Here is a 139486-nt window from a genome sequence, read left to right as displayed (position 1 = left end):
ACTCAGATTTTTATCTCAGAAATGATCAGAGACATTATTTTTGGTTACAGTAATTTAAAACAATAATTATTTCTCAAAATAAATTTATTGTTTTAATTTTCGCAAACAGAACACCACATAGTACACAAAATTCACACAATATGATTGTAGTATTGGGTACAAAAATATGTTCTAAAAGGTCTCGCTTTACATGTCATATCTTTAAACATGGCCAATTAGAAACAACAAAAAAAACTAAACCCTTGATATTTCAACGTAACAAATAAAACATCATTAACATCAACATCATCAAAATCTTAACTAAACGGATTGGGACTCCTTTAAAACTAAAATAGGTCTTTTATTTTTACTGATGTTTTTAAATAATACTTTAAAGTTGTTATGATGATTTTGCAAGTTGTTTATTGTTTTGCTAAAACATTCTGTATGTACTTTAAAATCAAGTTTCGCCTTGAGCATTAAGTCAGATAATAAAATAATTTTAATAAAGGCTAAAGATGACAATCATTAGCCCTACGGCTAGATTAAGGCTAGTCTATATTTAACGTTGTTTTTCATAAAGGCCAATTAGTGCACGCTAAGACAGTTCTGTATCGACCGAATTTTGAACACACTGTAAGATGTAGGCCTACACACAGGCACAAGTCATAAAATTAAAAAAATATAGTTTGGGGCAAACGAAACAATTAATAATGCATGTTTTCAATACAAATTTAATGTTGTTTGAATATTCGACTATTTTACTAATAGATATAGAAGTGTATTCACATTTAAAACAACATCAAATACAACAAGATATATAGGGAAATGTTTGAATTATTTTTGCATTGTTTTTTGTTTTGTTTGTGTTTTGAGTGAAAGGAATAGAGAATTCGATAAATTGTAATGTAAAAACGTAATGAAGTTAAAAAATTTCAATAGACGGTTGTTTAAAAAAATCGGATCAGAGACTCACGGTTGGCAGACGTGTGAACGCTTGCTGGGGCATTCTCCGCAGACGTCAGCGGGCAGACGTGGCCTAGCACTAGCAGAAGTGCCGGCCATATCAGCATGGTGCAGGGGTTACGGCGCCCGGGGCGGGTGATTCCAGACACACGCGGACTTTTTTTCCTCCGTTTTCTGGCCGTGGATGTCCGGTTAGAGAATGTCCGGTCCGAGAAAGTCCGGTCCGTTTTTGGGGCGAGCGGCGTCGTTGTACTGTCGGATCTACTGACGTGCTCGTGTGTTGTGCTGAGGTGGTTGGTGCACGTGCATGGAGGTTCACGATCTCAGCAAGTGACGCGCGATCTGAGCTGGGGTCCTTCTTGTAGTGAGCCCCCGGGTTGGTCTGTCTGGGTCGGTCAGTGAGGGACGGGGTTAGGGTTAGTGTTGTGATTTACGTTGACACAAGCTCCTCACCTCCTACCCGAAATTCCAACGACGCCATGAGCTGGTGACGTGTTGAAATCTGGGAGAGCTGGCCGATACTTGGGCCGTCTCGGCGACTCACGCGTTCGTGCATGCATGTGCTGTCTCGTGCTCAACTCACTCACGTTTACAGATGTCTACATGTTCTATGCATGCTGCTCACTTAAGTTTACAGATGTCTACATGTTCTTTGCATGCTACTCACTCACTCAAGTTTACAGATGTTTACATGTTCTTTGCATGCTACTCACTCACTCACGTTTACAGATGTCTACATGTTCTTTGCATGCTACTCACTCACTCACGTTTACAGATGTCTACATGTTATTTGCATGCTACTCACTCACGTTTACATATGCCTGCATGATTAGGGCATGCCCCCACTCACTCAAGTTTACATATGCCTGCATGATTAGGGCATGTCCCCACTCACTCAAGTTTACATATGTCTGCATGATTAGGGCATGCCCCCACTCACTCAAGTTTACATATGCCTGCATGATTAGGGCATGCCCCCACTCACTCAAGTTTACATATGCCTGCATGATTAGGGCATGCCCCCACTCACTCAAGTTTACATATGTCTGCATGATTAGGGCATGTCCCCACTCACTCAAGTTTACAGATGTCTACATGATCAGGGCATGCCCCCACTCACTCAAGTTTACAGATGTCTACATGATCAGGGCATACCACTCTTTACTTGAGCATTTTGTCCAAAAAGATGGTGAGTGACTAACAAACTTGTCATCTAATTACAAAGCCAAATAAGTCTTTGATGAGAGAAAAGGCCACGTTTCCTTCAAGCTGTTTATTAAATTTGTCACGTACAACTAGGGATCTTGGAATTTGTCTTCAAAGGCGTGGCCGGGTGGTAGAGCCAACGACTGCTAGCCGAAAGTCAAGAGTTCGGATCCCGTGTACGAGTCTGCAGCACGTCCCTGAGTCCAACCAGCTCTGATGGGTACCTGGCTCACGTTAGTGCTGATCAAACTGTCCCTTGTTTGTCCTAGGCACAAACGGGATAAGATGATGATGAAGATGAGGGTTAGGACGACGAAAACGACGACGATGATGATGATGATAATAACCATGATTATGACGATGACGACGGCGACGATGATGATGATATTAGTCATCTAGCTAAACAAATGGTTAAATTAAGGACTGAGCTTTTTGTAGATATGAAATCTAAAATAGAAATAATTGTTAAGTGATGTTCATCAACAGGACCATAATCATAATATATTTTAATTAGTGAAATAACCTTAATTTGAGCAATGTAGCTAGCTATTGTCTTTCGTTCAATTAAAATCTAAAATATTTGGTTGTAATAAGATTCTCTAGTAGAAATGCTAAAACAAAAGCCTCAAGTCTTTATTTAACCATTAATGTTGTCCAGCCATTATATTTTATCATCAGCCCAACAATCATTGTCTGCGGTGGTTTTAGTTTAACCATCAATGTTGTCCAGTCATTATATTTTATCATCAGCCCAACAATCATTGTCTGCGGTGGTTTTTATTTAACCATCAATGTTGTCCAGCCATTATATTTTATCATCAGCGCAACAATCATTGTCTGCGGTGGTTTTTATTTAACCATCAATGTTGTCCAGCCATTATATTTTATCATCAGACCAACAATCATTGTCTGCGGTGGTTTTAGTTCAACCATCAATGTTGTCCAGCCATTATATTTTATCATCAGCCCAACAATCATTGTCTGCGGTGGTTTTAGCCTCGGCCAAAGTTACACACAATCAAAGTTAATTAGCCACGCCCATTTTTATTGATTGCCATAAAAGTACTCATAACTTCGACTTTCACAACTTCTGTTCTTCACCTCCCCCTCCCCCGCCCCTCCCCCGTCGTTCAAAGAACTGCACATTTCACTGTGCATAATGTTTTTTTTTATGTTCAGGTCTCAGAGCTAGATGGGGGTGGGGAGGGGGGGGGGGGTGAAAGAGAGGGGAGACCGTGCTAAATTTAGATAATGATGACGCTATTTAGGTCAAATAGCAACATAACTGAACGAAACCCCAAACATAATCGCGTCACGCGAAGACATTTCGTAATTAACTAATTAGATCTAGCAAATTATGTGGTTTATTTCTAAATTTCCAGTCATTTTTGCGATGTACAATAAATTAAGTCTAAGTTTTGGTACCGCTGTATTCCTATATATATGTATATATATATATATATATATATATATATATATATATATATATATATATATATATATATGTATCAGTGGATATCTAAGTGTTAGTTGGTCGAGTGAAATACAACACGTTGGTCAGTGTTGAGGGTCATTGGTTAAAGTTAATGTTCGTTGGTTCAGAAGGATGATCTTTTAAAGAACGTCACTGGTCATATAAGGTGGTCACATGCGACCATTTACCTCAACATATGATTTGTTCTGGATAAATAAAGGGGTCATGTTTGAGACTGAAATCCACACCCACCACTATAGTCCAGTACAGGCCGCATTTATCACTTCTGCTGTAGTTATGTTCAAAATCCTCTCTCCTTTTTTATTGAGTATTTCTTCTAGATAAAAGTGAAATAATTTTCTAGGCGAAGAAACGTTTATCTTAAATCAGAGGTGTAGCGACCCTTCCCGGCGCCCGGGGGCAAACTTTCAATTTGTTTTTCCAACCCATTTTGGCGCCCCCCCCTAAGGTCGGCGCCCAGGGACATATGTCCCCCCGCCTCCCCCCCCCCCCTCGCTACGCCTCTGTCTTAAATAGTCTACATTTAAATTTAATGAAGAGGTGGTATTTTATCTCAATACTGTACAATGTTAATAGTGTACAATAAAATCAAAAGGCGGTATTCTGTTCCAATCTATTACAATTAACTTAAAAGGTAGCAGTTAATCTTAATACTGTATAATTCACTTAGAAGGTGGTATTTTGTCCCAATGTTCTATAATTCAATAAGAAGGTGGTATTTTGTCCCAATGTTCTACAATTAAATTAGAAGGTGGTATTTTATCACCATCTTGTACAATTCATTTTTAATGTGGTATTTTGTTCCAATACTCTCCAAATAAATCAGGTGGAATTTAGTCCGATGCTGTACTAATAAATTAGGTGGTATTTTGTCCCAATGCTGTAAAATGAAAATAAAAAGTGGTATTTCGCAAACTTGACCAAAAGCTACCAATCTTGTACCGGCTAGCTGCAATTACTGGCCAACCCGCCATTGCCCAGGCAAACTGGTCACGTGACGAATCCCCTCCCTTGGCCAGTCATCTGTGTCGTGTGAATTTCATCAGGTAATTAAGGAGCTCGCGACCATCAAGCATTAATTTATTACTCTAATTAATGAGGTTATTAATAATCCCGAATGGCGAACTTAAATCAATAAACTTGGAGATTTGTGTTACTGTTCGATATAACGACTTCACCGTTTGCCATAAATTAAGGGGATTAACCTTCGCGACCATAACAAGATATAGATTTTATTTGTTGTCTCCCTTAACCTATTTCGGTGTCGTGTAAAATTAATTATAAAATTGTTATGTGCCTTTAACTGTTCCTATAGCTATTTGCTTTATAATGTAACAAAAGCTCTTTTATGACTGTATGTATATTTTAATTCCGTCGTAAAAGAGCTTCACATAAATTATTTCGGAAAAGGGTACATTCTAAACTGCCAAATCAGTTTAAGACTTCTGTATTCATTTTGTTAAGATAATTTATGACGCTTTAACGACATATTTCACAGTTTCGGTTACGAGGTTTCGCGAGTTAAATTATTTAATAAATGGTTACTGCAGATTTGGCGAAGTATCGTCAAGTCGTATAAACGCCATGAATGATATACAAGACGATAATAAGCACCCTGTACCCCCTCCCCCCCCCCCCCCCCCACACACTTACTCAGCTAACGTCATAGTATATAAAAGCTCTCACTTTGTTTTTAGAAATGATGTCCATTCCTTAGCTCTACAGATTTTAGAGGGCTTTAGCCCACATCGGCACCCTCTTCCAGTCAGTCGTGTCTGTTGTCTTCTTAGTCCGTGTCTGGGTTCCACCTGTCGTAGGTTTGTCTCCACACCATCAGACAACACCAACTTACCGTAGCTGTCTCCACACCATCAGACAACACCAACCTACCGTAGCTGTCTCCACACCATCAGACAACACCAACCTACCTTAGGTCTCCACACCATCACCATGACAACACCAACCTACCGTAGATGTCTCAACATCATCATACAACACCAACCTACCGTAGATGTCTCAACATCATCATACAACACCAACCTACCGTAGCTGTCCCCACATCATCATCACCATAACAGCAACCTATCGTAGCTATCCCCACATCATTTGACAACACCATTAGTGACATCTACCTGTCACATAAGTGACATCTATCTGTTACATTAGTGACATCTATCTATCCCCTCTATCTTGTTCTCACCACTAGCTCTGCTCCAGATATCTGAAGCCTGTATTACAGCCAGCCCCTTCATGTTTAAATCTATTTTCTGAACCCTTTTTTATAGTCACCCCTTTCATGTTTAAACCTATTGTACAATGGGACCCATACGTTAAACATTAAGCAGAGCTTCTAAACAGCCAGTACACGGTGCAGATGTACAATATAGAAACCAAAGTTACATCCCCTGGTTCAATTAATTTAAAAAAAAAAGAAAAGCTAATAAATTTTAAAATCGATCAAACTGTCATTATCTTCCTTTAATTAAAAGAAAAAAAAAGTGGGTCAATATTTTTTTATCGCTACCTGGTCCTATAAAAGCAACATAACATCAGTTGGAGCAGAGAGTCGCACGGCCACGATTTTAAACAGATATTATTTACTTTGTTGTAAATGACAAGCCCTTATATTAATATATTGTTCTAAACTCTAAAACAATGGTTTGCTTTGATATAGAGGGGGGGGGGGCGATGGGAAGGGTTACGGGATGGTCTATGTATGGTGTGGGGGGAGGGGGGGGGTCATTTTGTTAAAAGTTACCCCTATACAAGAGAAAAGCGTATATTTTAGAGGAGTGGGTTTTAACATGGGTTCGATTGAAGCCCAGGGTTTTGTCAGTCAGTCTCAGGGGTTCGGCGGAGGTCAAGACAAACACCTGACACATGGTTCACGATAAGATTTCGTCAGTGGACGATAGAACAATTAAGAAGGGTTCGGCGAATATACATATGAAACTAGTGGGGTTCGGTACTTCTAAAAAGGTTGAGAACAACTGATTTAGAGGAAATATATATTCATGTATTCGTGTATTTAGAGCAATGACTTTCTATGTAGGCGAACGCCATAATTTCTCTGTACAAAGGACATGAGTTCGGTCGGACCTACCAACATAAACATAGATTAATCCCTTAGGAGCGACCAACGTGAGATATTTTACTCGACCCGGTCAAACACTTGCATGTCAACTCAGGACACAAATGACTTGATTTCAGTCAGAGCATTGGCTTCTACAAGCAAAATGACGAATGGGGTGTTAAAATCTCAATCAAACACTCCCAGTAGCAATCAAAGTCACAACAATCAAGCAAAGAGCGGACGTTTGTGTGGATGTGACTCAGTCATTGGATTCATCCGTTCTGTGTGGGGCCCATGGGAGCAAACAACTAGAGCCATGTTGTATAGATGTTGTAGACACGAGCGATGTTGTATAGATGTTGTAGACACAAGTAATGTTGAATAGATGTTGTAGACACAAACAATGTTGTACAGATGTTGTAGACACAAACAATGTTGTACAGATGTTGTAGACACAAACAATGTTGTATAGATGTTGTAGACACAAACAATGTTGTATAGATGTTGTAGACACAATGTTGTATAGATGTTGTAGACAAGAGTAATGTTGTATAGATGTTGTAGACACAAACAATGTTGTATAGATGTTGTAGACACAAACAATGTTGTATAGATGTTGTAGACACAATGTTGTATAGATGTTGTAGACAAGAGTAATGTTGTATAGATGTTGTAGACAATGTTGTATAGATGTTGTATACAAGAGTAATGTTGTATAGATTTTGTAGACAATGTTGTATAGATGTTGTAGACACAAACAATGTTGTATAGATGTTGTAGACACAAACAATGTTGTATAGATGTTGTAGACACAAACAATGTTGTATAGATGTTGTAGACACAAACAATTTTGTATAGATGTTGTAGACACAATGTTGTATAAATGTTGTAGACACGAGTAATGTTGTATAGATGTTGTAGACACGAGTAATGTTGTATAGATGTTGTAGACACGAGTAATGTTGTATAGATGTTGTAGACACGAGTAATGTTGTATAAATGTTGTAGACACAAACAATGTTGTATAGATGTTGTAGACACGAGTAATGTTGTATAGATGTTGTAGACACGAGTAATGTTGTATAGATGTTGTAGACACGAGCGAAGTTGTATAGATTTTATTAGACAATAATCAGATCATGCAAAACTTTATTTTTGCCCAAAAGTATTCAACTTGACACACACATACACATACTTAAATAAATAATTGCGTATACCTAATTATCCAAGTTACAGTTACGCATAATTAATAATTAAATTATAAATCTATTCTGTATTAATTTCGAAATAGCTTTATTTTTCGTATACACACAGATACACTCATAGAAACACACACACATATATATATATATATATATATATATATATATATATATATATATATATATATATATATATATATATATATATATATATACAGATATGATATCTAGATATAGATACAGATATGATATCTAGATATAGATGTGGATGTGGGTGTTAGTGTAGGTGTAGGGGTGGATGCAGATGTAGATGTAGATGTAGATGTAGATGTAGATGTAGATGTAGATGTAGATGTAGATGTAGATGTAGATGTAGATGTAGATGTAGATGTAGATGTAGATGTAGATGTAGATGTAGATGTAGATGTAGATGTAGATGTAGATGTAGATGTAGATGTAGATGTAGATGTAGATGTAGATGTAGATGTAGATGTAGATGTAGATGTAGATGTAGATGAAGATGTAGATGTAGATGTAGATGTAGATGTAGATGTAGATGTAGATGTAGATGTAGATGTAGATGTAGATGTAGATGCAGATGCAGATGCAGATGCAGATGCAGATGTAGATGTAGATGTAGATGTAGATGTAGATGTAGATGTAGATGTAGATGTAGATGTTGATGTAGATGTAGATGTAGATGTAGATGATGTAGATGTAGATGTAGATGTAGATGTAGATGATGTAGATGTAGATGTAGATGTAGATGTAGATGTAGATGTAGATGTAGATGTAGATGTAGATGTAGATGTAGATGTAGATGTAGATGTAGATGTAGATGTAGATGTAGATGTAGATGTAGATGTAGATGTAGATGTAGATGTAGATGTAGATGTAGATGTAGATGTAGATTAGATATAGATATAGATATAGATATAGATATAGATATAGATATAGATATAGATATAGATATAGATATAGATATAGACGATATAAATAATATAGAAATTATAGATGATATAGATATCAATCAAGGCGAAGAAATTCCCATAACTGTACTAAATATAGGGAGCTAATCGCACAACCCTGATTCCAGGGTAAATTGTGTGAATTAACTACCATTTCCAGATACATGGATTTTTCGGGTCGGTGGAAAGAAGGTGGGGGAGAGAGGGGGAAAGATAATAGTTTTTAAACGCTCTATCCAATCGTATTACCTAAATTTAATAAAGGCAGATAAATATCCTGTGGGAAAATGTTTTTTTTTTTCGTTTCCTTTCGTTTTTAAATTAAAATTTAATGCACTTTATTTAACGATAAAAAATATTTAATTAATTTGTTTTCGACGAAGTGGAGGAATATTTTTATTCCTATCGCTAGTTTTACTTAACTGTGTTTAAAAATTAGTACTTGTCATTAACAATTTTTTTTTTAATGGAAAATGGTCCAGGGGAAGTAACCGTATATTTACACATGTATACAATAATAACTGGCGTTATGGAACTTAGGCCGCTATTCATCAAATATCAATAACTACCAATGTACTGAATTAATTTCACCTGACCGTGGAGGCCACTTAGGCAATTATAGTTAGTAACAAGATACCAAGTATATCATTATTAGTCAGTTAATCAACTTGCGATGCGCGTGTCATCAAATTAAGTCGGGAAAAAATCATTAAATTCTGGCCATTTTAAAATTTTACTTCGCCAAAAAAATAAAAAATAAAAAAAATAAAACAACTAAGATAACATTTTTATTCAAGTTATTAAATCCAGTTTTTATAAATAATAAAATATAGATTAACTTGCAGCTATTTATTTAGACGTGCTGCCCTATGTTCGATCTAAGCTATGCGAGACAGAAAAGTCTTAATTAAATGTTTAACCTAAATCAAACTATAACAAACCCATTAAAGTAATTAACCTAATTCAAAATGAAACCATACCGAACCCACTAACATAAGGTAAAATCAAAGTATACCAAACCTGTAGACCAAGCCCTTCTAGTGGACACATAAAACCAAACAAACAAACAAATAAACAGATTAACAGACGAACTGGATTAACAGTAGCCAAGCTATTGTGTAAGTTTTTCTAGTTCTGTTGATATTGTGAAAGAGCGAAAAAAGATGTTTTAATTTATGAATAAGCACGACTGTTTAAAAAGATATACTATATAAAAAATAATACATTTAAAAAAAATCATCATAGTTGACATGAAAAAACTCCTAAATAGCTGGTCATCGGTAGGACAACAATGATAGGACAACAATGACGGGACAACAATGATAGGACAACAATGACGGGACAACAATGATAGGACAACATTTTAGGACAACAATGATAGGACAACAATGATAGGACAACAATGACGGGACAACAATGATAGGACAACAATGTTAGGACAACAATGTTAGGACAACAATGACAGGACAACAATGACGGGACAACAATGATAGGACAACAATGACGGGACAACAATGATAGGACAACATTTTAGGACAACAATGATAGGACAACAATGATAGGACAACAATGACGGGACAACAATGATAGGACAACAATGTTAGGACAACAATGTTAGGACAACAATGACAGGACAACAATGACAGGACAACAATGACAGGACAACAATGACGGGACAACAATGACGGGACAACAATGATAGGACAACATTTTAGGACAACAATGACAGGACAACAATGACAGGACAACAATGATAGGACAACATTTTAGGACAACAATGTTAGGACAAGAATGAAAAGAATGACAGGGCGGGCAGTTACCGTTCACGAGTTACATATACTGCTCACGTTTGTGTCGGTTGAGTGTAGCTAGGTGTAACATGTGCGTTACCCCCCCCCCCCCCCCCGCGCACAACCCTCCCCCCTCCCCCACCTCTCCAGGGTGACTCCCAGTTCTATTTTAATTGCTCCTTTAAAAAAAAAAACTTCCATTGTACGCCTACCACCATCTGGTGCAAACTGTTGAAAAAATAGGTGGCTTAAATTTATAGCGTCTTGAAAAGTTATAGCCGGGTTATCGGCCTTGGTAGGCTGTGGGATTAGAGTTACTTTCCCCTGCTCGTTAGATTGATAGGAAGAAATCGATTGGATGGGATCAGGAGACGCATGTGTGGGGTTAATTAAAAACTAATTTTCCTTTCCCGTCGTTGTGCAGTTTTTTTTTCTAGTAGTGGTGGACATTTCACACAGGTTGTGTGAGGTGGACATTTCACACAAGTTGTGTGGGGTGGACATTTCACACAAGTTGTGTTAGGTGGACATTTCACACAAGTTGTGTGTGATGGACATTTCACACAAGTTGTGTGAGGTGGACATTTCACACAAGTTGTGTGTGATGGACATTTCACACAAGTTGTGTGAGGTGGACATTTCACACAAGTTGTGTGTGATGGACATTTCACACAAGTTGTGTGAGGTGGACATTTCACACAAGTTGTGTGTGATGGACATTTCACACAAGTTGTGTGGGGTGGACATTTCACACAAGTTGTGTGAGGTGGACATTTCACACAAGTTGTGTGTGGTGGACATTTCACACAAGTTGTGTGTGGTGGACATTTCACACAAGTTGTGTGTGGTGGACATTTCACACAAGTTGTGTGTGGTGGACATTTCACACAAGTTGTGTGGGGTGGACATTTCACACAAGTTGTGTGGGGTGGACATTTCACACAAGTTGTGTGAGGTGGACATTTCACACAAGTTGTGTGGGGTGGACATTTCACACAAATTTTGTGTGGTGGACATTTCACACAAGTTGTGTGAGGTGGACATTTCACACAAGTTGTGTGAGGTGGACATTTCACACAAGTTGTGTGGGGTGGACATTTCACACAAGTTGTGTGAGGTGGACATTTCACACAAGTTGTGTGAGGTGGACATTTCACACAAGTTGTGTGGGGTGGACATTTCACACAGGTTGTGTGGGGTGGACATTTTACACAAGTTGTGTGGGGTGGACATTTCACACAGGTTGTGTGGGGTGGACATTTTACACAAGTTGTGTGGGGTGGACATTTCACACAGGTTGTGTGGGGTGGACATTTTACACAAGTTGTGTGGGGTGGACATTTCACACAGGTTGTGTGGGGTGGACATTTCACACAAATTTTGTGTGGTGGACATTTCACACAAGTTGTGTGAGGTGGACATTTCACACAAGTTGTGTGAGGTGGACATTTCACACAAGTTGTGTGGGGTGGACATTTCACACAAGTTGTGTGAGGTGGACATTTCACACAAGTTGTGTGAGGTGGACATTTCACACAAGTTGTGTGGGGTGGACATTTCACACAGGTTGTGTGGGGTGGACATTTTACACAAGTTGTGTGGGGTGGACATTTCACACAGGTTGTGTGGGGTGGACATTTTACACAAGTTGTGTGGGGTGGACATTTCACACAGGTTGTGTGGGGTGGACATTTTACACAAGTTGTGTGGGGTGGACATTTCACACAACTTGTGTGTGGTGGACATTTCACACAAGTTGTGTGTGGCGGCCTTTTACAAACAAGTTGTGTGTGGCGGACTTTCACACGTCAGTTGTGTGTGGTAACTCTTCACACATGACTTGTGTGTGATGGCCCTTCACACACACGATGTATGTTGTAGCCACTTCACACATGATGTGTGGTAGTCAGTTCATACATCATTTGTGTGTTGGACAAATTTAAAGTAAAGCTTAAAAAAAAAAAACATGAATTGCTGCATAAAAAATATATCTTAAAAATTCAGTTATCTGTATATAGTTGTGAACTACTAGAGTTCTAAGAAATGTTTATCGTTTCTAGATTCTTACAATAATTACTCCATTTGAGAATTTAACGTATGTCCGGTGCGGTAGGATTTGAGTATACAGGAAGCCAGATATGGTCAGTTATGGTCAGGTATTTGACCATTTTACAACTTGAAGGCCATAGTAGATGAGGATAATGTAAAACCTAGGCGCAGTGGAGTGTGTAGGTTATAGTGGGGAGGGGAGCGGTAGGTACACACAAAGACGTCAGCACATCAGTGACACAATCAAAGACAAGCTTAGGTCATGCAGGACTTGGATTCAATCCCAGAGGCACCAGACTAGTCATCAGACTTGTGGCATAACCACATTCATCGTTCTACAATAGACTTGTGGCATAACCACATTCATCTTTCTACAATAGACTTGTGTGACATAACCACATTCATCGTTCTACAATAGACTTGTGGCATAACCACATTTCATCGTTCTACAGTAGACTTGTGGCATAACCACATTTCATCGTTCTACAATAGACTTGTGGCATAACCACATTCATCGTTCTACAATAGACTTGTAACATGACCACATTCATCCTTCTTCAAATTATATTTGACTAATGTTTTCTTAAACAATTTAATTAATTAATTGGAATGTTTAAATAACAGCTCTCTTTTAAGGAAAAAAAATAAATTTAGTCTAATTGAATAGTTTGAAAACAATTAAGACACATATTAACCAATTAACGGAAATCTAATTAGTTTTTCTTTTTATTAGAACAAAAAACCTAGGGTATCGAAAAACTGACGTAGTTAGCTGTCGTCTGCCCAATGCCCAAATAGCCAGAAATTTTTGACGGAGGATTTGAAGGCGCGGTAACTCTACCCAAATAAGCCAGCGCGAGCTAGATCCCGAGATTTTCTCCCTTGTTGTGATTAGCCTCTTCAGCGAAGGAAACAAGGGAAGATACTCCAAGCCCCTGATTACCGATGAGTTGAAAGCTTTGGCGCGAATGAAGCTCCGCGCGAACGACCTCACGTCTGCGGCTACTTGTGACGTCTGGGCCTGTCACCCTATCCGCCAAGGCTGGGATAAGCTCCGGCAGACGACTCGTGTCTCGTGGAGCTAAGACCAGGGGATGTAGGGAGGTGGTGGTAAAAAGAAAATTGCTAGTGAGCATTGGGGGGGGGGGGGAGCATTGGTGGGAGGGCATGGGGGATGCGGAAGTGGGAGGGGGTAGGATCATTAAAAAAAAAGCTATTTTGTAGGATATTTGTGTGTAAGCAAGAGAAGTACGAATATTGTAGCAAAATTTCAACTTTGTAATCTAGCGACTTAAATACTGGTAGTAATACAAGTGTTAAAAATAGTACTCAGGGAAGTGGTGATTCAAAGGGTTAATTTGAAAAATGTGTATTCGGACTAGTGGTAATACAGGGGTTAATGGCATGAACTCGGATGACCTGGTTGGGAGTGTGTGCAAGTCACGTGACAGTTTAAGTTCGTGTGGACGCCCCGCCTCTAAAGTATGGCGTCACGTCTTCACGTCTTCAACCAACAGGGGGAAGGGGTTTTCAGTGTCTCTTGCAGACTTTTTTCTCCGGGGGGGGGGGGGGGGGGCGAACACTGTTAAAAGTGTATATTTTCTATATAAATTATATAAATTTAATTTCGTTCGGGGGGGGGGGGGGGGGGCGGTAAATTTTTTCGGGGAGGGGAGGGGTCTGGAAGAAACTCTGGGGGGGGGGGGGGGGTTATCAGGGCTCAAAAGTTACATCACCTCAAAATGGTGTCCAGAGTACAATCTCTCGTTACAGACCCCGGTACTGTAGAGTACCATACCTTAGAAGTAGACCTACGTTATCACAGGAACACAGAGTACCATACCCCAGTACCGTAAAGTACTATATCCCAGTACTTTTGAGTACCATATCCATCAACACCAGAACAAAATATACTTTTTGTATTGAAATTAAAGTTCTAATTAATTTTACTTAACAAAACAATAATTTCAACTGAATACGCAGCTTGCCATTTTTATTCGACCAAATTACTTCCGGTTTTATTAATCCCCCATAATTCCTCATGTAATCAAACAGCCCATCATTTTCGCACCAACCACACAGCACTCGTCTTTTAATTTTTCCCCTAACGACGTGCGCCGCGCGCGCAGTCGGAAGTGACCATCTCGATTTGCATTTCTCGCTCTCTTGACTCGAACTTCCGGTATCCGGTTTCGGTCTTGGCGTAGACAAGAAAAAAAAAGTCTGGTTGGAGGTTTGCGAACTTCCTAGAGAACCATTGATCACCTCGCGAATTTTATGTCTGTGGGACAAATACAGAGAGAAGTGTCATACGCGTCCAGAGTACTCGCTAGCAGTAGACACGCGAAGGGAGGTAACAATGCAGATCGTTCTTTATTGTTGGAGAGTATTGAACCACGCGCCGGTTCCCGCCACAATGTAAGCGTTCAAGTGTTAGCAGACGCGAGAAAATTTTCTTTACTGCTCGCCATTGTCCGTGTTGTTACAATGACACTCCCCACCAAACGTGGAATAAAAAAATCGAAGGGAAAGTGGAAATTAATACCATCATAAAAATATTGGGTTTTTTTTTTTTTCGGAAGATATAATGACTCTTACGAATGAGATCTGACGCGAAGTTGCCGGCAGCCGTACTTACCGGCATTCGAATTGACCGGCGGTCGTCCATTAACCACAACAAGAGGTAGCAGGTATTGTTAGATGTGAAGCTCCCTTAAATAAACCCGGCACCAATAGCGAGGTCTTGTAATACATACACCGCCAGAAACAAACGAGAACTTGTATTGTTGTGGTTCGGTACTTAAGTATTACGTACTTTTGGAGTTGCTTTACAGTGGCTTCCCCTTTCTAACAAGTTTTTTAAATTTTTAAATAAAGAGCTGGGTAAAAGGTGCGATGCAGTTATAAGGGGTTAAATATTTCTCTTTGTTTGATTAGTTTAAAATTGTCAATACATTAAGTGCAATTAACACGAGTCCACTTAAACTCTGTCCATCCAGTTAAGTGTTTAGTCAATAGAATGGACGGTGTTTCATCTTGGAGCCGATGGTTTGTCGTGAAATGGTAGACCGGTCAAGTGTGTGTACACTGGATGAAGTGGTCAGGTTCGGACACGGAGCAATGTGTTCGTCTGTTATGTAACTATATGTTTTGTAAGTCTGTGTGTTCTGGCGTTTGTAGCTCAGCAATTTATTCAAATCTTTGTAGTTTTTTTTTGTGTACATTATTTGAAATGCTAGTTTTAGAAAATAAAAATAAAAAAAAAATAGCACCGCCCCCCCCCCCCCCCCCCCATCCCCCGATATCAACGTTTTGTTTGCATTAAAAAGAATTTAAGTTTCGACCCAGACGCTCTTTAGGAATAAAACACCATAAAAACATTCTCGGGGGGGGGGGGTTAATGCATTTTTTTCCCATTCCGGGTCTCCATGTGAGGGTCAACCCTCCCCTCTCCCCAACGCCATCTTACCACGCCACTGACAGCTACCTCTCATCTCACAACAACGTCAGCGCTTGTGCACATGTCCTACGTCATCTCTCGCTACGTTGACGTCACTCATCACATGCACTAGTAGCGCTTGTAACCACACCAAGCAACTCACCCTCGTCAACACACGGAGGCAACTCGACATTAAACGGTCAAGCTGTCAACAGTAATTTGTTTTCTTTTTTCTTTTTAATTAGCCGACAATTTTCCTAATGAACAAACAGCTTGATTGTTTGTTGTAAAAACTAGACAGGATTACCGCTGGTTTCGGCGCTCGCGTCGACGGTTGTAGAACGTTCGAGAAAACTCGCTAGCTCTTGGGGCAGGGACGGGGGGTGGAGGATGAGATGGTGGGGTAGAGGGGGGGGGGGGAAGGGACGAGATGACGGGGAGCGGGTAGAGGGGGGGGGCGGATGATGAGATGACGCCGGCTAATTGACAGTACATGGTCACAGACTGGGGCTGATTTCATCGGAGTTTCCCGATAACTGGACAGGTCAGCACTATTATGTACCGCGCTGGGTGCGTCTGCTGCCACAGTTTGTAACGTGACATCGAGTTTGTAAAAAAAAAAAAAAAATAACAAGCTCAAGTCCAGTAATCAAGAACAGTAATCGATGCGAGAAAACTTGATTGGATTACCCCCCCCCCTCCCCCCATATCCCTGGTACTTTTCGGTTTAGTCCCTGCACCGTTATGCACCCCCCCCCCCCTCCCCGCCCGTGATTAGGGCCCCGCGCACCTGACATACCCCCGCCCCACCCTGACATACCCCCCGCCCCACCCCGCTGATTGGCGAGTTTCCCCAGAACGAGGGACGGGGTAATTACACGCGCCCGTCTCGCGCTCAACACAGACCACTCGCGCGGGATAATCGCCGGCCCCGTTAATTTGATTAAACCCTTCGCCCTAATGCGCCCCTTTTACTCTACCCCCGTCCCGCCCCCTCCCTAATTCATCCCAGCCATGTCCACCCCTCGATCTGCCTTCAGTTACTACCGACGGTGTTTCTTTCGCGTTTTGGTCAGTTCAAGTACGGCCATGTCCAATCACGTGACAAGGTATGTCTATTTTTAACACAGACGACACAAACTGGATTATTACATATCACATCTTCTGTCCTTATCAATATGACCCCTAGGACCACGGATCCCTTTAAGTCCAACAGGAACTCTAGTCCTACTCTAATCCATCTCTAACACCAAAAGTTTACCACCAATCCAGGGAAGGGCGGCACGGATTTTTATAAGTTTCTTCCTTTTAAAAAAAAAAAAAAAAATTTTTGTCCTTATTTTCTGGATTTAGATAAGTCTGGCCCCGTTTCTTTTGTACAGCTCATCTACAACTTATTTCTAAGCTAGCGGAGTAGAAGGGGAAGGCGTTACAATTCCCTTCCCCCCATTATCTTTTATACACAATCACACACAAATATATGCACACACACACACACATATATATACATATATATATATATATATATATATATATATATATATATATATATACATACATACATACATACATATATATATATATATATATATATATATATATATATATATATATATATATATGTATGTATATATATATATATATATATACATATATATACATATATATATATATATATATATATATATATATATATATATATATATATATATATATATATATATATATATATATATATATATATATATATATATATATACACACATACTACAACTACGGACGTATTTCTTGTCGGTAAAACTCGAGATAAACTCCCAATGACCAGAATAAACTACGGGATTTCCCGATAGAAACGCCAACACCTCTGAACATGGTAGAGATAAGATTAAGGACGTAAAAAAAATCTAAATTTGGAGCTAAATAAAAAATGTCGGGTATAAAAAAAGGCAGACAAAATGTCATCTATTAAACCCCAGTACACAAGCATGTCCATTCATTACAACCAAACATACATCTTGTCCATTTCTTTTTACGCTTAAAAAAACGCAACATTTTTCTATTGCTTATAATGATACTACTTTCTGAATTCCGCACTTAAACTTAAAAAAAAAAAAAAACCATCCCCCATTTTTCATAAATTTCCGGGCAGATTCTATTTTATGTAGTTGTCTGCCGGTGTATGATGTGTTATTACCTCCCCTAATGCCCGCCCTGGTTTGATGGGGTTAAATTTCAGGCTTTATTAGCTGATAAGGCGAGGGATTTACGGGATAATGGCGTACAGGCACCCTCGTTACTGGACCTGACGCTAGGGGTTAACTTGGACAGGGCGGGGGGGCGGGTCAGGAAATAATGAAGACGTTATTTCACTGAGGGAGACGAAGGCCATAAAAACATTTCCACAATTGGGAGTGGAGGAAAATGTATCAAAGAAATTATGTAGGAGACTTCTTGTGATAAAACCGTGTGTAAAGAGATAGCAAGGCTTGTTTTGAGCCACTATAAAGTACTATCTCGAACCTTACGGTCTATGGGGCTATTGAAGCTGAGTACAGTGAACTCAGCATAGGAATTGATTGTGTGGTCAGCACCAAGCCATCTTCACTCCCCCCTAACATGAGCTAGGTGGACTCAGCCGTACAGCATAATTTAGCTCCAATACAAATGTTCAAGTTAGCAGTCAAACGCTGTACCATTCAACACTATTATCTTTTTTTCACGACCGTGCCCAAGACATACGGGGCAGGTGAAGTAGAGTTCTTCTGTTTAAATGACCTTATCGTACAAGGGGATATATAGTGTGGTCAGCACTATGCCCAGCCACCTTTACTTTCCTTAACGTGAGTCATATTCTACCCAATTGAGCTGGGTGGACTCAGGAACATTCTAGACTTAATTCCAAGATCCAAATTCAAGACTTTTAGTTTAGTATTTACGAGCTCTGCCCTCTGACCACACCATCACGCTATAGTTTTATTAAAAACATGAAATAAGAAAAACAAAGGAAATAATCCATGTTTAGTAGAGTATAGACATACAATGCAAACTATATAGAGAAAAACAAAGACTCATGTGGTGTGAAAAGTATCACTTACAATAATATTTATTTAAAACATGTAAACACATCCCCCTCCCCCGCCCAGAGATTTCTAACTGCTGGTGTCTACTTTAGACTTCTTCAACTCCAAGTCCTGGCCAGATTTTGCTGTTGGTCGTTTGATGTTTCTTTTAGCTGTGGCGTCCTCTTGGAATGCTGACTTCCACAAAAATGGGAACAGGTCCATAGAAGATGGGGGACCTGGTTTGTTAATTAATTAGGTCACAGTTAATTAAGGAAAGCTGTTATAGTTCAAGGTAAACAAATAACTTTAAAATAAAAATAACAAATGATATAGGCCATTTACCAGTGGATGTTTGTGTGTGTTAATATGTAATATGTTAATATGTAAATGCATAAATTGGTCAACAAACCTTAGGTTGAGAAAGAAAAGTTTACCAAACTATGGTTATGTAAAGTAAAAAAATGTAATAACTTTAAATGTTTACTAAGGAAACAGTTATTCAAATGTTAATTCAAGATATGTTTATTTGAGGTAAAAATGAAGGTAACATATAGTTAGGTATATGTAGATAAGAAACCTATGGTTAATTCAAGATATGTTTATTTGAGGTAAATATGAACGTAACATAAAGTTAAGTATATGAAGATAAGAAACCTTTGGTTAAAGCCTCCTGGCTAGAGAAGACCTGTATCATCTTGGATTCCCTGCTGTCTGTCTCTACATCAGTCAGCTAGAGGAGCAGAAGATTCTAGAGGTAACACACTTTTTAAGTCAAGTGTTAGGACAAAAATAGTTCAATAATGGAAACCTATATTCAGTCACAAAAAACTTCAACCTGCTCTGCCATTAACTCATCACACCCCCCCCCCCCGCCACTTCTCTGTATCAGTCTACCTCTACCTTTTTATTTGGATACCCACCCCTCCCAAGAATGTAGAACGTCCCATAAACCACCCAGTTGTTAGATCAGGGGTCTCCAAACTACGGCCCGCGGGCCGGATGCGGCCCGCGAAGTCGTCTCATCCGGCCCGCGGAGATCTTTTTGTCCAAGGAAAAATCGTTTGTTAGTGATGTCTGAGGAACTTTGCCCAGAAAAATCAAAGACATGCCTAGAAGAAACTGGTCCCCGAATTGAAATTTGATAGTTAATGCGGCCCTCGGATTGAAAAGTTTGGAGACCCCTGTGTTAGATCATCATCCACCCAGCAGTTAGACCATAATCCACCCAGCAGTTAGACCATAATCCACCCAGCTGTTAGACCATAATCCACCCAGCAGTTAGATCACGTTACCTTAACTGTGTCCCCATCTCCCTGTATCCTATACGCTGACAACATCAAGTCCCCACCCCCCTCAGCCAGCACCCACAGGACACAGCGTGACACAGAGATACTGGAGACTTTGTGGGAGCAGCTCAGGACTGTGAGGAACTCTAGACTGGTCAGCCCCTGGTCAAGCTTCAGCCTGTACACAGGGATGTGTTCTGACCTGGTGGGGCAACACAAACAACAAAAAACTGATTAGATCAAATGGTGCCACAGCAAGCCTGAGCTGATCTGGTGGGCAACACAAACAACAGAAACTGATTAGATCAAATGGTGCCACAGCAAGCCTGAGCTGATCTGGTGGGCAACACAAACAACAGAAACTGATTAGATCAAATGGTGCCACAGCAAGCCTGAGCTGATCTGGTGGGCAACACAAACAACAGAAACTGATTAGATCAAATGGTACCACAGCAAGCCTGAGTTGATCTGGTGGGGCAACACAAACAACAAAAAACTGATTAGATCAAATGGTGCCACAGCAAGCCTGAGCTGATCTGGTGGGCAACACAAACAACAAAAAACTGATTAGATCAAATGGTACCACAGCAAGCCTGAGCTGATCTGGTGGGCAACACAAACAACAAAAAACTGATTAGATCAAATGGTACCACAGCAAGCCTGAGCTGATCTGGTGGGCAACACAAACAACAGAAACTGATTAGATCAAATGGTGCCACAGCAAGCCTGAGCTGACCTGGTGGGGCAACACAAACAACAAAAAACTGATTAGATCAAATGGTGCCACAGCAAGCCTGAGCTGATCTGGTGGGCAACACAAACAACAGAAACTGATTAGATCAAATGGTGCCACAGCAAGCCTGAGCTGATCTGGTGGGCAACACAAACAACAGAAACTGATTAGATCAAATGGTGCCACAGCAAGCCTGAGCTGATCTGGTGGGCAACACAAACAACAGAAACTGATTAGATCAAATGGTGCCACAGCAAGCCTGAGCTGATCTGGTGGGCAACACAAACAACAGAAACTGATTAGATCAAATGGTGCCACAGCAAGCCTGAGCTGATCTGGTGGGCAACACAAACAACAGAAACTGATTAGATCAAATGGTGCCACAGCAAGCCTGAGCTGATCTGGTGGGCAACACAAACAACAGAAACTGATTAGATCAAATGGTGCCACAGCAAGCCTGAGCTGATCTGGTGGGCAACACAAACAACAGAAACTGATTAGATCAAATGGTACCACAGCAAGCCTGAGTTGATCTGGTGGGGCAACACAAACAACAAAAAACTGATTAGATCAAATGGTACCACAGCAAGCCTGAGTTGATCTGGTGGGGCAACACAAACAACAAAAAACTGATTAGATCAAATGGTACCACAGCAAGCCTGAGTTGATCTGGTGGGGCAACACAAACAACAAAAACTGATTAGATCAAATGGTACCACAGCAAGCCTGAGTTGATAGCATTAAACCATTTGATTTAGGCGGGAGGCTCCAATAAAAAAAACTTTATTAATACTTGTTCAAAACACTTAATTTTGGGGAATTTTGGGGCATTAAAACTAGTGTTTTTAATGGACCCACAATTTGAAAATTCATAAAAAATTAGTTTGACGATATGCTCTTAAAATATTTAGCTTATTGGGTTTAAAATATAATATTTTATGAATGGTGGAAAACCTACGAAGGGGTTAATTTTTCAAGATGGCCACCGTTGTCATAGTTACAAAGATTTTTCCATCAATTTTATTTTAGTGGAAATGCATATGCGGATGTATCTTAATAAACCTTTAAAGAAATAACTGTTTTCTAACGAGTGTTAAAAAAGTTTTTTTTTACCGGAGCCTACCCCCTTAAACCAGTCCAATTCAAGGATAAAAAATACCTAGGTTTATTACTCTAATTTAATATTGGACGGTAGAGTGCACAACAACTTATAAGAAAGTTTTAAACCCAAAGGCCATAATTGTAAAGTAAAGGTGGCTGACCCTGAGCCTACCCAGCTCTGGTGGGTACCTCACTAACAAAACAAAAGGTAAAGGTGGCTGTCCCTGAGCCTACTCAGCTCTGGTGGGTACCTCACTAACAAAAAGTAAAGGTGGCTGTCCCTGAGCCTACCCAGCTCTGGTGGGTACCTCACTAACAAAACAAAAAGTACAGGTGGCTGTCCCTGAGCCTACCCAGCTCTGGTGGGTACCTCACTAACAAAACAAAAAGTACAGGTGGCTGTCCCTGAGCCTACCCAGCTCTGGTGGGTACCTCAATAACAAAAAGTACAGGTGGCTGTCCCTGAGCCTATCCAGCTCTGGTGGGTACCTCAATAACAAAAAGTACAGGTGGCTGTCCCTGAGCCCACCCAGCTCTGGTGGGTACCTCACTAACAAAAAGTACAGGTGGCTGTCCCTGAGCCTACCCAGCTCTGGTGGGTACCTCACTAACAAAACAAAAAGTACAGGTGGCTGTCCCTGAGCCTACCCAGCTCTGGTGGGTACCTCAATAACAAAAAGTACAGGTGGCTGTCCCTGAGCCTATCCAGCTCTGGTGGGTACCTCACTAACAAAAAGTACAGGTGGCTGTCCCTGAGCCTACCCAGCTCTGGTGGGTACCTCACTAACAAAACAAAAAGTACAGGTGGCTGTCCCTGAGCCTACCCAGCTCTGGTGGGTACCTCAATAACAAAAAGTACAGGTGGCTGTCCCTGAGCCTATCCAGCTCTGGTGGGTACCTCACTAACAAAACAAAAAGTAAAGGTGGCTGTCCCTGAGCCTACCCAGCTCTGGTGGGTACCTCACTAACAAAACAAAAAGTAAAGGTGGCTGTCCCTGAGCCTACTCAGCTCTAGTGGGTACCTCACTAACAAAACAAAAAGTAAAGGTGGCTGTCCCTGAGCCTACCCAGCTCTGGTGGGTACCTCACTAACAAAACAAAAAGTAAAGGTGGCTGTCCCTGAGCCTACCCAGCTCTGGTGGGTACCTCACTAACAAAACAAAAAGTAAAGGTGGCTGTCCCTGAGCCTACTCAGCTATGGTGGGTACCTGACTAACAAAACAAAAAGTACAGGTGGCTGTCCCTGAGCCTACCCAGCTCTGGTGGGTACCTCACTAACAAAACAAAAAGTAAAGGTGGCTGTCCCTGAGCCTACCCAGCTCTGGTGGGTACCTCACTAACAAAACAAAAAGTAAAGGTGGCTGTCCCTGAGCCTACCCAGCTCTGGTGGGTACCTCACTAACAAAACAAAAAGTACAGGTGGCTGTCCCTGAGCCTACCCAGCTCTGGTGGGTACCTCACTAACAAAACAAAAAGTACAGGTGGCTGATCACCAAACTGAGCCTATCACTTCATATGCCAAGGTAACAAACAAGTGAATTCTACTTCATCTACCCAATTAACAAACAGGTACAAAAGGGTAACTTTTACTTTACATTTTTATTAAATAATCTTAAAAACGTACAAAGTTTTTAACAATAATAATTAGACCAAAAAGAACAGGTTTTTTTACTATATGTTGTAGATCTGGGAATATAAACCTGTTATGCCTTATCAATACCAGAGTTAAATTAAGACCTTTAAACTGAATTATATTTAAAACAGTTTTAAAACAATGAAGCCATGTTCCTGCGTAGCTGGCCAATACTTTTAACAACCTGCCACGCAGTCATCTGGTCAAATACATAGTGCCTTGTATATATCATAGAGAGCACAACCAAAACTAAATATATTTTGCACACAACACCTTGCTGATCTCAGATTTAGACACCCCACCCCCTGCCAGTGTTAACTAAACCCTTCCACCCACCAGTGGTACCCCCCTCCCCAAGAAATGCAAATCTAGTTCAACTGACCTGTATATGGCCACAAACAGGAGTTTACACTTGGAGCAGTAGGTCAGGCGCTGGACAGCGTTCTCGCAGGCCAGCCTGTTGGCCAGGGTTCCAGTCACGTCCTCCTCACCTGTCTGGCCAGACGCAGGTGTGGCACCACCTGCAAGATGATGTCATCATGTCACTCGTGGCTGTCTCCACCACACACAATAAGATCACAACACCACAACTTCCCCCCCCCCCCCCACCACACACAATAAGATTACATTTGAACAACTCAACAACATAACTTTTCCCTGTCTATATGTAATAGTGACCAGTAACACACATAGATGGAGATAACTTCTTCCCTACTGAACTGTTAAGGATTGAATCTGTTACTTGTCAAGGGGTGCTAGATATTCCACTGTGTCAAACACATGTTCCCTTATATATGTGTACACATATGTTATCATCCAACGGGGGATGAGTCACTTAGGAACTATGGTTAATTTTCAGTCAGACTTAAAGCTGGTTTCAATGTTGAATTAAATAACATGGGTGTATGACTTCGAAAAAACACTCTCAATGCTAACCACACCTAAAATCAATTTAAATTGATTAATAAACACACTTAAAACAGCCGCTTTTATTGCCTTAATGATTGTTTTTAAAACGACCAAAAACCTAATTCAATGTAATATTCCCACAATTGTTCACTTGATATACATGTTCTATCAACATCTGCTATACATGTTCTATCAACAGTTGATATACATGTTCTATCAACCAACAGTCAAATCATTTCTATGACAGTAAGCCACAAACCATCTTTACTCTACAGCCTAGCACAAGATTCTATCAACAAGAGTCCAGTAACCAGAACTCTCTTGCTTAAACTAACTGCTGTTTGATTTATTTCCCTTTGACCAATGTTTTTTTCTTCTCATGACAAATTTTTTTTTAAACAAATTAGAATCATTAGAAAAAAATATTTTTAATCAAGATTTGTGCTTGGTCCTTGTTGGATTTAATACTTTGATACAAAAAAAATGGAAACAAGTTTTATTAATGTAGCAGTTTTAGCAAGATGTTTGTACATTGTTTGTTGTGATGGAGATTGTACTCAGTGATTAGTTGAAGGCCTACTCCACACTGAGTTGCTCTTGTAGCTGAGTGTAGCACACACAACTTTAGTTTTTTATTTTATTTTACAATATCTAGCAGCAGGGGGTGTAAATGATTACATTAATTTATAATTAGAATTTTAAAAATATTTTTTTAGAATTAAAATAATTTTTAATTAAAAAGATTAATTTTAAAAATGTTTAGGAAATGACAAAAACTGATTCTTCAAGTCAAAAAATGTTATGTAATTATAAAAATCAAAGTCTGCTAATTATCTATTAGCCATTGAGTCTATTTTTTTGAGAGAGTCTAAAATCTATTTGTCTTTAGCACTACAAAGACACAGACATGAAAAAAAACTGACAATTACCATCAGGCAACTTGTCCAAGACGTTGACACTGAACAGCTCCTGGCCACTGAGGCTCCATAGCTTGACTGTTGAGTCCTGTAGGAGAAAATACATTGTGTGTCCAATAAAGTCAAATGTCTGTATAAATCAATGGAATCAAATTGAAACTATCACCATCCAAGCCACCCCCCTCTGCCCAACACACTGTCTACTTAACCCTGGTCCTTATATGTCTGTAATCACCACCTACCCCTCCCTTCCCCCAAACATACTTCACCCCTCCCTACTAGTACTAACCCTGCCCATCTGATTACCCCTCCCCTCCCTCCAACAAACATTGCCCCTCCCTACTAGTACTAAATCTGCCCATTTGATTACCCCTCCCCTCCTGCCCTACATTTGATTACCCCTCCCCCCAACAAACATTGCCCCTCCCTACTAGTACTAACCTTGCCCTACATTTGATTACCCCTCCCCCCAACAAACATTGCCCCTCCCTACTAGTACTAACCATGCCCAACATTTGATTACCCCTCCCCCCAACAAACATTGCCCCTCCCTACTAGTACTAACCCTGCCCTACCATCCAGCCAACATTTCCTGCCTCAACATGATCACCCTGTCTTATCAACCCCCATCAATCCCACATAATTAACATGTGATATCACCCCACCCCCTTTGCCTCTCCCATCTCCGTTCCCACCTCACACATTTACAAAATGTTATCACCTCCCCCACTAAAATACATATGCTAACCCCCCCCCCCCCCAAACTTATTTAGTGTTATCAACCCCCATCCTAACAGCACACCCTCACCCAAGATGATGCTCTAACTTCCCCCCAAAACCCACATAGTTACCCCAGATCCTGAGATGATGCTCTGGCTGTCCCCCACCCCCCAGATAGTTACCCCAGATACTGAGATGATGCGCTGACTGTCCCCCTCCCCCCACCTCCCTACCCCCAGATAGTTACCCCAGATCCTGAGATGATACCCTGACTATCCCCCACCCCCACCTCCCCACCCCTAGATAGTTACCCCAGATCCTGAGATGATGCCCTGACTGTCCCCCCACCCCCCCCCCTAGTTACCCCAGATCCTGAGATGATGCTCTGACTGTCCCCCACCCCCCCCCCCCCCAGATCCTGAGATGATGCTCTGACTGTCCCCCACCCCCCCACCCCAGATAGTTACCCCAGATCCTGAGATGATGCCCTGACTGTCCCCCACCCCCCCACCCCAGATAGTTACCCCAGATCCTGAGATGATGCTCTGACTGTCCCCCACCCCCCCACTGCAGATAGTTACCCCAGATCCTGAGATGATGCTCTGACTGTCCCCCACCCCCCCCCACCCCAGATAGTTACCCCAGATCCTGAGATGATGCCCTGACTGTCCCCCCCACCCCACCCCCAGATACTTACCCCATATCCTGAGATGATGCACTGTCCCCCACCCCCCATATAGTTACCCCAGATCCTGAGATGATGCTCTGACTGTCCCCCCCACCTAACCCCCCCCCCCCCCCAGATACTTACCCCATATCCTGAGATGATGCACTGTCCCCCACCCCCCATATAGTTACCCCAGATCCTGAGATGATGCCCTGACTGTCCCCCACCCCCCCGATAGTTACCCCAGATCCTGAGATGATGCTCTGAATTGCCTCCACCCCCACATCCCCCTCCCCCAGATAGTTACCCCAGATCCTGAGATGATGCTCTGACTGTCCCCCCCCCCCCACCCTCACCCCCCCCAGATAGTTACCCCAGATCCTGAGATGATGCTCTGACTGTCCCCCACCCCCACGATAGTTACCCCAGATCCTGAGATGATGCCCTGACTGTCCCCCCCCCCCCCCCGATAGTTACCCCAGATCCTGAGATGATGCTCTGAATTGCCTCCACCCCCACATCCCCCTCCCCCAGATAGTTACCCCAGATCCTGAGATGATGCTCTGAATTGCCTCCACCCCCACATCCCCCTCCCCCAGATAGTTACCCCAGATCCTGAGATGATGCTCTGAATTGCCTCCACCCCCACATCCCCCTCCCCCAGATAGTTACCCCAGATCCTGAGATGATGCTCTGAATTGCCTCCACCCCCACATCCCCCTCCCCCAGATAGTTACCCCAGATCCTGAGATGATGCTCTGAATTGCCTCCACCCCCACATCCCCCACCCCCAGATAGTTACCCCAGATCCTGAGATGATGCTCTGACTGTCCTCATCAAAGGCCAGCGATATCACAAACCTGTCCAAGGGAGATAACAACATGTTCAATCCACGATCAATCAAAATTAAATTTACATTAACCGATAACCAATAATCAATCGACAACGAACAGTCAACCGGATCAGAGTACTTGTACTTTGGGGCATGAAAGTGTTTACACTACTGTAATTAAAGTACCACTGTGGTGTAAATATTTACAGTACTTTTGTTTGTGGAGGCGTGTGGGAGTTCTACCTATTAGCAGAGAAAAGAATCCAACGATCGTGCACACGTTAAAGTATTTCTTAATCCAACACAAGCAACAGAACAGGGCAAGCTTGTCCTTACGTCCTGGTGTTATGATTCAATCAGGCAAAGACCAACGGTCCAAAAGACATTAAGTGTGTGTTAAAACTAAGAAGACCGTGGTATCGTTCCGACCATTCTCGGTTTTGTAGACAACATGTGGTGATGGTGTACCAGCCATAACTGCAGCATGTCTAGACATGTGGTGATGGTGTACCAGCCACCAAACGCTCACTGCACATTATTGTATGGTTCCATATTTGTCTGGTACCATGTATGGTCCTATTGTGGTCTAGTCATTTCTAACTATGAAATCCCAGCCGCCCATAAAGAGGTCGGTGACCTCTGACCTATGACTCCCGACCATTACGTGCTGACCCTTGTCCACGGCCGCCATTTATTTCAATCAAACCAGCTGCTGTCTCAGACTCCAATAACCGCCAGTGGTCAGCGCTGGTCATCTCACACCATCGATGTTGTTCATAGCACAAGCTGCTCCAGGTAAACTCACTCCGTACAGGCTAAGTTGTTCAGTCTTAGGCCATGTGACGTCACACCGTACAGGCCAAGTTGGCCACTCTCAGACCACTTCCTCGTCTCAGGCCATGTGACGTCACTACGTACAGGCCAAGCTGTCCACTCTCAGGCCATGTGACGTCACTCCGGACAGGAAAAGTTGACCACTCTTGGGCCATGTGCCATTACGGTAACTAGGACACTGTGACGTCATATAAGAGTGACGCCATTGTGAATTGTGATGCCGTATCGAGAGTGGGTTGTCAGGTCAAAAGGATAGAGTTGTGATTTCTCGAGCCTTAGAATTTCAGGGTAGCAATTGTGTGCTCTACCCCTCAACCACAACGTACCGGACTAAAGTACGACGACCTCTGACCCCCCACCAACCAACTCGCTACACTCAACCCATGCAAAATATCATTTTTCATGTGATAAACTCCCGTACTTGAAATCTCAATTTCTCAAATCATATTTTCTAAAAAGGGGATTTAACAGCCCGGTGGGATTCAGCTAAAAAGGTTGCTACAATAACCTTGTATTTCTGCTGTCTGCACCTCTAAAGTGCCGGGTCGGCTTTCAAAATCTTACATGTTTTTTTTTCTGCTCACATCTCTTCTGTTCGCCACGACCCGCTACACACACTTGGCCTGAGATCTACTGTTTAGGAATATCTAAGGCATTTTTCTTTTTACATGGATATACCCCCCCCCCCCCCCAACATTTTCTAGACCCTTCCTAACTTTTCCCGTAGTCCGTATGTATGGGGTAGTGCTAAAGACAGCCCTAGTGCTATTCAGCACGATTAAACAATACATTAAAAAAATGTGCATGTATTTCCCGACTTTGTATAGTCTTCGCTACTGGTACACACAAAAATTAGACGCTACACAGACATTAGTGAACTGCCTGCAGCCATACAGCTATACAGAGACCGGCAGTTTAAAAAGGAAACCTAAGACAAAACGACGTAGAGATTCTTCACTAAATAACGGTGTAGGTTTTTTTCTTGTCTTACTTGTTTGCATATTTAGTTAAACGGTTTCAGACAAGGGCGATCATTCGGTGCAAGGGGAAGTAAGCGGGGCAAGGGAGACAATGGGGCCTAGATTTGTAATGACTAGGTTAACAAAGTGAAAGAAGGTAGATGGGTGGGGTTGATGTGTGGGTAGAATGGGATCTGTGGTTGTGTGGGTAGGGATGGTATAGTGACAAAGTCAGAGGGTGATGAAGGTAAAGGTTGTGTGGGTAGGGATGGGGTAGGGATGGTATAGTGACAAAGTCAGAGGGTGATGAAGGTAAAGGTTGTGTGGGTAGGGATGGTATAGTGACAAAGTCAGAGTGTGATGAAGGTAAAGGTTGTGTGGGTAGGGATGGTATAGTGACAAAGTCAGAGGGTGATGAAGGTAAAGGTTGTGTGGGTAGGGATGGGGTAGGGATGGTATAGTGACAAAGTCAGAGTGTGATGAAGGTAAAGGTTGTGTGGGTAGGGATGGGGTAGGGATGGTATAGTGACAAAGTCAGAGTGTGATGAAGGTAAAGGTTGTGTGGGTAGGGATGGTATAGTGACAAAGTCAGAGTGTGATGAAGGTAAAGGTTGTGTGGGTAGGGATGGTATAGTGACAAAGTCAGAGTGTGATGAAGGTAAAGGTTGTGTGGGTAGGGATGGTATAGTGACAAAGTCAGAGGGTGATGAAGGTAAAGGTTGTGTGGGTAGGGATGGGGTAGGGATGGTATAGTGACAAAGTCAGAGGGTGATGAAGGTAAAGGTTGTGTGGGTAGGGATGGTATAGTGACAAAGTCAGAGTGTGATAAAGGTAAAGGTTGTGTGGGTAGGGATGGTATAGTGACAAAGTCAGAGTGTGATAAAGGTAAAGGTTGTGTGGGTAGGAATGGGGTAGGGATGGTATAGTGACAAAGTCAGAGTGTGATAAAGGTAAAGGTTGTGTGGGTAGGGATGGTATACTGACAAAGTCAGAGGGTGATGAAGGTAAAGGTTGTGTGGGTAGGGATGGTATAGTGACAAAGTCAGAGTGTGATAAAGGTAAAGGTTGTGTGGGTAGGGATGGGGTAGGGATGGTATAGTGACAAAGTCAGAGGGTGATGAAGGCAAAGGTTTTGTGGCAGAGAGAGTCAGAGATTGTGTGGGTAGGAGGAGTGGAGTCAGAGGTTGTGTGGGTAGGGAGAGTAGAGTCTGAGAGTGTGATGAAGGTGACTACTCACTTGCTGTGTCCCAGACAAAATGACTCAATGACGTAAGCGTCAGGGTACTGGCTGACCCGGATTTTTTCATCTCTGTCGCTGGTTATGATACGTGAGTCCTTGGTCACCAGAATCTGTGTGTGTGGGGGGGGGAGTATTAGAGGTATATACAGGTAGGTGCATAAAATACAATTACATTTACAAATGAACTTATAAAACTGTTATATATATATATATATATATATATATATATATATATATATATATATATACATATATATATATTCACAAATATACAATATATACTTAAATATACATTTATTTATTTTTAAACAACTCAAAATAATTGTTATAAAGGTAGTAGCAACAAAATGCAGCAAAGCCAGCCTACCATGTCGAGCAGCATGGAGAGATGACCGAGCACCAAGCTCCCACCCTCACACACTTCCTCGTCCGGCGAATTGTTCTTCTTCCCCTCCCGCCCGGGGTCGGCGTCCCCCTTCTGTGTGACGCCCTCCTCCAGCAGGACGGGGAAGGAGTAGACGTCCCCTGCCTTGTCTGCTATTACCACGACGCTGTTGTCGCTGGTGAACCTCACTGTGGTGCACCTCCTGGGGACGCCCCTGGTTACAGAGAGATAAAAAAAAATAGCCGAGTTAACCCAGGACGGGGAACCCCCACTGTGATGCAACTCTTTGTGACGCCACTGGTCAGATAAAAAAAAAAAAGGCCGAAAAGACCCATGCTGTTAAACGCCACTGTGGCGTCCCTCCTAGGAACGCCTCTGATCTTTAGAAAATTCACAAGTTAACCCATGTGGCGCCGAGTTGTGTTTATGGAAGCAGGTACGGGTGTACTCGGCTGTCAGAGGGTTAATTGTGGGCTAACAAAGAAACATCAAAAACATGGCTGACTTGCGACAAGGGAAGACAACCAATAAATTCCCAGGAGCTCTCGACAGGGGAGAAAAAAATTATCCGCCCTTTTATTTTATTTGAGGATTAACGAAATCGTAAAGCAAAGTTTTATTTTCTTCCACTTGTGCTGTTTTTGTTCAATTGTTTTAGTGCCTACGATAAACGGTATGTAACAAAGAGATGCATTAGACATGGCAGGATACGCATTGTTGTAGTCGAACTGTTAAGTGACCTATATGGTCCAAGTCAGCTCAGTTACAGGTATGGTCCAAGTTACGTCAGTTACAGGTAGTCCAAGTCAGGTTTAATCAAAGGCAGGTATAGTTGGTTAAAGGTATGGTCGTAGTGAGGTATAGTCATTACAGGTATGGTCTTTACAGGTATAGTCGAAATGAGGTAAGGTCAGTGATGAGTACGAGACACGGGTGAAGACAGTTACATCTAAGACATGTAAGGTCAGTGATGAGGACGAGACACAGATGAAGACAGTTACATCTAAGACAGGTATGGTCAGTGGGGGGACGGGACCCAGGTGAAGACAATCCGCCACAGCTCGGGGTACACAGGTATGGTCACATCTGCGCTTCCAGAGCACCAGAACAATACCTTCCTTGTGCCACCATACGCTGAAAGACAGTACCCCCATCCCTCCTCATCATAACACAATCAACTCGCCCGCGGAAAACAATGGCAGACCCCCGCCCCCCTGTTCCACCCCCTCCCACCTACGTCTCCGCGTTTTGTTCAAACCTTTTAAATGTCTTCCCCACAATACCCTCTCTTCTACGCTGTTTTTCCCCTTCTTGTGTGTATGAACAACCAGCAATTATGCCGATCTCTCCACGCGCAGTGAGGCTGCCAATCATAACACACAGGTATGTCTAGAGATGGGAGACACACGAATTATAAGAGATGGGAGACACACGAATTATAATTTAAACAACACAGGTATGTCTAGAGATGGGAGACACACCAATTATAATTTAAACAACACGGCTATAGCGCTACTTCTGGTAATGTTGTGTAAAATTGTTGTCTGACACTATACTGACGCCTTATATATATGTATATATATATATACGAGAAAAATGGCCCGTTGAGGAAGGATACACCGGGCGCTAGGTTGATAGTGCTGTCTCTTTTCTCTAAACTAAAACCAACCCCCCCCCCCCCCACCCCCCAAAAAAACATGTCTACCGTCCCATTCAACGAAATATAATTATATACTTTTTCCAGTGTCCGCCCCCTCCCCGAAAATTCTACACCCGCCCCCGAAAATTTCAAGTACCCCCACCCCTCTCCGGGGAGGAAAAAGTCTGAAAGAAACTCTGGTGTCGCGCTTAGCCACTACCCGAAGAATTGCATTAAAGAAATTGCAAGAAAACCACTTTTTAGATTAGACACATTAATTAGGCGGTAATTTTATTATAGAGTATCGATGAAGAAATTTCTTTTGAGTTAGGGAGGGGGGGGGGGGGGCTCAGACGTTCTTACGCGGGGGTGGGGCTTCGCCCCTACCCGAAGAATTGTATGAAAGAAACTCTTCACTCAAACCACTTAGATTAGTCAAAATTTCCTTGTTATTCAATGTTTACTCGAGAATCAATGACGTCATATTACTGTGTGCACTCTCCGGCTTGAGATTATTTTCTACTCTGTGCTAAATGTGTCGACGTCATACTTCGTTTTTCGAATTACTGTGCATGTTTTTAATTTCCTTGTGTTTTCTCTAGAGCGTTCTTGTCAGATAGATAGATACATAGACAGACAGCGAAACTATTAGTATTAATATATATATGCATATATATATATATATATATATATATATATATATATATATATATATATATATATATATATATATATATATATATATATATATATATATATATATATATGTATATATATATATATATATATATATATATATATATATATATATATATATATATAATATGTGTGTGTGTGTGTGTGTGTATTCAAAGTAAGTAAAAGCCAGCACAACCCAGCTGAGAAGAAAATCAGCTCAACCCCATCAGCCACTGGACGGTCTAATCTGATATGGGTAGTCAACGTTCTAAACGTTCTATGGTCTACTTTTTACAAATGGTCAACTTGCATAAGACGGACACCACCCGGTCATACGAGCTAGGCCCATTGGTCAGCTGACCAGATGAGGAAGTAAGAACTCGCTGACAAGGAGGGGATTCTTCTCATCGCCAGAAGGGTAAACTAAAAAATGGTGCGGCGAATCATCGAATAATTAACTAATTAATTTGATTATTTTCAAACGGTGCTAGAATAATGCCAGCGCAGCCCTGCTATGTGATTAACTCACCGACTCAGCCCTATATAATTTCCAGCGGCCGCAAATAGCTCGCGAGTAGGACGGTAGTTTGACGGTCTTTTAATTAGTCGCTCGATACCCCTGTCGTCTAATTATACCTGTCATTCGTCCCCCACCCTACCACCACCCCCGGGGAGGCAGGTATACCTTCAGTGCAAACAGACATGGAAAAGTCAGAGGGTCTTTCGGTAAGCTGGGGATAGATATAGCGACAGGTGTTATGGCAGAGAGCTTCACACCTCATTACCTACATCAACCCCCTTAACCCCCCCCCCACAGACCCACCCTCATCGAATCATTTTACACCCAGCAAACAAATAATCTTAAGCAAATTATCTTTTTTTAATCGGCAAGCAATTATCGCAATTAATAATAATTAGCCGTGTCACGTGACGACATCGTAATGAGAGTAAACAAGAAAAAACAGTCACTAATCACGTGCTACTGTAAGCTATCCGTTACAAGTGTGTGTGTGTGGGGGGGGGAGTTAACTAGGTAGTTAGGGGGTAGACACGGTTGGGATGAGGGAAGTAGACCAGTGGCCTGCTGCCCGTACAAAGCAATGGATAAATTTCTTGGATATTTCTGATGACATAAGCCACACTGTGGGCTGTATTCAAGTTCAGATAGTTTTATCTATGTAAACTGTCTTTAAATGTTGGATGAACGCCTTGTACATCATTTCTTTAAGAAAAGTCTTACACCTTAGAAAAAGATCGAGCAGTATTTATTTATTCCTTCATACTTAGCCACTATCTAGCCAACACTTGTCTGGAAAGACTATCACTAGGTCGGTGTAGATACATGGGTTATTGAAATGATAGATAGACACAGTCCAGCTGTTTTCAGATCACGTGTGTTCTCAGCTGGCTGGTGTTTTAACACTGTCACATCACACAACTAATGTTGTGAGGCTGGGGTTGTCACGTCACAGAGGATGGTGTGAGGCTGGGGTTGTCACGTCACAGAGGATGGTGTGAGGCTGGGGTTGTCACGTCACAGAGGATGGTGTGAGGCTGGGGTTGTCACGTCACAGAGGATGGTGTGAGGCTGGGGTTGTCACGTCACAGAGGATGGTGTGAGGCTGGGGTTGTCACGTCACAGAGGATGGTGTGAGGCTGGGGTTGTCACGTCACAGAGGATGGTGTGAGGCTGGGGTTGTCACGTCACAGAGGATGGTGTGAGGCTGGGGTTGTCACGTCACAGAGGATGGTGTGAGGCTGGGGTTGTCACGTCACAGAGGATGGTGTGAGGCTGGGGTTGTCACGTCACAGAGGATGGTGTGAGGCTGGGGTTGTCACGTCACAGAGGATGGTGTGAGGCTGGGGTTGTCACGTCACAGAGGATGGTGTGAGGCTGGGGTTGTCACGTCACAGAGGATGGTGTGAGGCTGGGTTTGTCACGTCACAGAGGATGGTGTGGGGCTGGGGTTGTGTGTATGTATGAATGGGCGGTGATATCCTCAAATAACAGGAAGAAAATTCCTAAATCTAATTTACAGACAATAAAATGCTTAATGAACATTAACTACAATCATAATCAGTTCAATCATACAAAACATCACGTGTAATTAAGTTAAGGATGACGTATTGACCCTTGTGCAACACAATAATGACCCGTGCACCACACGCCAGTGACTCCTGCACCACACGCCAGTGACCTCATGACCCCTGCACCACACGCCAGTGACCCCATGACCCCTGCACCACACGCCAGTGACCCCTGCACCACACGCCAGTGACCCCATGACCCGTGCACCACACGCCAGTGACCCCTGCACCACACGCCAGTGACCTCATGACCCCTGCACCACACGCCAGTGACCCCATGACCCCTGCACCACACGCCAGTGACCCCTGCACCACACGCCAGTGACCTCATGACCCCTGCACCACACGTCAGTGACCCCTACACCACACGCCAGTGACATCATGACCCCTGCACCACACGCCAGTGACCCCATGACCCCTACACCACACGCCAGTGACATCATGACCCCTGCACCACACGCCAGTGACCCCATGACCCCTGCACCACACGCAAGTGACCTCAAGACCCCTGCACCACACGCCAGTGACCCCATGACCCGTGCACCACACAAAACATCACGTGTAATTAAGTTAAGGATGACGTATTGACCCTCGTGCAACACAATAATGACCCGTGCACCACACGCCAGTGACCCCTGCACCACACGCCAGTGACCCCATGACCCGTGCACCACACGCCAGTGACCCCTGCACCACACGCCAGTGACCTCATGACCCCTGCACCACACGCCAGTGACCCCATGACCCCTGCACCACACGCCAGTGACCCCTGCACCACACGCCAGTGACCTCATGACCCCTGCACCACACGTCAGTGACCCCTACACCACACGCCAGTGACATCATGACCCCTGCACCACACGTCAGTGACCCCTACACCACACGCCAGTGACCCCATGGCCCCTGCACCACACGCCAGTGACCCCATGACCCCTGCACCACACGCCAGTGAGCTCATGACCCCTGCACCACACGCAAGTGACCTCAAGACCCCTGCACCATACGCCAGTGACCCCATGACCCCTGCACCACACGCCTGTGACCCCACGACCCCTGCACCACACGCCAGTGACCCCACAACCCCTGCACCACACGCCAGTGACCCCACAACCCCTGCACCACACGCCAATGACCCCACGACCCGTGCACCACACGCCAGTGACCCCATGACCCCTGCACCACACGCCAGTGACCTCATGACCCCTGCACCACACGCCAGTGACCCCATGACCCCTGCACCACACGCCAGTGACCTCATGACCCCTGCACCACGCCAGTGACCCCACAACCCCTGCACCACACGCCAGTGACCCCACGACCCCTAGCCTGCGACCAGGCGTCAGACCCGCGAGATAGATGGCCCAGGAATGAGCTCCAGCGTCAGATTTTTATCTCCGGCGGATGGATGGGGCTGGTCACGTGACCAGCATGTTTGTTCCTGTGATCAGGGGCAGGTGTCGGGTTACCGGCGATAAGAGGGGGATTAACTCCCCTCTACTGGACCGTCCGTCGGTCCACTTGTCTGCCGGACCACCGCGGTCCTGCTCCAATGATTACACACACTAAACTTTTATGACTCACTGATTTTATGCAAGGTATTAAATCCTTGGGGTATAGCACTCAGATGAAACTTTTTTTTTTTAAGTTATGAATAAGGAACAAATTTAGTCGCACGGGAGAGTTAGAGGAAGTCATATTTCACGAACCGTCTGTCGAGGGCAGGGGAGAGCGAGGTCGCTGTGGGGCCGGCCTACAAATCACAAGCAGACCAGAGCAGATGAAGACACCATTTCGGTAATCCGCGTCCATTTGCCACCCAGTACACGGGGTAATCCCGATAAGTTGTTTTCACAGCGATCGTATTCTGGGCACAGACTTCGTTTCAGCTGTGGGATGCGCCCGGGTGGTGGGAGGGTCGCCCGGGTGGTGGGAGGGTCGCCCAGGGGGTGGGAGGGTCGCCCAGGGGGTCGGGGCACAAACTTGTGATCAAAATTAAACTCTTGCGATAAAGAGGTTCCTGGCCTTTCTTCACTTTGTAGGGAGGAAAACAGAACTTTAATGGATGGTAGCCCCCCCCCCTCCAAATATTGTGCAATTGTATTTAGCTGCCCTTATCTGATAGTTTAACATTGTAATATTAAAGGGAAAAAACCCCAAGTATTTCTATGACTATGTCTAGATAGTCCAACTTTTTAATGCAAAAATTGAGTTAGTCTTAATCCTACAACCCACCAACGCATGAAGTGTGAGTGTATCACGTTTTTAGCTGCAGCACCAGCGTGAGTAGACATGCGGCGGTCCCGTGGGGAGACGATCGATGAAGCGCTCACCCCCAGCATCAAGTAGTGGTAAATGAGAGGGTAACCGGTCTAATCCCCGGCCGACGCGCGCCCGTCTTCACGCTATTTAACTCAAGCACTTCTGTGGTATAACACCCGGCTCTCCCTCCCTGAGCTGACCGTTAAATCTTCTACACTTTTACATGGAGGGGGGGGGGGGGGTATAATGGCCGCCTCAGGAACAACGGTTTGGTTGATTTTGTTTATGTCTCACCTTCTCACCCCACCACCGCGCCACTCACGCGCATATGGCGCCGACCCGCATGTTACGTCAGCCCGCGCATGCGAACAGCTAGGTCAACGTGAGCAGTGTGGTCACATGGTGTCATATGGAGCAGGTCACGCTCTATTTACATTCTACACCAGGGACGCAGGGTGTATATACTTCCTTATAACAAAGGTCGGTAGGTTGTGTTAAATGTGGTATTCAACATGGTTCTTGCACAGCAGCCCACATTCTCCCACAGAAGCCAAAAACTCCCTAGCAGCCCACCATCTCCCAGCAGCCCACTATCTATCCCACCAGCCCACCAACTCCCCCCCACCCCACCATCCCATCAACTCCCCCCCCCCCCCACCAGTCCACCAACCCCCCCCCCCCACTAGCCCACCACCTCCCCCTACCAGCCCACCAACTCCCCCACCACCTCCCCCCCCCCCACCAGCCCAGCAACCTATGACTCACCCCAGCATCCCCACCCCGCCCCTGTCACCGTCTTCCTGTCTCATTCATTCCCCGATGCCAGAAATTCTCCAGTCAGGTAAAGAATTCACTCACCCATAGCGAGGGCCGAGAGTTTAAAAACCCTTCAGCATTCACGGTCACGCCTGACTGGTTCTGCGCTGAGAAATGCACGGCCGAACATGGCACGCGCCATACAGGGACCACCTCCCTTCCTGTGAGGGAACAATGGTGAGTAGGGTACCATCAAGGGTAGGGTACCATCAAGGTTAGGGTACCATCAAGGTTAGGGTACCATCAACGGTAGGGTACCATCAAGGGTAGGGTACCATCAACGGTAGGGTACCATCAAGGTTAGCAGTAGGGTACCATCAAGGTTAGCAGTAGGGTACCATCAAGGTTAGCAGTAGGGTACCATCAAGGTTAGCAGTAGGGTACCATCAAGGTTAGCAGTAGGGTACCATCAAGGTTAGCAGTAGGGTACCATCAAGGTTAGCAGTAGGGTACCATCAAGGTTAGCAGTAGGGTACCATCAAGGTTAGTAGTAGGGTACCATCAAGGTTAGTAGTAGTGTACCATCATGTACCATGAACGTTGGAAGTAGTGTACCATTTAACCTAGACCAAGTCATTGAACATCATAAGCATACAATTAGACTACCATAAACCAACCACTAGACCACCATAACCTACCAACATACCCTCATAAACCTACTAGTAGACTTCCATAAACCTACCAGTAGACCCTAGTAGAAAAAAAACAAGACCAAGCCTATCAGTAGACCAAGCCAACATTGTGCAATAACTCACATTGTATTTTAAAAGAACAATTAAACGACACTAACAGAATTCTTTAAACGATGAAGCCGTCGACCCACGAGCGGACTTCTGACATGACATAACTGTATGGATCACAGCTCCTACCATCACCTGTATTATACGCTTGTTTCTCTGACACCCTAACACAAGGGTCTCCAAACTTTTCAGTCCGAGGGCCGCATTAGCTATCAAATTTCAGTTCGGGGGCCAGTTTCTTCATGGCATGTCTTTGATTTTTTCTGGGCAAAGTTCGTCAGCCATCACCAACAAACTTTTTGGCGTGGACAAAAAGATCTCCGCGGGCCGGATGAGAGGACCTCGGGCCGTAGTTTGGAGACCCCTGCCTAACACAACCATTGCATTGCCGTGTTGGTTTCCAATACTGGCTCTGTTTACACTTACATTTTTTAACGCAGGTACGCAATACATTAAATGGATTGTTTATTTTTTTTTAAAGCTAGTAAAAGTAACGTAGTGTCAGGTTGTATGTGACACAGTGTCGTTGTGTGTGTGTGTGCGGGGGGAGGGGGGGCAGACTAATGGACGTAACATGGACGACACCAGCCGATAGTGGGCATGCAATAAAACACGGCAAGATTAAAGGAGCTTTTGTAAGCCGAGGTTTGGCCTTAGGCGCTGTTTTCGGGATAACGTTTAAACAGAGTATGGGAGGGGGGGGGGGGGGAGAGTTTCTATGGCGGTTGGAGGGGAGGGGTCCAACAATGACCTGACAGACCGTGGGTCCGAGAGGGCGCTCGACGAGGGCTAAATGGAAAACACATGTACGTGCTTCACGGGCGGGTGAGCGCTATGTGGCGCATTGTGGACGCGAGGGCGAGCACTTTTTGAAGCTGTAGACTAAAGGTTTGGGAGCGCTGACCTGCGCTATGCTAAAGACCTGGCAACTCCAAGTCTTGACCCCAGAGTGACAAATGGTTCTACCGTCTGTAGGGGGGGGGGTGGGTTCAGTGGGTTAAAGAACAAAATGACATGACCGATACTTGAACTAGATAACCCAGTTAGCTAAGCCCGCTAGGTGCCCTCCTAGCTAGCACAGCTAGATACAACTAGCTGAACTAGCTTACCCAGCTATGGACTAGCCCAACAAAGTTGACCAACTGGGCTAATGGCTGGTCATTTCACCGAGTTAAAGCACCCTTGACTCGTACTACGGCCTGTGACAACACAGAGCATTGTCAAGACAAAAGACCTTTTAACTGTCACAAGTGCTATGTGTTAGAGTACACGGGACACTAATGGTCAGATGACTGGCATCCCACCAACCGGAAGCAGTTCCAAAAATAAGCACACGCTTCAGCGGAGAGCAGCCCTCACGGCGCATGGGCCGTCGACAGTTCTGTGACGTCATGCGAGACGGCTCGAGGACCTTGAAGTGACGTCAGCGTGGGGCCATACCCATGGAACTTGGTGACGTCAACGTGGGAACATGGCTGGGGACCTTAAATTGACGCCAGCGTGGGAACACGACCTATGAACTTGCACAGCAGGCTACGGTGACGTCAAACACAAAGTGACGTCATCATCCAATCACTGCTCGAGGATTCAACATATCGGACAAACAACATACACGCTAAGACCAAGCCCACGGTAACTGGAGCGGCTCTATGGTACCCGAGGGGTGAGGATGACTAGCCACCGCCCACTATATATCCGGGGATGCCAACAGCCCGACTCCCGCACACACAACTCACACGCGACACCCCACCCACCCACCTCAAGGTTCTTTAAAAAACTAAAACATTACCTTTGACGTACGGATCACTGCACATGATACCGAGGAGAGAGAGAGAAAAAAATTATAAAGCATTCGCGAAAGAAACGAAACAAAAAAAATTGCGAATAAAGTGGAGGCCATTGTTTGCCGGCAACAAAGACCGGTTCTACCAGAGGCCGGATTGAAAAGACTCCGGCACCGTGGAGGGGTTAAGGTAAACTGGAAGCCGGATGAAAAGAAGAGGTTAAAATAAACTGAAACAGTTGCATGGAGTTGCGCCCCGTGACGAATACATGAAAAACAAGGCCGGGAACCCAGATGAATTCAGCCAGCAAGGGCGATAACTAGACAATGATTCGCCAAGCTGGAAGATGGTGAGATGGACAGGGGAGAGAAAGATGGGGGAGGGGTGTGGGGGGGGGGGGGTTGGTTAACAGACAAATGTTGAGGGAATAGAGGTTTAAAAAAAATAAGTTGTCCTTGCAAGCAGGACTGTGTGTAGCTGGTCAATTGTGTAAGATTTTCTCCAAGTCCATTCTTAAAATAAATGAAGAAAAGTCCGGAAAGAAAAGCCCAGTGAGAGGGTTTAATGTGTTTGTTTTTCAATATTGAAGTGGAGCTTTTGAGGTGCCCATTGGATTCAACATCCAGGGAATATGCTGCATAATTAGTCCGGGCGAGAGAAGGTGGGGGAGGGGCTGGGGGGAGCAAATGAAAAAGTGAAGATTATAATGTGAATTAATGAAGTGAAAACAGGCGACGTGAGAGAGAACCAGAGATAGAAAAGGTGGGCAAGTGGAGGAGAGAGAGAGAGAGAGAGAGAGAGAGAGATGGAGTGAGGAGAGGGAGATGGAGGGAGTGAGGAGGGGGAGATGGAGTGAGGAGAGGGAGATGGAGGGAGTGAGGAGAGGGAGATGGAGGGAGTGAGGAGAGGGAGATGGAGGGAGTGAGTGGGGGGAGTGAGGAGAGGGAGATGGAGGGAGTGAGGAGAGGGAGATGGAGGGAGTGAGGAGAGGGAGGGAGTGAGGAGAGGGAGATGGAGGGAGTGAGGAGAGGGAGATGGAGGGAGTGAGGAGAGGGAGATGGAGGGAGTGAGGAGAGGGAGATGGAGATGGAGGGAGTGAGGAGAGGGAGATGGAGGGAGTGAGGAGAGGGAGATGGAGGGAGTGAGGAGGGGGAGATATGGAGATGGAGGGAGTGTAAGAGAGAACAGGAGGGGGAGATGGAGGCAGTGAGAACAAGAGGGGGAGATATGGAGAAGTACAAAGTGGAACGCAACAAGTGTTATAAAATATGTACCGACCCCGATATAGACTGAGCGGAATCTACATTACAGTTTTAACTGATTTATCTGATATACATACAAAGTACATGTTTATACATTAACACACACACACACACACACACATATATATATATATATATATATATATATAGATAGATAGATAGATAGATAGATAGATAGATAGATAGATAGATAGATGGCCATGTGACTTTGAGTAAGGAGGAGCCCCTAGCGAGAGAGAAGATGAGAACAGTCCTGAGAAGACACGAGCTGGGCGATGAAAAAGCAAATATTGTCCCAGCCGAGTTGAATGGAGGGCCGAGTGAGGCGTACACGCGACACATGGTGCGGGTTCCAGGCCGGCGTGGACTAAAGTCGCTGCTGCTCCAGTGTAACAACTGCACCAGGACTTTGTCCTCCAATACAACGGCGTTTTGTAATTCCCCCCCCCCTCCACCCTCCGGAACCGTATCCCGGAAGCGTTGACTGTGAACGCAAACAAAACAATATTTTGCAACAGTTTCCGACTGTGACGCGAGCAGGGGCACCAAGTGTAAATAAATACAGGATTTTTTATCCCACGATGGGTGCAGTGTCACATAGCCCGGCATAAAGACGGCATCGGTACCCCAAGATGGCGCTCCATTAGCATGGCTTAATAAACCTGTATGAAGATTGACTAACGGAATCAATAGCAACTAACGAAGTAGTCAAATGATTACAGGCTACCTAAGGGCCCGTAACTGCTGTCAAGGTAATTGGTGTCTACTGGTCGGTCCTGCTCTCCCTTGAATGGACCGGTCTAATGGTGCCAGCAATTAGGGCATGTGGAGTTAGTTATAAACAATCACAGTGACAGCTACTGAAACACGGGGTACAAGTAGTGGATGGTGGGGCCATGGGGGGTAGGTTATGGGTGAGGTGGTAGGTGGGCTAGTTAATTATGGGTTGTGGGCGGTGAGGGGTAGGTTTTATAGTAGGAGGGTAGGTTCGATAGGAGGAGGGTAGGTGCAATGGAAGCATGGTAGGTTCGATGGAAGCAGGGTAGGTTCGATGGAAGCAGGGTAGGTTCGATGGAAGCAGGGTAGGTTCGAAGAAAGGACTAATACCTTTGTCATACCCAGGTTGGGTGGATGGGGACTGACGATATTTTTAAGGTGTGACATGTGATGGGGAGGGGTGGCAAGATTTAGTAAACACACTACAACGCCAAGCACAAAGATGTACGAAGTATAAAACCAAGCTAAGCCTCCCACCCCCCCCCCCCCACAGCTAAGCCCCCACACAAACATGTTTACATCTTACCAATGTAAAGCTGGCATCTATACATATACACACGCTATCTGAGTGAGTGAGACATACCCCCCCCCCCCCACTCCCACAATTAAATCTGAATTAAAATTGTGTAGCATGCTGATATATTTGCTACACAATAAATACATAAATAAATACATTTTAAAAATTTCAATCACGAGAATGTATTTCTAAACCATTTAAACCTAATAACAATACCCCCCCCCCACCAAAGAAAGAAAAAAAAACTAACTAGAAATGGTACCAACGTAGTGAGGATAATTAAAGCCCTCCACGCTGATGGCACCACACATCTCGCCTACACCACGGGGACCAGAAGGACATACCATCACAGATGACAGAGTGATCGTTACTGGTGAGTACTACTGAAAACGAAAGTAGCCTTTACGCCAATATGGGGGGGGGGGGATGGGGGGTACTGAGGGTAAATACAGCTTGTGGGGGGGGGGGGGGGCAGGGGGGTTGCTGAGAGTAAATACTGTGAGAAACCTAACATGTGGTTAGTCGGCTTATCCCAATATTTGCAGGCTCACAACATGGGACGTCCTCGCGCGTCACTCCGTGCGTGCGTGTGTGTGTTGTGTGAGTGTGTGAGCCTGCGGTGCCCCGCTGTGGGGTGGACAAGGTCAAAGGGCGTGGGGGGGGGGGAATGAACAAGTTTCGTCATTCCCGAATAGAACCCCCCCCCCCCTAAATGAGGTTCTGCTGCAAACCAAGGCAGTCTTGAATGCAGGCTTTAATTAAAAGCTAATCAAGGGTTCCGCTCATTCACTTTGTTCTACTTCACCGTTATGGCGGGCTTGCTACTTAGTTGTGTAGCACGGTGTTCTAAGGCGCCACAGAAGTAAGCTGGTTATGTTGCAACGAAATGGTGTGTTGCGGTGCCATATGGTATTATTGACATAATGGTGTATGGTATTATGTTGGACTTAAGACGTCATGTTGTGTTTATGGCGTCATGGTCTATCTATGAAATCAGTGTTTATGACGTCAGTTGTATATGGGCAACATAAGGAGGCATATTAATATTGTATCCCCCCACCCCCACCCTTTTAGTTTACAACGGCGCTAATACAAATTAGAGTCAATGTGTGGGACGCTATGTTTTTACCACCATTGTGTGAATATTTCTCTTCGAGATGAAACATCAACCACCATGATACAATCAGACACAGGTAAACACCATGATACAATCAGACACAGGTAAACACCATGATACAAGAAGACACGGGTAACCACCATGATACAACAAGACACAGGTAACCACCATGATACAACAAGACACATGTAACCACCATGATACAATCAGACACAGGTAACCACCATGATACAAGACACAGGTAACCACCATGATACAACAAGACACAGGTAACCACCATGATACAACAAGACACAGGTAACCACCATGATACAAGACACAGGTAACCACCATGATACAACAAGACCCAGGTAACCACCATGATACAACAAGACCCAGGTAACCACCATGATTCAACAAGACCCAGGTAACCACCATGATACAACAAGACCCAGGTAACCACCATGATACAACAATACCCAGGTAACTACCATGATACAACAAGACCCAGGTAACCACCATGATACAACAAGACCCAGGTAACCACCATGATACAAGACACAGGTAACCACCATGATACAACAAGACCCAGGTAACCACCATGATACAAGACACAGGTAACCACCATGATACAACAAGACCCAGGTAACCACCATGATACAAGACACAGGTAACCACCATGATACAACAAGACCCAGGTAACCACCATGATACAACAAGACCCAGGTAACCACCATGATACAAGACCCAGGTAACCACCATGATACAAGACACAGGTAACTACCATGATACAACAAGACACAGGTAACCACCATGATACAACAAGACCCAGGTAACCACCATGATACAAGACCCAGGTAACCACCATGATACAACAAGACCCAGGTAACCACCATGATACAAGACACAGGTAACCACCATGATACAACAAGACCCAGGTAACCACCATGATACAACAAGACACAGGTAACCACCATGATACAACAAGACCCAGGTAACCACCATGATACAAGACACAGGTAACCACCATGATACAACAAGACCCAGGTAACCACCATGATACAACAAGACCCAGGTAACTTGTAGTATATAGGCCGACACTGGTGATACTCCCAGCAACTACCACTGGATTAAATGGTACATCACAAAGATCGCATTCAAATGTATTCAATAAAGTTCAATCATGATTAGTAAAACAATCATTCACTATTGGGGATACACAAGCGCGGGTGGAATATTTACTTTATTGGACAACAAATCAAATTAAAACCTCATTATAATATGTGTAAATATGTATTGAAAAGTACAGAATCGATGGACTTAATAGTAAGTTTAGGTGTAAATTACCACAGTGATATAATATTGAGGTCTCCAGTATAACGAACATTCCTTTAATTAGGTTTTTTTAAAGTACCATAGCAATTATCCATTCAATAAATACCACACTAGAGATTAGGCAGAGAAAACAAAAGAGCATACATCAACTGCCATGTATAAACAAAACATTTAAAATAGTGTATACTAATAGCCTCTTTATACCATGCTTGTAAACCCAAAACATTTAAAATAGCCTCTTTATACCATGCCTGTAAACCTGTTTCTTTTAGCCTCAGTTTTAAGTTAGAGATGACAGTGTGATGAACAAGTAGTTAGGTTAGAACCTACTGAGCTTGTACGTTCTAGAACTGAAGGGTTACTTCTACTTTGTTCTTTAGTGATGGAAGGGATTTCCTCCAACATAATCAAGTATTATATGTCAACTTGTTATGTGCCATATAGGACTCAGATTTCTGGATTTGCATCCAATAGCTTTTCCCCTACCAAGAACAAACTACAAAGCTGCATTTCTTTGAATGTGGAGTTGTCTCTCCTAGGTGAGTTGCTGTGCCTAGCTATCGAGCCTCATCTGCTCTGGGGTTCGAACCATGAGCTTTACCGATGGCTTACTAACACTGGTACTTCGGGGATATCGCTAGTTTTTTTCTTATAGTCTGGTACTCACCTAAATTCTAACCCTAATCCTGACCTTAAACCAGTCCCTAATCCTAATCCTGGCAATGAGCCCGGCAACCTAAACTCTTACCCTTCACGCTTCAATGTTAATTCTAAATTCTGAACAACCGCTTGAAAAGTAGATCTATTAGCTTTCTGAAATTTAAAAAAAAAACCGCCCCCTCTCATCATCTAATGATAACGAAAATAAAGACGAAGGTGATAACTGTATCAACAAAAAGGTGGACAAGAAGTGGCCGCTAAGACTGGGACAACAAGGAAGCTGTCAGGCCTAGTGTACGTGGGGCCAACCAGCGTCTAATTGTCCAGAATTCAAGCAGAAAAAGGGGAGGTAAGGAAAGCTGGAAAAAAAGGGGAAGTAAGGAAGGAGAAAGAAAGAAACCCGTCCAGCAGTAATAATAACAAGCGATGAATAGAGCACCATCCGCAAACGGAAATTACAGCGGTAAAAACCATTGTTTTGGCCCCTCGTCGCCATGGTGATGACGCATGCAGGGAAAATATGCCGGGCCGGGAGTAGCGGGGTGGGGACGTCGGCAGGCCTAGGCTAGCTCACCTGAGCGGGACACCTGTATGCCTATACTGGGGGGAAGTGAGCACTGAATTACATAGGAGCGTTCGTGGCACGGTGGGGGGGGGGGGGGGGGGAGTGATGTGGCGTGCGTCACAATGAGGGAGGGGGACGGGGTCGGTGACTGAGTCAACGACGGTGTACCTTGAGGAGGAGAATCACGGCACGTGCGTCGTCTGTGCGCATGTCCCTGGAGGTGGCTTGCCATTCATACACACACAGCTTCTACACACTGCACTTCATCAGTATGCTAACACGATCCGCATACAACTATATATATATATATATATATATATATATATATATATATATATATATATATATATAGTTTTAGATACAGATATAAAAAAGTATATAATACTATATGTATATTTTCGATATAAAAGTACAGAATCCTCTTTAGACCAAGCGATTCATTCAGCAGATGAAGTAGAGTTCATATGTTTCTTGACTTTGGCATATGAAAGGAAGGTGTGATCAGCACTTTGCCCAGCCGCCTTTACTTTAACATGAGTTAGGTACCCATCAGAGCTGGGCGGACTCAGTGACGTTCTACTGACTAGGACCCGGATTCAAACTCGAGACTTACAGATTAAGATTATAAAAAAAAAAAAAAAAAAACTTCGTCATTTGTAAAGAAGAAGCAGACTGTACCTCTGTAATCTTGGCTTACAATGGAATGAATATGTGGTGTGGTCAGCCTGCACATTTCAAGATTCAAGCAACATCCACGCAATAAGGACTCGATACAGAGAACCGAACTCGAGACTTGAAGTTGAGCGCTACCCCCCAGCCATGCCACCCCCCTGACATGTTCCAGCATTTAATTCCCCGATAAAAACAAAAACATCAACCAAACAAAATTTTGCCACTGGTTCTTGTGTTACCGCCTCCTGTTTTAGCGAGAGTTAGTGAACCGTGAAACAACCTTTGAACTGTAAAAATCGATCACCCACAGGTATGGGGTAGGATACGATCTGATTTCAAAGAATCAAAACGGAAGACACTTGGTTAGGGTGGGTAGAGAGGAGGGAGTGGGGGGTGGGGGGGGGTGGGTAGAGAGAGGAGAGAACTCCCACACAACAGCTGAACAGTATTACAACTGCGCAGATGGAAGATCTGGTTAACTTAGCCCTTTAGCCTGAGTGGCTAAACTTAACCACGCGCCATTTACTCGCCTGATATTTCCTTGATTAGACTTAAAACCAGCCAAATTCGATACGCGTGTATCGTTTGCTTCATTCACAATTTTGCCCTCAGGAGAAATGTAAACATTGCTTAAATGTACACCACTTATAGACGGTGATTACATCAACTTTGGTTATGAACGATAACTTGGCAGTAATTTGGCATTGGAGAGGTACACTGGTGATATGCAGTTGTTGTTTTTTTAAATCGTCGGTCTCAGTAAAGGTTTGCCAGGTGAGGTCGCAGAACTCAGGACCTAGCGTTTAGCGGTGTTTAGCTAAGCGTGGTACCAGAAGACAGATTCTAGCGTTTAGCGGTGTTTAGCTAAGCGTTGAACTAGAACACAGATTCTAGCGTTTAGCGGTGTTTAGCTAAGCGTGGTACCAGAAGACAGATTCTAGCGTTTAGTTGTGTTTAGCCTAGAGACTATTTTGTGTGTGTATTTTCCTACTTGCCGTGGAAAATAACCAGTCGCCACCCCTACCTAAGCTTTACGTGTTTGACCAGAAGAGAGTTAAACAGTGTTTGTCCAGTTACAGTACCACCGTAACCCCGCTGTAGCGGCCATTACCCCGTAGTGCCCCCAATGATGAGCCCCATCTTTTCATTCTCTCTATCAATGCCAAGCAAGCTGCACTGGCCCTCGAAACTCCGTGCTCTCCAACCGAGGGGAGCTAGGAAAATTAGGACAGTGTCAGTTATCTCCCCGGCTGGAATTAGATTGAGATTTCTTTTATTGGTCTCGTCCTGTCGGTAAGAACAAGGGGGGTGGGGGAGGGGGACCACGAGAGGAGGGGTGAAAGAGGAAAGGTACGAGTAGCATGGCCATTACTGCAGGAGTTTGATACTACCAATTACTGGTTTTACGTCACAAACTATCATAGACGTCAAGGTAATTATTGACTTTATTTTAATTAGAATAACATTTCCATTGGTCTCCCTCCCCTACACATCAATAATCCCCGACACCCCATTACTCATGCCTCCCACAACTTTACGCCAACAACTGCAACAGGCTCGCCACCCCGACACCATCACCACAACAACCACACCAACAAACGCTACGTCAGCAACCACTACCTCTCCACCCCAACAACCAAGAAAAGAAAAACGTGAGACAAGTGGACAGTCGACACGTGACCGGAAACCGTCCAAGAAAAGACAACTGAGATTACCTGATGCTCGATATGTCATGTTTATCCAGTTATCTACCCACGTCTATCAACACAGGACATTTCACAAATGTCATCACCATTTCACGCATATTTGCTGACATTTTCAACGAGAGAAGAGTAAAAATGGAATTGGCTGAATGCATAGTAGAAGCCCATGTATCTGACCAGGCCTGATGTAGAAGCCCATGCATCTGACCAGGCCTGATGTAGAAGCCCATGTGACCAGGCCTGATGTAGAAGCCCATGCATCTGACCAGGCCTGATGTAGAAGCCCATGTGACCAGGCCTGATGTAGAAGCCCATGTGACCAGGCCTGATGTAGAAGCCCATGTGACCAGGCCTGATGTAGAAGCCCATGTGACCAGGCCTGATGTAGAAGCCCATGTATCTGACCAGGCCTGATGTAGAAGCCCATGTATCTGACCAGGCCTGATGTAGAAGCCCATGTATCTGACCAGGCCTGATGTAGAAGCCCATGTGACCAGGCCTGATGTAGAAGCCCATGTGACCAGGCCTGATGTAGAAGCCCATGTGACCAGGCCTGATGTAGAAGCCCATGTATCTGACCAGGCCTGATGTAGAAGCCCATGTATCTGACCAGGCCTGATGTAGAAGCCCATGCATCTGACCAGGCCTGATGTAGAAGCCCATGCATCTGACCAGGCCTGATGTAGAAGCCCATGTATCTGACCAGGCCTGATGTAGAAGCCCATGTATCTGACCAGGCCTGATGTAGAAGCCCATGCATCTGACCAGGCCTGATGTAGAAGCCCATGTATCTGACCAGGCCTGATGTAGAAGCCCATGTATCTGACCAGGCCTGATGTAGAAGCCCATGTATCTGACCAGGCCTGATGTAGAAGCCCATGCATCTGACCAGGCCTGATGTAGAAGCCCATGCATCTGACCAGGCCTGATGTAGAAGCCCATGTATCTGACCAGGCCTGATGTAGAAGCCCATGTATCTGACCAGGCCTGATGTAGAAGCCCATGTATCTGACCAGGCCTGATGTAGAAGCCCATGTATCTGACCAGGCCTGATGTAGAAGCCCATGTATCTGACCAGGCCTGATGTAGAAGCCCATGTATCTGACCAGGCCTGATGTAGAAGCCCATGTATCTGACCAGGCCTGATGTAGAAGCCCATGTATCTGACCAGGCCTGATGTAGAAGCCCATTTATCTGACCAGGCCTGATGTAGAAGCCTATGTATCTGACCAGGCCTGATGTAGAAGCCCATGTATCTGACCAGGCCTGATGTAGAAGCCCATGTATCTGACCAGGCCTGATGTAGAAGCCCATGTATCTGACCAGGCCTGATGTAGAAGCCCATGCATCTGACCAGGCCTGATGTAGAAGCCCATGTATCTGACCAGGCCTGATGTAGAAGCCCATGCATCTGACCAGGCCTGATGTAGAAGCCCATGTGACCAGGCCTGATGTAGAAGCCCATGCATCTGACCAGGCCTGATGTAGAAGCCCATGTATCTGACCAGGCCTGATGTAGAAGCCCATGCATCTGACCAGGCCTGATGTAGAAGCCCATGTGACCAGGCCTGATGTAGAAGCCCATGTATCTGACCAGGCCTGATGTAGAAGCCCATGTATCTGACCAGGCCTGATGTAGAAGCCCATGTATCTGACCAGGCCTGATGTAGAAGCCCATGTATCTGACCAGGCCTGATGTAGAAGCCCATGTATCTGACCAGGCCTGATGTAGAAGCCCATGTATCTGACTCAGCAGACGATGAGTGATGGGTTGTGCACTGAACGTTCTCCACAGCTGAGGTCCAGAAGAGCTTAATTTGACAGGGAGTGATCAGGGGAAGGTCATGCTGCACAGGCGAGGGGGAGGGGGGAGGGTTATACATTACAGGGGAACAAGTTATAGGAAGTCTAGGATACGTTAGTGGATGGAAGACTTGTTTGTCAAGTATGTGTAACTTGTCATCAAAAGTAGTAACATCGCTGAAAAATGGGAAGTCTTTCACAGATTGCAAAATGTGACGACAAAGAAACGTGTGATGTTATGGACAATTTAATGTCATAAAAATTTGTGATGTCAAGAGTATCCCTAAGTCTGAGACAGACACAAATATCCAGATATCGAGGATGCGTCTATGTCCAGGATAAAAATGTCCATGTCCATGCAGCATCAAGGTCCAGCCGTCCGTCTAGCGAGCGGATAAGCTGGCCAGCGGACACAGGAGAGGCGCGTGCCGCACGAGTTGATACAGGCGCTCACCCAGGCTGTGTACACACCAGATTTGCATGGTCCGCTGTGAGAAAACATGGGCCGGCCGTCTTCTGGACACTGGGAGGGGGGTGGGGGGGAAGAGGGAGATGTGGGGTACATGCTTCTGGGTGGAGGGGGTGGGGGATAAGGCTAGATAATCTTATGGGTGTGAGATACATACTTCTTGAGGGGGTGAGGGGCTTACAGCATCTTGTTTGCACGGGGGGAGTGGGGGGGGGGAGGAGGAGGAAGATACAGCGTCATCGTCACACGGTGGTGGTGGGGGGGGAGGATAGACACTAAAGTCGCCTGACACTTGTAGGGGCGTAAAAAAGGGAGGGGGGAGTATGCGGTCTGGCTACGTCTCGTGGGTCGAGAAAGATGGGGGTAGAGATGTAATAAGAGGACGGTGGCTCTTGTTTGTGTAGTAGGGGAGGGGATGGCCGATCTAATCAACACGTTTATTACAATAGCAAGGGTGTGGTGACTAAAGACATTTTCATCAGCTGACTGTTATCTGGGAAATCTGAGGAGTTTACATGGGCTTCTACCTCAGACCTAATCATATGTTAAATAGTGACATTTCTCGTGTTTGTTGTTGTTGTTTTGTTGTTGTTTTTTTCATTTATAAACAATCAAAATTTTATCTTCGGTAAAAAAAAAAAAAAAAAAAAAAGATTTTAACACAAGGTGGATGGTGACAGAACTGAATAGGTCCACCCAGGCCAACACTAACTGTATGTATCAACCTAAGCTACCAACAACACTCCAGTGTAAGTCGTTTAGTATTTACTTGATAAATTTACCGTGGATAGTTTAGTGCCCGACGTCGTGTTGTTTCTGAAAGACACGCCCCTATGTATCTGATAAAGTGATATCATGCAGATTTGTAACAGCTGGTGGTAGGTGTGTGTCCAGCTGGTGTGTCGGGTTACACCACCCATTTCAAGCTAACAATTTACGAGAGACACCATTGGAAGGCCAGTTATACTTGGTGTAAGTCGGGTTACACCACCCAATTCAAGCTAACAGTTTACGAGAGACACCATTGGAAGGCCAGTTATACTTGGTGTAAGTCGGGTTACACCACCCAATTCAAGCTAACAATTTACGAGAGACACCATTGGAAGGCCAGTTATACTTGGTGTAAGTCGGGTTACTACACCCAATTCAAGCTAACAGTTTACGAGAGACACCATTGGAAGGCCAGTTATACTTGGTGTAAGTCGGGTTACACCACCCAATTCAAGCTAACAGTTTACGAGAGACACCATTGGAAGACCAGTTATACTTGGTGTAAGTCGGGTTACACCACCCAATTCAAGCTAACAGTTTACGAGAGACACCATTGGAAGGCCAGTTATACTTGGTGTAAGTCGGGTTACAGCACCCAATTCAAGCTAACAATTTACGAGAGACACCATTGGAAGGCCAGTTATACTTGGTGTAAGTCGGGTTACTACACCCAATTCAAGCTAACAGTTTACGAGAGACACCATTGGAAGGCCAGTTATACTTGGTGTAAGTCGGGTTACAGCACCCAATTCAAGCTAACAGTTTACGAGAGACACCATTGGAAGGCCAGTTATACTTGGTGTAAGTCGGGTTACTACACCCAATTCAAGCTAACAGTTTACGAGAGACACCATTGGAAGGCCAGTTATACTTGGTGTAAGTCGGGTTACACCACCCAATTCAAGCTAACAGTTTACGAGAGACACCATTGGAAGGCCAGTTATACTTGGTGTAAGTCGGGTTACTACACCCAATTCAAGCTAACAGTTTACGAGAGACACCATTGGAAGGCCAGTTATACTTGGTGTAAGTCGGGTTACACCACCCAATTCAAGCTAACAGTTTACGAGAGACACCATTGGAAGGCCAGTTATACTTGGTGTAAGTCGGGTTACTACACCCAATTCAAGCTAACAATTTACGAGAGACACCATTGGAAGGCCAGTTATACTTGGTGTAAGTCGGGTTACTACACCCAATTCAAGCTAACAGTTTACGAGAGACACCATTGGAAGGCCAGTTATACTTGGTGTAAGTCGGGTTACACCACCCAATTCAAGCTAACAATTTACGAGAGACACCATTGGAAGGCCAGTTATACTTGGTGTAAGTCGGGTTACTACACCCAATTCAAGCTAACAATTTACGAGAGACACCATTGGAAGGCCAGTTATACTTGGTGTAAGTCGGGTTACAGCACCCAATTCAAGCTAACAATTTACGAGAGACACCATTGGAAGGCCAGTTATACTTGGTGTAAGTCGGGTTACAGCACCCAATTCAAGCTAACAATTTACGAGAGACACCATTGGAAGGCCAGTTATACTTGGTGTAAGTCGGGTTACTACACCCAATTCAAGCTAACAGTTTACGAGAGACACCATTGGAAGGCCAGTTATACTTGGTGTAAGTCGGGTTACACCACCCAATTCAAGCTAACAGTTTACGAGAGACACCATTGGAAGGCCAGTTATACTTGGTGTAAGTCGGGTTACTACACCCAATTCAAGCTAACAGTTTACGAGAGACACCATTGGAAGGCCAGTTATACTTGGTGTAAGTCGGGTTACACCACCCAATTCAAGCTAACAATTTACGAGAGACACCATTGGAAGGCCAGTTATACTTGGTGTAAGTCGGGTTACAGCACCCAATTCAAGCTAACAATTTACGAGAGACACCATTGGAAGGCCAGTTATACTTGGTGTAAGTCGGGTTACACCACCCAATTCAAGCTAACAATTTACGAGAGACACCATTGGAAGGCCAGTTATACTTGGTGTAAGTCGGGTTACTACACCCAATTCAAGCTAACAATTTACGAGAGACACCATTGGAAGGCCAGTTATACTTGGTGTAAGTCGGGTTACAGCACCCAATTCAAGCTAACAATTTACGAGAGACACCATTGGAAGGCCAGTTATACTTGGTGTAAGTCGGGTTACACCACCCAATTCAAGCTAACAATTTACGAGAGACACCATTGGAAGGCCAGTTATACTTGGTGTAAGTCGGGTTACTACACCCAATTCAAGCTAACAATTTACGAGAGACACCATTGGAAGGCCAGTTATACTTGGTGTAAGTCGGGTTACACCACCCAATTCAAGCTAACAGTTTACGAGAGACACCATTGGAAGGCCAGTTATACTTGGTGTAAGTCGGGTTACACCACCCAATTCAAGCTAACAGTTTACGAGAGACACCATTGGAAGGCCAGTTATACTTGGTGTAAGTCGGGTTACTACACCCAATTCAAGCTAACAATTTACGAGAGACACCATTGGAAGGCCAGTTATACTTGGTGTAAGTCGGGTTACTACACCCAATTCAAGCTAACAGTTTACGAGAGACACCATTGGAAGGCCAGTTATACTTGGTGTAAGTCGGGTTACACCACCCAATTCAAGCTAACAGTTTACGAGAGACACCATTGGAAGGCCAGTTATACTTGGTGTAAGTCGGGTTACTACACCCAATTCAAGCTAACAATTTACGAGAGACACCATTGGAAGGCCAGTTATACTTGGTGTAAGTCGGGTTACAGCACCCAATTCAAGCTAACAATTTACGAGAGACACCATTGGAAGGCCAGTTATACTTGGTGTAAGTCGGGTTACTACACCCAATTCAAGCTAACAATTTACGAGAGACACCATTGGAAGGCCAGTTATACTTGGTGTAAGTCGGGTTACTACACCCAATTCAAGCTAACAGTTTACGAGAGACACCATTGGAAGGCCAGTTATACTTGGTGTAAGTCGGGTTACTACACCCAATTCAAGCTAACAATTTACGAGAGACACCATTGGAAGGCCAGTTATACTTGGTGTAAGTCGGGTTACTACACCCAATTCAAGCTAACAATTTACGAGAGACACCATTGGAAGGCCAGTTATACTTGGTGTAAGTCGGGTTACACCACCCAATTCAAGCTAACAGTTTACGAGAGACACCATTGGAAGGCCAGTTATACTTGGTGTAAGTCGGGTTACTACACCCAATTCAAGCTAACAATTTACGAGAGACACCATTGGAAGGCCAGTTATACTTGGTGTAAGTCGGGTTACACCACCCAATTCAAGCTAACAATTTACGAGAGACACCATTGGAGGGCCAGTTATACTTGGTGTAAGTCGGGTTACTACACCCAATTCAAGCTAACAGTTTACGAGAGACACCATTGGAAGGCCAGTTATACTTGGTGTAAGTCGGGTTACAGCACCCAATTCAAGCTAACAATTTACGAGAGACACCATTGGAAGGCCAGTTATACTTGGCGTAAGTCGGGTTACTACACCCAGTTTACAAACAACGATAAAATAAAGAACGGTGAGATTATAGTTTGATAGTGTCATGGGACACTGTTGTACCTCGTGTTCCCAATGTAAATAGAGCGAGGTCATTGAGAGTATACATATTTTCAGATAGATGACTGGCATCACTACTAGATCTATATACAAGAATCGTCTAGTTTAGTGCTTCTTAACCTGGGCACGATCGAACCCCAGGGGTTCGGTGAGTCAGTCTCATGGGTTCAGCGGAGTTCAAGACACACACCTGACTCCCATGATTTGCGATCGGGTTTTGTCAGTGCGGACGATAGAACCTGCGGCCGATGAGACTTCAAATACGACAGTGTGACAGCTCGACATAATAAAGTGCGCCAAAGCGATTCAACACGTATCGGTATATAGCACTATCGTGAAATCTTTGACGTCATGACACGCGTACGTCACAAATTGTGTCAACGCCACCTATACAGGCGTGCGTTTATCGTGTATAAACGCGCTGTGACAAAATTTACGTTTTATTTTGTTCCATAATAGTTTCATCCCTTCATGCTATGTTGAGAAAAAAAGGAAGGAGGTAAGACGACTATTTACAATATGGATTCACATGTATAACGGACCTTGATGGAATTCAGCGTCCTAGCTGTATGATTAGCCAGGTTGAGCAAGTACAGCCAGGCACTGGCTAAACTAAGAGAACACGTCCTTAAGCTGCATGGAGATGGGAAGTACAAGAACACAACACTCACTGCATTACAGGTGAAGCCGCGCCTATCAGAACTGGTGTCTGAAAGGCAACAACAGAAGTCACACTGACTTGTAGTAAATATTCTTTAGTATATGTTTGTTTGTGTGTGAAAATCTCATTTTATTGTGTTTTTATTTTAAACACAGCGATGTTGATGCACAGTTCACTTTGTGCACCAGTTAAACATTTACTTAAGCTTTGAAATTGAAAAACAAAATCATATTTTATTATTCCTATTAAGAAGTGTTCGGTGAAGCAACAGGACTGTGATATTGACACCGGCAGTTGTGTTTGACAGGCCCAGGTGTCACCTTCTGCTGACTGACGGTCTAAGACACTGTACCAGATGACACAGGTAAAAGAGGTAGCCAGCCACGAGAAAGCGTTTCACCAATCTCGCAAGATGTTGCTCACTTTGATAAAGCCGGCGTCCAGCCCCACAGCCCGTTACTAAATTCAATAAAAGAGTTTCATAACCAATCCTGCAAGATGTTGCTCAACTTGAGAAGACGTTTCTCCCATGGTGCAGCGTGCTGGTGACAGGGGTGGTGAGGGGGGGGGGGGGGGATGGGGTGAGTGGTGAGGGGGAGATGGAGTAGATAAGGGCGACAGTCGCGGCTGATTAGGGCCGTATCTTACACGGTCCTGGTGAACCCAGCTTTAAACTTGATCATTAGGGGACGTAATCACAAGCTCAAACACACATCTCTACAGATAAGAGAACTGTTTGTTTTGAAGCTTGCCACGATACCACATGGTTTAAACGTTCAACTAGCGAAACAGCAGCACATAAACTTTCTTCAGTGTTGGTTAAGTAAGTTACAAATTACACATACAGACACGCATATATATATATATATATATATATATATATATATATATATATATATATATATATATATATATATATATATATATATATATATATATATATATATATATATTGTGCAGAAAAAAAAGAGCACGAGCCGTAATAGACCTATAGCCTAGCTATACCACAGTATTTACCCCTACCCCCCACCCCACCCACAGGCCAGGGCGTAAAGACTTGTATTAAAAGCCATGTCCACGGCTCTTAAATAAAGCTAATCAGCCCATTGAAGGAGAAAAAAATCCAATAATGTGGTGGTCAGCTGGGGTGTGGACACGGTCAAACACCGTTGTGATGGGGCCTGTGTGGGGCGGGCACAAGGCTGGCCTCACCGTGCGTGTCTGGACATTTTGTCTGGGGCTGGGACCAAGTGTGAGTACACATGAGAGCTGCTATTACAACTGTTCTCACGTTTAACCTCACCACCCAGCACCCACCCACTGTGATCACATGACATGGATCACACACACTAAACATACACATCTAACAAACATAAACATACACATCTAACAAACATAAACATACACATCTAACAAACATAAACATACACATCTAACAAACATAAACATACACATCTAACAAACATACACATACACATCTAGCAAACCTACGCTAACCATATAGCCCCATCACCCACCCACTATGATCAGATTACATGGATCACACACACTTGACTAGACATACACATCTAGCAAACATACGCTAACATATAGCTAGTCTGGTACACACACTAGACATACACATCTAACAAACATAAACATACACATCTAACAAACATAAACATACACATCTAACAAACATAAACATACACATCTAACAAACATAAACATACACATCTAACAAACATAAACATACACATCTAAAAAACATAAACATACACATCTAACAAACATAAACATACACATCTAACAAAGATAAACATACACATCTAACAAACATAAACATATACATCTAACAAACATAAACATACACATCTAACAAACATAAACATACACATCTAACAAACATAAACATACACATCTAACAAACATAAACATACACATCTAACAAACATAAACATACACATCTAACAAACATAAACATACACATCTAACAAACATAAACATCTAGCAAACCTACGCTAACCATATAGCCCCATCACCCACCCACTATGATCAGATTACATGGATCACACACACTTGACTAGACATACACATCTAGCAAACATACGCTAACATATAGCTAGTCTGGTACACACACTAGACATACACATCTAACAAACATAAACATACACATCTAACAAACATAAACATACACATCTAACAAACATAAACATACACATCTAACAAACATAAACATACACATCTAACAAACATAAACATACACATCTAACAAACATAAACATAACCTAACAAACATAAACATACACATCTAACAAACATAAACATAACCTAACAAACATAAACATACACATCTAGCAAACATATAGCTAGTCTGGTACACACACTAGACATACACATCTAGCAAACATACGCTAACCATATAGCTAGTTTGGTAAGAGTCAACCTACAATTGAAGAAACGTTCGTTAGCTGAGGCCATACGAGGCAAACACAACGCCTGGGGACTCCATAGATTAAAGGTCAGCAAATTAAAAACAAACTTTAATAAGAGGTTCATAAAAACGTTTAGTTAAGCATAATGTAATTACTACTGTTATTGACCTTTTTATATCTAGCAGTTGGATAACTAATGTATAATTATTAAAGGTAAGTCTGTAGTTTCTGATGAAGTTAAGTTTCAATTGCCTGTTTCTTGTACGTAACTTAAAGCCTAAGCCAGGAATGGTTTGAGTTGGCAGTGGTAACCGATGAAGATATTAACCAGTGTACCGTTTATCTGAAGCGTAAACACATTTTTAACATTAGACCCAAATCATCGAATGGATCCTAACTAACAACGCATTTTTTAACATTAGACAGCGCATATTTTTGAAACACCAGCCCAATCTTTGAATGTTTCCTTACTACAAGACTATCAGATGTAGACGTGCTGAGGAGACTGCCAATCCTATGGTTACAAGTGTAAAAAAAAAACTTGTGAAATAAACCATGAAGCCGTCGGTGAATGAAGGCGTACAGCAGGCGTGGGGCGGCCGACGATAATGTGTTATTGTAAATGAAATCACAGCGCCAGGCCGGTACTTTAATACTTGATGACAGGCCAGATTACGACTTTCGGAAGACATTCCGCCTCGGCCAGGCGCACGTTTGGGGACTAATTTTTTAGCAGTTCAAATTGGAGGGGGAAAAAACAAGGCTAAAAATAGGAGAAGGTTTTTTTACAAAGTGGACAGAAGTTTGGGTGTGTGGACTGGTGGCGTCATTGTTTCCTGGGGTGGAAGGACGTGTGGCATGGTCTTAGAGCCACTGGCCCGTGGTTTACATCACTGTTCAATTCTCTTGGTATAGATAAACAAATCTAAGTTTAAGCTGAATGTTTCGTACTGTGTACTGAAAGAGTTTGTGGGGCTCACAATTGGTGAATGATACTCAGATATTAAATATAAATCCTTACACGTTTTCCCATATTTGGTCCTTGAATTAAAAGCATCAAGCCTAAGTGTGGCCCCATAGTTAGACCACCTGCCTAAGACAGAACGCCCAAGTCGTGCAACATTTAACCAACTCCTGCAGACTGGCACAACCATCCCGATTGGTGGAGTTCAATTCAAAGTATCCCCGAACTCTAACCCAATGTTCCACCAAACTTCTATCGTAGCATAGAAAAAAGACGCTGGTTATATTAGAGCTAAACAGACAAGACATGTTAGCCTGTCAAAGATCTAATCAGTAGATCACACTGATGTGAATACTACAGCCGCACGCAGAGAAGCGTAATGATGGCATGCATCGCTCATTCGTTGCACACCCGAATTGTTAGGTTTAGGACTTAGCTTTAAGAATCGTTATAATGAAATTATCCTTATTAGGCAGCATTTGTTTATTTTGTTTATCTAATCAGAATATTCCAATACAATTATCTACTAATGTTAATACGTATCCTTTAAAAACGACTAATATTTCTATGTAGCTTCCATTGATTATGATATTTATCCCTACTTCTTTGGCCAGGCTGTCCGAAATATAGCCACCCCCCCCCCCCCCCCACCCCACGCACACACAAACTCTTTAAATTGTCTAATATAAAGTCTCGCGTTGCCCCCGAGATCTCGCCACCTCTAGCGACGAGATCGCCACGCCCTGCTCAAATCCTCAACTTCCTGCTGTACACCCCGCATCTATTCTCTCCCCTGGGTGAGTACAGTTACCGAAACATGACGTCAGGAATAACCGAAACACACGCCCTAAAACGCAAGTTTGTGTTTCACCCATACCCCAATGTGTAGTCATGGAATATTTTTTAGTGTTCCTTATTCATTTGTCAAACACCTACATTTCTATCCTCCCTTTACTGCTTAATTCGTTATACCAAGACAAGTCTCCCACTAAGCCCACACTCTCCCCACCATCCTGCGTGTATAATTCCCCATAGTACCAGAGTCTGGAGATACAGGAGATACGGTGTCCAGTCAACATCGCTGGTTTTCGGACACTGGCGATCTGATGCTCGGTGTGTACGGACATCAGCGTAATTTGCTAAGTACACGAGGCTGTTGATTGCCTGGGTGGAGATACACGGGACGGTGGGGGAGGGTTCACATAGTCAGTAGATGGAGGGAAACTGACGATATAGTTAAAGCAAAGCTGTACGTGAATATATCTCTGCCCTTAGTACATCAATAAATCTCAGATATATATATATATATATATATATATATATATATATATATATATATATATATATATATATATATATATATATATATATATATATATATATATATATATATATATATATATATATGTATATATATATATATAAATATATATATATACATATATATACATATACATATATATACGTATAATATATATATATATATATATACATATATACATATACATATATATATATATATATATATATATATATATATATATATATATATATATATATATATAATATCGAGAGAGAGGCGAAATAGGAAAATATAAAGAAAAGAGTTAAAGAGGTCTTCGGTTTCTTCCGTTATAGACTGTTCGAGTTTGTGTTGAGAAGGGAGGGTGCGGTGGAGATTATGAATGAGGGGTGTGGGGGAGATGGCTAATGGGGGGGGGGGTTAATGCCTAGGATAGAAAGAGCTATTGCAGATGAAAGAGCTCCACGGCAGTGTATGTTGGTGATGGAACATAGAGGTCGCTACAAGGGCATGTGAGTACGGGTTGGGTACACTTTTCTCTACTGAAAGCCAACTCTATACACGTCAACACAAACCTGGCTGAATGAATTCAACAAGACTGTCCCGCAAGTAGGGATGTTGTCTCTCTAAAAGCTAATCAAGCCCTCGACCTGTCCCCGGCACCCACCCGCTGTACGTACTCTGACACGTGCACACAATTAGCACAGGTCCTTCACCTTGACCAGCGCGAGGACCGCTGCATTAGCGCCGGCAGCAGATACAGTTTGATGGCTGCTTGAGTGCGCCCGTGGGGTGGAGATGGGTGGGGGGGGGTATGGGTCACGTGATCCAAGACGTCACGCACCGCGAGATGTCACTGCAGGAGTAGTCGCTTTACGGAAAGAAGAATCGCGAGCTTTGTAGAATAAGTAGACTCATCCGCGTTCCGGTCATTTGTATAACAAAATATAATAACATGTAACTGATGACAATGTTGAGGTTAGAATATAAGAAAAAAAAAGGTTTCAGTATACAGTTATTTAAAAATATCTAGAAAAAATATCTTAAAAATGTAAATACAAAATGTCTGTGCAATAATTATGCCACCCCCCCCCCCTCCCACATCCAAGTGAGTAGATCCGCTTGACTGGCCCGGGGGAGGGGGAGGCTGTGTACAAACACGTCAGCAGCTAATTGGGTTTACAGTCAGTGGTTGGTGGCCCACGTGACATCGGGGCTTGAAGTAGCAGGAAATAACGGAGGTCAAGCGAGAAATGAATACATCGGATAATGGGAAATGCATGTGACAAATGGGCGTGGCGTGCTGGAGGGTGGGGTGGTGGGGTGGGGTGGTTCTAAAACATGACAGGTTGAAACAACACTAGAAAACAATTGTTGAACTATAAAATAAAGGAGATTGAATGAAGTGGGTTATGATGTGTTGGGGGGGGGGGGGGGAAGAGCGGGGGTAAATCCGAAATCCGAGGGGTGGGGGGGGGTGTGAAATGTGAGTCAAACCATTGAAGAATGAGAGTGAGAAGAGGACTGATGTAATGGGGTGACCAAGTTGAAGGAGAAAGGGGCGGTAAGTACTAGGGTAGAGGGGGGGGGTGGTGTTGTAAGATTACTGTGGACAAAAGACATTCCCCGCTACTTGTAGAGGCTCCAAGTGTTTGTAAATTAATTAATGAATAAAGAGGATTGCAACCACGCGGGGAGTGCGCATGGGCAAAGAAGATTGGTACGAGAGTATGGAAGAGGGGGGGGGGGGTAGAGAACACGACCGGGGTTGGCGATGAGAGAGAAAACAGAACTACAGGGCGAGGCGTTGAAAAGGGGTAGGGGGGGGGGGATACTTCAAATGGAACCTTTCATCTTTGTCTGTCTGAGAAAAAAACGACGGACCAACAGCTGATGGGGATCTTAAAAACGCGCCAAGAGTTCTATTATTTTTTCATTTCACTCACTCTAACTTCCATTTCTCAAGAGTTTTTTTTCTTCTTTCTTCTCGTTTCTAGATCCAACTCTAACTCGTTTCTCTCTGCCTTTCTCTCTCTCGCTCGCTCTATCTCTATCTTGACGTGGTTTTTGAATCGTCATTTTAAATTAAACTGTTTAAATTATTTTATCCTGGTGGCAATGAAGGACGGATTCCTTTAAAATAATAAACACTCCATCTTGGTGTGGTTATAATATAAGATCTGTTACGAATGCTTTTATAGCTATTTTGAAAGTTCGAATCCTGATCAATTTAAAATAAAAAAGTGTATTGATAAAACTAAAAATCCCATTCTTTGACAAGTAAGATTATTAGAATATTTTTTAATTGTTGGACTGAGATTATATGCGAAATATGTTTCAGAGTTTACCAAAAACTAACTCAATGAATATGTATGCTAAGTGTTATTTTATTAAACTCGAGGAATATGTATGCTGAGTGCTATTTAATTAAACTATTAAAATATGTATGCTTAGTGTTATTTCATTAAACTCAAGGAATAGTTCTGCTTATAAAACAAAAACTTATCGACTTACATACATAAAGGACATAACAGTGATGTTAAATTTCATTTCGTTGACAGTTATATTGGAGTTTAAATACTTGTACATATGCTAATCTAGTAAAGGGACGGAGTTGTCAAACACTAGTCTCGGGCTCGAGTCTGGAATACCTCCCTGAGTCGACTCAGCTCTGGTGGGTACCCGACTGAAGCCAGTGTAGGCGTCCAAGTACGCTGTAATTCTGATAATCCCTAAACATCGATAATCCCTAAACATACTGAGGTCAAAGAGATGAACTTCATGCACCCTATGCATACTCAAGAATCTTATAAGATACCCGTGTCTTTAAAGGTGTATCCATTGGATAATGGTCCCAACAATTATTTACTCGTTATGTATTTCTCTCTACCAAAACTAATAACAAACCGTAAATCTTACAATATTTCAGAGATTTTAAAAAATAAATATTATCGTCTGATAAAAGCCAAATAATTATTAACTTGAGAAATGAAATGACATTCTATTTTTTTTTCATAAACAAAAAACTAAAAATAAAACCGTGCAGAGAAATCTAAACACCAGTCCCCCAGAACACACTGGCCAAAAAGATGTTCTCCGCGTTAACTAACCACTAAAATGGCGAGGCACCTTTTTTTTTCGCCGTGATAACAGCCAACTTGGCTATGGACAAATTGGGAAAATCCGATGTAAAAACATTGGCACATTTGGAGCCGTATTGTGACGCAACTTAATCGCTACCGCAAACATGCTGATAAATAGGACAAATAGCGGGAAAAATGTCATTTTCCCAATCAGATAAAATTAAAAGAATTAGAGGAAAAGGGAAAACGTCTAGATCGATGAGGAAGCTGAGAGAAAAAAATGGAGCAGGAAAATTCATCAAAAATTTTATTGTGTCGGATCAGGCCGATTCTTATATTTGTTTCGGAAAAATTCCGCCTAGCCCAGACTATGAACTGCGTTTTTTTTATGTTGTTTGGGTAACTACCTCATGTATGTTTAAGATTTTTAAAAGTTTGTTGATTGGCCCAGGGTAAGCCAAACTTGTGACACTTCGCCTGTTGTCGACAGCTACTAAGATGGTAGTGCATTCAGTATTTCGATTAGATTCAAACGTTTTTGTGTGTGTGTGCAATATGCGTGGTGGGCGGGGGCAGTATAGGTCTGCTAACTTAGTGCCACTCATATTGTTAACTATTTCTATAGCTCCCCAGTAGACTTAATTCACACATTGTGTTTAGAGCATATGACAGTGTGTATAAAAGTAGTTTGTTTTTAAACGTATCAAAAGTGAGGGCATTTTAACTAAGAAGCTACGAAGTGCATAAAAACTGTCAAGTAGACTCTTGTAGAAAGAGACCGCAAGTCCGTCCTGCCATCCACTACATTTGTGTCATCAAACAAAATTTGTATCATTAGTGTCTGTCCGTCCATGTGTCACCAGTGTCTGTCCGGCCTGCCATCCACCAACATTTGTGTCATCAGTATCTGTCATTCCATGTGTCATCAGCGTCTGTCCGTCCATGTGTCACCAGTATCTGTCAGTCCATATGTTACACGTGTCAGTCCGGCTACGTGTCGCCACTCTGTCCATCCATATGTCACCAGTGTCAGTACATCCATGTGTCCCCACTGTCAGTCAGTCCATGTGTCACCAGTGTCTGTCAGTCCATGTGTCACCACTGTCAGTCAGTCCATGTGTCACCTAACCCCGACCCTCCAGCTTGACGTATCAACAAAACACCGGAACACCACGCTCACCAGCACCAAGTACCATCCATACAGTTTTCAATACTCTCTAATCCGTACTACCGACACTAAACAACATCTTTTCATACAAACTATAAACAAAAAAACATGCTTAAAACCAGTACAAGTAGGTACAGTAAGTTCTCCACTAGATAACAGTAAGTAGGTTGTTGGGTCTGGCGTGAGTAGAGTGGACACCACAATAGCCTGGACTCATCAACCTAGTGTACGTAGACTTCATCAACCCGCGGCACCGGCCAACGCTTCCTACCGCTGAATGCCCAGGTAAAGACGGACTCAAGTGCAGGCCAGAGCAGCTGACGTTTCGACCCAAGGCCTTCTTCAGACAAGCAGCGGTTTTAATGAATGGTAGCACTGTTTTAAAACCGATAATTCGACAAAAGAGTAGTGGATGTTGTAGGTCACAAGTGCGGGTTATAGAAATGTCGCATGTTTACACATTTCGGTTATGATGAAATGTCGTTAGTACCGACTGGTGGAAATACAAGTAAAGTGGCTGACAGCGTTAGTATATTTGTTTACATTTTTTTTTACAAGAAACTAAGTTCTTTAACCTAAGTACGCCACTGCATGGATAACTTATTGACCGACATGCTGAGTATAGTCCCAGAGTTCTAATGCTCACTTTTAAAAATATACTTGTTCATTATTTGAAAAGTACCACTAGACATTCAGCTATATACTTAAAGCACATGTCTAAAATTTGGCTCACTTATAAAAATATACTTGTTTCATTATTAGAAAAGTACCACTAGACTGACTACACTAGACTTTCAGCGAAATACCTAAAGCACAAGTCTAAAATTTCAAGTGTGTTTGATGTTGCATATCTAGTGCACTACAACACAATGTTTTAGCTTACACAACAGCAGAGGAGGGCGACTCACCTGGATGACGTCAGATGTAGCCGTCCATCGGCCAGCTTGTACAGGTGTAAGGTCTTCCTGTCGTCACACACCGCCGCCCACTGGCCGTCAGGTGAGATACCACAGGTCAAGATCAGATTCTCATCTCCTGAACTGGGGGAAACAAAGAGATATGTGGTCAGTCTCATATTCAGATTTATCTCATACTAGTCTCAGATTTATATCATACTAGTCTCAGATTTATCTCATACTAGTCTCAGATTTATATCATTTCATCTCAGATTTCTCTCATACACCTCAGATTTATATCATATCATCTCAGATTTATGTTATACAAATCTCAGATAATTCTCATATATTAATAACATATCTCAAATTTATCTCAGAAGTTGAAGAGAGATTGACATAGGTCATAATAAAAACTCGTACATTTAACATAAACACAAGCAACACTAGAGCAATGAGGTTATACATGACATGCCGTAGATGTGGACAAACATTAAATGTACTGACGACCAGCAGGAACAAACGAGGTACATAGAGCTTATGTTGTTAGCTAACACTGCCCTTTGCCGTATATTGTATCGTGCATCATTCTGTTAGACGTAAAAAGCCAGAATCAAACAGTAATCATACAACCGAGACTGTAGCAGTGTAGGCTTTACAAAAACAGTATGTTACGTTTTGACCTTCACGTATATAGAATATAGAGGAAGTGTTGTAATCATGAAAAAATAGAAATCAGACTTTTTTTTTTGTACCTCCCTGCTTTGAAAACTTAGTTTTGCCATTTTTGTATGTATGTATATATGTGTGCTTGTCTGTCTGTGGTTGTGTGTGATAACTTGAGTACGGTTTAAGTTAGGTGGACCAAATTTCGCATATATGTATTACCTTGTATGCCAGGTTTCTATAAACCTTTAAACGATTTCCGGTTAAACAAAAGTGGCACTGGAAGTGCAATCCCAACTTTTAATGCTATAGACGATTGTAAGGGAAAATTAGGGGAGATAACTCACGTTTTTTTTTTAAATTTCCATCTTTCATAAACAAAAAAAAAGTATACAGAGTATTACAAACATAAAATAATATATTACTTTTTTAAAATCCAGTGGCTGATACCTAATACCCAAGAGTGCCTGGTTTTTAAATCTACTTGTAGTTTAACATGTATTTTAAATGTATATAAATCATATTATCTAACCCCTATAATCATCAACCAAGACCAGATATAATTCTCGACAATACTTTCTTCCGGCCGTATCTCTCCAACCTACGGCCCGCGGGCCAGCGAAGACGCACAACCCCGGCGAGACTATGAACGTAAAAATAGCTTAATAAATTGCGACTCAAAAACACACACGACAGTCCTCGGAGAGACTTTTAAAAAATCTCAGTAACAATACACGGCGACGGAGCGCTGGTAACAATGTAAGCATTACCATTGATTGCAGCCATTACATTGCCATTACCTTCCTGCTTGGGGCTGGCATTTTCTCTCGATCACGGCAAATGGCAGAGGTTGTGTCGTGAGGATGCCGGCTCACGGCCATGTCAACAATTGATGCTCATTCGTTTGGGAGCGGTTTAGTCTAATAAACGTTAATCACTCAATCAAGTCATTTGATAAACTAAACAACAACAAAAAATTGACACGGGGGGGGGGGCATAGTATACTGATAGAATAGTATCCTTGATGATAATTCGGGGATCACTTTTTTTTAGTTTGATATGTCTAATAATTGTTTCTTGAATTATACGAAAAAATAGTACAACAATTATTAGAGTTGAAACCAAGAAAATACGTGCACCAAAGCGATTCTTAACTGTTTTTTTATGGGCCGTGTATATCAAGGAGAAATTAGATGGTTAGATATTGTTGGTCTTTTTATAGATAAAAACTTGGATCCTCCCGAAACTTCGATTAGGGTATCATCCACCCACAAATAAACAACATCCACCACGCTAGGGGTTGTCCACACCTCTGGGGTGGGGGTTTGAGTCTTATGTGGCTATGTACTATGTGGAAGGGGGGGGGGAGGGGATGTCAAAGAAATGTAACGTCGAATTTTTTTTAGTGACACCGATGATGGAACGCATGCTCATTTTCATTCATTAAGATAGTTTTATTTTATTTGTTTATTTTTTTTAAATTTCGGATTGGGGGGGGGGGGGGAGGGGAAGGAGGGACGACGACTTTGTGACGTCATATAAAAGTGAAGGTTTCAGGTATTTCTGTGACGACGTGGGCGGCTGCGAAGGTACGACCGAAATATCACCAAATATGGAGATGACAACATGGGAAAATAAGCGCTAGAAAAACTAGTACTAGATTGTTATAAGGGAAAGGGGAGGGGGAGGGTCAGGGTGGTTGGTTAAATCCACTAGTACATTCATGATGGAATACAATCAATACATGATTGTATAGACAGTAAAGGGGTCACATGAAGATGGTACATGGGGTAAGGGGGTCACATGACAGATCGATAGAATACCCTGCCGCCCCCCCCCCCCCTTACAGTAAATAAATATTAGTTTTATACCGCAGGGGTCGTAGTTGTAGTCGATAATAATCTTTACACAGCCACACCGTAGCGGCGACGTTGTACACCAATTACTGTACTAGTCTGAAAAACTTACTTAAGGACATAGTTTGCTCAATGTATTTAAAAAAACAAACCCGCTATATGTGTTTAACGGGACAAACTACCATTTAAAACATTATAGTAGGTAACGTTCACGAACTCCCGTATAAGGCTCTATTCACGTATTTTTAGTTTTAAACGGTATTACCTCCACCCCCCCCCCTCCACTAAACGCCTGATTTAAATCTTATCAAACAATTTCTACTCCCGGAAACCCTGCTGCACATCTATCAAGGCGAAAAGCTAAAATTAGCTCCCCTTTCAAGTTCCCCACCGCCAGGCGATGTTTGAACAAAGTAAAAAGTAAGATGGCGATCAATACTTTGTTGTAATAACTATCATAACATCTCCGGCAATTATCCGGCAGGGACGCCGGTTCCAAGGGCAGCCGGTTCCACGGGTAGGGACGCCGGTTCCACGGGTAGGGACGCCGGTTGTACGGGTAGGGACGCCGGTTCCACGGATAGGGACGCGGGTTCCACGGATAGGGACGCCGGTTCCACGGATAGGGACGCCGGTTCTCGGGTAGGGACGCTGGTTGTACGGGTAGGGACGCCGGTTCCACGGATAGGGACGCCGGTTCCACGGGTAGGGACGCTGGTTCCACGGGTAGGGACGCCGGTTCTACGGGTAGGGACGCCGGTTCTCGGGTAGGGACGCTGGTTGTACGGGTAGGGACGCCGGTTCCACGGATAGGGACGCCGGTTCCACGGGTAGGGACGCTGGTTCCACGGGTAGGGACGCCGGTTCTACGGGTAGGGACGCCGGTTCTCGGGTAGGGACGCCGGTTGTAAGGGTAGGGACGCCGGTTGTACGGGTAGGGACGCCGGTTCCACGGATAGGGACGCCGGTTCTCGGGTAGGGACGCCGGTTCCACGGATAGGGACGCCGGTTCCACGGGTAGGGACGCCAGTTCCACGGATAGGGACGCCGGTTCCACGGATAGGGACGCCGGTTCCACGGATAGGGACGCCGGTTGTAAGGGTAGGGACGCCGGTTGTACGGGTAGGGACGCCGGTTAAGCGGCCAGGCTCGCTCAAACAAATCCCGTTGCTTTTTGACCTTTGACGGGAAGCTAATGCGTCTTGGTTCTCCGGCGGAGCGGCCTACTTGAAACCTTCATCCCCGCTCCATCAAAGGTCAACGCCGGCTCCCACCCGACTCTGAGAGCCGGAGTCTGAGAGAAGAGCGGGAGGAGAGGTGGTTGAGAGCGGGCAATTAGGCCCGTGCAGCTTGGGTACTTATCGTTAAATATCGCCAGGCATATGTAGTTAAAAGTGGGTCTGTAACGATTTCGGGGAGTCGAATCGATTACCCCGGATGTAAGTATACGTCTTCAGGTGTATTCGTTAAAGTCCATTCGTGTCAGCTCGCGACATTTTGTCCAGTAAAAATGTCGCCCGCGTGTCAGCACATACACAAAAAAAATTCTTTGAAATCTAATGTCAGAGAAAAAAAATCATGCTGAAATATTTGCATTGTCGTCCCACACTTCAGAGAATGGTAAAAAGATTACAGGTAAGGTTTCTTCAATAACACGGACTATCGCGAGCTGACTCAGGGAGATGTTTGAAGGCAAGTGAGATCATCAAGCCTAGCTCTACACGGATGAGTGGTGGACGTACAAGTACGATAAAAGAGCTAGTGAGTTAAAGATGACAATCGTGGTGTTTGTTACCTCTTGATGTTATAAGAATTTACTAACTTTGATCTCGTATGTGATTATGTTTGGATGCGATATCTGGGGTTCTGTCTATTGTTATGTCTGGGGTGCTGTCTATGGTTATGGCTCATCAGCCACGTGACATGGCCACATAAACACTACTGCACCTGCCCTAACACAAATCAAAACAACTACTTGACTTACAACTGCGCGGCTCCAACAAGATTTGGCCACTAAAAAAAGTCGATTAAAACCTAATTTCCAAAAGAAACGATTTGATAACAGAATGAAAAAAAATACTTAAAAAAAACTTTTAAAAAAACCACGTTTTTCTTGTGGACTAAAAAGTAGAAAATAAATTTTCATACATTTGATGACAAAAAACGTGGGTACGTTCACCATCAAATTTCCCGACCCATCTGCCCGACCCACGTTTTTTGTCATCAAATGTATGAAAATTTATTTTCTACTTTTTAGTCCACAAGAAAAACGTGGTTTTTTAAAAAGTTTTTTTTAAGTATTTTATTTTCTCCTTTTTAGTCCGTTGCTACACATGCAAAAAGTTTTTTATATAGTTTATTTTCTACTTTATCTAATCACTTGATTAAGTATGACTTGACTAAGTGTTTTTAAATACACGGACTAAAAAAATCTTGAGCGACCGATACGCTTTAAACAGAGAAAGGGTGTAATTTACGTTGCTGGCGTGGAGATCTACTCACGAATCACGTGATCAAATCTCCCATAAACAAACAAATAAACGCGAAGCTGAGTTAAGGAAAACGTGTTTATGTGTATTTTAGCATGCCCAGCGTACCAACCGTGTCACCGTTAACAATGTGTTACCGTGTCCGTTCTCCTTTTTAGTCCGTTGCTACACATAAAAAACGTGGTTTTTAAAAAGTTTTTTTTAAGTATTTTATTTTCTCCTTTTTAGTCCGTTGCTACACATGAAAAACGTGGTTTTTAAAAAAGTGTTTATAAATACACGGACTAAAAATCTTGAGCGACCAGGATTCGAACCTGGGTTGTCGCGGCCACAACGCGAAGTACTAACCACTATACGATCACGGCCAGCGCGCTCACATCGATTGGGGCCGAAGTAACTGTATCAATAGGCCTCTAGTCTTGTCGGTATCTTTAGAAATCATGTCCTTAATTTTATGGTCCTTGGGGCGTAATTAAATTAAGCTAATTACGGTCACTAATTGCTAGTTTTTATGATTGCATCTGAAATTGTTAGGCGAAAGTAGCATGCATGCCAAATTTCAGGTCTCTAGAGCAATCAGAAGTGGGCAAATTTTCGATGTCAATTTTAACAACAAACACACAAACGCGAAGCTGAGTTAATAAAAACGTGTTAATGAACCACATTGGAAGCTCAAGAGAAAGCGACGGAAAACATAAATTAACACGGCCCAGCCCACTTCCTGGACAAACTAGAACTAAGGAAAGAATTGTCGGACAAACTAAGTTTAAATACCTCGGTATCAAAGCTTAAGTAGGAGAGACAGGGGTAGGGTGCAGGATCAAAGGAACCAGGTTCCATTCCGGTCGATGGTCGCCTTAGGTCTCATGTCGGAAGTGATTCGTTAACGAATGTGAATTTTACAATTTGGCCGCCCAGCCTAAGGAGGGGGGGGGGGGTCAAGAAGCTTCAATAAATCACAATGATTGTTTGTAATCATGGATAGCTTGTATCCTAAACTGATCTTATCATGGATAGTTTGTATCATATACAGATCTTTTCAAGGATAGTTTGTATCACAGTTCGTTTTTATCAAAAGTAGTTCGCATCATAAACTGAAAGCACATCAAGGATATTTTGTATCATTGAACAATCGTTATCATTAAGTAACATTAGCGTTTTGATCAAACTTAGTATCACTGATAAGTCCGCAGTAAATGCAAGAATTGTATCACTACATGTTTGTGTCAATGTTACTGTTAGTCTCTATCACTGACAAAACGTTAGCACCAAGTATGGTTTGTATGCCTATATGTATGTGTTAATGTTAGTTTCTATCATTGAAAAAACGTTAGCACCAAGAATGTTTATATCCCTATGTTTGTGTCAATGTTAGTTTCTATCACTGACAAAACGTTAGCACCAAGTATGGTTTGTATGCCTATATGTATGTGTTAATGTTAGTTTCTATCATTGAAAAAACGTTAGCACCAAGAATGTTTATATCCCTATGTTTGTGTCAATGTTAGTTTCTATCACTGACAAAACGTTAGCACCAAGTATGGTTTGTATGCCTATATGTATGTGTTAATGTTAGTTTCTATCATTGAAAAAACGTTAGCACCAAGAATGTTTATATCCCTATGTTTGTGTCAATGTTAGTTTCTATCACTGACAAAACGTTAGCACCAAGTATGGTTTGTATCACTATATGTTTGTGTCAAGTTTAGTTTCTATCATTGACAAAACGTTAGCACCAAGTATGGTGTGTATCACTATATGTTTGATGATTTGTATCACTATATGTTTGTGTCAATGTTAATGTTAGTTTCTATCTTTGACAAAACGTTAGCACCAAGTATGGTTTGTATCCCTAGACTACACCTTTGTTAAAGGTTACTTTGTAACATGGAGCTTTAACATGATTGATTGCTGACATCATTATAATCATCCACTGATGTATAATTATAGGCCTATTAAAACCCACGACATTAAAACCAGTCATTGAAGCAACACAACTAGGCAGCCATAGAGATAAAAGAAAACAAAATGTTTAATATGCTACATCCGGCATACAGAAAACAAAAAACGCCACATCGCTAATTTATCGTGTAATGTTTTTATTTATTTTTTGTGTATGTTTTTTTTTTTTGTTTCATCATTTTGCTGTCATATTTTAAACAAACCATTTGTCTTTTAATGTGTGTACACGCCGTTAAATTTTAAATCTAGAGACTAATTTCCTGGTCTATAGCGCACTCTGCTTGTTTACAGTTAAACAGATAACAAAGGTAGTCTGAGAAGTAGGACGGAGGGGTAATGTAGGGGTAATGAGAGAAATAGTCTCAGTCACTCATTGGTTTAAGTACATTCTGAATTAATACATTCTTAAAGCACATGGTCAAGGTTTCAGGGAGAGGGCTATTTCACTAAAGAATCTCAGTAAGACCACACAAACTATACGTATGCATGTGTATACGTATATAAAGGCATATATATATATATATATATATATATATATATATATATATATATATATATATATATATATATATATATATATATATATATATATATATATGTATATATATATAAATATATATATATACACATACAAACATATATACGTATATATACATTTTACGCCTATATATATACGTATACACGTATATATTTATATATAAGCCTATATATATACGTATGCACGTATACGTATATATATATATATATATATATATATATATATATATATATATATATATATATATATATATATATATATATATATATATATATATATATATATGTGTGTGTGTGTGTGTGTGTGTGTGTATATATGCCTCAGGTTGAGACGTGGAGCTCCTAACAGGCAGTCGTTAGATTGTTTGGTTTTTATATTGACACACCTGCTTTATGTGCATAGCAGCTTTAAGAAAGGCTGGGGGCGGGTGAGGGGGGTAAGAAGTATTGATCTCAAGATGCGACCATCCAGTCTACGTCAGTCAGTGAGTAATGAAAAAAAAACAGAAATAGGATGAGCAGGCCGTACTGCAGGGGTTGTGACTAATCGAGCTTTAATGAAATCAGTTGGCTGGTAGTGTAACTAAAGGAAATCTCAGCTGGTAGCTCATGCATGAAGTGGTTTCAGGCTGCAGGTTGGTTGGGGAGGTCGTAATGGAGGGATGTGTAGTATATTGTTAGGGGCAAACACGTTGGCCATCACACTGATATGATATATTGTTAAAGAGACCAAGAAATTAATAAGACTTAATGTTTGTAAGAGACAAACATATTGGAAAGACAATGTGTTTTTAAGACAAAATACATAGAAACCAACATCTAAACAAGCCCATTTCCCCAAAACACAAGTATCAATTAGAAACATTCATAGAAACCAACATCTAAACCAGGGGTCTCCAAACTTTTCAGTCCGAGGGCCGCATTAACTATAAAATTTCAGTTCGAGGGCCATTTTCTTACAGGCATGTCTTTGATTTTTCTAGGCAAAGTTCCTCAGCCATCACTAACAAACGTTTTTTTCCGTGGACAAAAAGATCTCAGCGGGCCGGATGAGAGGACCTCGCGGGCCGCATTTGGCCCGCGGGCCCGTAGTTTGGAGACCCCTGATCTAAACAAGCCTATTTCCCCAAAACACATAGAAACCAACATCTAAACAAGCCCATTTCCCCAAAACACAAGTATCAATTAGAAACATTCATAGAAACCAACATTTTACATCTGAAGAAGTCTATTTCCCCAAAACACATAGAAACCAACAACTAAACAAGTCCATCTCCCCAAAACACACAGAATCCAATATCTGAACAGTGAACAAACCCATTTCTCTCCACATCATCAAAAAATAACATACATAGACAAAAATATCTAAACAAGCTAGCCTCTACTTGAGCTTATAACAAGCAAGTCCTGTACAATACTACCTCTACTAATGGAGCTGGATAGAACAATACACAGAATTATGACATTACTGATCTATTAAAATTGTTGGACCAGCTCAAGATTTTCAACTAGGAAAACATCAAAGGGAGGCTAATGTTATCTTTGACACAGATGTTTGGGGCATAAATCTAGGCAAACATTTTAATGTTAGATATCAGTTTTAAAAGGGGGGGGGGGGGGGGCTCTTGAATTGGTAAGGGAAAACTGGGCAGCTTCTTCAACTTGTACAGTGAGTAAAAGGACCAATAGAAACACTAGTAAGTCAATGACCAATAAAAACGCTAAAGTGAGTCGATGACCAATACAAATGACCAATACATATTCTAGTGAGCTCAAACAAATGACCCAGCAAAGTGATGCAATTGGACCAATGCTAACACTAGTAAAGTGAGGTAAATGATAAGTGCTAACACTAGTAAAGTGAGGTAAATGATCAATGCTAACACCAGTAAAGTGAGATAATGACCAATGCTAACACTAGTAAAGTGAGGTAAATGATCAATGCTAACACTAGTAAAGTGAGGTAAATGATAAGTGCGAACACTAGTAAAGTGAGGTAAATGATCAATGCTAACACTAGTAAAGTGAGGTAAATGATAAGTGCTAACACTAGTAAAGTGAGGTAAATGATCAATGCTAACACAAGTAAAGTGAGGTAAATGATAAGTGCTAACACTAGTAAAGTGAGGTAAATGATCAATGCTAACACCAGTAAAGTGAGGTAAATGATAAGTGCTAACACCAGTAAAGTGAGATAATGACCAACGCTAACACTAGTAAAGTGAGGTAAATGATCAATGCTAACACTAGTAAAGTGAGGTAAATGATAAGTGCTAACACTAGTAAAGTGAGGTAAATGACCAATATTATAATTAGCAAAGTGATGTAGTTGGACCAATAGTAATTTTAAGTAATACTTGTATAGTGACAGAAAAGGCCAGTTCTAAGATAAATAAGGTGAGACAAAGTGGAAATAATAAAACCAGTTGAGACAAAGAGTCAATACAATAGGAAAGTGGGGTGGTCTAATAGTTAATTGTGCTCTTAAAATGACTAAACAGAGACGACTGCCTAATGCTCAGTGTAATTCAAAATACCACTTCTAGTAGCTGACATAAAATGTGAGACAAATGAAAAAAGAAAGTTAGCCATACAAGAGGGAGACAGTGGATAGCCATACAAGAGGGAGACAGTGGATAAAGTTAGCCATACAAGAGGGAGACAGTGGATAAAGTTAGCCATACAAGAGGGAGACAGTGGATAAAGTTAGCCATACAAGAGGGAGACAGTGGATAAAGTTAGCCATACAAGAGGGAGACAGTGGATAGCCATACAAGAGGGAGACAGTGGATAAAGTTAGCCATACAAGAGGGAGACAGTGGATAAAGTTACCCATACAAGAGGGAGACAGTGGATAAAGTTAGCCATACAAGAGGGAGACAGTGGATAGCCATACAAGAGGGAGACAGTGGATAAAGTTAGCCATACAAGAGGGAGACAGTGGATAAAGTTAGCCATACAAGAGGGAGACAGTGGATAACAGTTAGCCATACAAGAGGGAGACAGTGGATAGCCATACAAGAGGGAGACAGTGGATAAAAGTTAGCCATACAAGAGGGAGACAGTGGATAAAAGTTAGCTTTACAAGAGGGAGACAGTGGATAAAAGTTAGCTTTACAAGAGGGAGACAGTGGATAAAAGTTAGCTTTACAAGAGGGAGACAGTGGATAAAAGTTAGCCATACAAGAGAGAGACAGTGGGTTACCTCGTGTCTGTGTTACCATCCCCTAAGTCTCGTCCATTATTCTGTGCCTTAGGTGTTTTATTTGCCACACCGTTATCTGTCTTCTGGGACTGGGCGCCACTTGTCTGGACATCTGGCACGTCCAGCAACTGGATTTCCTCCGGGTTGCTTTAATTAAAAAATAAATCGTTAAGATAAAAAACCTAAATCAACATAAAATTAAGGATTACAGCAGAGATATTTTTTTTTAATAACTTGTCTTTTTTTTTTAATAATTTTTTTTTTCCCCATTATTTTGTTTACTTTATTAAAGGTTCCCAGTTTTACATTATTTAACCACATTTGTTGTTAACAAAAAATGTGAACAAATAAATGTATACAAAAAATCTTTGATTGAACTTTTAGATTACGTAAACACGTGGACCAAATCTCTTCAATACAGAACAAAATGCCTGGCCTGAATCGCTAACCAAGTGTATAAAAATACCCACATAAAGCATTATTGGAATATCCCATTAGAGTTCTATTCCCTTCTTACATACACATACAGCCCAGCAGTTTGCCTATTGATCTATCGATCTTCTCATTAAGTGGAGTATTGATTGGGGATATTGATTTTATGCAGGTATTATTATGATTTACTCTGCACCATTTCAGTTTCTTTCATCTTTCCTTCACGGTTTAGCAGTTCTTTTCTAAATGTTTGCTTAAATCACACAGCCACAGGACTGGTCCCAGACCAGTCAAGTCAAAGACTGAGAAATGGAACAGCTCAAGAATCTTTCCTGCTACAGGTAAAATGGCTTTTATTCTTAGAGGAAATATTCACGGTAAAAATAATTACCTGCATTTAAGAAGTTTGTCCTGTAATTATATTTGTTTGTGTACATATATGTATTTTTATAGAAATTTATATATACATTTGTATATATGCATACACACCTTTTTATATAAGTATAAATAAACACACACACACATATATATATATATAAATATATATATATATAATTTACAGAAATGTAAATATAAATATATGAATATATATATCAGTATAAAATAACACACACACACACACATTCATATATATATATATATATATATATATATATATATATATATATATATATATATATATATATATATATATATATATTATATATATTTATGTATGGATATATAAATTCATAATACATACAATGATACATACAAAGATAGAGAGACTGTTTTGTAGATATAAAGAAATATATACTATACAAAATGTAAATTAAGAGTTTTTCACAAACGTGCTGAAGATGGTCTGTGTATAAAAAAAAAAGCACCTAAAATCAATGTGCAAGTAGAACCCATCCAGTGATCAGATATCTCCCTACACAGAGCCCTGTCACCGGGCCCTCAGATATCTCTCTACACAGAGCCCTGTCACTGGCCCCCCATTCTGCAGTGTTTGTTGTGTCTTTCACTGGTGCCCAGGCTTTCAAAGGCTGTGGCTGCTGGGCTAACAGCACTGACATGAAAGATGAACCAAATTAAAGAAATCCAATTTTCTCTGCAAACATTTTGATAATACAGGCAGGATTAACACAATTCTTCTAACCCGATAGATATATTTACTTATAACACGGTTTAATCTGAGCTGTTTTTTATTTTTGGGTATTTTTTATCTTTGATTTTAATAAATATTACATATTAGAATAAAAGTAGCATTTGTACTTCATACATGAATATATTAAACCTTTTTTTTTAAATAACCATATCTTACTTAAATATTTAAAAAATATTAATCTAAATAAGGCTCAGTCATATAAAAACCCTTGCGCTGCAATCAACAAATAGTTGAAGTTTTATTTCTATGCTCAAGTGCAGGCGGTTATGGTTAACTAGCTTGGATTTTCAAATTAGCCTTACCCTTAATCACTAGCTTACTTAGTATTTAAAAACTTGACTTTTCTTAACTCTCCTCCATTAGAAAGCACATTTTTAGATAATCTGTGTAGGATTGGAATAAAATAAATGTAACTGAACTGGATTCAAACCCATACTATTTGGTTGAATTAAATCTAACAAAAGACTGTAACAAAAAGTATATTTTCCTAATGGATTCAAAGCTCAATTTTTAGAGTGTTTGAATGGAACAATTTTGTTGAATAAACTTAATAACAGCTAGGCTATGCACAGATCAATAAACCAACCAACTGTAAAAAAATTAAAAAATAAGTTGACTTCATTTTAAGTACTGACTGTATTTTTTAATCCTAATTTGTATGTGACATAGAGAAAAAAACTACCAGTATTACTTTGTGGGACTTGAGAGTTTTGAGACCAAGCATAAGGGCCACTGTCAAAGTGACTGTGCTAATTTGTTGCCTAGCAACCCTTTGTTGAGCCCAACTAAGAAAGCAACAACATTAAATAAGAAAGTTCTTAAACTACATTCAGAAACAGGGATCCCATCATAAAGTGCTATGGTAATTTACAGAAAATGTATATAAAAAGACCCAGTGGTAATTTACCAAACTGGATATATATATATATAGTTATATACAGTTATAAAAGTGGTTTTTTTTACTATTTTCTAAAATTGTTCAATCACAAACAGTTCACACCTACATATCTAGACTAACAAGGGTTATTGTTACACTAATAAGTTAAACTGTTTAGGTTAAAAAAAAAATACTTTATATATATATATATATATATATATATATATATATATATATATATATATATATATATGTTATGGAATGAGAGAAAGTGTGTGGAGCACAAATTTTTCTTTTTCTTACCTTCCGTCAAGTAAGGCACAATAACAAAAAAATGTGTCAATGTTATATTAGTATACACAATTATAAATGCAGTTAACCTTCAATATTTCCATGACCCATAGATAAAATTCTTAGCTACTATTATAAGTTCTCTAGAACCATCATTTGTCTATTAATGTATATGTAGCCATAAATGGTAAGTTGGTATCTAGAGTTCTCCACCCCACGGAGTTGTCACTAACAAAGATTACCACACACAAACTAAATTTAAAAGGGTGATGGCAAATTGGTGGCGGGTATTTCGTCAGAAGGACAAAATGTGTTGTAATTAAATAACAATAGCAGTTCAATTTAAATTATTTTCTATTGTTTTGTCAGCAATATTTCACCCCTTCATAAGGCATTAAACATGGTCAGTGAAATACTTTCAGGGGTCATCTATTTATGATGTCCACAAAAATTTCAGATTTTATACTTAATGTTTATTATTAGGCCTGAATATTAAAAGTAGTATCTTGAGTGTAGTGAGGAATACGATCATGTGTTAAATGTCAAAGTTTACCTATGTTATTTTTTTCAGGATTTTCCTCATTACCAACCTGGTCTGTAGTGAAGATTAGTGACTTTGGGGAGGGAGGGGAGGTAAAAATCATTAAAAATCTGGACGTTGCTTATGTTATAGATGACCCCAGTGTAGGTATAAGTCTATTGCTTTATCAAACCAGTTGCGATGGGCTTTTTTTTAACATTACCACTGTCGTCTTAATTTCATGTTTTACATGCAGGATATGAGTTTTATATTTGCTTTAAAATGTAAGCACTTTGATGTTCAATTCAACATGTGGAAATCTACTTATACCCCCCCCCCCCCTCTGTGTGGACATCCACATATACCCCCCTACCCCTCAGTGTGGATGACCCCTAAGTATGTATTTCAATATTTGTCAGTTGTTTTTAAATATAGAACATATAAAGTAGCACCACTTTATGTATGTGAGTATGGCCTTATTTCAACTACTACATGTCATATACTTTTAATATTAATATGATAAACAAGAGTTATTTTGAGTTGCTTAAATTTCATTGTGCTTCTCATTTTCATATAATCTATTTTTGAATAGAGAGGTACTTTGATAATACAAAGCTACTTCTATTTTCAAACAACAAAAAAAAGACCTCATAAGCTCATAAGCCATCATTAAGGTGGTTCTGAACAAAAAAAGAATTTGAAAACCCACTAAATATGCATTATTGAAGTTTATTGTAATCTAGCATTTTACTCTTTTTAAGTACATACAATTCACTTGAGTTTTGAATTTAATGCTGTGGGGAATGTAATTGACGTTTCATATTTTTAACATCTTTTCCTAACAAATTGTAATTTTTAAAAACTGATTATCGACCTATTTTCAAAGTCAACACGATTGAATGAAATCATTCTATCATCAAACAATTTGGGATAAAAATTTGGTTTACTTTTGTTTGTTTTTAATTTTAAGTAGAAATGTGTTAAATGTTGCTCAAATATGTAATTAAAATTTGAAAATTAATTTTTGATTACTGTTGTAAAGTGTGATAAACAGTTTAGTAAACACATGCTTTCTTGAAGGGGTGTGGCAAATTGAAATTTGAACTTTAAATTATGGGGTTTCATATTTCATGACAATATTAGTACACAATTAACATGTTGTGCTTTTTAATAGACAGGGAGTAAGTATAAAACATTACAGATACTGCAATCTTAACTAATAATTCATATTTTCACTTTAAAAATGATAAAAACATTCATCAATGAGGAAAGCTCAATGCTTACTATTTTTAGGTATGACGCGACATGAAATACAAAGTGGTCATAAATCTAGCCAATTGACTGGATTTTGGCGTGGCACACATTTTTCTGTGCATTGTTTTGGGCAAAGAGATTATGAAAAAACGTAGCTTCATCATAATACACTGGTTTAGAGTCAAAATTTTTCGAAAAATGTATGTATCTGATTTTTTAACACAAGAATACAGAGTGCTACTTTTACTAAAGCACCGCTTGTGAGATTAACAAAGAAATTACATAGGTTCTTAAAAAACAGAATTAAATTAAAATTACTAAAATTGACAATGGCTTCAACAATATAACTAGTTTTATCCCTCTAGCACTTAATGAAAACAAAACAGACCGCCATCTTAGAAATGCCCTTCTTGTGCTTGGGCCATGATACGGATATAAACAAATAAACCTGGAAGTTGAGAATCAAACTGCCTAAATACAGTGTTTAAAAATTAAAATCTGCATCAAAGTATTCAACTAAGTTCATGAAAATTCTTGGCATAGTGAAATTCAGGTGCCGTAAAATTTTCAAAAATATCAGCGCCATTGGGTAAGGCTAAAATATGAGATCTTCTGTAATCACACCCTTCTCGCATTTTACTGCCTCGCCATTTTGAACTTTACTATGACCCAGACTAGTCTATTAGGACTCTACGCCTTACGCTTAGGCCTAATTTAAATTTTAATAATAGAAATAGATCTACATTAGGCCTAATTAAAATGGACAAATCTGTCAGGAAACACAGGAGTCAATCATAGTGGTATATAATTAACTTGGAAAGTATGAGTATGTTAGACGAAATATTCTATAGAAACGCCAGGAAAGGGTAATCTATCGTTTTAGGTGAGACAATGTAATGTAGTAATGCTAGTAATGTGCTAAAAAGTTGCCTCATTGTCAAGGCTTTAATAGAAGTATATTGTGATATATTTATGTAAAATATTACAGATAACTGAATAATAAACCAAAATCAATGGCTACTAAATATATCAATATACGCCAGAAATTAACTTTAAATGGCAGTTTTTGCTAGCAGGATTTGCTATGTAAAAAGTGGCCAATGGTAAATTAGAGTGGTTTCCCTGAACCTCTAACTATAATTTTATTAAAATAAAACTTTAAAACAAGATGGCTGCTAAAGTAAATGAGCTTGGTTGCATCAATGCATCTGATGAAAACATCGCTATTCTATATTTTTTACTGAAAAGGTTTAATACAATTGTTTATTTTAGGCCTACAGTTTAAAAAACAGGTAGGCTTACATTAGGCCGAATGAAACTTCAAAACATTTTTGTAACTTTCAAAACATAATTCCTCCTATAAATGTGAAATAATTACTAAAATTTAAGGAGTCACTATTTGGTAAAATCCCGATATAGCGTCAGAAATTATCCGGTAAAGTTTGTTGAGTTTCGGTATCATTCGTTTGTTTGGAGACCCCTGCTGTAAACCATAGTTTATTTGACTGTTGAAATAAAAATAGAGTCAAGTGCATTAAATTGTTGTTTTAACTTAATTTAATGTTTAATTGACAAAAAATTAGCAACAATTAGTAAATCTAAATATTATTAATAAAGTTGAGTGAAGTAATTAATGTCTTTTTAAGAAACAGAAAAAAAACTAGCAGAAGATTTGAGACAACTAGATCTAGCTCTAGTTCTGTTAGTAAAATAAGACGATTAGATTTACTAAAGTTAAAAGTAGTAAGAAGAACTAGAATAATGTTTAGTAGCAAAAATAATTACAAATTAGCACATACTGCCAAGAGGCATACACTTAAAATAGGCTTTTTGATGAGAATTACAGAATGATTTTTTTATTAAAAATGTATCAATAATAGCTAGCACACTAGTACACTAAGCCAATTTAGCATATTTTAACTTTCTGTGCAAAATCATTATTACTGAAAAAATTCCCAAGTCAGGTCAGCCTGTGGCACCCTCCACTGAACTTGACAGAAGGAAAAAAAACTTGACCCGTGACCGTCATTAAAACAGAATTTGCTTTTGTTTGTTTTTTATTTTTTAGTAAACATGTGCTTAATCTTACCCAATAAGTGATAAAAATTTGAAAATTAATTTTAATTACAGTTGTAAAGTGAGATAAACAGCTTAATAAACACGTGTTTTCTTGAGGGGGTGTGACCCGGGAGTGGCACATCCCAATTGCAACTTTATATTTCTGTGTTTCATGACTAGATATGTTTACAATCAGCATGCTATACTTTTAAAATTGATAAATGGTAAGTATAACAAGTTACAAAATCTGCAATCTAACTAATAATTCATACTTTCAGTTTAAAAAATAATAAAAACGATCATCACTGAAGAAAGCGTAAACATTCTATTTTTAGGTGTGACATAAAAAACAGTCATAAATCTAGCCAAATGATTGGATTCTTGCGCAGCACACATTTTCACGCGCCTCGTTTTCACTAAACAAGATTATAATAAAATGGCATTATTGGGGGTGATCGTTTTCCCACGAACATATCTCATTAACCCCATAAATTATTACCAGTTAATTGTAATGTGTGTTAAATTAATACTTTAAAGTTTATGAGCAACATAAGCTGGTTTATGAGCAAAGCGATATTTCAGAGTTATTTGATTTAAAAGACAAGAATAAATAGAGCTATTTTCACTTACGCGCCGTATTCTTAAATAACAGACTGAAATAGAAACGGATAGTCCCGATGTCTAAAATTAACGATGGCCTCGTAATTATTAGTTTTATCCCTCTACCGTTTAGTGAAAGCGAAACTGGTCGCCATTTTAGTAAGCGCATGAGCCGTGAGATGCCACGAAAATGACAAACCCGGAAGCGTTGAACCGAACGGCCTACTTAAAATAATTAGAAATACAAAATAGTTGGGCCTAGCAAAACAGTATTTAAAATGCAACTAAAATCAATCCTTGCAAATTTTAAAACATTATGTAGGCCTATTAAAAATAATATGGCGACAAATAAATGATTGTTTACAGTATTTCTGTGGTTTCAGGAACGGCACGACAGACTACATCATGGTATTACTGTTTTTTACTGCTGTGCTGTACAGTTCCGGAATAATAACCGAAGCTATATCGTGATTTTTACCCGGTAAACCTCCATTTTAGCGTATTTTATTCCCCGCTTCACGTTCACCTCCAGTTAAGCGTATTTTATTATAAACACAACCGAAACACACAAAAACATCAGGAAAACACTAGATCTACTTATTTTTTTTAATGAATGTGATTTTTAATTAGAAAAGGTAAAAAAAAACATAAAAAGCATTAGAACTAGAACTGTTCCAATTAAATATCGAATCTCGTGTAATCGTCAGCGGGAGAAAAATCCTTACACTGTCATACGTCATAGCTCGGGCAATTGCTATTTGAAATTGTGTTGGCCTCAGTTTTGGGGTCATTGTAAGTTCATTAATGTTTGTTTATAGTATCATGCCTGGGAGATACTTGTAACAATACAAACTTAACCGCCTTGCAATTGTGAGTTACTTTTACGTACTTCACCCATTTCCATGAAAATTCTGACACACGAACATTGCACATTCAATATTCTAAATTTTGATTTTTCTCAAGTTTTAACTTTAACAAAACTAAATTATCAAAATCTAAAACAAAGTCAGTGTCTTTGTTTTTTTAATTCATTTTAATTTTTTAAAACAAAAATACAATACAAATAAATGAATCGTGTTTTCCTAATGTTTTGGTGTGTTTCAGTCGTTATAATAAAATACGCTCAACCGGAGGTAAACAAGCAGCGGAGAAATAAAATACGCTAAAATGGAGTTTTACCATTTTACCCACCTGTTTTTCACATTACTAGTCTCGGCCCATTTTACGTACTAAAACGATAGATTACCCAGAAAAGACTCGAGTAGCCAGAGTTGCTACCACTGCAGAAGTGCGGCGAGTAGCATAGAGTCGGCATAGACAAACAACCCATGTTTGAGTTTTATTTAGCCTACTCATAATAATTATTGTCTTTTTTTGGCATTTTCTTTTTGTAAGTCGCATGTTCATTTTAACTAAAACATATGCCGCATTACCTAAAATGTAGGGCTGCAACACATCTCCCGTTGGAAACAATAACAAACTCGTTGCAAGCACAGAGCGCAGCCATGTTTGAAGAAAGCTTTTACCGCTTCTAGCGTTAACAATGTCAACAAAAAGAGTAATTGTTTTTGTTTAAATGAAATTGTGCACTAAAAATTAAAAATAATAATTTTTCTAGAGTATACTATTTTTACAACAATAGAAATAAATATTCAAAATTCAATTTATTGAATAATTTACAGTTGATCTTGTTTTAACAGTCTGCAATGTCCTATTAGTATTTAAGCAACTTAAAAGTAAAAAGAGCTTTTTGTAAAAGTAAAACTTGAAGAAAGAGAACAAAATATTTATCCTAAAGTTTTAAAATATTTAATATAAATTTTATAAATGACTCGACTTTTAAAGACATTTTGATCTTTAAAAAAGTGTATTCATTTTCGAAATGCATTTTTGGAATTAAAATTATTTTTTTCTTTTTGATTTTTAAATAATATTTTGCCTAATTTCAGGTCTGTTGTTAGAGCAGTAGGCTAGGCATTGAACAAGCTAAACTACTTTTGCAACTCGACTAAGTATTAAGAAAATAAACTTCAAATTCAAGAATTAGCAAATTTTAGTTGTTACTTTGTTGCTTTTTAATTGCATTTAATTTGTATTAAATATATTATTTCGTGAATAAAGTATCTAGTTAACGTTTTTGTCTTGGTCTTCTGTACCTAATAATAACAAAGATAATTCATGCTCTATTTACCTTTGTATATAACCGCGGTTTATTCGTTTCTTAAAAGCGCTTCACAAGTTCCAGAATAATGAGACTTAACTGAGGGCTAAATTTTGAAAAATAGTGTATCCCTTCTAGAAAATAAAGTTCGAAGAAACGAAAAGGAATGAACAAAAATGCGAATTTAATCCCAATGCACTATTAATGGGTTCCTTTCTCACCAGCACAGCTCTGTCCTGTGGGGACCCCTAGACCACGCTATCTGTTTTAACTGGTCTGGGTATTGAACAATTTCTCTGATGAAATCGAAAATCATTGGGGCTGTTTTGCCACCTGTTAAACTTGTCAAATTCGCCAGAAAAGTTCGATCAAAACATTGATTAGGGGCAGTCGTTTGTTCTATCGAGATTTCGGACAGATGAGAAGGAAAAACGGGCTTAATTAAGGGTGAAAAAAAGTAAATTAGGAGTGTCCTGTTGGAGAAATTTAATTTAGAAAGATAGCGGGGACAGTGGTGGTTAATAAACGTGAGCGCGACAAGCGCTTTCTCTGATCATTTTGAAGAACTAAAACTCGAAACGCTAAATAGATGCAGACCCCAACAACAGAGCCTTCGCGGAAAAATTATTCACGCATGCGCACTGCCATACTTGGTATGCGCAGTCCGTTGTGCGCAGGTCGTTGGGTGACAGCTGTCCAAACATGGAGGCTTGCCGAGGGTATAGACTGCCTGTTCCCAAGCGTACGTAATAGCCTTCTAAGCCGAACGAACCAACCAGCAAAGCTGTACCAAAGGTTACACGAGTTGACAGTTTATCATTCTTTATTGTTCGATCGTTTTTTTATTGTAGGAATGACGATGGAAAACATGGGCGAGCTCCCGGCTGATCAACAAATCAACGGTGATTCGTCTAACGGAACGGCCACTCAGAGCCAACCCTCACCCCAAGAACCGGATTACGCGAACCCCCAAGACGAACTCGAAACGAGCATCACTCGCTCAGAGGCCATTCCGGTCAGTGTGAGCAGCATGATCGACTCGAGCGAGTTCCGTTCCCAGATGGGAGATGTGACTTATCACACACTCAACGGTAGGATGAGCCCTAGTTACAGCCCTAACAACTACGCCACCCTGACTCCACTGCAACCACTTCCTCCGATTTCAACCGTTTCGGATAAATTCAGCCACGTAACTGGACCTAATGTCAGTGGCAGTTTCACGCTTATGTCCCAAAACAATGGACTCGGGGCAGGAATAATGGACATGTCAGCCTATGGACACAGGTACCATGATAAACTAGGAATGGGGGTGAGTATGAACATGGGGCCCACCTTGGGCGCCACCGCAATGACCATGATGTCTGGTAATAACTTATCCTATCAGCAGAGTCTTGGCTCCTACGGGTACGCTCAAAATGGACTTGCATCGCCAAAGTCAGAACCGAAAATGGCGTCACCGAACAGTTATGTTGACTCTTACGCAGCATCCCCGATGCGAATAGATCATAACACAGTGCGATTACACTCTCCAAATTCTATGATGGTCTCAATGAATGGAATTCACAATGCCCCCACACCATCACCCCACAGCGAAAGTCCACAGAGAGAACGACCAGGTACTTCCTTGGACCTTCAGAAACCACAGCAACAGGAGATTGAGGAGATAAACACAAAAGAACTTGCCCAGAGGATCAGCAGTGAGCTAAAGCGTTACAGTATCCCGCAGGCAGTCTTCGCACAGAGGGTGTTGTGCAGGAGCCAAGGTACACTCAGTGACCTTTTACGAAATCCTAAACCGTGGAGCAAACTTAAGTCCGGTCGAGAGACTTTTCGGAGAATGTGGAAGTGGTTGCAAGAGCCGGAGTTTCAAAGGATGTCAGCGCTACGCCTAGCAGGTAAAATAACATGTTCGCTACAAGTTTATGCTGGTTTTTGTTTCACTTTCTGTGCGATTAGTGCTTTTGTATAACTTGATGCAAACACAGACATTTCTTTTTTTCTTGTGGTTGCCTTAATTTCAGTCAATAGAAGCTTTCATCCTTTTATTTTATGTTTCGATACATATGTTAAACAGATACTTAAGAATTAGTCAAATAAGCTTTTCACCTTATGTTTGTGATAATATAAAGTCTAGCTTTCTTGCATTTTTTTTTTTTGCTTTTTTCCTTTTTGTTGTTTTGCTGTTTTTAATTTTTAAAATAATTACTCCATAGGTTTTGTCTTATTTTCTTGAATTTATTTCATTGTAAGTTTTCCAGTGTCATATTTTTGCTTTTAATTTAAATTCAATCTTTTGTGTTCAGTTTATAAAAAATATCCTTTATTTTTTATATATATTTTTACATTCCACATTTTTTTAACTTAACATCAGTTTGTTTATTAAGTGTACTTATTTTAGGTTAGTTAATTAAAATAATACTAAATATAAGTTTGATCTTTACTTAATTTAAATGTTTTAAATGTTTTAATTACATTGATCACTGCGTTTAGTGGATTATTTAACACTAATATTCAGGAAATTCTCTATACAGAACTCAATGATAATATAAGAAAACAGTCAGTAATGTTTTATTCATAAATTAAAATTTGGTGTCAGTATTTAAATATCACACTCTTGTTAACATGTATATATAAATATGCTTTGCAACAATGTTGATCAAGTACTAACAACTAACAGCTTATTTATTGTTTTTATTTCAATGTTATGTTTGTACTGGATTATTTATAAAATCTTGTTTCTGAATCAGCTCCTAGTTCTACACATTCAGCGTAAAATCTTGATTTGTTTATGTATTGGACATAGTATTGGACATTGATCTGTCACACCTGACAAGATAAAACCATTGATCTTTTCCTTCCATTGATTTAGGATGAAAGCATTTAGTCTCTCATTCTCTGCTCATTTATCCCACTTTTGAACATTTCAATAACTTCATCCCAGATAATCAGTTGAGAGTTAACTTTCCCTCGCTGATTTTCTTTCAGTTTCACTTTTAATAAAAACAACAAAATTTGTTTCAAAAGATGTTTCATACTTAATTTTTTCCCCCAATACTGTGTTGGTGTTTTATAAACTTCTTTCAAAGAACAATCTATAATTCATAAGCTGTGTGGATTCTTTGTTTTCTTTTAATTTATAAAGAAATATTCACAGTTAATAGTTTCCCTATGTTGCCATTATTTTTCAACAACAAAAGAAAAATGAAAAGGCCTAGAACTCCATAGACACAGTACTATCAATTGTTCCCGTTGCCATGGCGCAGCCTTTGTGTCAGCACCAAGGGACTTCACTCTGTTTTTTTTTTAACTCAAAACGCAGTGCTAATGAATACAATTTTTACTTATTTTAACTTCAACATTTCTAACTTTTTAAAATCTGTAGTATCATATAATTCTAGTTAAAGCAATTATTAGCTTTCGTTAGAACTGTCGTTTATTTCAAGCTAGAGCAGCATTTATCAAGTAAGTTTCAAGATCTCGCCTCTCCCCTGTACCGAGCAGTGAACAGTATTTTCTTTGTCATCATCTCTTTCTCCACTCAACTCTACCTGTTAATAAATAATGATACCTCCCGGCCGCCGCAATTGTTAGTGGTAAGCCTTTAGCAAGGTAAATTTCAACAAAGCAAGTTATTGTTATCATCATGTGCCTGTTTAGTACATAACTTTTTTTTTAAAAATTAACCAGATTTTTTTTTTTAAGTTTGGCTATAATGGTGGGTGGGGTTGTTGTTTTTTTCTTTTAATCAGGCCGCCACGCATGTGTTCGCGCCTAAGTTCGTGTCTCCTTTAACGCTGTGCTTTCCTTCAGCAAGCTTTGTCTGATTACAGGCTCTCTAGCGCCCTCTTGTCTAGGACACATCGTTTTCTGCTGCCTCTATCATCCTGTTCGTGGGGTGGCCGTGCTTGCTGGTTGAGATCTTGAGCTAAATTTAAACTTGATATTTTACATCCAACAACACTGATTCTTTCAGGCATCTCCCCGGAGAGTATAGTATCAATCCCTCTCCCCGGAGCACATAAACCGCCCCCCCCCTTCACACTAGACGAAATAGGAAAATATATAATTTATTAAAGTAGAAAGTATAAACTTGAACCAATGTCTGACACTCGGATGTTTTAAGAGCCCCCCCCCCCCCCCCCCCACACACACACCCCCCACCTTCCCTATAAAATGTCTGACAAACTGTCGAACAATATGGGTTTGATTCGCTATTTTTGTTTATTTCAGTGAGAATTCTGCTATAATACCCGTATAGGCCTGATAGCGTAATGTGTTTAGGTTTGTTGTTTTTTTTTATCATTCATACAACTACAAATATTCACTAGCAATATCCTCGAATTTTTCGACAGGCTAGTGGTTTTAATTTGAACCCATGAACTGGGAGGGTGGGGAGATGTAAGGTATTGAAGTCATAGTGTGGGTTTTTTTTTTTTAAATCCCAGCTCCCTGTTCTCTGTTTATTCATCCTGGGAAAAATTCGGCTCGTGACAGGCGCGTGCCCCTGGCTGTTGTGAGCATTATCTCTTGAATGCATGAGTGGAGGCGCGCGCGAGGGTTGGGAAAGGACGGGTGTGTGGGAGCCCTATTATACTCGACCCGGCCTGAGAAGTGTAAAATGTACAGAGCCGGGAATCCACACAAAGTCCCAGTCGCTTAGGTCAGGCCTTTTTTTATCACACACCGTCCCTATGTGTTTGGATAGGACCGGGGGAAAGTGAGCCTTGTTGTAAGCAGCGTCTGTTTTAGGCCTCATTTTTACTTGATAATAAGATTATTCAACCCTCGTTTATCCGCTGATTTAGTGAGCAAAGAATGCTAGAATTGGATTGTTGGGAGTTAAATAACTGGCTTGCTGCCTGGCCGACTCGCCGTGTAATTCCAAACGGTTTATAGAGATAATGGGAGATTATTCTTTTTTTTTTAAATATACAATAGGTTTCTTTTGTGACATACAACAGTATGCATCAATTGTCGACCTTCCGTCTTCTAGCATTAAAGCCCTCGACAGTGTGCTCGGTGCTTGAGTCTCATCTCAGCTGTGTGTAGCCGATGGGACGTGAACATTCGTCTTTGTTCTTTCAAGTAACGGGCGCATTCCGCATTTAGTTTTCAAACCCATTTATTAAACATAAACCGGCTAATCTGGGTGTTCTAAATAAGTTATTGTTACACACACTGCTGGAGAATTGATGAACGTATTTATACAGTTCTGTAAAGGCAACTATAAACATAATATATCCACCCCCCCCCCCCCCCCCACTTAAGATATTAGTGGCTTTTAACTCTATACACAGCGTGTAAGATTTAGTAAATAATGCCTTACCATTAATCTCATGTAATTTGTTTTTGTGATTTAGCCGTGTAGCTGCTGTTAGGGTCTGTTAAAGCTGTTGGTTAAAATTAAACGGAATTAGCTGTAATGTTGTATTCACCTTTTTTTAGACCTTATTTGCTCAGAATATTCAGGCCTCCCGACAGTGATATATTTTATTTTGGGAGTTAAAAAGCATTAACATATGACGTACACCCCCCCCCCGATATATTTAGGGTTAGTGCATTGCGTAATCGTTATTGTAGTGTAAAGAATGTGTACTAAGGCGATGGTAGGCATACACAACTAGTGATTGATTCTTCTTGAACTTCTTATAGTAAGAATATCCAGTTTAAAAATCCGGAGTGGTGGTAATAATGGAGAATAATATCCTAGCCAAATGCTGGGCGCCCTCGGACTATTTGGGCGCCTCTGTGTCCCTAAAAACGAGTGGCTAATTGACAGTAGCTTTAATAGCTCATTTTTCTATAACAGAGATTTGTTAGGATGATGATTTATCAGTTTGTTCTTTTTAATAAAAAAAACTTTTAATTGCAATTCTCCAAAAGAAATCAGGCAGTTCATATGTTGTTTTTTTTTTTAAAGTCGAATCTTCTCTGAAATAAGTCAGTACTACTATTATTATACAGTTGGCCGTATAGTTTTCCTTTTATAACGGTAGTAAATTCAACCATAAATTATAACCAAGTGACGTTTTAACTATTGAATGCTTCTTTAGTGAGCAATACAAAAAATTATGCACCCCAAATGAGGAATATTAACATTCGGGCTCGGGAATAAATAATTTACCATACATTCTACTCTGCCTCCACAACCTCGCCACGTGTGTGTATTGTGGTTGTCTAGTCATGCGTGCACTGGCCAGCCACAGAGGATTGTTGTACTGTGTCCCCGCGCTATAATGGCTTCTAACTGCGGCTTATTACAGCGTCACTTATCGTTGATATCTCCCTATTGAATATCTTTAACTGTTCAGAGCGATCAATACTGGTACACGCTACACACCTGTAAAGCACCTGGACGCACACGTCTTGTTTTCAGGTATAAAAAAAAGTCGATTGTGGTTTTTTTTTTAGGGCACTCAGTCGAACCAGTGATATTGATAAACTATAAAAATGACGTATTTCAAAATCGTTTTATAATACTTTTAATTGGGTACTGATATTCTCGGCCAAAAGAATTGTTTAATGGGCTTAATCAAAATATATGCAAGTCAGTTGATAAATTCAGCATGCTCAACTTTCAGTTTTGAACATAATAATTTCAAGATTTTTTTTTCCTAAAAGAAAATATTCCTCGACATCTATCTCGGCGTTTGTTTAAAATCTAAACACGAGAACATAATAAGTGATATTCAGAATTGCGTGACTTAGATCTACGCTGTTAATGACAATGTAGAACTTCATGAAAACGGCAAGTGACTTGAACAATTTTTTGTGTGATAAAATAAACATCGAAGGGAGCGTACGTTGATGGTATGCACGCACGAGCTGTCTCTCTCGTGCATTATTCGACCTATTGTCAGCCGTCTGACCGCCATTGTTTCCCTTTATTGAGTTGTGTGGGAAAATGGAGGATGGGGGCGCTCCGCCATCTTTCTAATTGTTATCGATGTCCGGATCCATGAAAATTGCCTCCCTTTTGTTGTTTCGCCAGTTCTTATTTTATTCTCCTCATATTTTTTGCTGTCTTATTTTGGCGCGGTTTTTTTTAGCGCCCTCGCCCTATGGCTCGTCCATTTTCGAATTCACAGAAAGCATGATTAATCTTTCTTTTTGTTTTTTTCGTAATGAATATGAACATCACTGTTTATTTATTTTTATTTGTTGTTTTCCAACAGTTAATCATCTACTGAGCAAGACCAGGTTAGAATACTTGTGTCCTATAGGACACCTCTGAAGGACATATGTCCTGTGCTAATAGCACCATACAGATAGTGGTAACTAGTTTAATTTTGAATGCCGCCTTTATTCAACTTTTAACATCGTTCTAGGCATGATAAGTGCACGTCTTGGGATCTAGTCCTTGCTACACCGATTACAAAATTATGTACTAACACAAATAATAATACAAAACTTATTGCATGAACGTAGAGAATTAACTTCTGGTGCACTGAGCTATGAAAGTTTAGAATTTAAAACAAAATTACTTTCATCATGTAGGCCCTACCCAACTTTAAAAGCGTAAGACTATTGTAAGACTCTTATAATTTTTTAAACATCCTTTTAATTAAAATATTACGTTTTTTTTCACCACTTTTTATTAAAGAATTTTTAACTTCCTTACTTATCAAAAAAAACTTTACGAGACCAGTAATGTTTAGGCCGATATGGGGTAATATCAAGTAGCAGCACAACATGTGTGGTTTTGGCGCTTACTGTAGCATTTCATATCACGTAACAACTTAGAATCTATACTACTGTCTCTCTTTGTAGTTTATTCATCATTTAAAACTTGCCATTTAAAACAATTTTAAGTGCTTCTTTCATTTATGACAGAAAATCCACCACTTTAAACAAATCTTTCAATTGAATGACAATTAAATCTTTTTACGTATAAAAAAAAATTGAAATGGTTCTTTAAAGTTGAACTAACTTTTCTCGGCCATGCACTAACTTGGTACTATACGTAACAAAAAAAAAGAAGCACAATTCATTTATAGGGATTCAGATTAACAAAAATCCTAACACGCATGCGCGAAAACGTCCCCCTTAATCTCAGTAACACGCCTTCCGGTTCACGCGACACCATGCATGCTAAAAAAACTGAATCTGCTGTAACAAAAAAAAGTGCGAAAATGTAATTGCATCGTTGATTGAATGATTTATTTTCTTGAACAACACGCCTTTAAAAAAAACTGTAATGTCAAAGCCTGCTTGAGTATGACAACATAAACGTATTGGTTCTATATTTTTCTCTCAGCCTTCTATAAGAGATGTACTGCATTTGCTTGTAACTGGAATGGGCTTGCATTGCTTGGACTTAATATCAGGTCCTATAGTGGACTCCGGAGCATGAAAATCTAAACTAAAATAAAAAACTCAATTTAAAAAACACAACTAAAGTGTCTTATTTAACAATTTAAAAAATGTTGCACTTATTAACAAGCTGAAATATTGTTTTAAGGTTATTTAGCTTAACTCTCACTTTCACTACAATAATTTTACGACATCGTTTTTATATTACGTCACTTAAGTAATGAGACATCATTTTCGTGATAAATCGTTTATAACCTAGCTAGAAGATATTTTATTTCTTGTTTTCCCCACTATCACACAAACATCAAATTATTAATGTACGGTAAAAAGCGATTCCTACGTGAACAAATGAACCGGCCCTGATTAAACGATGCCGGTTACTCTTGGAGGAAATTGTTTATTGCTAGGAAGAAGCTAAGACTGACGTACAATTTATCACAATATTATCCTTTTCTGTTCAAAGGGGCGATAACTGGAGTAGCAAGGGCCAACAATGTCTACACATCGACTATTTCCGGTAAGAAGAATATATTCAGCATCGCATGAATTTTGTAGAATATTGTCATTACAGTATAGATCCATGTATATTGTTTTCAGAATGTAGAGTTTATAATTTAATTTCTGTCCACATTTTTTGTTTCGTTTATATAAAAAAAATCCATTATTCGCATTTTGCTGTACGAATACGCCTTTCATAAAAATAAAAGGATTAATTAGCTATTGTCATCCAAGATTGCATAGTGGTACTGAACTTAAACAACCATCTGAATTATTGCATTCTTTAACGCTTTCTTGCATAGTGTAAAGAGGCCCTACATGGCTAAGATTTTTCTTAAAAATCTCTAAACTTTTAACGTTATCTCATAGTGGGTTTTTTTTTTACGCAATTTTCTCTCCATTTTTTTAAACCCGACACCCGCTAAGCGCGGTTGTCTATTTTTGTCCCCCATAAAATTGTGTTGTATACATTATTGATTACCCGTCTCGAAGCAAGCAGCTTTTCTTACTAAGGTCAATTTATTGTTTTCGGGGCACATTTCCTTCGGATTTCTTCCTTTTATGTCTTTTTTTTTTTTTTGGCGTGCTTTAAAATTACAAATCCAAACAATAAAATCAATTTGCAAATTAATCCCAGCGTGCATCAAGCGAAGCTTTGTGCTAATAGTTATACACAATATACCTATCCACACTGAACCATTTTTATACCTTATGTGAAACGGAATATTGCAACTTTTTTTTCACAAACGTTCAAAATTATTTAACCACTTTATTTGCTTAAAAGATCATTAACTTCCATATGTAGCAATACACACAGAAGATGGCAGGATGTTTTTACGAACAACCTTTACCCCCTCATCATTTTTTTTTCTCCTGAACCATTTTCCAGTTCTTTTCTCCGCGTTTGGATAATTTGTGCAATTTTCTTTGGGCATTTCCCGCTATTCAGCGAGCATGTATGGCAAGCAGAAATAAGCACTCTTTTTTTTTCTACTTCCACCCTCGTTGCTTGGCTCGTTTTCTGTTGTTTTCTTTTTTCTCTTCACAGTCTTGACTCATGAGCTTTGTACGCGTGTGTTGGCGTACGGCATAGCGTGAAATTTGCTGGATGTAATTTTTGTAATCGCCTAGACACTGATCACGTGGGCACGCATGTCGACGTGTCCAATGTATTGTCTGTTTCGAGGCAGATTATGACGTTTGTAATGATGCATTTCATGGTGGATTTTTTTAAACTAGCGAATTACTTCATTTTGAATGTTGTTTCTGTTGGTTTTTGTAATTGTGTATACTAGCTTTAAGTTTATTTTCTTGTACAAAAGTTACAACGGGACTTATTTCTCTATGTTGTATATACTATCTCTCGTCCAACTTGTAAAAAAAAAACCCCACTTTTCAATTGAAAACCTCGATCTCCAGCTCGAGCTCTGATAAATCCTTCATGTTGAAACAGAGCCGACTTTATAAAAATAAATGTTCGAAGGGGAAAAAATGTATCCCATCGCACCTGCTTAGCCAGACATTGACAAATGTCTGTCTGTCTAGCAGATACAACATGGCGGCACGTCATCCAGCGGGAGACAAAAATTAATTTCTCTATTCAATTTTTATACACACGTATATTTCATACATGTACATAGGGTTAGAAAGTGCATTCAATTTTATATTTATTATTTGTGTGTATTATAAAAATGGTGTTTTAGTGTAAAATTTCAAAGCGCGGGTTTCCATTATGGTTTCTTTCCGACTAAAAATGTGTATATATTTTTTTATAATAGAAAGTTTTTTTTCTGTTACATATTTAATTTTTTTTTTTGCAAATTGTATCCTATCCCGGTATTAAGTGAAGCTTTGATTATTGTATATCTCTGCTCTCTGTACTGTTAGGTTATTGTAGTCTGTAATTAATTTAATCAGCCATATTAATAGAGGCGTAGATTTAATTGCCGAGCAATTATCGAGGGACGTAAAAATAATTAATACTTAATTTACATAATCTGCTTGAAACTGCTACTTTTCTTTATTGGTCTCACGTCTTTGTATCCACTACAAAATGGCGACACGTCCAAAGCGTTGTAATTCCCCCCTCCTTCACCCCTCCCCGTTTTTTTACCCACTCACTCCCTCCCCGGTCAAGTTCTTGTCCTGGCCGGACCAGAAAACAATCTAGTTTCAATGTCTGCGTACTGAACACAGTGGCTGAAAAGCCTAGCCTCCAAGGTACGGGCGGTATGGCGAGGGCGGGGGGAGAAAGACAGGAGGTGAGTGAGCGCTATTGCTAATGCATTTGCGTGCGTTGTGGAGACAAAGGCGCGCCGGTGAATAATGACAGTAGTGTATCATACATTTTTTATCGTTACCATTGCTGAAACGTAAACACGCGAGCTATTAAAAAAGTAGTCCCTGTGGTGAAGGGTGGGGATAAGAGGGTCACTGGCTGGTTGAGATAAATGGGCACCTTGTAGTTTTGGCCTTTATACAATAAACTCAAAGAAACAAAGGCGTTGAAATGTACTAAAAAGTAATAAACATCGTTGAATTTGTGCAGGTTTATATGTTTATCTTTTAAAAATGGGTTTGCTTTTTTAAACAGGGTACATTTTCTTGCATTCAAACATGTTTTTAAGGAGATTTCTAAAAAAAAAACCTTAACTCTATCATACATTGACACACGTCAATCCTATCTTTTCCGGCGTCCGGAAATCTATAAAATTTATATTTGTGTTGTTAAACAAAATGATCTGATTATCTACCTGTTTCTTTTGTTGTAAATGTTTTACCTACTATTTGATTGTCGAGCGCTTATATTGACCATTAGTAAAGGTCTAACTTTCTTCGGTCACTTGTACATACATACAGTTCAACATTTCAGCAACTTTATACGTATATCTGAAATCCAGGGAAAACGGGAGGGGACTCCTACATAAAATGAACGGTTTTCTAAACGGCTGGCCTTTGGATTCCTTAAATGAGCTATTTTATAAAGGTCTATCGTTAGTTTTCTGGAATTGCGCATTTTATAAAAGATGTGCCCTGTGATTTCTCCGCTATCGTTGGTCGTTTCCGGCCGTTGACATTTCTAATTATCTCACAAAGGTCAGTCATTTCTTTATACCTTAGATAAATTCCAAAACCACTTCCAGGTGAAAATTATATAACCACGCATTAACAAGTTAAACACAATGAAAGTTCATGTTTAGTTGTATACATTTTCAAATAAATTCCCTCGCCAATCCCTCCCTTCACGATGTGCCGAGACTTGAATGTCGTCACTCTGTGACGTAGACCACGGATATTTTGTACTCAAGTATGACGTTTAACCTTTTAGACTTAGCCTCATAACCGTAGTACGAGTATCAAGGAGATAACTCCATCGGTCAATAACTCTGTCTTCTCTTGGATATTTATAGCCTCACTATACACGTCTGCTTTCATTGTTTCCCTTTCAACGACCACTGTAATAAAAGGATTAACATCGTGTGTTGAAAACACTACCCTCCCCCCGTCGTTTATTTTTTACCTTGTTAACTAATAATTACGTAATGCGTGACGTCGTCTTTGACTTACCCCGGAGTCTTCAGGGAATCAATGAAAAGAACCATTATGTGTAATACACTTGTCTCAAATTTCCCTACACGTTTCAGTGAGTGTGTGCCATTTCTCTCTCTCCCTCCCCCTTATTCCTGCTCTCATGAACATTGATTTATATTCGTATTACATCAATTAAGAATGATCGTTTGTTGATTTCCTCAACGAGACGCTCATGATCTACTCCAATCTGGGTGCCATTATCCCGATTGTCGTCTGTTGTTGTCGTCAGGACTAGATGCTGGCTCGGCCGTGGGGCGAGTGGTCGGGGTAAAATAGTTTTGAACGATTTACATGGCTTGTACTACACCGCCGGGTTCTTATTTCCTTATTAACTCGTCACGCTATTTATATCCATTTAACTTAAACAGCATTTCTCGAGCTGAAGATCGAGTGCTTTATTTGTTTCTTAGGGATTTTGACAAAGAATGGGATTTTTAAAATCATTTTGTTACTAGGTTGGTGATTAGTTTTTGGCTACGGTTAGGTTAACAATACCTTCACAAAAATAATATCGAACACACGTTGTCGAGTTTTTGAAAACGCCATTTAGTTTTACATCTAAAAATACCATTTAGTTTCACATTTCTTAAGTTTAGCTTCCTAAGCATGGCTGTTAATGCTTTTCGCCTTCTAATTTTTGGTTGAAAACGAAAATAAAAATCGTTTAACGGCATTGTATGCGTGAGCTTTGAATTACTAGCTTTAACCCTTTTATGCCGTGTTTAACTTTAGAGAAGAAAGAAAAAAAAACTAGATAACGGGACAAAGATACATCACGGTTTTCAACACGATTTACGTGCGTTTAGAAACTCCGCACTTCAAATAAATGTAGTCCTCGTCGTTTGCTCGTGCAATTTTCTCCTCTCCGTTGTAGTGAAGACGGAGGGGAAAAAAAGCAGCTTCCCCACCCCCCACCAGCAGAAAACAAAATTATAAGCATGGTAAACACACGGGAGTTTATAACTCACTAAGTGTATCGATTTTTCCATTTCGCGCGGGTCGGGGTCCTCGAGAATTCTCATCTTTTTAATGTATTGCCAATTAATCTCCGGGACGATCTGGCGGTACAAGAAAGGCCTTCGGCTCGGCCGGGCTCCAAGCAGCAGGCCTTCTGCCAACCCCGTGATTTCGTCGACGCCACACAGGAAGGGGTGGAAAAGGGGGGAGGGGGTCAAAAAATCTACTGGTCTTTTTATGCGAGGGTATTTTCTTGGGTGTTTGGGGGAGGTGAAATGAAAAGAGGAAGGGAAAAGAGGGAGGGGTAGAGAGGGACAAAGTTCTATCTAAAGCTGGTCCGGGTCTCGGCCTCAAACAGTGACTCGACCCTAGTCTCATCAATTGGCGAGATGGCATGGAGGGATAACAGGATCTAACCAAAAGCCTTGGTATTAAATAGAAGTTGAGCAGAATGGAGTTTCTCTGTACTGGGACTCGTGAGTCCACTGTGTGGGCTTATAAGGGTAGGGGATGTGCAACATCCGGTAGTACTTTAAAGTAGTAGTAAAAATTTATTATACAGAATGACTTTTTTTTTAAATGTATATAAAATATTGTTACGTGACAATACAAATCAACTTGTTTATATTTAAATACTTAGCTTGTATGGAAAATGTACAGATTATCTGGGGGATAATGTGTTTACATACATTATTTAAGTAAACATCTGATGTCGTTTTAACAGATCGAATTCCATCCACACAGTTCAAGCTAAGATATCTCTCCGGTGTATTTGTGATATCTCGTCTGTGTTCTTCCTCCGCCCTCGGGAGCCGTTCGGTTCTGTATGACTCTCTTGTCAAGCTAGACATAGCCAGATTTGTTTTCTGATTCTAGGCTCGTTTCCAAAAATACGCACAGAGAACTAGTAAAATAGGATTATTTCATACGAAAAAAAACAAGTTTGTCAATTTTTCCCCCTCTTAACGTACGAGACCACATAGAGTTTCTGTCTATAGTAGCTCTAACACAGCAGCACAGCGCTCCACCTCTCTCCCTATCTCTGAGTACTTTGTGTATTCATTAGCTCCCGCGCCCCAAGCAGCCCCTGGAGACCACTGAGTAACATAAGTATGACTAAACAGTTCACGATCTCCCAGCATAGAAATTATGCTGTATAGAGGATGGTTTTAAAACGCTGGATCTAATTATACCATCCATGCAGATATTTTCACGTTGGGTGTACTTTTAGACTACTACCATTACATAGTTAAATACTTATAGAAACACTGAAATATTAAAAGGTGTTACATGTTTAGGCATATCAGTCACTATTTATAGTACAAAAAGATACCCATTATAATCATTAGCCATTTCCAACATTTAGTTAGTGAAGCAACATGAAGGATTTCAAAACGTTTTATACTTGATTCAGAACTATAACAGAAATGTTAAAGACAGGAAAAAAAAAAAGCGAATGGAACAGATCCTACATGGATACATTTTTCTCACACAAAAAATGACGCTAATAACCTAGCGTACGTTACATCTTACAGTCAGTCCTGAACGTCTTCTAACCCATTAGCTTCAAAGATCAGATGCCGCCCCCACCCCCTCTCTAACGTCCCTATAACCCTGCCATGCAGTTCACTAACAATCCATCGTACTAAAGCACCCTTGAGATTGTGAAGGGAAAGTGACGTTAATTAGGAGCGATTCTAAATTTACTCCCCCAATCAAGGAGCAAATGTAAAGACGAGGGCCGGCTTGTAGTGACGAAGTGAGCTTGGTGATGACGTTCAAGGTCTATTGACTGGAACCTTCACTGGACAGCTTGCACGCGCGGACACACCTTCTTGTGCAATTTGTCATCTTTAAAAAAAAATAGTACCAACTTAACTAAGATACGGTTGTTAAGTAATTTCTTTCCACGTGAGAAGATCGTGTCCTTGCTAATACATATTTTTAAGAGTTGTCTCCGTCTGTTAACATTTATTAGCGTTGATCCCGCGTTATGTTGCTTCCCTCTCTCATTTAAGTTTAATGTTCTCGTTATTTCATTTATCTTGTGTAGTTAAAACCCCGTGAGTCATTTTTCCCCCTCGCTTGTTGTCTCGTTTCTTAACATCGCTTCCCCGATGTCAACCCGCCATTAGAAATATTACACCCCGAGGCGTTGGTCGATCTTTACAACACGGTTAATTTTTTATTCAACTACAAAAAAAAAAAAAAAAACACGATGGCAGACATATGTGAATATGAGGAAAATATTGTAAATGTCGGCGGGACTTTATTTCTCCTGTTTCTAAAATATTTGCAATTACATTTTTCTTGATTTTATTTTAAAAATTACAAATAGAGTACAATAAAAATCATTCTATATAACCTGATGTTAATCTTTTTTTATTTAAAGAGTATTAGTTTTCTTTTGAAGCCATTGAAATGTGGTTTGTGGTCAAGTCGTTCGCGCGAGGCAGCACACTTTGTACGTTGAGATCTAGATCGCGACGTTTTATCCGGACTTGTCTGTACGCTATCTTGTAGATCTACGCGTCTATATATCCGGACTTGTCTCTAAGCGGGGAAACGCGGACAAGTTGCGACCATCAACAAGCAGATCTGTTTTGTCGTCAACGCAAGACGATACGGCTGAAAACAAACATGCGTAACGGCACTTGGCGGCACTCTTCTCTTCCTTGTTTGCGCACCGTGCAGCACGGGTGCTGAACGGTTTCCGCCTTAGCATGCTCCGGGTGTCCGGTGCTAATCTTATCTCTTGGTAATTGTACGCTGTTTGACACTGTCCCGCCCCATGTCCCATTGTTTATCTTTCTACCCTCCCTTGTTTCGCTTATCTAAGCGACGCCTTTTTATGGAACCTTTGTCTGCTTTTGACAAATTTTTTTCTGAGATTTACCGGCCAATTTATTCTGTCTCCCCGCCCCCTCCCTACCTCCTCTCTGCCTATACTCCTCTCTTTCTCGTATCTTAGTACCAACTTCGACTTTTGTATCGTTTAGAAAGCTTCCGTCTGTAACCCAAATATTAAAATCTAGCACTTAAAAACTTTTTAAAAAATGTTTGGTCCAAGTTCATCAAATATCCAGTCTTTTTGTTTTAATTATTGCTAATTTTTTTTTCATTATAATCAACATGCATTCTTTAACCAATAGATGTATATATACGCTTATTCTTTGTTCTAACAATTTTATAACACTTGTCGCTTTACTAATCCAAACTGGCATACTAACGTATAGTTTATTTTTATCTACCTGTATTGAGTACGCTTAGCTTTACATGACAAGAAATTTTGTTTTCTTTAGTAATGTTTCAAAGTCTTTTTTCAAACAGATTTTCTGACAGTTGGAGGTAACAACAGCGATTATCAGCCAGTGGGTCAGTTCCTATTTTTTTTTATAACATATATCTTACTGTTTAGGCTAGTCTAGTAGCACAGTGATATTTTGAGAACCAGTGCACAACATAGATTATTTTTGTCCGGTGTTTACATTAAAATGTTAGCCAAATGTTATGGGTAATCAGAATAGATTTTAAAAATCAAATGAGTTATTCTTATGGTTTCTTGCAGTTTTATTTAGTCTACCTTGGTTTTTTTTTATCATCAAATTAATTATTTTAAATATATATAGTTACACTTTTTAAAAAAATCTATTAAATAACTGTAAATAAGTCAGTATTTAAATCCTTCTATATTAAATTAAAACCTCGACATCATGCCCGGTAGCTGATTACCCGCCTGTGTGTTTCTAAATCTCCCAAAATTGTAGTGAAAACTCAAGGGCTTAAACGTCACGAGTAGCCTACTTGCACTGTGTCATTCAAAACTTTCGTCTGTTCAGTCTAAAGCTAAAAATATGTTTGTTAAGTTGCTTTTTCATTCTGTCACGGTGTGCTGACTAGAAGAAAATGAAAACAAATAAATATACAAGCAAATATTGCAGATTAGTCGTAAGCGTATGCACTTAACTGTAAAGAATTAGCTTTTTCTTATCTATTACTTTGTTGTGCAACCGCCCGTTCCTTTTTGGAACGTTTCTTATTGATTTTGAAAAAAAAAATCCGCTTTATTCCTATTTTCTGTGCGGCAATATTTTCTTGGCTTTTTTCTTTTCAATTAATTCTTTATGCCTTTACTGTGTTGAAATCTAAAGCAAGAAAGATCTGGAAATGTAACGAGGGTGGATACGTATTCCAGAAAACGAGGGCCCCCACGTTTACGAACATGGTAGCTGGTTATGCGTGCTTTCAGCACTAGACCACGTCAGTGCTGTGCCCTGTATGTACATGTTCTGTGTTATATGCTTTTGTATGGCCTTGCGCCGCTCTGCGCACAGCCGGTGTGTATGTAAATATATACGGTAATAGTGCGTCATTAACTCAGCGTATGTTGTAGTTTACATATGCACGAGCCCCTTAACCTTCTTATGCTAAGTGCTGCTACTTATCAATCTTTAAAGAAATCGATAATGATTCAAATGCAAGGCTTTTTTTCTTATGCGAGAAGAAAAACTACACAGACACTCGTGACAGCCTCGATAGAGATAGGCTATAACTAGTATTGCATCAGTGTTAATGTAAACATTCTTGACTCGTTGTTTCTGTTTATTCTGTCATGTCTATATATAGCTGTGTATAACGTGTAAAACATGTGTAGACATAATTTTCTTTCTCCGCGGAAAATAAAATATAAGAATAAAATTATTTTTTTTTTAAATTAAGAAAGAAGAAAAAAACGAGTTTATAAACAGGTAATACTAATCAGATAAACTAGTTTTCTTCTATTCATGGAGGTCCCTCGCCAACGTGACTGGCCCAGGTTCAAGTCTCGGCTTGTTAGGCACCGAGCTTTGAACGTCAGCGAGCGAGTCGGTACGCCGGCAACCTGCCCAGACAGGCCGGGTGTCACCGTTCATAAGCTGTCTTTATTTGCCTAGAGCACTCTAACAATACATACACCCCTCAGCGATAAACGTCCTTCACGCCGGTACCCTCATTTATTCCCCCTTCCCTGCCCCACACCTCTCCCCCCAGCACAAGCCCAGTATATGTGGCTGTATGTTGAATAGATTTGATAAAATCCGCATTCATTGTCGTGTGATCCTGTACAGTCTTGAACCCGTCTGCTCTGGTAGAATGGCTTTGGAATAATTTATAAAATCACCCAGTGGCAGGGGATATAAAAAAAAAAAAGCAACAACCGAGCTGTATATCGAGGGCTGATATTGTATTCCCGACATCCATTTTTGTCAAATATACCTTTTTGTTTGTTTATAATATTGATAGTTTGAATGGGTTTTTTTTATTATGGCCAATCCCATATATTTCTCGTTCAAGGTGTTACATTTATCGAGTTGTGGTTGCTTCTGTGGTTGTCTAATGGTTGTTCGTGTGGTCGACTAGTTTTGAAAGGCAACGTAAGACGTAGCTTGTAAATAGTTACGTGGTATAAAGGGTTTATTCCTAGGAAATGTTTAAGTTCTTTGTTACATAAATAGACACGGAACGTGTCTAGCTCTGTCATAATTAATGTTGTTATTTGGGTAGTTATATATGTACAGGAGGCACTTTAACAGCGTGACGTTAAGAAATACGTTAAGACAATAATGGGCGTTAACGTTATGTTTGTTTATTTAAAGTTACAGTTATTAAAAACAAGTGACTGATGTGTTAAAAAAATAAAAAATACCCTCGCGTACAGTCTCGTAAAAAGAAGTAATAATGACGTGGATGTGTGTCCTGTTGGTTTGTGGTTACTGCGATATATTTTATACTACGTCATAGGTGAGTTCGTTAGCTACCCTCTCACTCGGCTCCCTCTGTTACACAGTGACTGCTGGAGAAAGAGTGCCGTACCTTCACTCACACGTCAGCTTGAGAACATTGTACTAGGGGGGGGGGGGTAGACTCAAACAATGGCCTGCCTAACTTGGCATCAATAGCCGAGACTGATGCCGAGGGATAAACTAGAGGCTTTCTTCAGCAGGCGCCACGTACACCACTCTGGTCGCCAGTTGTTACTAATCTTCCTTGCCCGTGAGTGCTTTCCCTGCCCGGTTGTGAGTGCTGTGCCTGGCCTACTGTCAGCGTTAAAGAGCGTGTATGTTAGAGCTGCCTGTCCGCGGCGCGTGGTCTTGTAGCGTGGATTGCTATGGAGACGGAGGACCGGTGCGAATTATTCATAAACGTTTTGTCTCCTATGTGAAATGTATTTTCTACGATCTCAAATACGTTTTATGTTGAGCTGTATGTCGAGTTCAATTTTGTTCGGGCGTGTATTGCTTGTAGAAAGCATAATGCTTCGTTTCGTGTAGTGTAAACGTGCTTGCTTTTGTACATTTCCTATTCCTTATATACAAAACTTTTTTTTATTCTTAAAGGGAATGTTGCTTCTGTTTATCAAGAAACTCCTCAATAGTTATTTACTTGTAAACTTGTTTATAGCACTAAGATTTGAACCCAAGTAATACAAATCCTTGTTGCCGTTTGTTGTTGTCATTCATGACAGCTGTTTTGCGCCGTGTTTTGTCAGCCCGTGTGTTTTCTAGTGTGCCGTGTATTTCTTTACACCCCCCCCCCTACATTTATTATTTAATAACCCCTTGTTATCCCAGTAGCCTTCCCGCCCCTTTTCTCTCAATCTATTAGCCTTAGCAATCTGTTACGTTCCACGTTGTTTCCCATCTGTCCTCCCACACCACTTGAGCCCTCGCCACAAGCTCCCAACTGCTGGCGACAGGGGGGAAAAAAGCGCATTTACACAATATTCATTGCTAATCCCGAGATCGAAAGAACGCACATAATGACGTCATTAGCGGTAATTTCGCCCGGCGGTACCTGGTGACAATGGGGGTGTGACGGTGAAACCACTCACGCGTGCTAGGTGTTCAATTATCGCACCACCTCGTTCTGGTCACGTGATGCGACTGTGTCCTGCAGTTGTGTGTTGGCTTCTTGGATGGTCATCGTAGCTGGACATTACACTTCGTCGGGTGGTCAACACTCATCACATCCTTGTTGGTCATCATACCTTAGTAGTTGGTCATCATTTATGTAGCACTCATTGTACTTCGTAACGGTCATACGTTATTCTTGATTACTTTTTAGACAACACTTCAAGGAAAACTGGTCTAACATACAAACATATATATACCCGCCCCCCCCCCCCCTCTCCGAGGTGGTGGCTGTCACATCCGAGGTGGTGGCTGTCACACGTATGCCATTTTTTGGGTAATCATTATATATATATATATATATATATATATATATATATATATATATATATATATATATATATATATATATATATATATATATAGTTTCTTAGTTAAAAAAATTGATACATTTAAATTAACTAATTTTAGTGTGGGTTTTTTTTGTGCATGTTGAATAAACATGTTGACCAACCCATTGCAAATCATTGAATTGTAACACAGATGTGTACGGTGTGTGTAGTGATCTCGCGTGCGGCTGTCCAAATTGAGTAACTGCCACTGTGTTGTACAAGCGTGCTTTGTGCCAGTTTCAGGGAGCGATCAATACGTTGCCTGGCCTGCTCCTCCCCCCCGCCCACCTCTCACTTCTGTTGGCGCACTCCGAATTTCTCGATGTGGGTCACACATGAAAATTCCGTCTCCTGTTTGTTTTTGTCTGTTGTTTTTTGTCTCTTTTATTGATGTTTCCTTGATTTGACGCTCATCGTCTAAAATAACGGAAAATTTTGATTTCACGGTGAAAAAACTCAGGCATATGAGTTAAAGAGATATTTGTTTTGTCATACAGAGATCAAATACACATAGACATTTTTTTTATTTTGTTAAATACTCTTGACTTAAAATAATTTAGTGCACTCGCGCCTTTTTTCTGTACCTGTCAGCAAAGCTCGTCTAACTCGACACAGAATTGCACGGACAAGTAAGAGGAAGTAAAATTATTCAAATCAGCCTCTCTAGCCAATCAGGCCTGTTGATTTGTGTCAAATGGGAGAAAATAACCTTGGTCTCGTTATCTCAGCCATAACCCGTACCTGTCCGTCTAGGAATGGTGTCTGAGCCACGAGAACACACACACAACCACACACACACACACACACACGCGCGCTAAAGGTCAATAAAATATGTCTGTTTTCAATGGGTCGTCAATTTGCCTTGTTTTAAAAGCGTGGAAGTTGGGAAAGGGTAGAGATTCGCCAAATTATATGCACTTATGCACCATTACATTGATTTATTTTGTTATGTTTTAGTACATGCTTATTTCATTACACGATACTTGTCTTCGTGGTGAGCTTTGATTTGTTTTGATGGTACGTTGGCCATGTTAACCACACACCACACTTCACCGTAAAGGAAACGTGTGGTCATGGTTCCTCTTCCTGTTGTTCAATGGAAAAGTTACGTATATTTACCGGTCTGTTATTTGAAAAGGACTGGGTCGATGCTAGAACAATTATTTTTGAATTTACATGAACTTCTACATCATGCGGCGGATGTCGAGTTATTTAAAATGTTTTTTAAAAGATAATTCGGATTTTTTTTTCGTTCGAGCACGATCCTAGTTCTGGAATTATTTTACCCTTTTCATTTATGATTCTTCATTTTAGACGTGTACTTTACTAGCTAAGACTTTTATTTCACCTTCAGTAGCCTACGTCATCGATGGTTTTTTTTTCGTAAACTGATATTCAATTGTTTTTAGACAGGATTCTTCAAACAATCATTTAAGGCATAAGTAATGTACACACATTTCTGATATTTACTACCAGTTTCTATTCCCTTGGGTCACATTAGTTCAAGGTTTTTGTTATTGCGTTCAGCCTAAGTCTCGTTTTATGCTTATTTATTTTCACACTCGCTTTGTCTTTGTTTTAGCGCGGCCATTTAAAAAAATAAATAAGTTTAAGCTCTGATAACAAAGAGCATTAGTGTTAATGAAGAGGTTTAGTGGTATAAAGTAATTACATATCACGCAGCCGCTGTTCCAGTGAATAAAGAAACCGCTGTAAAGCTGTTCCCCCAGGGCGCGTGCCCTACAACACGGGGGAGTACGGCCTCACCGAGCAAAACGCGCTTGTCATCGGCGGCTCCCTAGATTTATGGCCGTCGGTGATTTCACCAGCCTCATAATAAACCAGCGAGAGTTTAGGATGAGATGACGGCCATTGTTGTCTGACTGCTGTTGGCCGGCAGTGTGTTGCAAACATTCGATAGACTAGGTTAGCTGACTGTTTTCACAATCATCTTCATAACAGAGAAATTTCTAAATGAATCGCAAACTTTGGATCAAGAAATGTCTTCGCATGTAAATTGGTTGCCGCAGCTATAAAATATGCCACTATCTTATTAGTGTCTAGTTTTTTCAAGCAAATTTTTTTTTTAATTCATAACAATTTTTTTCCAGCCCCAAATTGTACGAGTAGAATTAATTAAACGACCTTCTCATAAAGTCATAGCCTTAACACGATTCCACCTGACTTCACACGGATTAAATCAATGAAACGTTTTATTCAGTAGAATTATACAGCAAATCCTCGCATTGTTCGGTGTAATATGTCGCATGGCAAGAACCGAGGCTGTATCTTAAAAAAAAAAATAGAATCTAGTCCCGAAGAATTTTTTTTTCTTTCATAGAAAAAGATTTCGTGCGCAAGCACATACCTATCAGGGCATATCATAAAAAGCGTACACATTCCCGACAGTTTACTGGATCGCGATTCGACCAGTTCCCACACGCGTCGATATTTTACCTACGTCACTCGATCTCCTAATCCCTTTCCACCCCTCGCCCCCCTCCTCGGCTTTTTTCCAGCCTTCACATAAACAGGCCATAAAACACGAGTAGTGGCACCCCAGAAAACAATTTGCGCGTATTGGGTCCTGAGATATGACATGACATGTCGTGTTTGTCGCAGCACCAAACCATGAACGCGAGGTCATCAGGTGTGTCCGGTGTTAGCTTTCGCAATTTTATCGCCCGATCTCGTCATTATGGCCCATTGAACCCCGCACTTAAATTTTCTTCTCCCATCTTTATCGCTTTGTAAAAATTTACTGGCTGTTGTAGAGATTTAAAAAAACGTTTTTTTAAAAAGTAGAGGTTATGGTTAGGGTTAGGGTTAGGTATATATACGTGAATAGCATTCGTTTATCTAGACTGTAACCGATTTCTTTGTTCAGTAGGAAGTCAAGCCGTTTAGGACATTTTAGGGGGGGGGGGGGGGGGGGGGGGGGGGGCACGCGCTAGTAAAGTTTTTCCCGACCATATGGGTAGCCAGCAGGATTTACCCACACGGCCCGGGCCGACTAACCCGCTTTCCGGTGTCGAGTCGACTTTAGCCCCGTGACAGCTGGACCCTCACAAAACAACGTCATCTGCCACGTAACACGTTGAGCAGCCCCCGTCTGGCTGCAGCTTAGTGACGTCTTGACGCCGTCATTACCTTATGTGACGTCCCGCCTCTCCACCCTCACCCTCGCACCTTACAAAAAAAAACAGGTGCTAAAAATATAAATCTTGTTTCAAACCTTTAGTTGCTAGAAAGCATAGTACCAGTTTTAATGATTAAATAGGCTATGATAACAAATAAGTTGGCAACACTTTTATAAAAGAATAAAACTGAACAAAGCCTTTATAAACATACACTATCAAAACCGAAAGGTGGTACAGAAAATAAAAAATACAAAGCCAAAGCATTTAGTTTTTTTTTTTAAAGCAGACTACTAGATGGTCTTGTTACTTTCTCGTATATACGTAGTATAGAGAAAGTATTGTAATCGTGCAAAAAAAAAAAAATCGAGATTTTTACAAATCTCGACGTTTTACACCTCACTGATACGGAAAAACATAATTTTGCAATCTTGTCCGTATGTCTGTGTGTGTGTCTGTGTGTGTGTCTGTCCGTGTGTAAACACGATAACTTGAGTACCGTTACAGCTAGGTTGATGAAATTTCATATATAAGTATTTTATCAAAATCGTAGATCCGTATCAACTTTTGAGCGATTTCCGATAACCGGAAGTGGTACTTTTCCTACTTTGAATTTTTTAAAAGCCTATAACTTGAGTACTATTTCAGATAGATAAATGAAATTTCACATGTAAGTAAAAGATCTAATTCTCTACCTTCTGTTAAATTTTGAGTAATTTCCGTTGACTGGAAGTAGTAATTTACGCTACTTCCGATTTCTCAAAAAACTAATGTAAATTTTAAAAGTACTAATAATATTGCGCACCATTATGAACATCTTTATTCGGCGTTCGGTTGGTGCGCAATACTTTTTTCTATGAGATTCTATTCTATTTTAAAAAGTTTAAGTATTTAAAATGGATTAAAAATCATAACTATATCCCCAGTTACCATCCCCTGTTGTTTTATATAAGAATATTCGAGAAAGTTTAGGGGAGATCACTACCGTTTTATGTTTTTTTAGCTGACGTTAGTCCCTAAAATTAATAAGTTTTGTGCTCAATAAAGTACTCTCCTGTTGTATTAATTCCTTTATTCCAATAATATAATGGCAACGTTATTTATCCTTGCGTGTGATTGTTACCGGCTATCCATTGTTATTTAAGTACCTGTCTTCAAACAGATGAAAGATTGGCACTTGGGCAACACAGGCATAACCTGTGGCCATGTGGCCGTTTCTTTATGTCCTGGCCACTACATCTGAGTACAGCACGCTAGACGGTGACCAGACGACAATGACCGTTGGTTCAGCTCACTTCATTAAGTTTGAATTGTCCACGCGCGGAATGTGTGAGCGTGAATTTGTACTGATTCGACGCGGGGGTCGCTAAATTGATTTATGGCCGCTAGATAGGTGGTTATTTCCCTTTTATTTAGAACCAAGAGTTCTTTGTTCTTTGAGGAAAAAAATGCTTTACGTACAAAGATAGCGTACGTTGGTTTTGGTCAGTTAAAACGTCCCAAGTTTGAACTCATGTGCAGATGAGGCTCGTTATCAAGGAAAAAACAGTAGAGAAACCTTCAAAATGAAATAACTGCAGCCTTATGTTTGTTCGGATGGACAAAGGATATGGAGGAAAATCCAAAAAGAAACGCAGATTGAAATCGTGGTCAAAGGCCTTAATTGTGCATAACCTGCTGACACGTAATACTAATCTTTGTTGGAGGAAATCCCGTTCAACATTACAATTAAGAGCGAAGAAGAAGACTTGAGTTAAAGATAAATGACCTACATACGCCAAGTAGCATTGAAAAAGTTTTTTTTTTTTTTTTTATGTAGTGAATTAATAGCCTAATAGTCAAAGGGATACTGATAATAAATAGTCGAGATACCCACCCACAAGAAAGATTCTAATAGTTCTGTAAATTGTTTTAAAGCCACAAGCAATTGGTCAGATGGGTGCTGACACTACATGATGGTCAAGCGGGTATTGACTTGAAGACGTTGCTAATAAACGCCAACTTTGTGAATGGAGAAGTAAAGACATCGGCCGTGTGAAGACACCCAAACACAAACCAGTCCTCAGTTTTTTGACAGTGTACTCGCGTGTAATCAAAGACCGAGCCATCGGTCGTGAACAACGTCGGACGATGCCGATTCAGTCAAGATATTCGCAAGAAATCTATTACCACCGTTGGATTTGTTGCGCGCGATACGATCAGAATCCATTATGTAGGATTTGGTCATTCTATTATGGCGGCATTAAAGCGCTGGTGGTTATTTAAAGTATCGATGTTTGCGATCACCGCTCTTGTTATGGATCTGACCTGTCGGCCCCCTGTGTCAAGAAGGCATGCAACATTTTTGATGAAAGATTTTCGATGGAAGATTTGCTAGTTAAACCCGGTAACACGAGACACGTAAAAATATGCCAAGGTTTTTATTGATTGGCTTGATAAGTAATGTTCGTATTTGTGGATAGATTTCAAGCGCCTCGTTCTTGGTTCAGTTTCAAGTTTTGAATGTTTACAACCCTGTTGGTAATGGGAAAATGTTATCTCGTACACGACGCTACGTTTCAAACCTCGGGAGTACGCTCGGTCAAATAAACTTTTTTGTGTTCGCTCTTTAAAAAATATAAATGTCTTAGATTGATATATTTATATGCACTACTCATCCATGCACGAGTGTGAACATGAAAGCAGTGAGTCTCCATCATTCATAGAGTTACGTTCTTTATTCTTTTCTCCATTATTTCCGGTTTCTCTTTCTCCCGGCAACTACCTGCTTTTTTTTTATATTTCATTTGAAAGTTCCGGCCAATTGACAGCCTAGTCTATCCTCACTCGCTCTCTCTTTCTCTCATCTCCAAGCTCCCATGAAACCGTGCCATGTGTCTACGAGTTGCCACAGAGCCCGCAATCGCACCCATAAAGCCCGTACATCGAGCCTACCGTCGAGTGATTATATTCGTGCGAATGAGCAGATCTGTGACTGGGTGAGTGAGTGTTTTTATGTGAGAGCCCACCCGCCTGTCTGTTTAAATAGACGTACATGTTGTAACAGACGTCCCTAGATTTTTCATCGTTTTTTTTTAATTTTGTTTTCTTTCTAGCAGTTTAGTTGTGTTGTCTCAACAAACGGGTTCATAGCTAGTTCATAGCTGGCGCACGAAACTTGGTCCGCTAGATCCGATTTATATAGTCCACAGTTCCTTTCACATTGGCGAAAACGCTGATAAATTGTTGCGTTTTTTTCTACCTTCTCCCCGTCCGTCCATCCCTCCCTCCTTCGCAACGATCTTGTCGGGAGGCTAAATACCCCCACCCCCGTGTTTACAAGCAGCAATATTGCATCATCACAGCTTTGTGGCGGTATCAAATGACAATCGACCACAATCCCCATCAATAAAACTAACGTTCTCCAGTCGCATGCCATTCGGCTATCAGAACCCCCCCCCCCCCCACCTCGCATTTCCACACAGCCCACACACACACCCTGCCCCCTGTTTTTCTCCATACACACAAACGCGACTGGGTTGTTCCTCTTCTTATTTCCGACTTGTTTCTGCGTTCATTCATGAAATCAGTTATTGATTGCTTTTGGCGACTTGCCTTTCTGAAAGCCCTTCTAAGGCACCCCTATCCTCTTTAAGCCCTGATAGATTCTGCTTTAGTGTTAAACCTTTCTTCATAACATTTTTATTTTATTTTAAAAATAACAAGAGCTTACAGTTATACATTCTTAACTATTGAACCAACTTCAGATTTATGACATATGTAAACATAGAATTGATTTTTAGGATTGCTGATAATAGAAATAAATACTGATATCTCTTTCATGATTGTGTCAACTGTAAACAAGTAGGGCCTATTCAAATAACTAGATCTAGAACTCTATAATTAGTGTAATTGAAATTTAAAAATAAAACTAATGAGGCACTCTAAACATCAACATAAGTGGCTCTATATTTTATAACTATTGTATATTTTTTTTTAAATATGATGTTAAATAGCAATTTACCTTAGCCCAAAAATAGTTAACTAATTTTAGACTGATATGAGGGGGGCTAATAATTTGTTGGAGGATTTTATTCCTGCTTTTGAGAATAAAGTCAAGGAAATCTTGTCAAAAGTATAAGCAGTTCTTTATCAAATGTTTGTCTCTTTCATGCCTTTGTGCTAGTATTAGTTCTTTCTTTAGTTGTAGTATTGCTAGAACCGTATCCCTTTTTTTTAAACTTATAATTTATTTCTTCAGTTTGTTTAATTATACTATACCAACACAAAGTCTAAATTTTTAAAAAAAATGTGAACTTTTAATTAAAAAACACTGCAGCTTAGGTTTTTGAAAAGCGAATCTTAAAAAATTATTTACACATTTTTCTGTTTTACATTTATTTAAAATTTTGAAATTGGTTTTTATTAGATCAATTTTTTTTTTTTTTTTAAATTTGCCTTCATCCTTAAAAACCTGGGTGAATTTGTCTCCTGTAGTCTAAGGCTTGGTTCTTCTCACCCCCACAGGTTCAGCTTTCAAACCCTCCCAGTCACCCACAAAACCTGGATTTGGTGGCCAACAGAGCTATATACCAGAAGGTAAGTTCCCAGATCTACCTCAGATACACATTTTAAATCCACTTCAACTTTTCATTTCAACCTTTTTTCAGTACCAAATTTTAGAGTAATTTAAAGCATCAAGCTTATTAAAATTTAGTTGATCTAAAAGTTTAAAAAATCAGTTGGTTTTGAAAGATACAAATAATTGAATGATTTTGTATTTAGCTATTAAATCAGGAATTTAAAAAAGTATTAATGTAAATATTCTTTCAGACCTCATAATTTGTGTTTCACTACTAGATAATCTATTACTGAAGTAGCTTAGGTACCATTTTCACAAATTTTTTTTGTATTAGAAAATCTTTAAGAGCTTGGGTTTAGTAGAACTGAATTGTCTGTTACAATAAAACGCAAATCCTTTTTAATTTGGTTCATATTGGAATAGATATTTTCTTTAACCCGTTCTTTAGAAAACATTTTTTTTTAAGTCTCTTGTTTGTCATAGTCGTCACAACTTTGTTTAATATTATATTGTATGTTCCTACACCAGTCTTTACACTGCTAAAAAAAACTGTTAATATTGTCATCACAAAGGAAAACTCGTGAGCACTGGCCGTGTTTCCTGTCTTTCATAGGCTTTCTATTTTATACAGTTGTGATCGTAACAGTATACATTTTTTCACTGTGCTGAACTGAAAACTTCACTTAAAAAATGTTATTCTATGTGATCTGGTTCTAATTTACATGTGTGAATCTTCACTTGTGCAAGAATATTTTTAAATGAATACTTAGTGTTTTTTTCAGCCGCCCAATATTTAAAAAAATATTTTACTAAATAAAAACTGTTAACATTAAAGCCTTCAAATTATTTTTAAAAACCCATTAAATTTTTGTCCTATCTGATGAAAATGTTTTCTTTTTTTTCAGCTTGCAAGCGAAAGGAATTAGATGTGGATAAATCACCTGAAGAAAATAGGCCGCCGAAGAAACCAAGGCTGGTATTCACAGATATTCAGAGGCGTACGCTCCATGCCATCTTTAAGGAGACGAAACGCCCCAGCAAAGAAATGCAACAGACTATAGCCCAGCAGCTCGGGCTGGAGGTCACAACAGTAGCTAATTTCTTCATGAATGCACGCAGGCGATCTTTGGATAAATGGCAGGATGACAACGGTAACAACAATCGTGAGAGCGTGGCGGGGTGTAATAAAAGCTAACACAACCAGGCCTTTCACTAATATGGTGAGGTCTTTTCACTGATTCATTTATGTCATGAGAATCATGTCGACATCATGTGACCTGGGCTGACCTGACGTCATGTCTTAACTTTGTAGTTTATTCAGTCCAAAACTGAAGCGATGCACGTCCACTATTGTTGATAACAATAACATTGATGATCTTGTATCCAAGTGTTGCTGTTAATCAACTGATCGAATTCATATGTTCTCTTCTTATTGTTTGTGTCACTGTAAATTACCACCACCACCTAAATCTCAATGTGTTTTAACTTCTGACTCGTTTATTTTTAGCTCGTGAGGCTTGATGCGTTACAACACTATGAAGAAAATGAACTTAAATTATAGACCCTTCAGAGAAGGATAAAAAAGTCTGAAACAGATTGACAAACATTTGTGTAACTTGCACTCATCTTAAAGGAAATGTTATGCATAAAAACACATGCTATACCTAATGGAGTCTAAAAATACTTTTGCATTTCTGTCCTTGATAAGGAGCAAGTTGCAAAGACTTTCCAAGGATAATTCAATTTCTGACATCTCAAGGAAGGACTATAGTGTAGACTTTGTACCTTAGTCTGCATAATATATGTGACTTATTTCATCCTCTTCATCATCACTGTAAAGCTAATTAATCTGTGTTGTCTTCATGTCTTCTCTTTGCAATATTTCTATCCAACATTTTCTTTTTTGGGGGGTTTTTATGACCATTTCATATCAGACGCAAATTTGTTGAATGCCAACATATCCTAATGCCTGTTCCTGTTAATTCTATGAGGGTTTTCTACTAGGGTTTTGTATTTAATTTTATTGTAATCCTGACTGGGACGGGTATGAAAGCCAAGCAAGGTTTTTCACAGTGAGCCTCGATCTACTAAAGAGGCTCATTCAACAAAGGATCATTGAAACAGATATGCCTTAGTCCAACATGTAACATGTAAGTGAGAACATTTTGCTGTTGATATTTTGGTGTGTTTGTGTGTACGTGGGGTGTGTTTGTGTTTTCTATTTATACTACATTTTTAAATTAGTTAAATCAACACCCATTCTTCAGATAAAAAGTTAATTACATGAATACAAAAAATTCATACAAGCAGTAATGAAACAGCGTAGTCGCTTCTTTTTGGTCACTTGGAATGAACAGCTCCCTTCAGTAAGTTGCTTGTAAATTAGCTCTCAAGTCATTAATTTAAATAAAATAACACAAATCCTTGGTAAGCTTTGTCTCCATTTATTTTTTGCTCACCACACGTAATTTATTCAGTGATAGATCTGCCCATTTATACAAGTATTTATTTATTTTGGTTGGTACAGTATTGTTTGCACAATGGATCTGAAATTTTAACATTTCAACATCAGGTATGTTGAGAACAAAATTTTGTTTAACATTTTTGGTTTTATTTTATTGAAGAGTTGTAGTATTGCTCTCATCAGTTCACATTCCATGGTATTCTGAACAAACAAACTATAATTTCCATTCAGCTTCTAACCACATTTTGTGTGATATTCACAGTTTTACATTGTAGATCTGCAATATATTTTTGTTAGTCTTATTATTTATCAGCTTAAATTATTCCGAACCTTATCATTCCAAATATTAAACTGCAGCTTGAATGAAGAATTGAGAGGGGGGAAAATCCAATGTTGTGAAATCCAACTTTATCAATTATACATATTGTATTTTGCAAATTTTTATTTGCGGCAGTATTTTTTGGTATTTAACTATTTAACAGGGATCTGATTTTGGTGCCATCCATTACATTTGTGTCAAACTTTCTTTGTGACATATCAAGTATTCTGTGTTTTAGTATTTATTATTTAATTTTTTTATTTATTTCCACCATTTCCATCCAGCTAAAAAGCCTTGTGAAGTAAATTTAACTTGGTCAAATTAGTTCTAATCGCACTTTGATGACTTGGAATTTTATAACAAATTTTTTTCCAATACTCCTTGACTACCAGTGAAATCACTGGGTTGAAGATCAAGTAAAATTTAGGACACAAGTGCTTTCAAACCTCAAAGCTCAGCGGCAGCTGATCTAGCTCAAAAATTTAATGTGCAATATATTTTCTACACTACTTGGTTCATGTTCCATGTCTAGTTTTTTTTTTAATTTTTTTTTTTTGGTTTCCTTTTGTTTACTATCTGGTTGTGTATATTTTGTGCTTTTTTTTAATTATCTGAAAATTTAAATTTCATAACTTCTTTTTAAATCTAGATGTGAGTGAAAATAAAAATGCAATTTAAAGTGTCAATTTTTTTTTAGAGAGTGGGCTATTACATGTAGTTCACTCTAATACTTTCTCAAAAAAGAACTCTTATGAGAAAATTTTTAGAAATATACTGGTTTTCTTTTAGAATTATTCTTGGTGTAGTTACTAAGCAGATCTATCAATAATAGTTCCCATGGACTTATTTACTTATTTTTGGCAGTTTTGAAAAAAAAATTTGGCTTACATTTTTATACTTAAGTGAAATTTTATGTTCCCAATGTTAAGCTTCAAGAACTGCTCAAATAAAATTGCATCCTAAACTCTGGTAGTCTGCATAGAGTTTTAAAATTCAAGCAGTCATTACAAAATAGAAAAAAAAACTAGAAAGTAAATTGATTTATAATTTAAGCCAACTGAAGCAATCAATTTAATAAAATAAGAACAGTTAGAAGTTTTTTATTGTTGAATGTATGCAATATAAAATGATTGTAGAGTAACATGCTCAATGCTTAATGTTGCACCATCTGTCCATACATCACAGTCTAGTCTAATGACCAGTCCATCCAGAAACTTCACTCAATTTACCTAGAGCCATTGTGATCTTTTTACTGTATTTTTATTTAATTTTTATTTCACTTTTGTATTTATTATTTCAAAACTGAATCAGTAATTTAAAAAAAGGAGTTGTTTTGAATTTTCTTGAGTATTTTCAATTTCTTTCAATTTGTGGGAAATTGATTTAATTTTGTATCAGCTAATTTAAAATGTTCAGACTTCAAAGAAGTTATTATTCATCAGCTCTTTTTTTTTATGTTTTGTTCCTTTTATTTTTCTGATAGCATTCCGACTTTTTAAATGTAACTGGTAGGCTGATGTAATCATTTGTTTGAATATACGTAGAATGTGAGTGAGAGTTGTCTTAAACTTATTGTACATATCTCACTGGTCCCCTAACCCTTGTATCTGATCTGAAATCTATCTATATTTGTTATAGCTGCAATTGTTGCTCACGATTTACTTTGATGATTTTTGCTTTCTGTTATTGTTCAGGCAATGGCCTGAATGGATGTTACTTGCATTAAGTGCAGCTTACTGCCCTTAAAGATGTCATTTCACTGTATGTATATCTGTCAAATTCAACAGGGTTTTAATGTCCTAGGCTCCCATACTGACTTGGTACTCTAATTAAGTGTACTATTCTGACAATTTTCAGTGTCTTAGGGTGTGTATTTAACTCATTCTCTACAAATATCCATTAGTACTAGGGTTTTTGTTTATACATCTTTTTTTTTTTTAAAAGAAACCTTAGCTAAACTTTATCCATAACATAACAACGAAAGTACATCAAAATAAAATAAACATCTTCATACAGGTTATAATTTATTATGTTCCAGGCTAACTTAATTCCAACACTCTAAAAGTCGATTATGTAGTTTGTATGACATTTGTTTACATTGTTTTATAACAAAATATGTACCAGTGCAATGATACCATTAGCATAATTCCTTGCATAAATTTTAAGCATAATCTTTTTTTTTTGAGACAACACTGTTAAACAATTAGCCCATACATCTTTAAACTAACAAAATACAGACCTAACGTTTAGCTTGACCTAATCTTAACTCATCAATAACATGTAGTTATACTTCAGGGCCAGGTTGCTTCAGTAGTGTAAATACTGTGTTAGAGACAACACTCAGATATAAATATTAGATTGTTTTTGGTGCTCTCATACAATGTAACAATGCTGGGGAAAAAAACTAGATCCTTGCTTAAGAAGAGCAAAAGGCAATGTTTTTAAATAATGTAAATTTATAGAAATTTCAGGTTGTTTTATCTTTAAGAACCATAATCTTCGTAATTTTTATTAGTGACATTCCGTTTAACATCTTTCTATTGACTAACTTTTAGTTATTTTCCCATCTCATTAAATTTTGTTACAAAGAAAATGATTTGCTTACTCCTTTTACTGCCTGTTATTTTTTTTTATTCAATATTTTTTACCCATAATTTTATACATAAAAATTTATATTTGTTTTCTTAGACTGTTAGGATTTTGTGATTGAAGCCTAGTTTACTTATCTGGCAAAAATAGCTATCCAGTTGAAAACTGTTGTTTTAAGAAAAATGTTTCGGTAAAATTAAGTATTTGCGACCAGGCTTGCATGGCATAATTATTTTTCCGTTCCACATTACTATGGATTGTTTCTTTTTTTTTTTTTAATTATCAATCCATTTTACTTGTCATTTTTGACTGTTACTGACTGTGAGGGTGTGTCCATAATATAAACCACATATTTATTTTAGTGAAATGTAATTGTTTCATTGATGTCAATTATGATCCATAAATTTTTGAATGATTTACATGTATATAGATAAAAATCTACTATTGCCTCCTGTATTTGTTCAGACAATATGTTCTGTAGATCTATGTCTAGTTAGCATATGTGTATCGTTTACATTGTATAATATACTCATCTAGAGGTTCATACATTTTTTTATGCTCACTTAGAGTTCATCTTCTCACTCTCATGATATCTTGCTTTCTGCCAATTCACTTCATCATGTACAATAAGGGCGTGCCGTGCAGATTTTTACCCTTCACTGGTTTAAAATATGTGTATATTTTTAAAAACTTGTGGTTTGCTTGGTTTTATTTGTATAAGTATCTTCATGTGAATATTTTTTATTAGTTAGGGCTATAAATGATTTTTTTTACAACCGTATATTTTTATAATTTGAATTGCTTTTGTTCCTTTAAAAATACAAGTGAGCTTTTTCAATAGTTATATTATGAAATTTTGCATTTTATTTCTCTGTCAGTGTTTGACAAATTAGAAATTGATAGACATCTTTAAATACCCGAATACTTTATATAAGGAAAGTAATAGAATAGATGTTAAACTTAACACCAGCAATAATTTATTCACTTCAGTGATTAGTTAAAAATTCTGAAAATTCACTTTTTGATATGTTAGTGATAGATCTAGTGATTTACTTGTACATAATTGTGCCACGCATAGTTTAAATGCAAGTTAAAATTTGTAGTAAATTGACATGTACAGATTTTGAAGTGTCGTGTGGTGACTAATTTGTATTTTTCACTAGTCATTCACACTTCATTGAAGGATATAACCCTTTCATTTTATAATTTGTTTCATATATATTTTCTCCTTGTTTTAAAATTACCATCACAAATATGGGTCAAGTGCAATATAAGTTAAAACTGTGTGAGTTTGCTGCCAGTGTGCCACTGTCACAGCAGACTTGCATCTATTTGATACATGATTTTAGCACTGTTGTCAGGAACTTGTCTCAGCTTAGAAAGATCGTTTTATGTTTTCTATTTCCTGTTTCATCCAGTCTTTTTCTACTTTGTTGTATCTCTTAAGGTATGGCGTTGTGTGTGTACCGACACAATTTCCAAGTTCAGATTAAATTTAAAACTTCCAATTTTCTTACAGGTTTAAATTTTTTTTTACCTCAGTAATTTTACCATAAGGTTTTAAAAAAAAAAAAAGCTGTTAAAAGATTAATTGGAATTCAATGGGAAAAGATATGGGTTTTGTTTCATTTTTTTTAATTGAATAAACTTGTTACGCTTTTTATTTGAATCTTGCTGGCATTACATTACTACAGAGCATGCTGGTTTTAAATTTTGAAAAAAAAAACATTGTTAAAATTTTTATTTTGCATAATAATGCTGCATAATTTTATTAATTTACAAAAATTAATGTAATTTTATTGTCATATTATTAACAATCTTAGTTTTACATTGGGTGTTACTTTTATGAATTTAATATCTAGTTTAAACTCAAGCCTTTTTCAAAAAAAAAAAATCTGGCATGCACTCTTGTTTGAATGCCAGCTTGCCATGTTTCAATGTTGTAGTTAAATAGTCTTAATTTTTTTTTTTAATAAACCGTCTTTGTTGTCATCAGGACTATCCAGTCGTTGGGGCCCTCACAGATATGCAACTATTAGAAATATGTCTGTCTGTTTGTTCGTCTGTCTGTACGACATCTCAACTTAAACTAAAATAAATAATAAACTAGGCACCAAGCTAAAATAAAACTTACATTGTTGTCTTTATTTTTTTCGAGTTTTTTTGTATCTTAAAATTTTATTAAAGAGAACATGAGACTTTGAAAAGGCAAATTATAGCTTACAGCTACAAACGTTTTTCATCTGGACTTAATAAAATCCCATTCAGCTGAGGTCTAGATACTACACTTGCAAGATGGCCAACTGTTGAAGCTTAATGTCCACAGGATGGCCAACTGTTGAAGGTTAATGTCCACACAAGATGGCCAAATGTTGAAGGTTACACACAGGATGGCCAACTGTTGAAGGTTCCACACAGGATGGCCAACTGTTGAAGGTTACTGTCCACAAGATGGCCAACTGTTGAAGGTTAATGTCCACAGGATGGCCAACTGTTGAAGGTTAATGTCCACAGGATGGCCAACTGTTGAAGGTTAATGTCCACAAGATGGCCAACTGTTGAAGGTTAATGTCCACAGGATGGCCAACTGTTGAAGGTTCCACACAGGATGGCCAACTGTTGAAGGTTAATGTCCACAAGATGGCCAACTGTTGAAGGTTAATGCCCACAGGATGGCCAACTGTTGAAGGTTAATGTCCACAGGATGGCCAACTGTTGAAGGTTCCACACAGGATGGCCAACTGTTGAAGGTTAATGTCCACAAGATGGCCAACTGTTGAAGGTTAATGTCCATAGGATGGCCAACTGTTGAAGGTTAATGTCCACAGGATGGCCAACTGTTGAAGGTTCCACACAGGATGGCCAACTGTTGAAGGTTCCACAAAGGATGGCCAACTGTTGAAGGTTCCACACAGGATGGCCAACTGTTGAAGGTTAATGTCCACAAGATGGCCAACTGTTGAAGGTTAATGTCCACAGGATGGCCAACTGTTGAAGGTTAATGTCCACAGGATGGCCAACTGTTTAAGGTTCCACACAGGATGGCCAACTGTTGAAGGTTAATGTCCACAGGATGGCCAACTGTTGAAGGTTAATGTCCACAGGATGGCCAACTGTTTAAGGTTCCACACAGGATGGCCAACTGTTGAAGGTTAATGTCCACAAGATGGCCAACTGTTGAAGGTTAATGTCCACAGGATGGCCAACTGTTGAAGCTTATGTCCACACAGGATGGCCGACTGTTGAAGGTTAATGTCCACATGATGGCCAACTGTTGAAGGTTGAAGTCCACACAGGATGGCCAACTGTTGAAGGTTAATGTCCACACAGGATGGCCAACTGTTGAAGGTTCCACACAGGATGGCCAACTTTATGTCCCCGCGTGCCAACTTACAGCAGAGGCCAGCTATTTATATGGTGGCAATCTTTGATCAAGCTTTCATAAAATAGTAAATTCAATGCTACTCTTGTGATCCACGGGGCAGGTGAAGTAGAGCTCATTTTTTTTCTAAGACTTTGGCCTGTAAAGGGATATTATAGTCAATTGCCTTTTTCATCAGAATCTCTCAAGTTCCTACGGACTCAGCACAGGACTTTTAGGTAAGCAGTCGTGCGTTCTACCTACTGACTGTGCAGCCCCATCCAGCTTACTTAGATAATGGCCAGCTCTTTATGTTGGTCAACTATTGGCCACACAATGACTTATATGCAAGCAGTGGCCAGCTATTTATGTTGGTGAACTATTGAAGTTGATGTATTGGCCATGCATTCAAGCTTATATGGTGGCCAGGTTTTTTTATATAGTGGCCAACTTTTCGTTACGCAATGGCCCTCTACAAATATGGAGGCCAACTCTCGGGCACACAATGGCCATGCATGCAAGTTTACGTATTGACCATCTATGCATATGGTGGGCAGCTAATTGCTCTAAAATGACCATCTATATATACGGTGGGCAGCTAATGATTCTAAAATGGCCATCTGTGAAAGCGTACATGGTGGCTATTTCTATCTTGGCCATCCACCCAAGCCGAGGCCACGTAGACCCGGCCACCGGTGCTTAGTATGCAGCCGTCGTGCAGACGTGAGTACCATCCAGACCCAACCGTCGGGGCGAGTTAGCGCCATAGCCAAGTCCACTCTTTGTTGTTGAAGGCTGCTGAACAAACATGGCGGCTGGTACTACTGGAACGGGGGGGGGGGGGGGGGGGGGCTGGGTGCTTAGCGTGGGGTTAGAGGGACTTGGACTCTTGGTTGTTGGGTTGTTTTTTTTTTTTTTTTTCGATTTTAGAGGGTTGGATATTTTAGACTGTTGGGGTTTTTAATCTAGTTAGGGTTGGATTTTTTTTAGACTTTAGAGAGGGTTGGGTTGTTTCACTTTAAAGAAGGTTTTTTTTTTTTTAGACTAGAGAGGGATGGCTCTTTTTTTAGACTTTCGACAAGGTTGGGGTTTTTCTAGGCGTTAGAGAGGGTTTAGATTTTAGACATGGGAGGGGGTTGAGGTTTTATGACTTCGCATAGGGTGGATATTTTAGACATGAGAAGGGTTGGGATCGTGTTAGACTGTTATAAAGGGTTGAGTTTCCCTGAATGCGTTAAAGAAAATTCTTCTACTGAGGAGATATAGAGTCGATTTAATATAAAGCAGCCAGTGTTTGACTTTCTGAAAAGATGATACAGTTGATTGTTTACTATAGAACTCGTCTGGAACGGTGTTACCCACAATGGAAATTTAACACAATTTGAATGGCTCAGAATAGACACCCACAAAACTGGGTAGCGTTTCTGGTGTGACAGCCTTTAAGAAACTTACTATAATAGCTAATCTACTGAGAATTGTGCTATACAATGTGATCGCAATGCCAGCACTATGTACTGCAACATTTGTTTTTCCAATTAACAAATTTCCGGGTATCGATCAAAACTGCATGGGCTCAACTAGTATGACAAGTATTCGAACCCATGCTCATAAGGCTAGTGATGTCACGCTCGACCACAGCCCTCCACTTAAGTCGCATGAAATGGTCATATCCAATTCCCAGCCAATAACTCCATTCGGTCCCAGGCCAAATTTTTGACACCGCCGTAATGCGGCCCCCTCACGAACAACAGCCCAAACAAATGGAATAGTCCTCAACACTGGAACTTAGTACCCCGACCCCTGACCTGCGTACCCCCCTGTTGGGACCGGCTAGTCGCCCTTCCACCTCAACCATGTCGTGCCAAACAGACGGGTTACGTCCCCTCCATCCCAGCCTCAGCAGCATCGAATGTCCTAGCTCATCACGGGCCAATCAGATTTGTTTGATTACTCTTCACTTCCGGGCTTTGGTTTGTCTCCCCTGATTATTTTGCAGGCGGAGACGTCCTTGTCTTGTGGCGGGGGTTTAGTCATGTTTGGTAGACTGTTAGACACCGAGGCACGTAGCGAGGGTTCCAATGAGATATGTACATGTGTTGGGGGCTTTCTTGAAATCAATGGCATGAAAGAAAACATCAACTTACTTAGTTACATCCTTACAATTATCTTCATTAAAATTAAAAGAAAAAGAAATCCCAAAAGCCCATATCAATAAAATCTTCACTTGCAATTAATAATTTTTTTTTTTCGAATACGTAACAAAGTCAGCGTTTTAACAATTACCACATTTTATGACCAGATATAATTTTGACTGCCATTCCATATTTATCCGTTGTATGTGTTTTAAAAAAAAAAAGCAAGCATCCTAACTGCCCAAAGCCGGCCTTCAGTCGTCAGTACTCGTCACACGCCTAATTTTAGCCCTTCGCCACGCGCCTAAAACAATCTTCCGTGTAACCGGATCTGCTAATTTCCCGAGAATGCTGGGATGGCGTTCGCTAGTAGTGAAGACCTTAAACCGAGGCGGGAAAGCTAGACAACCATGTACAACCGCCATGGCGTCGGCCGACATCTTAAACTTGATATCGTAAGGGGGAGGTTGGGGGGTCGGCCAGTCTCTCTTTTAATAGGCCAGCCCGGGTTAGGTTTCCATCACACATTGAGGGTCAGTTGTGGAAAGTTTTCAAGGCGATTTTCTTTTTAAAAAGATAATAGCGAAAATTGAAGAATATAATTAACAACATTGCTTTAATTAGCAATTATGTTGCGTTTTGTTGGCTTTTTTTTCTCCCAATGGCAAACTTCTAGATTTAATTTGGCTGCCGTTAAAAATACTGAACCAAAATACAATGGAGGAAATAAATAAAAATTAATTAACGAGCTCATGCAGCGTGTGCATTATGGGAATCGTTCGCGAGCATCGTGTTTGGTAATAAATGCTGGCTAGAAAAACATCGTGTTTGGTAATAAATGCTGGCTAGAAAAACATCGTGTTTGGTAATAAATGCTGGCTAGAAAAACATCGTGTTTGGTAATAAATGCTGGCTAGAAAAACATCGTGTTTGGTAATAAATGCTGGCTAGAAAAACATCGTGTTTGGTAATAAATGCTGGCTAGAAAAACATCGTGTTTGGTAATAAATGCTGGCCAGAAAAACATCGTGTTTGATAATAAATGCCGGGCAGAAAAACATCGAGTTTTATAATAAATTCTGGGCAGAAAAACATCGTGTTTGATAATAAATTCTGGGCAGAAAAACATCGTGTTTGATAATAAATGCTGGGCAGAAAAACATCGTGTTTGATAATAAATTCTGGTCAGAAAACATAATGTTTGACAGTAAATTCTGGGCAGAAAAACATCGTGTTTAATAATAAATTCTGGGCAGAAAAACAAATACACAAAAGGCTGCATATCTCACACAGTTCTTATTTTAGAAAAAAAATTAAATATGATTGGATGAGAAATTAGATTTTTATTACAAAATTGTAATGGTCTAATTTTTTTTTAAACGCAGTAGTTATGCAGTAGGGTAGGGGCGAGGGGATGGTGGGATGGGGAGGCTAGGGCGATGTGAGCCAATATTTGGTGATAATTTAGTGGAATAGAATAGTCTAACATGGTCATATTATAATATATATTAAAAAAATGGTTTTGCAGCTAGTGACCACCACCCCCACCCCAAAAAAAAGTTTCAAGTGCACCCAAATGAAGCAGAAATATCTGAAAGAAACATCGTTCTACACAACTAAACTAGTAGAATACACCAGAACTATTGAAGACGCCACATCCAATGCTTACACAAGTCGTAGTAATAGCAATGCGACATTCTGAATCTAGTATTGCACCTCACTTCTTCAAGAATTGTGTAATTTGGTATTAAGGTTGTCAAACTGTACCCATCTACTTTAAATATTACTTCCTTTTATAAAAAAAATCGTGAAACAAATAAAACATTAGATGAATGTGTTTCAACTGCACTGAACATTGAATATTCCCACAACATGCTGGTTTTTTTAAATTTTTTATAAATAATCATTATATTACTGCAAGACAATTAAATACATGAATACGAAAAGCCCATACACAAAATACCCTGAAAGCTACACGAAATTACAAATATTTTTAAATTTATTCCACCCCTACCCCGTCCCCCGCCTATCTCCTCTCCCCCCCTCCCCCACCATCCCTATCTATTTGTTATCTCTCCCATTCAGACTGCCTGTTCCCCCGGATCTTGAAACAAGACCTGTCCCCGTGTTTACCAGATGATAATCATTGTCTAAAGACAACACGTTAAATATTAAAAATTAAAATGGCGCCGCATCATTGAGACCACGCTGGTCCCGTCTGCCAAGAGAATAAAATATGGAAATTATTACCTGAGTTCTGGCAAACTGGGAAACAGGGGGGGGGGGGGGAAGGGACGCTGATAGAATGGGGAGGTAGGGGGGGGTGGGGGGGGGGAGGGAGATATGCTTCAACTGGGTTGGTTGCTGCGCCACGTGCGTCATTAATTTTACCGGAAGTACTAAGAATTTTTTTAAAACGGTGACGTAAAATTTACAAGTAAATGACATGATGTAAATGTGATTGTTGAGTTGCGTTGTTTGGTGGGCATGCGTCTGTCATTTTTACACTTGGTACTAGAGAATTTCTTCTTTTACTGGACTGTTTTTTTTTTTAAACTCGGATTAGCCGATATAGCATCAAACGACACAGGTGGTTTAGTAGGGTAGTCAGGTCATGGAATAGCATCCCGTATGACATCTTAGTTAGATCATGAACAGCGCCTTCTATGCAGTTACACAATGTAACAGCACCATACACTGTAACAGCGGGGATGGGGGGGGGGGAATGAACACTGCACTGAGTAAAATATATATTTTCCAGATAAATTATTATTTCTCTTTTTACGTCCGGGGGCGATGGGCGTGTTCCTGGGGGTAGGGGTAGGCAATGCATCCCCCGGGGAGATGCCTGAAAGAAACTCTGGTCACATGCACCCACTAAGGCGGACCTGAGACCGTATCATCCCTCTCTTCTTCTGGGTTTGAATCCCATATTTAAGAAAAACAAACCTTTATGCGCCCTGGCTGATATCATAGCCACGCGTACACGTGTGGCAGGGGGTGGGGGGATGTGTGAGGGTGGGGTGGGGTAGCCCTAGGCTTGAATGTTGTCAATATTTTCCAAAGACCAGCATTTCTCCTCGGTCATAGCCTAGACAAACATGGACGGTACAGGGAAGGGAAAAATTAAAATATGGTTGGGTTTAGAGACTAGGGGTGAACTCGCGCGCCAGCGTGCAGCTATTTATAGCTACTATTATTGTGATTGGATTAAAATTGTGTTCGTTACGTTTTGTAATTTTATTAATCACATTATTATGGATTTTAAACTAAAAAATCATACATTGTTTAATAAACATAATTATTTTATTAATAATAATTTTAATCAATTTTTTTTTTAAATAAATAATTCAACTCAACGTATCCATTAAAATTATCCTTTTTAAAAAAAAAATATTGAAAGGCATCCACTAAAATATAAAAAAAAAAAATAAAAATAAAAATAACAGACATCTGCTCTTGATTTGATTTTCGTTCATATCATTAGCGATAGTTCAGCTCAAACTATAACCCTAACCCCTAAACGTAATCGTCCAGGTTCTGGGATGTTTTCCCCAAACTCAGTGCGCGAGTATGACACTTCCCAACCAAAACACCGACTTCCCTGGTAAATCAACCGTCTCACTTGTCGTGTTCTTGAGGCCGTGGGTCCCGTGTTTGTCCGGGCTGGTCAGGTGAAAGTCTACCTGGATGCCAGGCATGACCTCACACCCACCTGATGTTGATGTGAGCAGTTGGCCCGTGCCTTTCGCTGCTCACCGCACACAGACGATCACCAACAAAAAAAAAATGCTCGTGCGTTTTTAAATATTTGATTGCTGGCTTAGTTTCCCCCGAGGAAATGTGCTAATAAAAATATTCTTCTATTGACGCTGCTACACGCCGTGGGGGTGTGTGTATGGGGTGGGGTGGGGTGTGTGTGTGTGGGGGGGGGGGGTATATCAGCGGTGTCATTTACCTGTGATGGGTGTCATTTCAACAATGTCATCTACCTGTATTGGAGGTTATTTAAAAATGTCATCTACCTGTGATGGGTGTCATTTCAACAATGTCATCTACCTGTATTGGAGGTTATTTAAAAATGTCATCTACCTGTATTGGGGGTCATTTCAACAATGTCATCTACCTGTATTGGAGGTTATTTAAAAATGTCATCTATCTGTATTGGGGGTCATTTCAACAGTGTCATTTACCTGTGATGGGTGTCATTTCAACAATGTCATCTACCTGTCTTGGGGGTCATTTCAACAGTGTCATCTACCTGTGGTGGATGTCATTTCAACAGTGTTATCTACCTGTATTGGGGATCATTTCAACAATGTCATCTACCTGTATTGGAGGTTATTTCAACAATGTCATCTACCTGTGGTGGGGGTTATTTAAGAATGTCATCTACCTGTATTGGGGGTCATTTGAACAGCGACACTTTGACGTCATAGATCACCGGACTCTATTGTGTACCTAAAGACATCAGACACGGAGGAACTCTAAATGTTTCATCGAATGTAACCCTGTAAGTGTAGCACTATAAATGTAATCATGTTACAAATGTAACCATGTTACAAATTTAACCATGTTATAAATTTAACCCTTTAACAAACTCTGTGTAAAGTGACCATCCTCACCGCGCCCCCAGCGAGGGTTGTACACTGAGGGGAGGGGCGGCGGGTCGGGGTGATGTTGTTGTATACTTGTATCGGAGAAAATCGATATCTCCTCCCGACCTGTGCCGTCACGTGGTCGCTCTACTGGAAAACCCAAACACTGTGAGCAGCACCAGGGCGGGGCGGGACCAGTGGGGGAGGGGGGGGGGGGGAGAGCAGGAGAGGTAACCGTGTCTGTTTTTCTTGGTCAGCTTACAAACTAAATTTACTGAAAATTTGCGGGCAAGCCGCATCATACCCAGGTCAGGTTTAAAAAAAAAACCAAAAAAAAACCTCTCTCAGCTTTTTTGGGTGAAATATATATATATATATATATATATATATATATATATATATATATATATATATATATATATATATATATATATATATATATATATATATATATATATATGAGACGAATGTGTCTACATATACTACTTGTATTGTTTACTTTTAAAATTTGTAGCTGTTGAGTGGCTTGTAACTTGATCAAGTAATTACAGTTCTAGTCTTTGTTGCGATGATGTTTTAGATGAACAAAATGGTTGATGTTGTTTGATGTGATGTGGTTGAGTTGAATAAACTACTTAAATATATCGAAAGTTCTCGGCGATCAGTTGACATATACTTAAAAAAACAACCCAATCGTGATAAAATTTGATCACTTTGAGTTAAAAAAAAAAGAAAATACTTTAGCTTTCTATCATTGTTTTAAAAAGATTAGCCCATGCCAGGTACACTGGTGTCTCAACTGATCTATCGGATCTCGGATCATATGGGCCAAAGGGATCATAACCCTGTCAAATACAAATCACATATCAAATTTCTTTTTCCCATAAGCCATAATAGGTCCAGGGACAACACTTCGAAAAAAAAATTTGGAACATTTGAAAACAGTTGTTTGTTTTTTATAATTAAAATTTACAACACTAGAATTTTTTTCCCTACTCTCCATCCCCACCACCCTACTCCCCCACCACCCTACTCCCCCACCACCCTACTCCCCCCCACCACCCTACTCCCCCTCCCCAACCACCCTACTCCCCCTCCCCCACCACCCTACTCCCCCTCCCCCACCACCCTACTCCCCCTCCCCCACCACCCTACTCCCCCTCCCCCACCACCCTACTCCCCCTCCCCCACCACCCTACTCCCCCACCACCCTACTCCCCCTCCCCCACCACCCTACTCCCCCTCCCCCACCACCCTACTCCCCCTCCCCCACCACCCTACTCCCCCTCCCCCACCACCCTACTCCCCCTCCCCCACCACCCTACTCCCCCTCCCCCACCACCCTACTCCCCTTCCCCCACCACCCTACTCCCCCTCCCCCACCACCCTACTCCCCCTCCCCCACCACCCTACTCCCCCTCCCCCCACCACCCTACTCCCCCTCCCCCACCACCCTACTCCCCCCCACCACCCTGCTCCTCACCCCTCTAACGACCCGAAAAATTGTTGACAAATAATTTTTACAGTTTTCTTTAAGTGGCTTTCTAATCTCTCTCCCCTCTCTCTCCCCCCCCCCCCATATGCGCATATTTTATGTGTATGTAAAGTCCCCGACCACCCGACTAAAGCCGAGCCTAGGGCACGTGTGTTGTGTGAAAAGTGACCCCAGCAAACGGAAATGAGCGGAGTCGTGAGCTTTGATGAGGGCCGCATGACGTCTGGTTGGTGAGTCGACGTGCCAGGATGTAACACGAGCGTGTGGGTGGGGGCCAGGTACGCCCCTGGGTCAGATATGACGGGCCGTGTTGACAAAAGCTCGGAGGAAATGAAATCGGAGAAATTAAACGAAAAAAAAAAGTTCATGGTTGAATAGCTTGTAGATCTTTTAAACTGGGGGATTAGGCTTTATATGATTGTAGGGTCGCTCAACCATAGGCTGCTATAAATTATTCTAAAATTTAATTAGGAATTTGCTATGCAATACATCACCTACCAAATCAGACTGCTTCAATTTAGGTATAAGTCACAGAGGTTTACATTTGGCGTTATTGTGGAGGAATTATCTTACTTGTCTAGAAAGAAGTAACTAATGTCCGATTGTCACATGTTTTCTAAAACCTTGTACGAAAGCCTAGACTGCAGGTTCTATTGTCGCCTGGATGTCGAACGGTCTAGAAGCTTCCATAAGCCGGCCAACCAGCAACAGAACAATCTAGAATAATGAGTGCAAGATGCTATCCAACCCCTCCCGTTGCGCACGCAAGACCGCTCTTTTAAAAGACCAGCAGTTTTTTTAAGCATCATAGGGTTAACGCGCTAGGTTTGAGAGTTTTCCACCGTTTGTTGTTTATTAAAGGGTTAATGAAATCTCGGCTGGATATGTTCGATGAAAGGAAAAAAAGGGCTTTTGTTCGGAGTGGGCTGGGCCTTCTGATGACGTCAGCTCATTCAGGCTCCTCATAACTGTAGGCTCTGTGTTCATACGCTGCGCTGGGACTTAGTTAAAACTGACAAGAATACTCTACATTTGGACTTAGTTAAAACTGTCAAGAATACTCTACATTTGGACTTAGTTAAAACTGTCAAGAATACTCTACATTTGGACTTAGTTAAAACTGACAAGAATACTCTACATTTGGACTTAGTTAAAACTGTCAAGAATACTCTACATTTGGACTTAGTTAAAACTGTCAAGAATACTCTACATTTGGACTTAGTTAAAACTGACAAGAATACTCTACATTTGGACTTAGTCAAAACTGACAAGAATACGCAACTTTTGGGCTTAGTTAAAATTGACAAGAATACTCGACATTTGGGCTTAGTTAAAAGTGACAAGAATACGCAACTTTTGGGCTTAATTAAAACTGTCGAGAATACTCGACATTTGGGCTTAGTTAAAACTATACTCTACATTCGGGCTTAGTTAAAACTGTCGAGAATACTCGACATTTGGGCTTAATTAAAACTATACTCTACATTTGGGCTTAGTTAAAACTGTCAAGAATACTCTACAATTGGGCTTTTTTTTAACTGACAAGAACACTCGACATCTAGTCTAAGTTTTGACAGTGACGCGATTACGAGCCATTGCTTTTAATCGTCCAATGACCGTCTTTTTTTATTTTTTTCCACAACTTGAAAAATATCCCGCTAGTGCTCACGTGAAAGCATCAAATAATGCTGTAATAATAACCAATTCATCCTAATCAAAAAACGTTTAAAATAATTCAGAAATAACACTGAAATCATATTAAGACAGCCCTCAACAATCCACATGTGAAACATTATTGATGAATTCAGGCAGAAATCAAACACCGACGTGATAACTAAAATTACTAAATAATCCATAAAATAACTAAAAAAAAATGACTTGAAATAGCAAAATAATCCTCAGATATTTAAATAATCCTAAATAATAAAAAAAAAAATTGGTCAGGAAAGAAAAAATTCATGTCTTGCAAGAGAACAATGTACTGTTACATCATTTCACGGTGGGTGACAGCTGGGAGGATACGTAACGGTCGTGAGTTCAAGTCCCGTACAACAGACATCACTCCTCATTTGAAAGTACTTACAAGAATAAACTCTACTTCACCTGACCACCATATCTCTTAAAGGTGTCACAGCGTCAGTCACGGCATGACATCGAAATACTAGTCGCAGATTTTGCTTTAGCAAAGAACCTTACTTGCAGAGGCGTAGCTAGGGGGGGGGCGGGGGGGGGGGGCGGCCGCCCCGGGCGCCGACCCTATGGGGGCGCCAAAAGGGGTGGGAAAATTTTTTTAAAGCTGATTTTATGCTGCAGTTTTGAATTATAAACTGTCTAAGTTAAGAAATATAATGGCTACACGCATTTACATACTGATTTAACTGTTTTCTATCTTGATTTCTTAATGTAAAACATATACTCTTAAGAAACAGTGACCGGCAAAACCGCTTTGAAGCTTTTCCTAGATGGGGGGGGGGGGGGCGCTTTTTCGAGACTTAAAACGGAAGAATTTACACTAGATTGTTGAGTCGATAAACGTTACCACTATTAAAAGAAACCAATTGTATTAAAACGTATTGTACGATTGTTGAACTGTAAAATACGTTAGTGACTTTTATCAAGATGGTGCAGGGGGGCGCTTTTAGGCTAAATAAAATAGCAAAATTACACAGGATTCTGAGTAAACAACCTTTAGCTCTCAGAAAGAAACGAATTGTACTGTGCATTGTATAATTGTGTAACATTTTTAAAAAAAAAGTTAGTTACGTTAAAAACCGCTCTACAAACTTTGTCCAAGATGGTTGTGATGAGTGTGTGTGGGGGTGGGGGGGGGGGGGGCGCTTTTTTCGCTAACAAAAATCGCAAGTATTTGTACTGGATTGGTGAGTAGATAACTCTCTTAACACTTAGTAAAGAAACCAAGTGTATTAACGCGTAATGTACAATTTCAATAGCCAGTTTTGTTAAAAAAAAAAGACGCGACTAGTTCTTTGTAAGATTCTTACGATTCTCTCAACTTCAACGTGAGAGATCAGATACTTTTGATCAGTGTTTCTTCCAGACTTTTTTCTCCGGGGGGGCACTTGAAATCTTCGGGGGGAGGCGGTAAACTTTCTTCGGGGGGGGGGGGGGCGGACACTGTTAAAAGTATATATTTTCTATATATAAATTATATAAATTTCATTTCGTTCGGGGGGGCGTAAAAATTTTTCCGGGGGGCTTCGCCCCCCCCAAAAGATGCCTGGAAGAAACTGTGTGCGAGAAGGCAGGGCAAATCTGCGAAATCCAAGACTACGAGCTGTTAACATCCGTTGGATTCCAGTTTGTTTTCTCTAGCTTGTTTTGTCATACCATCAACCAATCAACGAAATACCCATGTCGTATTCCAATGTGAACAATAAATATTTCTGATAACTTCTTCTTGTATGTCACTTGTGTGTCCTTACTCTAACAAACTTCGAATCCAATATGTACCATATCACAACAGAGATCGTTCAAAACTAGAACATAAAAGGCTGGTCTAAACATATTAGCGTTAGCTACAAACTACCCTCTAACACAGATCAGGCTTATTTTTTTTTACTGACATTACTAATCTTTCGCAAAAAAAGTTAAACGCATCTTAATGGGATTTAAATTGTCGTAAAGTTTTAAGGAATGAAAATCATACAATGTAATTATTAAACCTTGTCCGGACTGTAGCATACACGCTTACACACACGCTTACACACACAAATACACTCTTACCCACACACAAGCTTATATATAAACACACTATCACACACACATAATTATACACACACACACACACACACACACACACACACATATATATATATATATATATATATATATATATATATATATATATATATATATATATATATATATATATATATATATATATATATATATATATAAGCGGGGGGGGGGGGGGGGCGCCAAATTGAAAGTTCGCCCCGGGCGCCGGGAAGGGTCGCTACGCCTCTGCTTACTTGAAAACCTTCAAAGATTTTTAACACCATTTTTTGGCAAATAATATGAAAACAATATGTGATGAGCTAAATTATCTGTATGTCCTTTTGTATTACGAATACATTAGTCTCCGTACCCCTATTTGTAGACATGTTCTGTATCAATTAGTTTGTTGGCTAATTATTATATAATTTCACATTTGCATATGTAAGCATACGCTAATAAGAAATAAGGAATACAATTTAAAAAAAGAGTCAGGGTATAAAACCACAATCAAGGAAATAAAGAAAAACATGTATGATATTCAAAACAATACAGAATGTAGATTTCTTGAAGCAGTTTTTTTATATCAACAACATCGTCTATAATTACGAATGTTATGTAAAGTGTTTTCACAAAAAATGTCTATTGAAGATTTGTATGTGAAATACCATCTGACTATACCTGTATCTAATCAGTATAATGGTAGTTGCTTCATTAGTTCATATTGTAATATGCTTGGCCAATTTACATAAATTTAAAAATCACTAAAAGTTAAGAACTTTCATGAAACTTCTCAGACCAAACAGTCCACGGGGAAGGTGAAGTAGAGCATGAGCACTTTTTTTTATTACATTAAACACCGATCATCGTTTTAAAAACACAACTAATTTTATTTTCGTGTTTATCTTCATTTTTAAATACTTTATTGTTTTTAATTATTTTTTTTTAGAAATTCAATCATGACCAAATAAATAATAAGAAATAAAGTAGCATATTTTAAATTTAAGAATTTAAGTGGGAAAGAAGAAAAAAACGACTAAAATAACAAGAAAATAAAATAAAAAACTAAAAAAAGGTGGCAGATGACGTCAGCCGTTGACAGCCCAATGCGCACTCGTGCCATGCGCCACTGCGCAAATCGTATGAGTAAGAGCAGCGGGGAATGACGTCACTGCCTGACAACGTGGGTGAATGCCGCGGTTTTTTTTTTTACCCATAGTTCACCGGGGACTGGAGGCAGAGAAAAAAAAGTGGGAGATGATTGGTATCGATTATTTTTTAATGTAAACTTAGAGCTGCGCCTTAAGTCTGAGCCAGGTAGGCGCGTGCAGGCTGGGGAGGTACTCACTCACAAGGGCCGGGGGAATGCTCGCTCAAGCGTGTCGGGGTACAGGCTGGAATACTTGTGTGGCTCACAGTCTTTAGTACACAATATCCAGCTTAACAATGGTGGTGTTGTGTGTAGGATCCTTCTGCTTACACACATACACGTACGTGCGCACACACAACACACGCTTACACACCTGTACACGCTACAAGCGCTTACACAGATACACCGCACATGCTCACACATACACGCACGCACGCACGCACACACACACCACACACGCTCACACACGCTCACACACACCGCAAACGCTCACACATGACCGTATACACATATATAAATACACACCCCATACACACGCATGCACAATATACATCTACATACGTAGCACACACCCAACACCATTACACATACGATCATACACACCACCAACTTATACACATTAGAACACGCGCACATACAAGCACACTCACACACCCACATACTATTAACACACACACAAACACACTTTACATACACACTACATTTCTTCCATTCTAAAACACAACGACCCCGATGTACAAGAAAACATAAACAATAAAATAGATAATTACATAGCCCATTTTCCTTAATAAAAGGCAGAATGACTTATAATAAACGCAGGCATTAGCAAATATTACCAGCGTTTAGAATAGTTTGTCGTGTTTTGGTTTATGTATGTATATTGGTTAATATATGTATTGGTATGTATAGCATTACGTTATTTTTGCTAAACATTATGAGTTAAAATACCTTTAAATTATACACGCTACATGACTAAATAACACAGCTTTGTTTTTTAAAGAAAACAAACAGTGTGTCAATTTTTTTTAAGACTAGGTCGTCATGGTGATACAAATTGGAGTGGTGACAATGATAGTGGTGATTGTGGTGACACGGTAACTGTTATAAAGGATATATAGTTATAATAAGTTTAACTGTGACTTTGACAGTTGTGATATAGAAAGGTTATTGAAGGTGATACAGTCTTTCAGTGGTGAAAGGGTAAGTCTATCGAAGGTGATAGTCTTTCAGAGGTGATAGGGTAAGTCTATCGAAGGTGATACAGTAGTCTATATCAGTGATGCAGTAAGTCGACTATACGATACGTCTAACTATGGTAATACACTACTAATAAAGGTGATACAATGTCTTTCAAATATGATAATGTAAATCTATTGAAGGTGATACAATGGTCTATCCAGGTGATACCGCACGATACGTCTCTCTGGTAATACACTGTCTAATAAAGGTGACACATTGTCTTACAAAGGTGACACAACAGTGTCGTTGAAAAATGGCGGTGAGTTGAAGGCATCGCTAAGCTCCTGAACTGCCCCACGTCCTCACTACTTGCCTGATCACCCATACACCCCCTCCCCTTCTGATGCCCATCCCCCCCCCCCCCCCCCACTCAACCAATATGAACAGACGATGATAAAGACGGCCCGAAGTGATAGAAAGACAGCAGGGGACAGGCAACTAAACAAATAATTTTATAATCAGTGCTAACGGAATCAAAAGAATAAATTGTAAAATAAAGAAAAAGGAGGAGGGGGGTGTTGGAAGGTGGGTGGGGGGGGGGGGGAATAAGGAAGAGTGGGGTGGGGGGCGCCGTATTTAAACGGCTGGCACCGTTATTGTGTGGCTCGCAGACAACAGGCACCAACACGGGAACTCAGGTGCTCCTACCTGGCCAGGTAATTGAAGACAAACATTCACTCACCCAGCCCAGCCCAGGCCGCTGCCCCCGGTGCTCACACGCCTCCCTGGCTCCGGGCCCCTAGATGGCGCTATTGTCTGGCTCACAAACATGGCGGCCGGCGTCACTAGCAACCGGCTCTGCGAGTCACACGCGCGCGGAGCTCTGGGTAAATTTAAGCATTTCCTGTTCTA

At 40.2% G+C, this 139486-nt stretch overlaps 3 protein-coding genes across 5 annotated transcripts in view; 1 reads left to right on the top strand and 2 right to left on the bottom strand.

Moving 5' to 3' along the window:
• LOC131936825 (uncharacterized) overlaps nt 1-1412 on the bottom strand; it is a 15780-nt gene extending 14368 nt beyond the window's left edge. The window contains exon 1 of one of the 2 annotated variants that reach the window (XM_059293917.1): nt 956-1412. In XM_059293917.1, coding sequence (XP_059149900.1) covers nt 956-1052 — 97 coding nt within the window. In that variant the 5' untranslated portion in view covers nt 1053-1412. The remainder of the gene's footprint in view (nt 1-955) is intronic. The other variant, XM_059293907.1, reaches the window with a different exon arrangement.
• A 17852-nt stretch (nt 1413-19264) lies between these two features.
• On the bottom strand, nt 19265-87791 carry LOC131936807 (tRNA (guanine-N(7)-)-methyltransferase non-catalytic subunit wdr4). 2 transcript variants are annotated; one of them, XM_059293896.1, is made up of 12 exons: nt 87244-87428; nt 86486-86583; nt 77871-78017; nt 67171-67302; nt 31428-31659; nt 31058-31170; nt 27998-28055; nt 25821-25896; nt 24365-24503; nt 20522-20717; nt 19884-19959; nt 19268-19465 (listed from the first exon to the last, which is right to left on the bottom strand). In XM_059293896.1, the coding sequence occupies exons 2-12, from the start codon at nt 86557-86559 to the stop codon at nt 19317-19319; spliced, it is 1392 nt and encodes a 463-aa protein (XP_059149879.1). In that variant the 5' UTR covers nt 86560-86583; nt 87244-87428; the 3' UTR covers nt 19268-19316. The 2 variants fall into 2 exon arrangements, with proteins under 2 accessions (XP_059149872.1, XP_059149879.1); XM_059293889.1 differs by lacking the exons at nt 86486-86583; nt 87244-87428 and adding an exon at nt 87435-87791 and having other exon boundaries at nt 19265-19465.
• A 94-nt stretch (nt 87792-87885) lies between these two features.
• Nucleotides 87886-120272, top strand: LOC131936797 (one cut domain family member 2). Its single transcript, XM_059293878.1, has 7 exons — nt 87886-87955; nt 88065-89108; nt 95990-96043; nt 103903-103947; nt 115498-115569; nt 116458-116703; nt 117060-120272. Exons 1-7 carry the CDS (start codon nt 87916-87918, stop codon nt 117071-117073), a joined length of 1515 nt encoding a protein of 504 aa, XP_059149861.1. The 5' UTR covers nt 87886-87915; the 3' UTR covers nt 117074-120272.
• The last annotated feature ends 19214 nt before the right edge of the window (nt 120273-139486 follow it).

Source organism: Physella acuta, unplaced genomic scaffold (genome assembly GCF_028476545.2).
Source record: "Physella acuta isolate Inbredline_101_S28 unplaced genomic scaffold, ASM2847654v3 ptg000016l, whole genome shotgun sequence".
Taxonomy (NCBI): Eukaryota; Metazoa; Mollusca; class Gastropoda; family Physidae; genus Physella; species Physella acuta.
The sequence above is the reverse complement of the archived record's forward strand: the minus strand, read 5'-3'. Positions and strand labels throughout refer to the sequence as shown.

Coding starts and splice junctions, on each gene's coding strand:
- LOC131936807 (XM_059293889.1), bottom strand. CDS start 87,529: ATGATTTTCGATTTCATCAGAGAAATTGTTCAATACCCAGACCAGTTA. Junction 28,056..31,057: donor TTTTGTCTGGGACACAGCAA/GTGAGTAGTCAC, acceptor TCCCTTGGACAG/GTTTGTGATATCGCTGGCCT. Junction 19,960..20,521: donor GAGATGGGGACACAGTTAAG/GTAACGTGATCT, acceptor CTGCTCCTCTAG/CTGACTGATGTAGAGACAGA.
- LOC131936797 (XM_059293878.1), top strand. CDS start 87,916: ATGGAGGCTTGCCGAGGGTATAGACTGCCTGTTCCCAAGC. Junction 96,044..103,902: donor CTACACATCGACTATTTCCG/GTAAGAAGAATA, acceptor TTTTTCAAACAG/ATTTTCTGACAGTTGGAGGT. Junction 115,570..116,457: donor ACAGAGCTATATACCAGAAG/GTAAGTTCCCAG, acceptor CTTTTTTTTCAG/CTTGCAAGCGAAAGGAATTA.